Below are 144,179 nucleotides of genomic sequence, written 5' to 3' on the forward strand. Positions count from 1 at the left end.
GGGACTCATGGTAGAGCGCTAGCCTTGACTCAAAGGAGCCCAGGAACAGAGCCTAGATCCCAATTCAAGCCAAAGACCTGCAAAACATTTAAAGCAAAGGACAGAAAAAGAAGGAAAAAAGGCAGTAACTCCCTTTGGGTTTGATCAATCTATTTCTATCTTGGAAGCTCCTGAAGATCTAGCAGGACAAGCACTAAAGAAGGACATGGACTAGGAGAGGAGGCTGAGTTCAAGATTCAAGTGTAGCAGATCCATCTGCCTAGCCACTCATGTAAAGATTATAATCATCCTGTGTCCTCCAGTGGGCTTCTGAAAGGTCACATGTTCAAGAACTTCCTGGGTTTCGCTTGGTGTTGAGAAGTTACTTGCACTCTAAATGTTCTTACAGTTCTCAAGCTATAGAAGCAGGAAAGAAACATCATTGACCCACCCTGGGTATAAAGAAGTTCTCAGGATCCAAGACCTAGCCCTGTTAGCAGGAAGAATTCCAATGTAACTCTGTATTTGAAGGACAGAAAACAGTTTCAAAAAACCAGGCTAGATGCAGAGACCTAGGCCTGCAGGATTAGGAGGCAGAATGTAAACACTCAACAAGGAAGTGAGCTACAAAACCACTTCATTCATTCCAGGCACAGCCAGCATTGGGGAGAAAACCTGAAACATTTGTTAGAGTTACACCATGGTCAGGCTTTTCTCAGCCTCTTCAAACAATGACTAATTATCCTTCCTCCCTCAGGTGAAGGGAGCCTCAGGCTATCTTTAGATTACCAATAGAGAGCCAGTTCAGTGGAGGAGAGGGGAGGAACAGAGTAGAAAACCCTGCTCTTTGGTCTTAGGGAGTAGGTTCTTTACTCTCCATCTGTCAGATGTGAAGGCCCTTCTACCTCTGCCAGTCCATTCTACTTCCTTCATTCTCCACATCATTAATGTAAATCCCCAGTCCAAAGAGAGGCAGAGCCCTTTCTCTTCTGCCTCCAAGTGCTTAGTTAGAACCTGACTCTGCCCTCTTGCCTCTGGGGCCCTCCACTGCCTGAGAAGTGGGAGAGAGACAGTTTTCCTGCCCTGTGGTGATGTGAAGGCAATGCTGGTGTCCTGGCACACTGCAAAAGGCCTCCTGATTGGGAAGTGTTCCCTTCTTTCCTACTGATATGTAAGACCAGATTCATCTCTCTCTCTCTCTCTCTCTCTCTCTCTCTCTCTCTCTCTCTCTCTCTCTCTCTCTCTCTCTCTCTCTCTCTCTCTCTTTCTGTCTCTGTCTCTCCCTACCTACCTACCTACCTTTCTGGTATCTCTTTGCTTTGGGCTGAACACAAGGCCTGAGCACTGTCTTTAGCAATCTGCTACTTGAGTCACAGCACCAAATCTGGCTTTTGCTGTGTAAGTTCTACTGAAGAATCAAACCCAGGGCTTCTTGCATGCTAGGCAAACACTCTCTCACTAATCCATATTCCCAGCACCCTCATCTTTTCTTTAATGGTTGGTTTTACATAAGTAGGCTCCCATTTTTCATCCCTAACTTTATTTTTCTGAATACCTGTTAAAATTATGAACCCTGACTTCTCTTCCCCTGGCTGATTTGTGACTGTTCCTACATTGGCCTCGTAATGAAATATAAATAAAGGCTGATGAGAGCTTAAGTGTGCATCATGTAAGGATGCAGGAGTGGAAACCTGGAAAAGAAAAGCGATGGGCCTGAAATGAAGAGAATGATGCAGTAGTGCAATGAGCATATCTGAAAAATAAATCAGTAAGTAAAAGAAGCATTGCATATGGTCTGTTCGCACTCAGTTAGGTAATACACACATAAGTCGGTAAGGCACTGATACATAACTTGGCCTTTTCTTTTTGAATTTTTGTTGTGGTCATCCCAGAGCTTAAACTCTGGGCCCTATGCCTTCCTTTGTTGTTTTACTCAAGGCTGAGGCTTTACCACTGCCACAGCTCCACTTCCAGCCTTCTGGTGGATAATTGGACATAAGCGCCTCCCAGGCTTTCCTGCTTGGTCAGGCATGTATCTCCTGCTCAGCTTTCTCTCAAAGATAGAGCTCTACCCTCTGGGTCACTGCTCCTCTTCTGGTTTTCCGGTGGTTTATTGGAGATAAGAAGCTCACAGACTTTCCTGCTCATGCTGGATTTGAACAGCGATTTCCTGAGGAGGATTTAAGAGGGTTTCCTTAGGGATTCACCGAGGCACCGCTTCACACAAACTTTTAGTCTAAATCTCGAGAGGTACTAGAGAAAAACAGAAACAGGAAGATGCTTCTCATGTGTTCTAAATACTTAATGTTGTAGACACAAAACAGTCATACTTATTAGGTCATTATGTAGACAAAAGGAGCAATGCAGACAGTATGAGGATCGCTGCAGCTTTCAGTCCTCTCGTCCTGAGACAGTAAATTCACTGCAGCTCAACGCTAAGTGACAGAACTGGCATGTCCTATAGACATTTACTTCCAAATCCTAGGACACTCATTTCTCACTTTTGTCTTTAAACCTGTGACCAGAGGGGAAGATGAGGAGAGAAAATCATTCTCAGAGAAAGCAGCTGTAAAGAACATTGGGTAGTTTACTTATAACTTAAAACCATTGGAATAACCCTGTTAAGAAGTCAGTTGTCCAGAGTGAAAAATGAAGAAGAAAGGCAGGTGCCAGTGGCTGCTGACTGTATTCCCAGCTCCTTAGGAGGCTAAGTTGTACAGAATCTTAGTTTGAATCCAGCCAGTGTAGGAAAGTTCATGATACTCTATTATCTATGAGATCAGAGAAAAACGCAGAACTGGGGCTGTGACTCAATTTTAGTGGGCTACATCTGAGCAAAAGGAGCTCAGAGACAATGGCTAGGGTTAACGTCCAACCCCAGGACCTGCCCCCACCCCCCAAAAAAAAGACCATGTAGGTCCATGTCTTTGTGTATGGATGGATGCATTCATATAGGTTAATCTCTAGAGTAGCTATGATGAATGGCAATGAACTAGGAAATTTGTTTTCAATACAATGATTTCATAGTACAGAGAGGGCTTTCAAGACATTGCATGTTCTGGGGCTCCCCTCACTGTGCCCAGTGTAGCCTGAGGTTTTCTCTGCATCCCAGGCCTTTTGGAAGAAGTCTCTCTCATTGTCTGGACAGGCAGACTAAAGGCCTCACTCACTGTACAGACAGCTGTGTAACAAGCAACCCCATCTGGGTCAATTAGTGAGGATGAATTTGGGCAGGTTCTGAAGGTCAGTAGAAAAAGGCCTCTTTGTACCCCAAGATATCTCTTTCCCCAGTGCTCTATTTGACAGCAAAACTTCATTTGTGCCACCTCCCTTGGCAGGCCAAGTTCCCTGCACTTATCATGACTTTGTGAAACTATATTCCGGTGTTCAGATACAGTGCTAATATAATTCAGGAGTCCTTGTGGCAGACAACTAGGGCACTGAACCTAATGAAATGTTTCATTGCTGGCGATGATGGGCCTATGATGCCTCTCCTAGGTTTCTGGAAGCTTGGGAAATCCAAGCACATGTCTGATATCACAAGGCTTCCTGTCTAGGCCTGGTGGAGCTCATCAGGGTTTGAATGATTTGACCTCTCCTAGTTGGACCCTGGGTGGGTAGGTTTTGGGGTTGAACACAGGGCCTGGGGGCTGAACATGAGCTCAGTGCAGAAGCCCAGTGCTCTACTATTTGATGTCATAGCTTCACTTCTGGTGTGTGTGTGTGTGTGTGTGTGTGTGTGTGTGTGTGTGTATGTGTGTGTGTGTGTGTGTGTGTGTGTGTGTGTGTATGCATACACTAGTCTTGGAGATTGAACTCAGGACCTGAGCAGTGTACTAATTTCTCTTGTACAAGGATCTCTCTCACCCACTTGAGCCACAAAGCCACTTCAGGCTTTTTTCTATTGATGTGGCACTAAGAAATCAAGCCCAGGTCTTCATACATTCAAAGCACACTACCCCTTGGGCACATTCCCAGCCCTCTACTTCAGGTTTGTTAGTTTGTTTCTGTTTTTTTTCTTGTTGTTGTTGTTGTCCGCTGTAGCAGTTAAATTCTGGACCTTGGTGCTGTCCCTGAGCTCTTCAGCTCTAGTCTTGTGCTCTACAACTTTAGCCACAGCACCACTTCTGGTTCTTGGTGGTTCATTGGAGTTAAGTGTCTCAAGGACTTTCCTGCCCAGACTTGCTTTGAACCATGATCCTCAGATCTCATCCTCCTGAGTAGCTAGGATGACAGGCATGAGACACAAGCACCAAGCTTCCACTTCACGTTTCTTAGTGGACAATTGCAGATAATAGTCTCATGGGACCTCTTGTGTCTGGGATATTTTGGAACCCAGATCCTCAGGTCTCAGCTTCCTGAAAAGGCAGCATGACAGACCTCAGCTATGGACCCCTAGACTGTGGCACTCTGCTGGAAGGGGATCCTTGTCTCCACGTGGTGGAGGGCTATCCATAAACCCAGAGGTAAGTGTCAGTGCCTAGGCCCCGAGTTCAAGGTTCATAACTGAGAAAAAAACAGAACAAAATTTTCTGCATGAGAGAACTCACTAGTCTTCAGTAATACACATTTTTGTCCCTGCCATGGGGACACATATGAGCCTCAATATTCTTTTTTATTAAATCAAACTTCTTTTCTTTATTGTGAAAATACCATACAGAGGCGTTACATTTACATCGGCAAAGTATTGAGTACATTTCTTGTCAATCATTGTTGCCTCCTCCTTTGTTTCCTCTTCCCATCCTTTCTCCTTCCTCCCCCCCACCAAAGTTGTAAAGTTCGTTTTTAGACATAATGAATTGTACATCTCATTGTGGCAATGGGTCCTCCTGTATCCTTATTTAAAAGATTTGCTTTATCCCTTCCCTTCCACAAATTATACCAACATCAAAAACAGTGAAAACAGGGGTTATACTGTGGAGGAGGAAACTACAAATCAACAAATAAATCATCTTATAAATATGTTAGAAACAATTCCATTCAAAAAAAACATGTGAATCCTTATGGTGGGGTTCATTTTACCTAACACCAACGTATCTGATATTTTCTGCTTGTCTCAGGCATATACTAGTTATTGCAAATAAGGGAAACCATGGGACCTATGTTTCTCTGGGCTTGTCTTACTTCACTTAATATAATTTTTTCGAAATCTTTCCATTTCCTAACAAATGGGCAATGTCATTTTTTTCTTATGGAGGCATAGAATTCCATTATATATATATATATATATATATATATATATATATATATATATATATATCACATTTTTCACATTTTTTTGGTATATGACCTTTATTGAGCTTATCCACTGCAGTGGAAATAATGTCTGTACAAAACCAAATGTTGTTACTATAACTTCTGCATCACAATTAAAATCCAAACAGTTTTTTAAAAAGTTAATCAAAACCCACTATTTCAGAGTCAATAGCTTCTTTGAAGCCACAGTAACACTTAAATATGATTAAGACTCGAATGCAGAAATTTGGTTGGTTGGAAAGATAATTAAACTTTCAACCTGCTCAAATAGAATTACAAAGAGGCAGAATTGTGTTTTTTCACAGAGATACAGTCCACTGGATTCACCAACACTGGACAGCTGTTAAGAGTATTTAGAGTCCTGAGATAACAAGGAAACCAGGCATCCTTTAGAGAGTCTTCTGTTGTCCTTTCTTCCCAATAAGAGACTTGTGGATGTGGGGGATGACACCACTACTAGCAATGGTAGCCTTGATGAGAGAGTCCAATTCTTCATCTCCATGAATAACAAGTTGCAAGTGACAAGAGGTAATAAGCTTTACCTTTAAATCTTTTGATGCATTTCCTACCAACTCAAGTTCCTCCGCAGTGAGGTACTCCAGGATGGCTGTGCTGTACATAGCGACGGTCGCTCCCACACTTACGTGGCTGGTTGTCCTAGAATTCAGATGTCGATGAATACGGCCAACTGGGAACTGCAAGCCGGCTCTCTGCGAGCAGGAAACCACCTTTGTCTTGGTCTTTCTGGAGTCCTTCCCAGCCTTACCACCAGCCATCTCGAATTCTGCTGAAGCTCACGCAAGCAAGGCAGCGAAAAGGCTATTCGGAGGCATGGCGAGGCCTCGGACACCTACTCCGTCGTCGCACAGTGATTCAAACTCATTTTTCACATTTTTTGTCTGCAAAATCATCTCAGTTTTGGAGTTCTTACATGGACCAGTGCTGTGAAGGACACAGCACATGACACTCTTTGCATGACTCAGCACACAGCAACAAATGCAGGACTCAGCGCACTGCACCCTGTAAAGGACTCAGCACATAGCACCCTGTGCAAGACTCAGCACAGAACACCCTATGAAGGGCTCAGCACATAGCTCTATTCCACAAATTGTTGATAGAATTAGGATGGTTTCATCAGTATCACCATTCACAAACCACACAAGATCACATCTAATGGTTTAGAAGGGTGTTTTTTTGAGGGGTGTTACCCATGGGGCTTGAACTCAAAGCATGTGCATACTGTTCTAATAACATTTGCTCAGGGCTAGAGCTCTACCACTAGGAGCCACATATCGAAGAGTCTCACAGACTTCCTACCGAGGCTGGGTTTTAAAGCCCCCAAACAGCTAGGAAGATGGGGTTAAGCCAGCCAGCAGGGTCTGGTTCCGTGCAGCTGGGTTGCAGTGCTTTACATCTGGCTAAGTCAGGTTAGGTGGCAGCTGTCAGCACCAGACTCCTAGTTTGCTCTGTGATGATGTACTTGAAATCCTGTCCTTATTGCAGTTAGAACATTCTACCTTTTTTTTGGCAGCAGTCCTGGGCCTTGAGTAAGGAGTTAGAAATGTCCCTAAGCTTTGGTGCTCCAGGCTAGCACTCGATTGAAAAACAGCAGAACTTCTCGATTTTCTGTTTATGTGGCACTGAGGAATCCAACCCAATGCTTTGTGCTAACTAGGCAAGCACTCAACCACCGAGCCCCAGGAGTAAACGAAGTATAAATAGATAGAGCTTCCTTATACAAATATTATATACCAAAATGAGAGATGTCTGTATATTATTGAATTATAGATAATATTACTACCAATTATTAGGTATTCAATAATGTCTCCCTTTAATGACGTGTCCCAGTTGAACAATTAATAAAGCATTAATTAATAATTACTCAATATCCTGTTATTTTTTTCATATATGTACATACATACGTATAATTATATATTTTATAGAATGAGACAAATTAAATTATGCATCGTGCGTTACTACCAGTTATTAGGTATTTAATTATGTCTCCATGTAATTTTTATTCTGTTAATGCTCAATAAAATATTAATCTACTTAATCCAAGTCCTATAATTATTGCGTCTAATTTTATCCCAGAATGATTCACAACTAATGCAATCTGTTTTTCATTTATTGTGTTGACAATTATTTCACCTATGACATTTATTACCTTCATGACATCCTATTACATAGCATATAGATTTTCACACAATTTATACATTCTACCTGTCACCAAGAACTTTCAAAAAAAGGAAAATGTGTCACGCTCGGCTTCTCACTCCAAGATTACATTTTTGGCAGTGCTGGGATCTAAACTCAGGGCCTAGAAGGCTCAGTTCATGAATGGGTAACAGCCAGCACAGCAGCCGCTATCCAGTGCAGCTGCCAGGCAGTTTTGAGGCCCTGAGATCGAGCCCTGTATGTTGACTTCATATTGCGCTTAGTGTAGTTATTCATTTAATTTTTTGTTTTATGCATTTATTTACCATTTATTTTATTGACTGTTATTATACATACAATATTTACTTCATTTATTACATAGGATATAGATTTTCCTATGTATGAAACTTCAGACCTGACACACATGCCTTTCATAGAAAATGAAAGCATGTGTCACCATGGGCTCCTTACTCCACGATTCAATTTTTGTGAGTTCTGGCATTTGAACTCACAACCTACAAGGCCTAATTCATGAATGGGTGAGTGTCAACACGCCAGCCTGAGGCATGTAGAGCTGACAAGCAGTTCCTAGCACCTGAGATTGAGCCCCAGGGGTTGACAAAATTAGAACAGATTGACATGCAGATGGTAGTACACAAATAAATATAGATCTTTAAAGAGTGCCAGAGATGTCTATATATTCTTCATTTATATAAATTATACTCCTAGCAATTCTTGGGTATTTATTATGCCTCCATGTAATTAATATTATTGTTTTCATCCTTAATGAAATATTGATTAAATCAACCACAGTTCTGCCTGAAACGATTGCGACCTTGTAATTAATAGTATTCTTTTAATGTGTCAAAAAAATTCATTAAAATCCATCGGCCTCCTAAATTCACTCTGTTTAATTTTTTTTTGGGGGGGTTCGGTCACGGGGCCTGAACTCTAGGCCTGAGCAATGTTCCTCAGCTCTTTAGCTCAAGGCTAGCACTCTACCACTTGAGCCACAGTGCCACTTCCGGCTTTTCTCTTTTTGCTTATGTGGTGCTGAGGAATCGAACCCAGGGCCTCATGCATGCAAGGCAAGCACTCTACCACGGAGCCCCCTTCCCAGCCCTACTCTGTTTAATTTTATAGTAGTATCATTCAGGAACAACTAATTCAACCTTGACATTCATAACCTTCCATCGGTATTCCTATGAATAGGAACCAGACTCTTAGGATCTCCTTCCTTTGGTAGAGGTCAGGACCGGGCTTCAAACACAGGGCCTATGTGGCCGTGTTGACCTATGGCTTCCGTGGTAGCCTGCCAGCCTTCAGCAACGCCAGGTTACAATCATTTTTCAGCCATGTCATTCAGACCCAGTATGATCACCTTGCAAAGAAAACAAATGTAAAACAGACAGCCATCTGCAAGTTGCCCGATTTGGTTTTGTTTTATTTTGTTTTTGTAAAAATAACATACAGAGGGGTTACAATTCCATGGGCAAGATAACGAGTATATTTCTTATCAAGCATTGTTGCCTCCTTCTTTGTTTCCCTTCCCATACCCCCCCTGCCAATCCTCCCCCCCACCAAAGTTGTAAAGTTCGTTTTTCAACATAATGACTTGTACATCTCATTGTTGCAATGGGTCCACCTGTTTCCCAATTTAAACGATTTTTTCCCTTCCCCTCCACAAATTATACCACCATCAAATACAGTGAAAGCACGGTTTATTCCGTGGTGGAGGGACATACAAAGCAACATAGAAAGCATCTTATAAATATGTTAGAAACAATTCAATGAAATAAAAATTATTTGAATACTTATCTTGGGGTTCATTCCCCTAACATCAACTTATCTGACCTTTTCTGCTTGACTCAGACATATACTAGTTATTGCAAATAAGGAAACCTTATCTGTGTCATTTTATTTATTTTTATTCCTGTCTTTGGGGCCCAGGAATCCAGATTCGGCTTTGGGTCCAGTGGCTTCAACCCAGCCTGGAGTGATTGAAGCTGAGGCAGAGTTGCCATGATCTGAGTTCAAGCCCTGTGCTTCATGAAATAAAAATACATATATACATATATACATACATACATATATTAAAATATTTTAAAAAATATGAGGCTGCCTGGCTTGGAATTCACACCATTTTTCCTGCCGGGTCTGAGGTTTGAACTCAGAGTCTGGGTAAACCTGCAGCATTGTGGGGGAAGGGAAAGCGCACTGTGCTGGAAGACAAGAAAGTCAGGCCTGTTCCCAGGGTCTGAATTCAAATCCTAGCACTTGAAAAAAATAATATTCGTATACATTTTAAATACATGATTTATATTTACATACACAGGTTTACTGCATATTTCACTTCATGTAGTTACTGATTTTATTTTGTTTTACTTATTTGTTATGTATTTTAGTGAGTATGATTACACTTATAATAATATTTTTTACATTCTATTACATAGGACATAGATTTGCCTATGTATTATCTAGCATTCCTGAGACGCAGGACTTTCACCGATAAGGAAAACAAGTGGGACAATTAGCTTCTTCCACCAGGATTAAGTTTTTGGCAGTTCTGTGATTTGAACTTTGGGCCTACAAGACCCACTTCATGAACGGGTCAATGTTAAAACACCAGTCTGATGTAACAGAAGTTGTCGGGCAAATTTGAGGACTTGAGGTCAAGCCCTAGGAGTGACCAATATATAAACAGATACATTTGTAGATTGCAGTGTGTGTGTGTGTATTTACATATTCATATGCATCTCTAAATCAATGTATAACGAGAGAGACAGATAGACATTTATGTAGATTCTAGTGCATAACTACATATATAGTGATATCTATATCTTATTTTTATATATTCTCTGACTACCAATTATTTGGTCTAAAATTATGCCTCCATTAATTAATCATGTTAGAAGACTTAATAAAGTATTAATTCAATTAATCAATGACCTATGTTTATTGTGTACAATTTTATACTAGATTGACTAGCTAATTAGTAATTCTATTCGTACATGCCAAACATTCTAATATTTTCCTATAGATAGGAATGAATTTCCTAGGATCTTCAATCATGTGTCGGTGGCAGTCCCAGGATGGAACTCATGGCCTAGATGTCTGGGTTGGGCTCAGGCTTCACTGACAGCCCCCAACCTTCGGGCAAGCAAAGTCATGTACAATTTTCAAGCTGAGTCATTGAGACACAGGATGGTCACAGTGCAAAGGAAACAAAGGTAAAATGCTTGTGTAAAACTTCCTGGTTTTTTCCTCCTCCATTTTTGTTGGTTTGATGATTTTTTGACAATGGTGGAAGTTGAACTCGGGTTCTAGGATCCCTAGATCATCTGTTGGTCTAAATTCTGTACCCCAGCCTAGATTAATCATGGTTTAAGATACAATAAAGTGATTCTTTCAGCAAAAGGAGCTTAGGGACAATGTCTAGGCTCACAGTTGAAGCTTCAGACCTGCCACAAAGAAAAACAGCCATTAAGTCCATGTGTCTGTGTATATGCACGTATTTCTATCAGTGAACATCCAGAGTCGCTATGAAGAAAGAACCCAGGTAGGAAATTTGCTTTGAATAGAATGATTTCATAGCACAGAGTGCTTTCAAGCATGTTCCAGGGCTCCCTTCATTCTTTCCAATGTAGCCTGAGGTTTTCTGAGCACCCCAGGCTGCTGGAGGAAGTCTGCCTCATTGTTGGAACAGGCAGAAAAAGAAGTCTCACTCCTGTACCGCTGTGTAACAAACAATGCATGCGGCGCAATTAGTGAAGATGAGTGTGGGCAGACTCTGAAGGCTAGGAGAAAAAGGACTCTGTACCCCAAGCTCTCTCTCTCCCAGTGCTCTGTTTTGACAGGAAGCCTTCATTTGTGCCATCTCCCGTGGCAGGCCAAGTTCCCTGCACTCATCCTGTCTTCGTTAGACTATGTTCAAGTGTTGAAACAAACTGCTACAATTAATTCAAGGGTACTTCTGGCAGACAACTAGGGAGCTGAACCTAATGAAATGATTCCTAATTGACAAAGGTGCCTCCCTAGTTTCTGGGAGCTTGTTAAATCTAAGCACTTGTGCAAAATCACAATGCTTCCTCTCATCTAAGGCTAGTGAAGCTCATCAGGTATTGAAACCTTTGCCCTCTCTGCGTTGGGCCCTGAGTGGGTAGATTTCAGGTTGAACACAGGGCCAGGGTCCCGACCATGAGCTCAGAGGAGAAGCTCTTTGTTTTACCATTTGGTGTCACAGTTTCATTTCTGATATCTTTGTGTGTGTGTGTGTGTGTGTGTGTGTGTGTGTGTGTGTGTGTGTGTGTGTGTGTGTAAGTATGTGTGTGCTTGTGCATACACCAGTCCTGGAGCTTGAACTCAGGACCTGAGCACTGTACCAGAGTTTCTCCTGTACAAGGACAGCACACAACCACTTGAGCCACAGAGTAACTTCATGCTTTTTTCTAAGGATGTGGTACTGAGGATTTAAACACAGGGTTTCATACATGCAAAGCACTCTACCCTTAAGACACATTCCCAGCACTCCACTTCAGGTTTCTTTCTTTTGATGTAAGATGGAGGAGTTGAAGTCTGGGCCTGGGTGCTGTCTCTGAGCTCTTCAGCTCAAGTCTAGCTCTCTACCACTTGAGCTACAGCACCTCTTCAGGTTTTCTGGTGTTTCATTGGAGATAACCATCTGAAGAAATCTCCTGCCCAGGCTGGTTTTGTACTGTGATCCTCAATTCTCAGGCTCTGAGTAGCTAGGATGAGAACTGTGAGTGCTCAGCTTCCACTTTAAGTTTCTAAGTGGTGAATAGGACATAATAGGCTCATGGGACCTTTTTATACTGGGATAGTTTGGAACCCATATCCTCAGCTTCCTGAGCAGGCAGGATGATAGACCTCTGCTAAAACCACCTAAGCTGTGATATTTTGCTGCAAGGGGGACTTTGGCTCCACGTGGTAGAGTGCTAGCCATGAGCCCAAGAGGAAAGTCAGTGCCTAGGCTCTGGATTAAAGGTTCATGTTGGAGAAAACTAAACCAAAACAATTGTCAGCAGGAGACAAGTCACTAGTGTTCAGTACATACATAAATTTCGCCCTTCCTTGGGGACATATCTGAGCCTCAACTTTCTCATCTGCACAATCATCTACTTGTGGAGCGATAACAAAGACTAGATGAAAGAATACACCCCGTGAAGGACTCAGCTCATAGCATCCTGTGAAGGACTGGGCACACAGCACCCTATGAAGGACCCAGAACCCTGTGAAGGACTCAGCACCCAGAACCCCAGGAAGGACTCATCACAAAGCTGTATCCCACAAGCTGTCATTAGAATTAGGGTGCTTTCATCAGTATCACCATTCTTTCAGAAAAATGTCACAAACCATAAAAGTTCACATCTAACAGTTTTGAGGGATGGTTGATGGGGAGGAGAGTCATCAGCCTTGGGGACTGCACTCATAGGTTGGGGGTAATGTCCTAAGACCTTTGCCACAAGGCTAGAGCTCTACCACTTTGAGCCATAGCTCAAAGTCTCGCAGACTTCCTGCCAGGCCTGAGTATCCAAACCACCAGTATCAGATCTCATCCTTGAGCAGCTAGCGGTGAGACAGCAGCATCTATTCTATGGAGTTGGTTTGCAGTGGTTGATCTCTGGTTAGAGATCTCAGGTTAGATGGCAACCATCAACTTCAGATTACCGGTTTGCTCTGTCATGAGGTATTTGAAGTCCTGGGATTCTATAGTTGCAGTCATAACTTTCTAACTTTTATTGGTATTTCAGTGACCATTTCCGGCTTTTTCTTTGTATGTAATAGTGTGGAAATGAACCCAGGGCTTCATATATATTAGGCAAGCACTCTACCACTAAGCCCTAGGAGTGACAAGTGTAGAAATAGATATGGTTTGTTTTATATATATAGATAGATAGATAGATAGATAGATATAGATATAGATATAGATATAGATATAGATATAGATAGATAGATAGATAGATAGATACATATAGATACATATAGATACATATATGTATAAAACAAGAGAGATATCTGTATGATATTAAGTGATATATACTATTTTACTACTAATTATCAATAATTACATTATTTCTTCCTTTATTTAGTTATCATGTTTGAATTTATAATAAAGTATTAATTGAAAATTACTCAATGTCCTATGATTATTGTGTATAATTTTATAATATACTCATACACTAACTACTAATGTAGTTGTTACTTTTAAACATTCCATTCATAGGGATGTCTATCGGAATGCGTTTCTTAGGATCTCTTGACATTTGTAGGTGGCGGGGATTTGAACGCCGGACCTAGATTGGTGGTTTTGGCTATGGCTTCCCTGATAGCCAACCAAACTTCAGCAGTGCAAGGTCATGAACACTTTCCGGGCCCTGTCATTTAGACCCAGGATTGTCACAATGCAAAGGAAAAAAACGATATAAAACCACTTTCTGGAACATTCCAGTTTTATCCTTCTCCTTCCCCTCCCCTCTGTTTTGTTTTCTTTTTTTGTCGGTTGTGGGGCAGAAGTCTGAGTCTGTGTGCTGTCCCTCAACTCTTCATCTCAAGGCTATCGTTCTACCACTTGAGCCAAAGCAACACTTTCAGCTTTTTTCTGCTTATGTGGTGCTGAGATATTGGACTCAGGGCCTTATACATGCAAAGCAAGCACTCTACTATTGAGGCACCTTCCCAACCTTTCACCTTTTTTTGACATTCCCAAGATTTGAACTCAGGTCCTAGGATCTCTGGATGGGCTGTGAGTCCAGAGGCTGCATCCCAGCCTAGGGTTATCAAGGCTGAGCCAGAGTTTCCTATGAGCTGAGTACAAAAAAAAATAAGGCCCTGGCTTGGAATTTGCACCATCTTTCTGGCAGGCCTGGGATTTGAACTTAGGGTCTGGGTAACTCTGTGGCACTGTTGGGGAGGGGGAGCTCACTGTCTTTGAAGGCAAGAATTTCAGACCAGTTTCAAGGGCCTGAATTCAAGCCCTATCACTGGAAAAATAATATTCATAAATGAGATCTTTTTACATACATGTGTTTACTCCATATGACATATATTACTCTTCTTTGTTTATTTAGCATTATTAAATATATAACACTTTTTCATTTCTAATGTCTTATCACATGGATTTATTTGCATATAGATTATACATCATACTGAGACACAGGACTTTTGCAGAGAAGGAAAAAAATGTGTCAAATTTGGCTTCTTACTTCACATGTAAGCTTTTGGCAATGCTGGAATTTGAACCCACAACCCACAATGCCCAATTCATGAATGGGTCAGTTGTAGAACAAAAGCCTTTGGCAAACTGAGCTGCCAGTCAGTTCTGAAGACCTGTGATTAAGCCATAGTAGTGGGCTATATATATAAAATCAGACTGATTGATAGATACAGACAAAAGTATAGATATAGATATAGAAAGATAGATATAGATAGGTAGATAGATAGAAAGAAAGAAAGAAAGATAGATAGAAAGATAGATAAATAGATGTGTATTTTGCTATGTATATAAGAGAGATAATGTGAGGATATTAAATTATATATATTATGAATAATTAGGTCTCCATTTAATGAAGTCTCATGGTTGAATACTTATTAAAGCATTAATGTAAAAGAAGTCACTATTCTTTAATTAGGAGACTAAAACCACGGTGTTAGAATGGAAGGCATAATCCAATACTTTTTGTGTGGCATTCTATGAGAATCATGAACTGTCAATTTAATTGTTACTTTATAAATTCCATTAAGCATTCCCGTGGATAGGTATGATTTTCTCAAGATCTTCCTCCATTTGTAGGTGGCCCTCCTGGCATTCGAACTCCAGGCCTGGGTAGTTTACTTTGAAATGCAATCCATTAGAATGACACTGTGAAGATTTCAGATTGTCACAAGGAAAAATAGAACAACAAGAAGAAAAGAAAGCCAAGTGTCAGAGGCTCTTGCCTGTAATCCTAGCTCTTCAGGAGACTGAGAGGTAGAGAATGCCAATTTGAATTCAGTAGGGACAGGAAAGTCCAGGACACTCTTATTTCTAAGGGATTACAGGAATGAAAATAATAACATGACTTGGGCTGTGCCTCAAGGGCAGAGTGCTACCCTTGAGCAAAAGGAGCTCGGGGACAGTGCCTAGGCTCATCGCATAACCCCCAAACTTGCCAAAAAAAAAAACCCAGTAACTCCATGTCTACCCAAGTATGTATGCATGTATTTTTATTGCTGAATATCCAGAGTACCTATGTTGAAAGGCACTCAGCTAGGAAATTTGCTTTTAATAGAATGACTTCATAGTACAGAGAGTGCTTTCAAGACAGTGTATGTTTCTGGGCTCTCCTCACTTTTCCCAGTGTAGCCAGAGGGTTTCTCTGCATCCCAGGCTGCTGGAGGAAGTCTGATCATTGTTGGAACAGGCAGACAAAAGGCCTCACTCCTGTACAGCTGTGTAACGACTCCATCTGGGCCAATTAGTGAGGATGAGTGTGGGCTGGCTCTGAAGGCCAAGAGAAAAAGGCCTCTTTGTATCCAAAGCTATCTCTTTCCCCAGTGCTCTATTCGGACAGGAAGCCTTCATTTGTGTCACATCCTGTGGCAGGCCAAGTTCCCAGCACTTATCCTGTCTTTGTAAGACTATGATCCAGTGTTGAAATAACATGCTACAATTAATTCAAGGGTCCTTCTGGCAGACAACTTGAGAGCTGAACCCAATGAAAAGATTCCTAATTGGCAAAGGTGCCTCCCTAGGTTTCCAGACGCTTTCTAAATCTAAGCACAAGGGTAATATCACTATGCTTCCTGTCATCTAGGGCTGGTGAAGTTCATAAGGTTTTGAAACCTTTGGCCTCTCATAGTTGAGCCCTTGATGGCTAGGTTTTGGGGTTCAACACAAGGCCTAGGTGCTGGCCATAAAAACAGAACATAAGCTGAGTGTTTTACCACAATTCGGTGTCACAGCTTCACTTTTGGTATCTGTGTGTGTGTGTGTGTGTGTGTGTGTGTGTGTGTGTGTGTGTGTGTGTGTGTGTGTGTGTGTGTGTACATACACTTGTCCTAGAACTTGAATTCAGAACCTGAGCACTGTACCTGAGTTTCTCCTGTACAAGGATAGCACTCTTCGACTTGAGTCACAGGGCTACATCAGGCATTTTTTTGTGATGTGGTACTGAGGGATCAAAATCCAGGGATTCATACATGCAAAGCACTCTAACCCCTTCTCTTGATGATTCTTTCTTTCTTTTCTTGTATGTTGGAGGAATTGAAGTATAGGCCTAGGCACTGTCCTTGAGCTCTTCAGCTAAAACCAAGTGCTCTACCACTTGAACTACAGCACTTAATCATGTTTTTGTTGAGTCACTGGAGAGTAGCATCCATCTCAAGAATTTCCTGTCCAGGCTGGCTTTCGACCATGATCCTCAGCTCTCAGACTCCTGAGTAGCTAGGATGACAGGCATGAGTTAGTGGTGCCCAGCTCCCACTTCAAGTTTCTATGTAGTGTACAGGAGATAATATTATCATGGGACCCTTTGTGTCTGGGGTACTTTGGAACCCAGATCCTCAGATCTCAGGTCCTTGAGTAGGCAGGGTGACAGACCTCAGCTATAGACGCCTAGATCATAACACTCTGTTGCAAGAGGGTCCTTGGCTCCTTTTGGTAGGGAATTAGCCATGAGCCAACAGGGAAGGGTCAGTGCCTAGGCCCTGAGTTCAAGGTTCACGACTGAGAAAAATAATCAATTGTCTGCAGGAGGCAACTCACTAGATTTCAATGCATACATAATTTTGGCCCTGACATGAAGACATATCTGAGCCTCAAGTTTTTCATCTGCATCATCATCTTACTTGTGGAGCTCTTATAAGGACCAGATGAAAGAATGAACCCCGTGAAGGACTCAGCACACAAAACCTCATGAAGGACTCATCACATAGCTGTATCTCACATGATGTCATTAGAATTAGGGTGCTTTCACTGGTATCACCACCATTCTTTCAGAAACCCATCACAAACCACACAAAGTTCACATCTAGTGATTTAGAGGGGTGGGATTTTGTGGGGGGCAGGATGGGGTCAGCCGCAATGAATTAACTGGAAAGTTGGGGGTACTGTTCTAACATCTTTTGCTCAAGGCTAGAGCTCTATCACTTTGAGCCACAGCTCAGAGTTTTGCAGACTTCCTTCCAGGGCTGTGTTTTAAACCCACCAGTGTCAGATCTCAGCCCCCGAGGATCTTGGATGACAGGGCTGAGAGAGCCAGCAGCATCTGGTTTGATGGAGCTGGGTGTCAGTGGTTTACCTCTGGGTAAGTCAGGTTAGATGGAAGCTGTCAGCACCAGACTCCTGGTTTGCTCTGTGATGAGGTGTTTCCAGTTCTATCCTTATACCATTGCAGTCAGAACATGCTATTTTCTTTTTTTTGGTGCCAGTCCTGGGTCTTGAGTAAGGGTGTAGACACCGTCCCTAAGTTTTTAGGCTCAAAGCTAGTGCTCGACTGCTTGATAAACAGCATGGCTTCCAGATTTTTCTGTGTACGCAGTAGTGAGGAATTGAACCCAGTGCTTTGTACATACTAAGCAAGCACTCTACCACTGAGCCCCGGGAGTGACAAGTGTATGAACAGATAAATGTGTAGATTGGTAGACAGATAAATGGATATATATGTATAAAACAAGAAAGAGATATCTGTATACTATGTAACTTCTATAGAATATTACTACTGATTATTGGCAATTAAAGTATTCCTTACTTTTTAAGTATCATGATTGAATAAATAATAAAGCATTAATTGAATATTAGTCAATGTAGAATAATTGGTGTGCATAATTTTATAATATAATCATACACTAACTACTAATTCACTTGTTACTTTTATAACATTCCATTCATAATGGATATATATGGGAATGGGTTTCTTAGAATCTCCTGCCATTCATTAGTGGCAGTCCTGGGATTCAACCTCCAGGCCTAATTTGCCGTTTTTGCCTATGGCTTCCTTAATAGGCGCCAAACATCAGCAATGCAAGGTCATGTACACTTTCTGGGTCTTGTCGTTTAGACCCAGATTGGATAAAATACAAAGGAAAAAAAAAGGTAAAACTACATTCTTGAACTTCTCAGTATTATGCTTCTCCTTTTTATTTTTTATATTTTTTGCCTACCCCCAAATTTGAACTCAGGTCCTAGGATCCCACGGCTGTCAGTGGCAGAGATGCCAATACCTGAGTTCAAGCCCCATACTTGGCAATAATAATGATGATGATGATGATAATAATAATAATAATAATAATAATAATAATAATAATAATAATAATAATAATAAGTCCCTGGCTTGGATTTACACCATTTTCCTTCAGGCATGTGATTTGAACTCAGGGTTTGGGTAACTCTTTGACACTGTGGGTAAAGGGGAATGACTCACTGTCCTTGAAGACAAGAAATTCAGGCCAGTTTCTAGGGCCTGAATTGAAGCCCAGCACTACAAAAAATAATATTCATATATGAGATGTATTTACATACATCAAATATTAGAACATCTTTGAAAATTGTACAGAAACACTTTGAGCAGTCAGTCTAGTGGATAAGATCATTGGAGAATTTCAGAATTACTAGTATGCTTCTAGGTTAAATAAACCAACAAACTATGGCAGGACAATGTGATACAAGCCTGAAATTTTAGCATTCAGATTAAGACAGGAAATTAGAGAGTGGATTACATAGTGATAACTTCCCTTAACTAGTTAGTATAATTTTGCTCAATAAAACAAACCTAAAAAACAAGAAAGGAATTCAAGTGGGAAGTTTGGGCTAATTTTGTCATTATGTTTTGAGAAGTCAAGTTTGCTATTGAAATGTAACTCATATATATTTCTCAATTGTGTTTTAAATGCTCTCTTCATTACAGAACATTCCTAGATGCAAAATACCTCATGATTCCAAACCAAATATTTGAAAAAGTAAGCATCATTCCGTTGGTTTTCAAAGAAATGATGAAGGATTACAAAATCTTAAGCCTGGAGAAATAGCAAAATTTTCTAATGTAGGACTTTGTAGACCTGGCTAAATGAGAATTTAGATTTAAAATAAACATGTTGTGCTTGTAATTTTATATTCTACAGGGTACTACAAAATTTTTTTAAGTAGAAGTTTTAATTTACAAATTTACAAATTATTCTGGCATTCTATTTGCCTAGAATATTCTTTCAAGCAAGTTATAGGACTTAGTTAATAGATAATCCAAACAGTTCATGTATAACATGATAATGCTAGAAAGTGTTGCCAAGAAATAGATGATATTAATTTATAAATTTAGAAAAAGAGCAATGTTTTGAAACTTTGGTGTTACATGGTATGAAGAGAGTTATTGTGTGACATCATTTTTCTTCTACCTATACATAACACAGGAAGAAATTTCTTTAATTACGTATCTCTGTATACAATGAGAAAAATGCAAGGTTTGGGGTTTGTTTTCATTTTGTTTTTGTTGTTTTGTTTGTCCTAGGGCTTAACATTTGGGCCTGGGCACTGTCCATGAGCTTGTTTTTGATCAAGGCTACTGATCTCCCACTCGAACCTCAGTACCACTTCTGTCTGGCTTTTCCTGAGCAGTTTTTTGGAGATAAGAATCTAAGGAACCTTCCTGCCTGGGTGGGCTTTGAACCATAATATTCAGATCTTAGCCTCCTGAATATCTATGATAAATAAAAAAGATAAGTATAAATAATATTAGCAAGTTTTCTGATCTCAAGAATACCACTTGAGGTAAAACGATGCAGCAAAGTTTAGTGTAGTGTTCTTTCAACAATAGAAAGGGCATTTCATTAGCACAAGTGTAGAATTTTTTCACTGTATTGATAAGCTAGTCATGCTGTGAATTTAGGGTATTTTAGGGTGCACCTTACAATTTGGAAAGTGTTGGGCTAGAATGATTTCCCTGCATAAAATGTTGGGATTGATTGTCATAAAAATAATAGCTTACTCTGATGAACAATTAGAGTACTAGCTTTGGGGGCAGGTGGGCAGGAAAAACAACTCTACAGGGACAGGTTCTAACCTCTGCGTTCAAGCCCCAGAACCAGCACAAACTGAACAAACTAGCAAATAAAATAAACTCAGGTATTTCTTTGGGACCTCCTTAAAGACTACTGGTCTGAGAAGAGGCTCTTTTTGTTGATCATACTCACTGGACCTGGTTTTTTGAAATTCTTATTGCTATGGAAAACTCAGGACCAGACTAAAGGGTTTGATAACTGACTCGTGCAACAACAGAATCATCTCAGGAGTGAGACATCCATACATAAGACACTTTAAAACCTCCATATCTTTGTTTCTGAGCAATAGAACACTTTTAAAACAAAGTTATTTCCTTTGTTCTATGCTGGCCTTCAAATGGCATATTGTTTCATTTTTTAATACTCTCAACTAGAAGATTACTGACAAGTTTTATATGACTAAAGAACAAATTCCAAAAAGGGACACAGTTTCCTCAAACGTTGGATTCTTTACTTGTACAGTGAAAAGGAAAGCAAAAGTTAATTTGAACTTTGTCATTCTTCTATTTTCAATTCCTCTCCTGGGATCAGTTTCTACTTCCTGTAACAGTTACTTCCACATACTTCCAGTAATAATCTATAGTGCTGCTCCAGATAAAATGAGTGTTTTCTGGCTTCATTGAAATAGCACAAGGACACCTTTGGACATGTGGTAACACGTATTTCAGAGACAACTTAGAAAAGAGTAAATGTGAATTTTAAATTGCTTATAAATAGGTTTTCCATGAAAACATTTTGTTCAAGCTTCTTAAGTGCTCTGTAAATTAAGGCGAATTTTAAATGGGAAGAAGTTTCTCAGATCATTTTTTGTGAGTGTATGTGCTGTGCATTAATTTTCCAAGTGTACACGAGTTAACAGTAAGAGACACAATAGCAATAATAGGAGAAACAGAAGTTCTGTGTTTAAGTATAAGGGTTCAATACAATATAGAAGAGTCTAAAAATAAGACAACATTGAAACAGTAAAGCCAAGTCCAGCATGTAGAGTTATGGGAGTGATATAGAGAAAGCATTACTCCTAAGTGGAACATGAAGCACGAGGCCACTCCTTTTCTAAATCATGCTTGCTAATCACATATATTTGTAAAAAGTGGAATGGGAGAATGATTCTTTTCCCAATGCAAGTCGGATATATGATCGTAGATTTTACTGGATAAAAAGAGACAATCTTGAGAGAACAGGGATTATCCTATCACTGAACTTCATGCCTACGATCACATTAAATTTCTTTCTTTTTATTATATCCTTTTTTGCTGTTGTTGACCATGGCAATTCAACTCTGGGACTGGGTGCTGTCCCTCTGCTGTTCAGCTCAAGGCTAGGACTCTACCACTTGAGTCACAGTGCAACTTCCAGTTTTTTTGGTAGTTATTGGAAAAATAGTCTCCAGGACTTTCCTACCCAGGCTCTCTTTGAACCCCAATTCTCAGATCTCATCACCACTAGGCTAACGATCACATTTCTACCAGTGTACACACAGGATATGTAATACGTATATTCATCTATCTTTATATGAATTCTTGAGTTTAAAATCTGGGCTACATCTTAGACTTTACACTCACAAACAAATCTCCCACTTTACATTTTTTGACTTAGATGAGACAACTCCCATGGCCAGATTCTTCCATTGAGATGCTGTCTCACAGTCTTTTATGTTTTCTGGTCTGGAACTATGAACTTTCTATCTAAGCCTCCTTCATAGCTGGAATGTCAATTGTGTGCTACCACATCGGGCTGTTGATTGAAAAAAGGACTCCTGAAAATTTTGCCTCAGTTGTCCTTAAACCATGATCCTCTCGATCCCACAGTAGTTGGGATTTCAGGTATAACCCACTCCACTAACATCTCATTCAAAAAAAGTCATCCTTAATCTCCTCACACAAGTGCACTCTTTCCTTTACGTCCAATTCTGTCTGAATCAGGGTTTTGCCCAGTACTTATGCATTTTGAGTAGAAATTCTATTATATCTTCACTTCCTCATTTCTGATAATGAACAATGTTGGAACAAATGAATATGTAAATATTAAATTTAAACTTATCTAATGAATTTTCACAAAATTAAAAATTATATATATTTAAACTTATATTTAGGTGTGTTATAGTGTAAATATATTACAATTAGTATATAATTATATATTGTATACATATAATATACATATTTAATTACACACTGCACACATTTCTATATATACATTTGCATTAAAATAATGAAATCCATTCTAAGATGTTTTATATTTGGACTATGATTTATAATTCTCTAAAAAATTATTGTCTCAATATTTTAACAACTATTCTTTGGCTATATGAAAAAATATGTCTATATCTTTGTTTTACATTTTTGATGGTAATAGTATTTGAATTTAGGGCCTCATGGTTGCTAAGCCAGCATTTTATCCCCTTACCCTCCCTCCCCCTTTTTTTGGTGCCTGTCCTGGGGCTAACCTCAGGACTCAGGCACTGTCCCTGAGCTTTATTCTCAAGTCCAGTGCTCTACCACTTCAGCCACTTCAGCTCCACTGCTGGCTTTGTGGTGTTTGATTGGAGATAAGAGTCTCACAGGCTTTCTTGCTTGGGTTGGTTTTGTACCTCAATCCTCAGCCCTCAGTTACCTGAATTGCACAGATTAGTAATGAGCGACCAGTACCTAGCTTCTCCCAGTTTTTTGAGCTCAGCCTCTAGCTCTTTTGTGTTTTAGGTATTTTGTAGGTAGATTTTGGATTTTTTCCCAGGACCAACCTCAGATTATGATTCTCCTACTTTAGGTCTCCCAGGAAGAAGTCCATGTTACCCCACTTGGCTTGGTGATTGAAATGGGGGCCACACTACACTCTTCAATCTCTGTCTCCCTTGTAGCTGAGATTATAGGTATAAACCACTTCTCCATTACTAGAAATAAATCCTTCCTTTTGATTTCATTAGACTAATTCAACTTCTTTTTAGTTTTGTTCAAATAGTTAATCTTTAGGCCAGCTGTGCAACAATAACCCTCATAATTCATGTTTTAAAATTTTCATCTTATGTAATTAATTAGGCTGGCTCTGTATCTAATAGTTTTCTCTGGGATTTCTGAATTGTTTTTACCAAGTATATATCCACAGGAATATTTTCACAAAAGTTACATGCAGGGAAAACTTTCTGAATAGAATTCTGACTAGAAATTTTGTCTTTCTCACACTTGAATTTAATAAAGTATTCTAGAGAGAATTATCTTCCTTCCTCAGGGAGGCTTAGTATTAAATAAGACTGACAAGCTATGTAGATGAGAATGTCTTTTCCTAAATATTTTTAGGGATTCTTTCTCTTAATTTTGGATGGGAAGCAGAATAGAGCATATCTGGCTTTGTATCTTTTCCTCAGTCATCAAGGCTTTTCAGTGTGAAGATGTCTTTTTTGTTTTCCATAGTTGGAAAATATCTTCCAAATTCTTGATAATAATAATTTTTGATATATGTCTTATGTCTTCTCATTTGCTAACGTGATTCTCACTGATAGCTGTCATTCTGAGTTCTGAGTTGCTCTTCAGTCTCTTTGCTTTCCTGCTGTGTCTTTAAATTCTGTTATTTTACCATAGACAATTTCATTTTATAAAGTGTTTTAATTTTTAATGGTCAATAATGTTTCTTCTTAGCATGGTGTCAGTGTCTGATGCCTGTAATCCTAACTACCCAGAAAGCTGAGATCTGTGGATTGTAGTTTGAAATCAGCCCAGACAGAAAAATCTGTGAGAGTCTTATTGCCCATTAACCAGCAAAAACCTAGAAGCTGAACTAAGGTTTTAGTGGTAGAGTACAAGCCTTGAGGACAAAAGCTAAGCAATACATTCAGGTCCTGAATTCAAGTTCCATTATCAACATCACAAAAAATTTAATGCTGCTTCTTTGAACACCAACAACCAATCTGTTCTTATTTTATATATTTCTTTCCAAGAACTAACATTTTTTAAGCCACTTTTTCTTCCTCCAGGATACTTTCTTTTCCATGGCTTATTACTTTTGATGAATTTAAGTTATTTCAATTTTGCATAATTGATTTGACTAGCGTAGGTAGCTTTCTGATTTTACTTGCCATCCATTGCCTTTTTAACTCATGTGAGTCTCTGGGTCGATTACTTTCCACATCTTTTAGTTAAAGTAGACTGGTACTCAGTTCACTCTTCTCCAGTTGTCCATGATTGGAAGGGGTTGTCTGCAATTAAATCTCGATGTCAAGTCTAAGAATTTCCAGGACAATTATTTCAGTATGCCAATGAGTATTTCTCTATCTCCACATTTTTATGGGTGCGAGGCTGGTCCTGGGGCTTGAACTCAGGGCCATAGTTCTGTCCCTGAGCTTCTCTGTACGCAAGGCTAGAGCTCTACAATTGAGCCACTGTGCCATTTCCAGGTTTTTCTGAGTAGTTTATTGGATAGTCTCATAAACTTTCCTTCCCGATCCGACTTCAAACTGTGATCCTCAGATCTCAGCCTCTTCAATAGCTAGTATTATACATGTGAGCCATCGGTACCCATGTAAATAACACTTTTAAGTTCCCTTTGGACTTAGACACTTTTCATGACTATAGGACTTTCAACTCATCACTAGATGCGGAAAGGCATCCATGTGTGATGCTTAGGGAAGAACACTTAAAGAAAGAGCAATAGGTAGCACAGAACCCAAACTGGCCAAATCTAGAATCCAAACTAGGAACAAAATTGTCTTAATAACCATAAAATCTTTGAGCCCATTGGTACTGAGTAGCTTGATTAGGAATCCCTTGGTATTTGGATGTTTTTCTCTTCCTGAAGGTAATAGTCCAGGAAGAAAAATTTTCATATATTAATGACAAGTAGTGTTCTAAGGTAATACATACACTTTCCTTGAACACAGTGATCTAGAGAAGAACCAGAGAGATTTAAATCTCCCGTTTGAATAGTTTTGTCAATACATCTTGGAAAATAGTTTGAGGAATGTTGATTTTTGTTTTGCATTGCAAATGAAAATACTTGCATTATTAGGTGTCTAGTCATGTGAAAACAAAATTACAAAATACGATATTATATGTAAAGACATTGAAAATATTGTTTAAGGTAGCTTCGGAGAAGTCCTGTGCAGAGATTCAGGAAAAATTTAATGAATGGAAAGAGCTTCCGTCTTCTCTCTACCATGCTCTGGCCACATGGACTTCAGGGCTTCATTTCTTTCTACTCAATGAGCTTTCGAGTCTGCTTCATAAAATGGGGTTCCTGATGCTCAACTCACAGAAGTATTGGGGAAAGAAAGGGAAATGAGAAATGGAAAATACTCAGTAGGATCATCGTATATTATTAGGGTTTCTTTCTTCTGCATTTTCCACTCTAATTCTTCCTAACATGAAATCTAATTGATAAATCTTTTTAAGTTTCTTAAATTATTGATTGCTTCAAATTGGTTAGAAAGTTTTACAATTTTATGACAATTATTCTATTAAAGCAGATGATCCATGGTGGATCATGCCTATAATCCTAGGTACTCAAGAGACAGAAATCTGAGGATAACAGTTGGAAGCCAGCCTGAGCAAAAAAGTCCCACTGATACTCTTATTTCCTTAACTACTCAATAACTGGAAGTAGTGCTGTGGTTGAAGTGGTAGGGTACTAGATTTGAGTACAAAGAGGCTTTAGGACAGCACCAGACCCTGAGTTCAAGCCCCCACAACTGACAAAAAAGAAATGAACACTATTTAAGCATGAACAAATTTCATGGACAAACTGAACGTAAAGATTAGAAAATCTATGATGGAATTGACATTAAAATATCATATATTATTATACTATAATGCTATATTATAAACAATATTTCCACTATTGTTATTATGATATAATATATAATAAATTATGACATAATGCTATATAATATATTATTATAGAAGTACATATTATAATATATTATATATAATAATTATATATAATGAAATATATTATATAATTATGAATTTTATTATACAGCTATATGATATATATGATGTAATATATGATTATATAACATAGATACTAGATACATATACTATATTATGTAAAATTATATTCTATAATAAGAATAATATATTATATAAGTCATATAAAACATTATAATAGCTTATATAACATAGATATATATATGATATACTTGCATATCATATAATCATATGATATGATATTCATAGAATCATAACATAATATAGTTTAACATATGTTGTACTATGCATACAATATATTACATAGACAAATATAATATATAACATGTCATATAATATATTATAGAATATAACATATGAAACAACTATATAATATATATGGTATATGATACATAATATATATCATTTTATCACAAAATTCGATTTCTGTAATGTTAAAAGAACTCAACAAATATCATCATCCAAATAAATATTTTGAGACAGTTTTATTTCCCTTGAAAGAAACCAAAGGAGATGCAAACACTAGTTCACGTGGACAGGCTTGTAACATGAGACATAATACAGGATACGTATTTTCATTAACTGACATAAAAATTATTCTCCACTCTTAACATAATTGCATTTCACAAAACAGCTAAGGGGACAAGCACTGAAAATGATGTTATCACATTTGGATATTGTTGATACAATGTCCTACATCGATACTTACAAATTCATGTATGTTGGAGTAGATTCCAAAGAATGTGCTACACAGACTGACTTCTCTAGAATAACAGGGAGATTTTTGCTAATTTGGCTGTGAGTATGACAGTTCATCTACAGAGATCCCCAGAGGCATTAGAACCTTAGCAGAAGCTCAGCAGTGGTGGCAATAGAACTAGACATTATTGGAGCAAGACTCAGAACTTTTTAGGTTCTCCTAGCACCAGTTTATTACTAGCTCACCTTTGCACATCAAGACTTTCTTCTACTTCAACCTCTTGTCTCTTCAATGAGGACATTGTGTAGTACAGGAAGATTATTTTACTCTACTCTGGCCAGCACCAAAATTGAGGGTATGTTTATTTTCTGGGGTAGAGGGCCATCATCGTTAATCCTCTTCGAAAATCTGCTAGGATTAGAAGATTATTTTTTGGCCAAGTGAAGAGTGCCCATATGCAGGATTTAACAAGTGGTACCTAAATGAGAATCCAGTTTCCTCCTTTCCCTTGGTAGAGGACTCTTACTCTGGGCCCAGATTACATAGTATGCAGGGCTTTATATCCTGCAAAACCCAAGGGAGAATATCTTTGACCAGCCTGTCCAACTGTTGTTTAATCGGAATGAGCCACCACTAGCATTTTCCAGGGTCTAGGATTCCCTAGGTGCATTGTGGCCTGAGCAAGAATTCAGCTGGACCAGCCTTTCCCCAGCTTGCCCTGCATGGCTGCCAGTACCCGCAGTTGCCTGGACTGCAGTGACTTGTGGGGGCTCTGGCACATGTCTGTGTTTGGAAGATCAATGCTCTGTATCCACGCCATCTGGATGGACCTTAATTTTTTTTTTAGTATGAAATCTCACAGCTCATAAATATAGGCTACATTTAAGCATACCGATTTAAGATTCAATTCCATGCCAGCTATCACTTGTGCCAATGGAAGCATTTAACTTTTTGTAGTACCTTTTTCTGTTTCCAGTGTCAATGTACTGCTTAATCGAGAGAGTTTGTTCAAATATACTGGATTATGGACGAATCTCTATGAGTCCTAGATAAATGTTTCAATATTAACACTGATCTGCATATTTTGTCATCTGTGCAAAACCAGGACCAGTGAAGTGGCCTGCCCAATTAAAACTTGGCTCAAACCCTACAAACTCCAAAGATAAGACTGAGCTTCTGGGTGATAACTTGTAATCTTCCAGAAAATCCCACCCATCTCATGAAAGTATACTTGTATATCAAAGATCATATATAGGGAAATTAGTAATAAGAACAACATTCATTGGGAAATTTGTTATAAGAACAGAAAAATATATTGTAAATAATTGAACCATAGCCATGAGAAAAATTATGCCTAGCACTTTTTGAGAATTCCTAACATTCTAAAAAGAAAAATAAACGAATCATGGGGTGCATCTAAGCTTACACTAGCAAGGCAATCAAGGCCGTTAAAGCACAAAATTTGGGTTGCCTGGTGTCAAATTGACTTCTGGTAATAGAGTAAATGAAGTCAATTAAGAAACTGCCCTGTGTCTATGTGGACAATTCAGAATACAATTCTGGAGGACATAGCTAGGTGCATATCTCTGTTTGTCCACCCTTCATGAATCTTCATTTACACTGTCCTCCATCAACAGCAGGAGAGTTAGATGACATGAATTTAACATCCCTGGGAAGTTACTTTTCTTGTGGAATTGCACTACCTATTAGCCAGCTGCATTAATGTTTTGAGAACCCAGACTCCAAGAATAACTGATGGAATGTGGCCGGTGTGACATCATGTTACAGAAATGACATCATGTTATTCAGTGAGACAGGACATACCTTCTACTGTCATTAGTTTGATGTATGGAACTAAAATTTCCAGGTGAGGAAGTCAGGATAGTATATTGAAATAAGTCACTGTGGGAGAAAGCTGTGTTATTTCAGTCCACAGCTAAAATCAATGGAAAAACAGTGAGTTGAAGCCATCCTGACCTTTGTTCAGCCAAATTTCCAACATGGACTGTGAGGTTCATTGCTTTACAACTCAACAGAAAAGAGAAAGCCTGGTGTAGGGGATTTGGTGCTTTCTGTGTAGACAGAAATCATGGTTGATTTCAGGCCATCAGTGTGATGTTATTTGTTCCAAAGAAATCTTGCCATTAGCAGCATGTGGAACAGCTAGGAGCCAAGGATAGCCTAGCTCAATCTTTTGTTAAATGCAAAAACGTGAGGAAGTCCATTGGAATCCATAAAAGAAGCTGCCTTTTCAACTCACATAAACACACACTATAAAAGTCATTGTTTGAAGCTAAATATTAAGTTATTCAGTCAAGCAGTTAATGAAACGGACAATAAAAATAAACTGATATGTTGTGGTCTCAATCTTAAGACTAAAAATTATGTTTAGTAAACAAAGAAATACTGTTGGTAATATATGACCTTTTCTCCAAAATAGATGGCAAAATCTGTGTGTGCCTGTGTGCCTGTGTGTGTGTATGTGTGTGTTTGTTTGTGTGTGTGTGTGTGTGTGTGTGTGTGTGTGTGTGTGTGTGTGTGTGTGTGTGTGTGTGTGTGTACTGATCCTGTCACGTGAATTCAGGACCTGGGTACTGTTCTCAAGCTTTTGTGCTCAAGGCAAGTGCTCTACCACTTGATCCATAGCTTCACTTCTAGCTTTTTTTGTAGTTAGAGATAAGAGTCTCATAAACATTTCTTTAATGTGCTGGCTGCAAAGTGAGATCCTCAGATCTTAGCCTCCTCAGTAGGTAAGATTTCAGATGTGAGCCACTGGCACTAGGCTCTGATAAAGATATTTCTATATAGGAGAAATCCATGAGAGTCACAGCTTCTCTGGATTTTGTACTACCATTAATTAATTTTCAAAAAGAAATGCATGAGAGATGATTTGCAGATCTTTTTTCTCACTTGATTTCTAGCACCAATTCTCCAAGGAACAGTGATACCTCTTTATGTAAGCAAAATAATGGGCTCATCATCAAGATAAACAAAAAGCCCATGGATTGGGAGAAGATCTTCACTAGCCATAAAACAGACAAGGGTCTCATATCTAAAATATACATAGAGTTCAATTAATTAAATCCCCGAAATAAAACCTTCAAAGGAACAAGCACCCCATTACTGATTGGGCTCAATAATTAAAAAGAGACTTCTCTGGAGAGAAAATAAGAATAGAAAACAGATATATGAAGAAATGTTCAACATCTCTTGCCATAAAAGAAATGCAAATCAAAATCACCTTGAGTTTCTACCTCACCCCAGTTAGAATGGCCATTTTCAAGAAAACTAATAATAGTAGATGCTGGTGGGAATGTGGCCAAAAGCGAATGTTACTATACTGTTGATGGAATTGTAAAGTGGCTCAACCACTCTGGAAAGCATCATGGAGGTTCCTCAAAAGATTAAACATATAAATCCCCTATGATTCAACAATCCCACTCCAAGCATTTATCCAAATTATCACAAGCAAGGCCACACAAAAGCTCCCATCACATTGCAGTATTATTGACCATAGCTAAGATATGGAACCAACTCAGATGCCTTTCAATAGATGAATGGATCAAGAAATGTGGAAGATATGCACATTGTAATTCTAGACTTCCATCAGAAAGAATGACATTGTCCCATTTTTAAAGAAATGGAAAGACTTGGAAAAAATCATTTTAAGTGAAGTGAGCCAGACTCCCAAAACATAGGCTCCATGGTTTCCCTCATTTGTAACAATTAGTTTATGTCTAGGATAGTTCCTAGCCCAGGAACACACTAGATCAGTAGCTATGGACATAGGACCTTATAAAATGATGCCTATCAAAATGAACTCCAAGATATAGAAACAAGAGATAGTTTTTGTGTTGAATTTGCTGTTATCAATGTATTAAATCAAGTTCTTTCTTCTTCTTTTCTTTTTTTTTTTCTTTTTCCCTTTGGTTTATCCCTCGTCGCCAATGATTTTGATTCTGGTACACCTGCATCTAGTATATACATTTATCTGATTTGGGGAAGGGAATGGAAATAACAAAATGGTGAACCAAGGACAAAGGGTGAACCAACGCAACAATGATACTCACAAGACACTATGTTGGAAATGAACTGTACAACTTCAGGGGATAGGGGATGGGAGGGAAAGTAGGAGAAAAATGAGGGAGGGTAGCAATGATTGACAAGAAATATACTCATTACCTTACTTATGTAACTGTAACCCCTGTCTGCAACACCTTTGCAACAAAATTAAATTAAATTTTAAAAAATGGGCTCATAATGTTTGTGTAATTTTCCTAATTGGGAATTAAGAGAGAAGACAGAAGATTAGTTTTATTCTGAAGGTCCAAAACATACTCTTCCATTCTACCTTACTGTCTACTAATTGATATATTTTTAAAACATAAAAAATGTGTTTTAAACAAGAACTATCCTTTCACTAAGCCCCTATGAATGCTTCCTCTACTATGCTTAGGTATCCTTCTGGTTCATCCTTTGAGATAAGTCCCTTGGAGCTACTTCTAACGCACTTTTTATTATGATTTTATTTGTTATTAAAGAGGATTTGTATATTGAAGAGTTCATGATTGGTGAGAACCTGTGGGAGTTTAGCATGCAGTTAAAACTATCAGCCTCACATTTTGGAAAGCTCTGCATATTGATAATAACTGCCACAGGCATTTTTTAGCAGTAAAGTACAGCACTTAGCTTATAATGATAGCTAATAGAAATATTCCCCAATAAATAAGATGGAGAACAGCGATTTTTCTCTCCTGGAGCTTGTGGGCAATCAAGGAAAGCGTTTGGATAGACTTAACGCCTATAGCATTATGAATTACTTTTCCTAATGAGGATGAAGAGCTTTTAAAGACTATGTTCAGAAGGCATCTATTACTAGGGCAAACTTAAGTTAATAAGTGCTCATGGCTTTTGCAGCAAATAAAACTCAGTTGACTATAACCAGAGGTGCTAGAGTTGTGGCGGAGGGACTGCTGGCTAGGAATGTAGTAGAATAGAGCACCATGAGTAGTGGGATTAATTCATCTCTAGTAACTTTTAAAGCAGATGATCTTTATTTCAGTGGGATCATGTGGAGATTGTATGTCCATCTTTGTGAAAATGATGCTGAAGTATGTTTTCAATCACTGGAGTTTGATTACTTGGGTGCAAAACTTGGCATTCTAACTACATATGGGTCTGAGAACTGAGGATTGCAGTTTGAAGCCATCCAGGGACAGGAAAGACTGTGAGACTCTTCAAGAAACTACCTAAAAATAAGTTGCTCATGGGGGTAAAACACTAACCTTGAGCAGAAATGCTCAGAAACAGAGCCCAGACCCTGAATTCAAACCTCAGGGCCTACACACACACACACACACACACACACACACACACACACACACACACACACACACACACACACACACACATACACACACACATGCATGCAAAAGTAACTCAGCCAACATCATTGGGAATGAAGGGAACAGTGTCAAAGATCTTGAAGTATTGAATAATTCTTTCCTGAGAGAATTTATATAGAATTTTTACCCAGGGTTGGTTTAGACCATGAGAATGTATAGAGATTGGTAAAGAAGAAGGGATTACACAATACAACAAACAAACAACAACAACAAAAAGCACCAAGTCTTTTATACAGCTACAGTGCTGCAGATTTGACCTTTAGTTGTCAATCCAAAGTCATAAGAAATGTTATGTTGCGTCCACAAGGTAGCGCTCCTGATACCACCGTAGGATGTAGAAATGTTTTTGGAAAGGTCACAATAAAAACATGTTATTAAGATGTATGCCAAGAATGACAGAAATGATATAGAACTAAAATGTCCAAATTCTCATGCCAGAATTAATATTTTCCTTCCATGATATTTTATGTTAGGTTTCAGCAGTAAAAGAATAATTCCTTTCACAAATATATACATATGAACATAAAATCATGCATGAACTAAAAATTAACTTTGAAAATAGCCTGTCACTTGAGCTTTACCCTAATAAAGTCTCACATTTTTTCCCCAGCCCACAATTCGCAATTATGTTGATGGCCTCCTGCATTGCTAGGATTACAGATGGGTTGAGATGGAATCTGGCTCCTTTCTTATAGCAAGTCTTAAACCATGATAATCCTGACCTCTGCCTCTTGAAAAATTGGGATAGCAGGCATCTGCTACCAAACTTGGACTGATTAACTTTTCCACAAAACCATGTTCTACATAGATAAAATATTTCTGAAACCAGACATTAGGTAAAGGAAACCTGATATCCTATTAATGATATCATTATTGTAGTCTAACTTAGGTAAATGAAACCTGATATCCTACTAATGATATCATTAGTGTAGTCTAACTTGGTTGGTGAATAGATCCCAATATTTATAAAGAATGAAGTACACTTGATGTGTAATGTTTTTGACCCTATATTTGCACAGACCAGGTTAAATGCATTGTGGTTCAATAATTTAGGATTCAGACTCTGGGGTCTCTACCAATTTCAAATATGGCTTCTCTGGACTCTTCCATTTTTAAGGGAAATTAAGATCATTCTAGAAATCATCTTTATTCTAACTGCTAAGTAAAAGGAAGTGAGTGTAAGAAAAATTTCTCAGATCAGAGTTTTACAGGCCATATGTTCAAAGAGTATTGAGCCAAGGGTGTTGAATCAAGGATATTGAAAACACAAGGAAATAGTGTCATTTTCAACAAATGTCTCGAAAAACAGACTTGGAATTTCAAATCAGGCAGTGTACTGAAGAAGCAGACAAGCTTTTCCTCATTTAATGTTAAATTACAAGATTAGGAAATCATCTGTCCTCTTTCAAAACATAGGGGTTATCTAAAATACATCTTTTCTAAAAAGGTAAAAAATCTTGTGGGGTGCCAATGGCTCATGCCTGTAATCCCAGCTACTCAGGATGCTGAGATCTAAGGACAAAACTTAAAGCCAGCCCGGGTAGAAAAATACATGAGAATTTTATCTCAAATTAACAACACCACCACGAACAACAGCAAAAATAGTCATGACTTTTAAGAAACTAAATTGCTATTTCCCTACAAAGCAATGATTTAGGTTTACTAATCTAGTATTACTAGTACGTTTAGAGAACATAATTGGCATGAAAAACAGCTAACTATACATCTTGTTTCTTGAATGAGTGATGTTTTAAACACTGTCATTTATTCAAATGAATACTTAGGTTGACTTTTCAAAATAAATGCAATTTTATCTCCTTTCAGAACAAGTACTTTCCCTGCAATTAAATGTAGTAGTATACTCAGGTATTTAAAAGCTAAATGTTTGTTATGTAGCTCTACATATTCAGAATGGCATGCCTTTTCTATTTGTAAATGTGTTACCTCTTGGATTTTTGCTTCATTAATATAAATTATTTCATGAAGTTGTTGTGAAGTTTCAAGTAAAAAGTATTGTCAAATTATTGCCTGAATTCTAAATTTTAAATCTAACAATTTTAGCCTTTGATTATATCATTCAATGTCTCTTTAGAGCAATTAAAACTAAAATAAATACCACTTTTTCAACATTTCACTCACATTGTAAATAATATTAAAATAGCTGACATAGAGACTAATTATTTCAAACTCACCATATTTGATTAATTTAGTGTGAAGAATGTAGAGAGTAGAAGGTCATAATATTAAATAATATTTACACTTAATACTAACTTCTGTAATCAGACAAATCATGCCTGTAAACACTAACTTACATAAGATAATATTCAAACAAAATTATCTGTTTTCCTGTCTCCCACAAGGAAGAGTGAGGTGCTGGAGTATATTAAATGAAAGCACTCTAAAAGAGAGTCTTTAGGAAATGGAAATTTGTAACGTGAGGATGGGATTATGAGCACGTTCTTCTTGGCTGAACAGGAATTCTCGTTTTTACAGTATTTTCTAACCTTTAATCACTCAGGGAAATCCACAAAATTTGAAGTTCATATGAAGGAATTACATTCCTAAAAGATGTGGGAACCCTGCTCAAAAGTTCGGTCTCATGACTAGTTCTTTGTGCTTGCTGGCTGATCTATTTCTCTATCGTATGTTTCATATTATTAAGCATATTAGTAATTCAGCTGTGAATACATAGCAGGAGACTCCTGAAATCACAGCTATTGCTGGGTAATATTCAGGAGAGAGGAAAAAGATTATATTACTCTACAATTCCTCTCTTTGGCCTTCAATATACCAATTAATTGTCAAAAGAATCATGTAATATGTTAGTTTATATTTCTCTTTTTTTATTTTATTTTATTTTTTTATTTTTTCCGGGGTCGCGCCGGGCACGCGGCGGCGACACGCCAAGAGAGCACAACGCCCCGGATCTGGGACCAGGGCGGGGACAAAGCCACAGGGCTCGAGATGGAGGAGACGATGTGGGCAAGCCTCTGGCAAGGCGAGCAGGAGGGAGGCGCGGGAACCCAGGACAGCATCGCATAGGCACGCGAGGCGGCACCCAGCGGGAGGAGACAACGTCACGCCGGCTTTGGGCCCTCTGATGGCCAACTCCCGAGCGAGGGACGCACGCGGGAATCTCACCACCACTGCCCCCGTGGCGTACCGGCGGTCCCGCTGGCAGGAGCCCTCGCGTCGTGAGCAAAACCGATCCGGGAAGACCCTTCAAAAGCCACCACCGCCGCGACGACGTGCCTCCCCCACACCGGGAGAGCAGCCTCAAGAGCCGAGCGCCGTCCCCCCCCCCCCAAGAGAACACCACACACGCCCAACTCGACCGTCCGCTGGTGGCCGGCCACCAAGGCCAAACCGGTGAGGATCGCGGAAGGCTGATGCGGGTGAGGAGGGCATGCCAGAAGCACAATAAGAGCAGCGGGGAGGGTCATCGGTTCGGGTCACCGGGGTGAGAGGCAAGCGAGCGAGCGGCCACCCCCCCACGGGCGGGTGGCGCAGCCGCAAACCAGCGGGGAGGTGAGACCTTTCCCGGCACAGCCGGCAAGCCAGGGAAACGAACGCGGGATCTCACCACCCCCAACTCCTGGGCGGTCCCGCGCAACGCCTGGGACACCAAGCCGGCCGACCAGCAGACCGGAAACCCCCACCGCGGCAGCGGCGGGCCCCCCCAAAAGAGGCCCTAGAGGGAAAAGGCAGCTCGCACACACCTCAAAGACCCCGTGAATGCCCGCGGAGCCGCCCGCGCCAGCAGGGCCCCACCGCATCCATCCACACCGACGGGCACGGCACCCATCATCGACCGCCTCTTTATTGGCCGCGTGAGCAAGGGCCCACACACACCGGGATCCTCGGCTCCGGAGGGCCAGAACCCCCTGAGCGGCACACCACCACGGGCACGGCGGCCCCGGAACACCGCGGGGCCCGGCGCCCGCACGGCGCCATCGTCGCCAACGGGCGGCGGCCCACACAGAAGCTCGGGAACAGCGTCGCCAGGGGCCGGAGGGGGAGGGGGACGGGACCCCCAAAAACCCCACGGCACCCCAAGCACGAGGCCAGGAAGCCACACACCACACGCCCTCGCATCGCGACCCAGCACAGGCTCCACGCTCCGCCACTCGACACACCGCACGCGAGGCAGGGGCGGGGACGGATCGGGAACGTCCTCCACTCACCACACCAGACGATGGCCCGGGAGAGGCCCCGCGGGACCCTCCCCCAGCTCGGAGGGGGGAGGCGCGGGCACGCAGTTACCAACGCGGGCAGCCACTAATACTCAAAAGCGGGACAGGGAGCGGCAGGGCCTCGGGAGCCCATCTGGGGGGGGCCGCCAACCCGGCAGCGAACGCCGCCTCCCGAATGAGGATCACTAGAGAACCTCTCCTCACTCTGAGGGTGGCCCGCACCCAACCCCAATGGGAACCCCACCGGGACCAGCACACATCAAAGGCGTCCATCCTTCCCACCACGGGTGGCAGGGAGGGGTGGGGCGGGGGGGGGGGGCGTCTGCGGCAGCAGCAACACCAACCCTGGTCGGTTGGCCTTGCCGTGCGGGGCCAGAGCAAAGTCGGGCTCGGGAGTAGCGCAGGTCAGCGGCCGACCAGGCCCGCCATCGGAAGCGGCAGGTCGGGGGAGTTGGAGCTAGGGGTGATAGGGAAAAAAAAAAAAAAAAAAAAAAAAAAGAGCCACGGAGGTCGGAGGAGCCCAATGGCAGAACAGGGATGCCGCACATGCACAGGCAAGGCAGGACTCGCCCCCCACCTTTTTCCTCCTCAAGCCGGCCACGGCCTATTTCTCTTTTTAAGTAGGATTAAGCAAATGTTTTTCGCAGTAAAAAGTGATGACTGTAGTATCAGAGCTCTGATATGAGCACCTTATCCCTAACAAGTAATTCTCTAAGGGCTGTAAATATGGAAGCCACACTAAAATTCTCTCTCTCTACACACACACACACAGACACACAGACACACACACACACACAGACACACACACACACAGACACACACACACACACACACAGACACACACACACACACAGCTGCGACCCGGACACATCAGAAATCAGTTCAATTCCTTTGTAATGATAGTTGATTGATGTTTGCTCCATTGGTCTTTATTTTCTTGAGGATCTTGCCTGGACCTGCATCTTTCTCTGAAATCAAGTCCCTTGCTCTTAGTGTAATGTGTGTCTATTTATTCATAGTATGTTTGTAGCTGCTTCAGGCCAATTAACAGTACCGTTAATATGGTATCCTCACACTTGTCATTCAAGTCAAACTCCATGAATTCATACTACTATTCCAAAGTACTAAAGTTTATTCAATCTAGAAACCACAAATATACCCACCTCGTTATTTTAGTAGCAATTGACATCATGAAAGTAGAAGAATATTGATCAGGAACTGAGGTAAGAGGACAGAAGTATATGGGAAAATGTAGAATACTAGATGAGTATTAGAGATATAAAATCATTTTCCATAGGCTAATTTATTGTAAACTTGTCTTTGTATATTGAAATCTCAATTTAAATATACTGTTTTCCAGATTCTTTGCTTACCTATCACTTCTGATCACACATCCTCTTAATAAATTTTATAGTATCTTTGAATAAATCACATGATTTGCAAGGACTTATCATCTTAAGGAAAGACTGTCGGCTTCTACATCTTTCGTTCTATGTGACAAACCCTTATTTTGTGTGTCCTGTTTGCTGAATAAATGTATTCCTGGAAACACGATACTGACAGCAAATCTGGGTGTAATTTTCATTTTTAAAATTTGAAATATGATATAAAGTTTGTTGAGATTAATCATTTTCTAAAAATGAGTGATATCTATGAACACTAATATTTTGGTGCCTTTAATTAAATTGAGACTATATGTGGTACAGTAGTTCTTGGGTCCAATTGATTGACGATTAGATTATTCATGTATAAACATGTGCATTGCACATCTATATTTTTATATATAAAATAGTCCCAACGGATATACTTAAAGTGACAAAGGGGGGATTGTCTTCATATTCCATACTTTGCATTTATTTCAGTAAAAGTACTAGAAGTACATAATGTTTACTGGAGCAATATAAAAGATTAGGACATATTTCAAAAGAGCATGGATTTATTGATTAAAACAGAAAAGAGTAAAATCGTCAGGTTTCTTGCTTAAGATTGCATAAATTTCATATGAATGTAGCTCAAGATGAGACTCAAATATAAATTCATATTAATATTAATGAGATTTTCATCACAATATAAGCAATATAGGTATTTTAAGGAATTGGTACAAATTCAATGCAATACCTATCAATATTCCAACCTCATTCTTCAGAGAAATAGAAGAGGAATCCAAAACTTCATATGGAACAATAAAAGACCCCAAATAGCAAAAATGATCCTCAACAGAAGGAACAGTACTGGAGGAATATCACTACCAAATTTCAAACTCTACTACAAAGCCATGGTAATCAAACCTGGTTTGTACTGGCACAAGAACAGACCTCAGGACCAATGGAATAGAATTGAAAACCCAGAAATGAACCGACAGAACTATAGCCAGTTAAGCTTCAATAAGGTAGCTAAAAAAATAGAATGGAAGAGATAGCCTCTTCAGTAAATGGTGCTGTAAAAATTGGTTAACTACTTGGACAAAACTTAACCTAGATCCTTATACATCACCCTGCACCAGAATCAACTCCAAATGAATCAAAGACCTCGGAGTCAAAGCAGACACTCTAAAAATATTACAGCATGGAGTAGGAACAACCCTAGGACTCCGTGGCACAGGCTAACATTTTCTTAATAGAGACCCAGAAACACAACAAATCAAAGAAAGGTTGGACAAATAGGATTGCATGAAATTGCAGAGCTTCTGTTTGGCAAAGGTCATAGCTACCAAGATCAATAGGAAGACATGGATTGGGAGAAGATCTTCATTAACCATACAACGGAAAAGGGTCTCATATCTGAAATATACCTGGAACTCAAAAAGTTAAATTCCCCAACAACAAATCCTCAAAGAAACAACTGCCCAATAAATAAGTGGGCAAAAGACTTAAAGAGAAACTTCTCTGAAGAAGAAAGAAAGAGGGCCAATAGACAAATGAAGAAATGCTCAAGCTCTCTAGCCATAAAAGAAATGCAAATCAAAACAACATTGAGAGACCACCTCACTCCAGATAGAATGGCTGTAATCAAGAACTCTAATAACAATAGACTCTGGAGGGGATGTGTACAGAAGGAAACCTTACTGCATTTTTGGTGGGAGTGAAAATTTGTTCAACAACTTTGGAAAGCAGTATGGAGGTTCCTCAGAAGACTCCAATTAGAACTCCCCTATGACCCAGCAATCCCACTTTTGGGCATTTACCCAAATGTTCAAAAACAAGACCACACAAAAGCTACTGTCATGACTATGTTTATTGCATCATTATTTACCATAGCTAAGATATGGAACCAACCCAGATGCCCCTCAGTAGATGAATGGATCAAGAAAATATCCTATATATACAGAATGGAATTCTATACCTCCATCAGAAAGAATGACATTGCCCCATTTGTTAGGAAATGGAACGACTTGGAAAAAATTATCTTCAGTGAAGTAAAACAGGCCCAAAGTTACATAGGTCCCATGGTTTCCCTTATTTGCAATAAACAGTATATGTCTGAGTCAAGCAGAAAAGGTTAGATAAGTTGATGTTAGGGAAATGAGCCCTAAGATACATAGTCAAATGTTTTTTTTTTCTTTCATTCAAATGTTTCTAACACATTTATATTATTATTTCTCTATTGGTTTGTATGTCCCTCCCCTATGGTATAACCCCTTCTTTCACTGTATTTGATGGCGTTATAATTTGTAGAGGGTAAGGTACAAAACAAATCATTTAAATAGGGATACAGGTAGACCCATTGCAACAATGAGATGTACAAGGAGTTATGTCAAAAACAAACTTTGCAACCTTGGTGGGGGGAGCAGGGAAGGAGGATTGGGTGGGGGGAGGAGAAAAAGATGGGGGGCGGAGGGAGAATTGGAAGGAATGGGAAGAGGATAAAAAGGAGGAGGCTACAATGCTTGATTAGAAATGTACTCATTATCTTGTCCATGTAATTGTAACCACTCTGTACAGTATTTTCACAAAATAAAAAAGAAAATAACAGCGGAAAACAATTCAACATGCAGGTATTATGATTTTATAATACTAATATGAAAGAAATGGAGGTTTAGCCTTTCTGAAGAAGAAAGTTTAGCTAGTAGTTTCAATGAAACCATCAGTTGTAATGAGACTAATGTCTTTTATTCCAAGATATCCAAGCCTACTATACTCATCTTATGATGAGTAAATAAGTAATTACTTTAATTACCTTTGCTTAATATTAATTTACTTGTAGCAAATAGGTTAAAATGTCTGCTGTATGTCTTTCAATGTAATAATATACATTTCATATTATTACTGTCACTTCATACAAGTCTGAAATCACTATTTCAAAGTAACACAAACAAAAAACAAAAATAACCTGATAACACCATCATGAATCCTAAATTATGTGAAAAATCAACATTATAAAAAATAAATCTGAGGAAAAGGAAAAACAATGGCAGAATAACAACAGAAAATTACCCTAGCTCACTCTAATGAAACATAGATTTAGAGTCCTAGAAGGTACTCCACTTCTAGAGGGTCACACTGAGCCTTCTACAATTATATATAGATATACAATTCAAAAAAAGATTTTATAGTCTTCATAAGAAAGCTGAAATCTATAAAATGTTGCCAAGCCAGGCAGGTGACTGTTGTGACTGTGTTGGCCAACATACTCAAAGACACAGCTTCAGTTTGGAAATAAAAGGTCCGCATGGGAAAAAAAGCAGGAAGAGAAGTATCCAATGCAGACAGTCACATCCATACTCAGACAATTCAATATACCACTGGACAGCCCGACAGTTACTGTAACCACACATATTAACATCACATCTCAGCACAATTGATTTTTACTCTTACACTTAATAGTCCAGTCAAAAACCTAATTCCAGAAAAGCAAATCACAACAGCAGATCCAACCAACACCTGGCAAATCAACCAAGAACATAAAGAGTCACCTATTACGATCAAAGATCCCCCCCACCCAAAAGTCCCCAAAGTGGTCAGAACAAATCAGAAAAATTAAAGAAAAGTGATGTCAAGGTAGTATAATTCACACAGTAAATAACCAGGCATAAGAACAGACAATGAAGGACCTAGATGATATTTTTAACAATACATTACTAATAATGCTGAAAAATATGATTAATGAAAAGATACAAAACCTCTACAAGGAAATTTGTGAGAAATGAAACAAAACAAGTATTAGCAAAATAAATCATGGAGACTACAAACCGAAAAATAAATTCTGAAAAGGCAAGGGAGCCAAAGGAAAAAAAATGGATGTCTAGTTAAAAGATATGAGAGAGAACAAGTTGCTCAGGGAAGATGGAGATGGGGCAGTAGGGAAACACCATAGCTCTCCCCAACCAAAAAGAGAGTTCGAATTCCAATGTTTAATCTCCCCAAGAGACTGACAACAACATAAAGACAAACACTCAGGGAAAAACAGTAGGTGGAAAATAAAAAAAGAAAGAAAGAGGAAAAGAAGAATTTCAGAACAGAGAAGAGTGAACACCCCTCCCCCAACCTTTACTGGATGCACGGTAGTGCGCCAAGCCATGGCCAGCCGGCCCTGTGTGGGCTACCGGAGTCCCAGAGACACAGGGGGCTGCTGCAGATCACCCACGCAGAAGCTGCCTGAGGTACTGGTGTCAGACACATCAATTGCGATGACCCGGTGGGGGCTGCGGGGGTGCCAGAGACACAGGGGGCTACCTGTAGATCACCTGCACAGAAGTCGCCTGAGATACTGGTGTCACACCCATCAATTGCGACGACAACCCAGCAGGGGCTGCCAGGGTCCCATAGACACAGTGAGCTGTCTGCAGATAACTCGCGCAGAAGTCACCTGAGGTACCGGTGTCAGACCTGCCGACTGCGATAAACGGAGAAACCTCCGAGCCTGGAACTCAGCCCCATGACGTGAACCCCAGAGCTACATGGGACGCTCACAGAACACCAAAGCAAAAGACCTACAAGGAACTGGTGCTGATCCAGAGAATGCAAACGACAGTGCTCAGATCCTGTACGGAGGCCCAGACCCCACCCCTCACCTGCGGCATGGACCTGACAGCTTCTATAGAGGCAGAGACAGAAGAGAATCACACAGAGCCACCACCGCCCAGCCCAGCCCACAACCACCCCAACTGAACTCAGATTGCAACAGCAACTGACAACCTACATGACACAGAAACAACTAGCTCCAGGGTGAGTACCCAACAGGGGACAGTGTGTCACTCAAGGGAGACCAGAGCTGGAAGGAATCCCCAGACCTTAACCCAGACACCCTACCCCAACACCCCGACCACAGTACCCATTAAACTGGGAACTGGGAACTGTTTGAGAGCTCCACCAGCCCGTGGAGCACACTCCACTGGCCAGGCTCGAGCAAGAGTGCCCCTGGAAGGGAACTTAAATGCCCAAGCCAGGAAGAGTGTCCCTGGGTCAAGACAACCAACAGTAGAAGAAATTTGAATTGTGTACCCCAGGCTGCATAAGCTAGGTGGTATACACAGCAGCACAGGCTTAACCGGCATGCCCCAGTCGGGGGGCCGGGACCAGGTCTGGGGATCCGGCGCCTGAACAGCACAACCAACTCCTCCCACCTGAAGTCAAAAGCTGAGCATGTGCCTCAGCAGAGGGGAGAAAAACATAGAACTGCACCCCCTGGGAAGCACGCCTGTGAGAGCAAAAGACCTGGAGATGGCTCAGGACAAGAGACGCCCAAACACCACCAAAACCCGACCCATATACTCTAGGCTGGGAATTGGACAACACAGGCCATCAGCACCTGATAGTAGGCAGGAGCTCAGGCTGGTAAGGTGGCTCAAAAGTAGAGTGACAGTCTTGGGTACATGAGGCCCTGGATCTGACTCCTCAGCATCACATAAGCACAGAAGGTCAGAAGTGGTGCTGTGGCTCAAATGGTAGGGTGCCAGTCTTGAGCTGAAGTGCTGAGGGACAGCATCCAAACCTAGAGTTTAATCCCACAAGCCTGCCAAAAAAATACATCAGGAGCCCATAGCAGACTCCAGCATCTGGGAGAGTGCATCCAGAGAATCTGGTCTTGCCAAGAGCACCCATAGGAGCAAACAGGAGAAGTCTAGGCTGCTCAATCATTCCAAAGTCGGGAATGGCCAGCGATCTACAGCAGAGAGCCAAGAATATTATGTAGGTCAGACCAGCAGCTAGAGGTAGGCCCCCAACAGAACGGAGATCAGGCACAGACTCTCTCTACCAATACAGAATCAGCAACCAAGGAAACACAGACACACAAAAACAAAATTGGAGATTAATCTCCAATAATCCACGAACCCTTAGGTGAAAATCACAGAGAAAAATTACAAGGTTTATCACCACCTAGGATAGCAAGCTACCCTCAATAGCCAGCAGCCATGCAGGGGAGAGCCCCAGTGGGAGCAAAGCAGGAATGGAAGACAAAAGCTACATCCAAGGGATGCTGGAGGCAATGACTGAAGAAATAAAGCAAGAAATAGTCCAGAAATTGAAAGAGCACAAAGATGAACTATCAAAAGAGATACAGGTTATCATACAGGAGATGCATGCAAAACTAGAGGCAGCACAAACCTCAGTAAGAAGTGAGATAAATGCCAAAATAGAGGCAGTACATACCTCATAAAGAGATAAGATCACTATCTTGAGAACCAACATTGAATCCATAAAGGAGTCCATTTCCTCCATGCAAACCACAATTGAAGCCTCGGTCAACAGAGTGAACGAAATAGAATGTAGAGTGTAAGATACAGAAGACAGAATACACCAACTGGACCAAAAAGTGACAGATATGGAAAAATCACTCAAATTAAGCCAAAGGGAAATTCAAGAGCAAGCAGATAATGCCAAGAAATTTAACGTTCGTATAATTGGAGGGGACGAAGATGAGGAATTTCAGAGCAAGGGTATGCAACACCTATTCAACAAGATAATAGGTGAAAGTTTTCCTCACCTCAAAAAAGAACATCTTACCTACACAACAGAAGCATATAGAACACCCAACAAGCAAGATCCCAAGAGAAACACTTCTAGACACATTATAGTAAAACTGATAGATTTGAATAATAAGGAAACAATATTGCATGCGGCAAAAATGAAGAAGGAACTATACTATAATCGGAAAAAATTAGAATCATTGCAGATCTCTCCACACAAACACTGAATGCAAGAAAGGCCTGGAAAATTATCATACAAGGCCTGAGTGCCAATAACTGCCAACCCAGACTGATATACCCAGCAAAGCTAGCATTCACATTCGATGGAGAGCTGAAAAATTTTAATAGCAAAGAAAAACTAAATGTATACATAAACATTAAGCTAGCATTAAAAAGAATACTAAGACTGGGGGACACAACCTGAAGAAAGCAACCAGGAACTGGGACCTGCATCCAGACAGGCATTAATCAAAGTCTAACTGAGCAAGCACAGGAGGAAAGGAAAGAAGAAAAACTTAGGGAAACAGGGAATAACAAGGACAACAATGCATCTCTCTATACTTTCTCTTAATATTAATTTGCCAATCAAAAGAAAAAGATCTTCAGACTGGATCAGAAAACATGACCCATCCATCTGTTGCCTTCAGGAGACCCAACTCTGAGCCAAACATACAAACAAATTTAGATTAAAGAGTTGGAAAAGGATCTACCAATCAAATGCCCCCAGTAAGAAAGCAGGTGTAGATATCCTGATATCTGACAAAAGAAACTTTTCATTAAAATCAGTACAGAAAGACATATTGGTGCACACAGATATCTTAAACAAATACTCTCAAAGTTAGAGCATAAAATAGATCCCAATACGATAATAATAGGAGACTTTAACACACCACTCTCACCAAAGGACAGGTCTACCAACCAGAGGATTGGCAAAGAAACTACCGAATTAAGTGAGGCCATACTTCAAGCGGAACTAACTGACTGAGTATTTCACTCTAAAACAACGAAGTACACATTCTTTTCAACAGCTCATGGAACTTTCTCCAAAACAGACCATATCATAGTTCATGAAAGGAACTTAAGAAATAGAAAGGGAACAACATAATCCCCTGTATCCTATCTGACCACAGTGGAATCAAGCTAGTTCTCAATAACAAAGCATACCACAGAAATTCCTCAAATATATGGAGATTGAGCAGCACACTCCTTAGCAATGCCTGGTTAACAGAAGAGATCAGAGAAGAAATAATACATTTCCTACAACTCAATGAAAATGATAACACCTCCTAAAGAAACTTGTGGGACACAGCAAAAGCAGTCTTAAGGGGCAAATTTATTGCCCTCAGTGCCCACATCAAGAAAATGGAAATAGACCAAGTAAATAATCTCATGTTGCCATTAAAACAGCTTGAAAAACAAGAAACAATGTAACTTAAAGTTACCAGACAGAGCCAGATAACCAAATTAAAAGCAGAGATTAACCAATTAGAAAATCAGAAAATTATAGCCAAAATTAACCAAACAAAAAACTGGTTCTTAAAAAAAAATAAATAAAATTGATGGCCCGTTGGCAAGATTAATTAAAAAAAGAAGAGAGGAAACCCATATTAACAGGATTAAGGATGCCACGGGAAAAATCACTACACGTACCCAAGATATCCAAACAATCCTAACGGACTACTTTCAAAAGTTATACTCTCTAAAGGAAGAAAACCTGGCAGAAACGGATGCATTTTTAGAAAAATACAAGTTGCCCAAACTGAGCAAAGAAGTAAACCAATTAAATAAGGCAAAATCCTACAATGAGATACAGGAAGATATCAAAAGTCTTCCGACAAAAAAAAGCCCAGGACCAGATGAATTCACAGCAGAATTCTATAAGACCATTAAAGAAGAACCTAAACCTATATTCCTCAAGCTCTTCAGAGAAACAGAGAAGGAGTGAGCTATCCCAAACTCATTCTATGAAGCCAATATCACACTCATCCCCAATCCAGGCAAAGACCCAACCAAACAAGAGAATTGCAGGCCAATTGCCTTGATGAACACAGATGCAAAGATCCTTAACAAGTTTCTAGCTAACGGAATCCAGAAACATAAAAATAATCATACACTATGACCAGGTAGGCTTCACCCAGAGATGCAGGGATTGTTTAACATAGGTAATTCAATAAATGTAATCCAACACATCAACAGAGCCAAGGTCAAGAATCACATGATTATTGCCACAGATGTAGAATAGGCCTTTGATAAAATTCAACATTCATTCATGCTAAAAGCTCTGGAAAAAATAGGAATAGAAGGAACATTTCTTAAACCAATAAAACCATTTATGACAGACCAATAGCCAATATTATACTTAATGGGGAAAAGCTACAACCAATTCTCCTAAAATCAGGAACAAGGCAAGGATGCCCACTGTCTCCACTCCTCTTCAATATAGTCCTGGAACCCTTAGCCAGTGTAATAAGGCAAGAAAAAGATACTAATGGGATCCACATAGGGAAGAAGAAATTAAACTATCCCTTTTTGCAGACGACATGATACTATACCTTCACAATCCCAAAAACTCCATCCCCAAACTCTTAGAAATCATAAATCACTTCGGCAAAGTAGCAGGACATAAAATAAATCCACAAAAATCAGTTGACTTCCTGTACACTGACAATGTACAAGAAAAGAGGGAAATAAAGGGAGCAACCCCATTCACAATAACCTCCCCAAAAATAAAATATTTAGGAATTAACCTAACCAAAGATGTAAAAGAACTATTTAATGAAAACTATAAAAAGTTAAAGAAAGAAATTGCAGAAGACACTAGGAAATGGAAAGACCTCCCATGCTCTTGGATAGGCAACTTAACACAGTGAAGATGGTAATACTGTCAAAATTAATATACAAATTCAATACAATTCCTATTAAAATCCCAATGATGTACATCACTGAAATACAGAAAACAGTCCAAAAATTCATATGGAACAACAAAAGACCTAGAATAGCCAAAACAATTCTAGGGAATAAAGACAACATGGGAGAGATATCCATGGCGAACTTCAAACACTATTATAGAGCTATAATAACAAAGACAGCATGGTACTGGCACGAAAACAGACCCAAAGACCAATGGAACAGAATAGAAGATACAGAAATAAATCCACAGGCCTACAGCCAGCTGATATTCGACAAAGGCGCCAAAGACATACAATGGAAGAAATACAGCCTCTTCAACCACAGGTGCTGGGAAAACTGGGTGGCCACATGCAGAAAACTAAAAGTGCACCCCAACCTATCACCATGCACCAACATCAACTCAAAGATCTTAACATTAAACCTGCATCTCTGAAACTATTGCAGGAAAGAGTAGGAGAGACACTAGAACTAATAGGTACAGGAAGGAACTTCCTGAACAGAGTCCCAGGGTCACAACAAATTGGAGAGAGACTCGACAAATGGGACTACCTTAAAATAAAAAGCTTCTTCACAGTTAAATCTATCGCAACGAAGCTAGAAAGACATCCAACTAATTGGGAAAAAAATATTTATCAGCAATTCATAAGACAAGGGGTTAACATCTAGTATATACAGGGAACTCAAGAAACTAATTCCTTCCAAAACAAACAAAACAATTACTAAATGGGCAAGGGATCTAAAGAGGGAATTCTCAGATGAAGAAATAAAAATGTCATAGAAACACATGAGGAAATGTTCATCATCCCTGGTGGTGAAAGAAATGCAAATAAAGACAACCCTGAGATACCACTTTACCCCAGTCAGAATGTCCTATACCCACAAATCAGGCAACGACAAATGCTGGAGGGGATGTGGAGAAAGAGGAACCCTATTACACTGCTGGTGGGAATGTACACTTATACAACCACTTTGGAAAGCAATCTGGAGGGTCCTTAGAAAGCTAAAGATTGACCTCCCTTATGACCCAGTCATACCACTTCTAGGCATCTACCCTGAACAACAGGAACCAATATACTAGGACATGTGTTCCTCCATGTTTATTGCAGCACTGTGACCCTCTGTATATTATCTTTGCAATAAAAAATTAAAAGTATGGGCTGGGATGTAGCTCAGTGGCAAAGCGCTTGCCTAGCAAGTGCAACGTTCTGGGTTTGATCCCCAGTACCAAAAAAGAAAAGACAAAAAAAATACAGTTAAAAAAACCCAAAACAAACAAAAAAAAAAACAACCCCATGCCGGGCGCTGGTGGCTCACGCCTGTAATCCTAGCTACTCAGGAGGCTGAGATCTGAGGATCGCGGTTCAAAGCCACCCCGGGCAGGAGAAACCATGAGACTCCTATCTCCAATAAACCACCAGAAAACAGGAAGTGGCACTGTAGCTCAAGTGGTAAAGCGCTCGCCTTGAGCTGAAGAGCTGAGGGACAGCGCCCAAGCCCAGAGTTCAAGCCCCACGACCGACAAAAAAAAATAAAAAATAAAAAATAAATAAAAGTAAATAAATAAATAAATAAATTGGCTCAGGGACAGCAAAAAAAAAAAAGATATGAGAGAAGACACTAGTAAACAAAACAACCCTCTCAACACCCCACCCAATGAAAAGATGTAAAGAAAGTCCATACAAGACCTAAAACAAAGCTTTAATGAAGAAATAGAAGCCCTAGAAAATGACTAATTAGAAGACAGAGAAATCAAAAACAAAATAGAATGTATCCACAGCAAATAGATAACATAGAAGATTATCTCAGGGGTCAAAGACCAAATAGGTCTAATAGGAAAAAGGAAGTAAGCAGTTAGAAATAATCCAAGAAATAAGAAATGTTCTTGCCAGAACATCAAAACTTGATTAGAATATCAAATTTGGGGAAAATTTGTATCAAGAAGGAGAAGAGCAGGAAACTAAATGGAGGGGAAAAATATTACAAAATTCTAGCATAGAACATTCCAAACATCCAAAGAGAAAGATATAGGCTCATTCATAAAAGAGAAGCATTTTGAACACCTAACAGAGAATTCTAGAACAGAACAACCCACCACATCATAATCCATTAGAGGATCATTTGAGATCAAGGAAAGAGTTCTTAAAGCTGCCATAGAGAAAAGATTGATTATTTATAAAGAATATACAGTCAGAATAAATACATATTTCTTAGTTAATATGGTAAAAAGAAGAGATTGGCATGATATATAACAAACATTAAAGGCAAACAACTACCAACTGAGAATATGGTCCCAAGACAAATTCTCCTTTACATTTAAAGGATATATAAAAATATTTCATGACAAAGAAACTTGAAACAATATATCTCCACCAAATAAGCAAGATAGAAGTTAATCAAATATACCCTACATAGAGAAGATGAAGAAGAACAGGAACTGGTTATATAAGATGATAACTGGGGCTAGGAAGGTGGCTCAGTGTTTGAGTGCTTGCCTTGCATGCTTGAGGCCCTGGGTTCAATTCCTCAGCACCATATATGCAGAAAAAAGCCTGAAGTGGCGCTGTGGCTCAAGTGGTAGAGTGCTAGCTTTGAGATGAAGAGCTGAGGGACAGTGCCCAGGCCCAGAGTTTAGGCCCCATGATGGGATCCCCTCCCCCCCAAAAAATAAAATAAAACGATGCTGCCTACCAAAGAACAAGGTAAATATATTAAGAATACATGAGGCACAGCTCCTAAGAGCTACTAAGAGAAATCACACAAATAGGTAAAATTAGAGGAAAAAATGAGACATAACAATATAGATAAATAAAACTGAGAATGTTATAAGAGGGTACTTTGAAAACCATATGCCAATCACCTGGAGAATCCTGGAGAAATTGATGATTTCCTATACTCGAACTGAACCAAGAAATGATACATCAGGAGTAATGAAAATGAAGTGTCAATAAACAATTTCCCATACCAGAAAAATATAGGACTCAATAGATTTTCCATGAAATTAAGGTCTGTAAGAATTTAAAATACTCAGATCTAACTCTTCAATGGAATAGAAAAGGAAATGGAATTATCAAACACATTCTATGAAGCTAGAATTAGACTCTTCCCCAAATCAGATAGGGACTCATCAAATAAAGAGAACTATGAACCCAACTCTTTGATAAGCATTGTTGCAAAACTTCTCAATAAAATTCTCTCCAACCAATTTCAGCAGCTAACAAAAAATTCATATGATATGATCGAATAATATTCATCCTGGGTACAATTTGATTCAATATTCTTGTCAATAAACATATTACAAACCATCAGCAGAAGCAGGGACAAGAACCACATGATCATCTATATGGATGTAGAAATAGCTATTAAAAAGCTCCAATACCCCTATGTGATTAAAAGGTCTGAGAAGCTAGGAACGCATGCAACTTTCCTCAATATAATACAGAGTATGTATATGACAAAGAGACAATAAGCATGTACCTAACCGTGGAGGCATGAACACATTAAAATCAGGAATGAGAAAAAGATGTCCACTCTCTCTCCTACTCTTCAATATAGTAGTGGACTTTCTAGCAAAGGCAATAGCCAAGAGAAAAACATAAAGGGGATCCAAATAGGGAAGAAGTAAAACTATCCATTTTCACAGATGAAATGACTCTGTATTTAAAGGACCCTAAAGCTTCCTCCTCTCTCTCCCTATCACATTCATACAGAGTCCTTTGTATGTTTTCAATCTTTTCATTTATCATGTTTGCCAGCAGTGTTTTTAGAACTATTTGGGGACTCTCCTCTGGATTATTCATCATCTGTTCTGTCCCCTGATTATCTTGAGTGGGAGTTGAGATACCCGGACTTGCCATTTTTCTTGTCTTTTTCTGGCTTACTGTGACCATTTGGGACGAAAGTAACACCAGTTTTGTGCTAGAACACTATCTTCAGGCAAGCATCAACCAAAGTCTGTAGTTGCACAGTCAAAAGTCGGCAGATAGGATCTAGTTCAACAGATATATCTATTCAACATCAAACAACTATATACTAATGGGCTACAAACCGCAAAGAAGAATTTGGCAAACCAGAAATTATTAGGTTTAGGGAGAAATGTATGTAAAAATAGGAATAGAGAGATGTGGGAAGACACAGGGAGAGTTAATTAAGGCTAATCTCAAAGCGGGAAATAGGTTGGATAGAATGAAAGTAGAGAGAGAGAAAATAAGAAGAAAGAGAAAGAGACAAAAAGAGGCAAGGAAAAATAGAAAAGCAAAAATTAAAAATTAAAAAGTGCAATGCTTAAAAATTATGCAAATTGAAAACAAAATGCTCAGCGAAGAATGTGGATATAATGAGAGAAGGGGAGGGATAGAAAGGAGACGTGAAAAAATTAAATATAAAATTGTTTAAAATATTATATGGGCATAAAGAGGTAGTACTGCTATTAAGGAATTTAAGTCTAAAAGGTATTGAATTGAATAATAATTTTCTGGATTAAGTGTGTACACAATGGGGGATAAGGTCTAATAATCGTGTTCCGGGTATATCTGAGGATGTGTAGAACAGCACTTAAGTCACACAAAGAAGAATGAAAGAGAAGAAAAGGTGAAAAGAATGAGAAAGAAAGAAAAAAAGATCAAAAGTTTAGTAGAGCTAAACAAAAAACTAAAAAATAACATTTTTAAAAAGAAAAAAAAATGGAAAGCAAAATGCACACAGAGATATACCCCTAATATTAAAATTATAAGAAAAATGGTACTAGAAAACAATTTTTAAGTTAAATTTTTAAATTTTAAAAATTAAAAAAAAGTCTTAGAAAAAAAATTATAAAAGGTACAAAAAAAAAAAGGTTCTTTGATTTTTTTGAGGAGGGGTGGGAAGATCCTGTATCTCCCTTGGGTCCATAACCAGCCTCTTCTTGGAGTTTCTGGTCTGCCTGTGGTGTTTGATTTTCCTGTTACTTGGTTGATTTTCTTCAGTCAGTTTGTTTGAGCAGGCAGAAAAATGCTCTGCTTTACCCAGAATTTTGTGATCCTCCCCCCAGTCTAGTTCAATGGGAGGGAGATATACTTTGAGTATCTCAAAAGAGGGAGATGGCTGTTTCCTCTAGTTTGAAGATGCTGTGATGAGACTAGGTTCTGGGTAGAGTTGAGGCCTTTCAGCAAACAGTAGCTTTTCCTTGAGGGGCTACCTAGTGAGAAAATCACAGAGACCCGCCTGGAGCCATTCTCTTGGTTTATGTTTACTTAATTTCAATTGATTGTCAAGGCTGCTAAAGGGAGGGGCAGCCTCTGGCTCTGTTTACCCAGTGAAGAAAGCCACTCCTGGAGCTGACAGATCAGGCTGAGTGAATTTTCCCTGGGTGGAGCTGTGTCTGGCAGTCCAGGTTTGGTTCTTGTGCCCTGCTAAATGACTGTAGTTTTCTTCCATGGCCTGAGTTGGAGCTAGCAGCTCAGCTGGGCATTTGTTAGTGTCAAAGATGGAGATCTCTGGTAGTGGGGAAGGAGGGGTGGCCTTTCCTCCTCTGCTCCCTGAGAAGGAGTGAGAATGTCAGGCTTCTACTCACACTGAGACTTGGTTCCTGGGTCGTCTCTGGTCTGCGAACTGCAGGATGAAGATGTCTGCTCCTTATCCGTTCTTGCTGGTGTTGAGAAGAATCTACTAGTCTGCTGTGTCTGGCTCCATTGTCCCGGACTCTCTGTGTTGCAGGTATGGTGGCTATGGCTGCCACTGCTGCAGCCGCATCTGCAGCTGCAGCTGTTGGCAAGTGGTCAGATCTGTCTCCTTGCCTGGATTTTCCCTCTCTGTACTGTGATGGCACACTTGGTATGATTCTCTGGCTTAGGACTGTTCACTGGAACATTAAAAAACTGCTTTCTATGCGAGAGTTGTTTAGCCTCCAGCTTCTCCTCCGCCATCTTCCCAGAAGTCCTCACCTTGTTATTTCTAATAATTAATTGTTGGTTTCATTCATGCATGGAGAATATGCAAAGAAGTGACAATTCCAACGTTGCATTTACTAAAGGGTTAACTTGCATGAAATTTATGTTGAGCTAAATAGCAGATATTATAAATTGCATTTTTCCATTCCATCCTTCCTTTCTTCCTTCCTTCCTTCCTTCCTGTCTTCCTTCCTTCTTTCTTTCCTTCCTCCCTTTGTTCTTTCCTTTCTCCCTCCTTCTTTCCATCCCTACCTCTCTCTGTCTCTTCCTTCTTTCTCGCTATTCCTTCTTTCTCGCTATTCCTTCTTTCTTTCTTCCTTCCTTCCTTCCTTCCTTCCTTCCTTCTTTCTTTTTTCTTTGTTTCTTTGTTTCTTTCTTTCTTTCTTTCTTTCTTTCTTTCTTTCTTTCTTTCTTTCTTTCTTTCTTTCTTTCCTTCTTCCTTTCTTTCTTTCTTCTTTCTGTTTGCCTTCCTTTTAATTTTTCCATTCTTCCTTTCTTTCTTTTACCCAGAATACTTCTTAAAGATGTAGAAAAATACCAACTGTTGTACTCCAAGGTATTATCAGTAATTTTAAACATTAACTAGATTCATATTAATTTTAAAACCACTTCACAAAAATTGCAGGATATGTAACAAATGTTACTTTTCATAATATTGTTTATTTCTTCAATCTAAGAGACGTAATATTGTATGTGTGTGTGTGTGTGTGTGTGTGTGTGTGTGTGTGTGTGTGTGTGTGTGTGTGCGCGTTGTTTTTGAGATTTGAACACTAGACCCATTCCCTTGGGATTTTTTTCCACTCAAAGTTGGTTCCCTAACATTTGATCCACAACTCCACTTCTTGCTTTCTGTGTGTGTGTGTGTGGGTGATTAATTGAGATGTCTCACAAACTTTTTCCAAGGCTGGCTTTGAACCCCAGCTACCTGAGTAGTGAGGATTACAAGATTGAGACACTCATATTCAGCACAGATTTAATATAGCTAATAATGAAATAAATTTCTTATTATTTGAAATCTAGAGGACAAATTAACAAATTAACATTTAGATATTTATTTACTTATTAAATCTGAACTTGCACTGTGGAAACATACTTTTCACTCAGAGTTTTAAATGAGAAAATCTTTGGACAAATTGAAATAATCTATTATTCAAAATTTACAAAGGGATCATTAATCAAATTTCTCATATAAGCTAAAAGCTCTGTCAGGCTAATGAAGCAATTTGTCATTAACTTTAAATATTATATACTGCGGTCACATGATTTTCTATTCTTTTTCCCCTAACTTTTTTTGACATAAAAATGTAGATCCATTCCATTTTTTGAGTATACAGATTTCTTAGTTACTGGTCATGTACTTTTGAGGTTTGAGTACCAAGTCATTTCACAGAAACACTGAATTTCAAGTATGTCATCTAAACAGTGATTTTTAGAAATTGAATCAATCCCAATATGAGATTACTAAAGCAATATATTTCATGATTTATCCAATTATTCCTATAGACTTGAATATAACTTATTTTTGAATGGCAGGAAATTCATATTATACTTACTCTCTATAGGATAATTAAGAAATAAATGATTGTGATAGTATTCATTTTTACTTCAATTAGAAATAATGAACCTCAGTATAGATGACAAAAAACTTGAATGGAGATACCATAACATTATGAAAATTCAAATCATTATGAGTCAGATGAAAGTCATTATTGAAGGTCAGAAAATGAAATATCTTGAAGCTTTTTTGTTAAATAAAATGTATTTGTATTACAAATATTTCATTCATCTCTCCAGCCATGGTAAAACCAAACCACCTCCATGCCAAATAGCTCCTGAAGTAAATATTTAGGAATAGAAGTTATCACAATTGTATAAAAATATCTACCCACCACTCTAGAAATTAAATCTGAACTTATAAAGGATTGGGATTAATAATTATCTTTTCCTATGTTGCCAGGAATAGGTGGTGAATATTTTCAAGTGGGCACAGTTGTAGAGGTTTGGTTACTGAGAACTTGTGATCAAAGAGGATCTTAAGATTAAAGTCGTTTCCTCTTCTTCCTTCTTTTTCTTCTCTGTCTCCTTCTCCTTTTCCTTCTGCCTCTCCCTCTCCCCCTACATCTTTTTCTGCCTCACCCACTCCTATTCCTCTTTTTCATTACTTCCAGGCTTCCATGAATACATACACATACTACATCATACATTCTTGACATAGGGTACTGTGCTACCACCAACCCAAAGCAAAGAGGCTAAGATACATGAACTTAAATGTATAAAATCAGAATCCAAGACTAATCTTTCCTCCTTTTAACTTAATTTTATAAAGAATTTTGTCATATTAATAAGAGACTGACACAGAATGCTCTCACTTATTATAAGGGATAAGATTTACTGGGAAAAAAATCTTACCAACATCACCCTAATGAAATTATTATGGTAGGAAAAATATACTTTTATTTATCAGATATACTTTAATAAGAGGCAAAAATAACCACCTCCATGGTTTGCTACAAAAAGACAGCAGAATTCAATCTGTTCCTCAAGGAAATTGACCGATAATTGGCAGTATTGTCAATTTCATAAATGATTTAAGAAGACTGAAGAAAAAAATACAACTCAAATTTCGAGATATAAAATTTACATTGTCCCCTGTAAACAAGTTTTTTATTCTAGCGATGGTCTACCAAATGACTTGTATTTTATTCTAATTATATTTTTAATTAATTTAAATAGTTGTATGGGAGTTGCTTTTTGACCATGTACTTGATGAATAGTATTTAGTGAGTTATTTTTCTTTTCTTTTTTCTCTCCTGAGGATTGAACTCTGGGCCTGGTAACTGTCCCTGAGCTCCTTTGGATGAATACTAGATCTCTATCACTTGAGGCATAGCAGCACTTACAGATTTTTCTGAGATTTATTTGGAGATAAGTATCTTACAGACTTTCCTGCCTAGGACAGCTTCAAACCTCAATCCTCAGCCTCCTGAGTATGTAAGATTACAGGCATGAGACGCTAGCGCTTGTTCTAATACAATGCATCATTGCCAGTTGTAGGGCTTGAATTCAGTGCTTTGGCGATGTCCTTGAGCTCCTTTTCCTCACGCTAACACTCTACAGCTTGTGCCACAGTTCCAATTCCGCCTTTTTTTTGTTTATGTAGTACTGAGGAATCAAACCCAGGGCTTCACATTGCCACTGAGTACCAGTAAGCCACATTCCCAGCCCAATACAATGCATCTTGATGATCATTATTCCTCAATCCTATCTCATCCCTCAATTTACATAATTTTGTAGAATATTCATTTACTCACAATGTCATATATAGTCACTCAGAGTATATATCACAGATCATATATTATGGATATCTTATTCATCCACATAATAAATTTAGGCATTACAGAATTCTGTGATATTAAATTCTAAATTATCAGTAAAATTCACCCACTACTATTCTATAATTTTTCCTAAGGTTCATGCAAATGCAATCTGTAATTCTTCTATGAAGTACAATGATATTGACAGTGTTAAAGAGTTGGAGTGCGAATATCACCTTCAGTTCTACAACATTTTATCATCATTACCCTCTCAAAATACTCCAATATTTATTTGTAGACACTTCTTGTCATCATTTCAACCTACCCTCCACTTTACCAATCATAATTTCATAGTCTACCACTACAGATATGCCAATTTTAAAAAGCTCATAAAGTTAGAAAATATAGTCTATTTTATCCATTTCTACCATGTAATATTAGTGTTTCCAAAGTAAGTCCATGTAAATTTTTGCATGGATAGAGCACATTGTTTTGTATGCATTTATATAATTGTATAACATCCTCAATGGGCATTTCAACATTTAGGTTTTGCTATGTATAGTCTTGTACATGTGTCACATTGGACATATGTTGAAATATATTTTGTATATAAAATTTGATTCAAAATACTTGATAATAGAGGCAACTATATGTGTACTATCTTAAAGACTGCCAGTATGTTTAACAAACTGACTATATAATTTTAAGTGCCAAGCATAAATGTATAAAGATACCAATTTCTACAAAGTGGTTGTGCAGTGTTGTCTTATTTTTGTGTCTTTTTTATTTTTGATTGTAAGAATACTGTACAGAGGGTTTACAATTATATGGACATGATAATGAATATATTTCTTGTAAAGCATTGTTGCCTACTCCTTTGTTTCCCCTTCCCATCCCTTCCCATCCCCCACACTCCCCTACCCATTCCTCCACCCCACCAAAATTGTAAAGTTTGTTTTTTGACATAACGACTTGTACATCTCATTGTTGCAATGGGTCCACCTGTATCCCTATTTAAACGATTTGTTTTTGCCCTTCCCCTCCACAAATTATACCAACATCAATACAGTGAAAGCAGGGGTTATACTGTGGTGAAGGGACGTACAAAGCAACAAAGAAATCTCTATTTGTTTACAATGCCTAGGTACGTTATGATCCTTCCATATCTTCTTTGGTTTTTGGTGTATTACTATGGAGATATGCATTTGTATTTTTCGATAATTTATTCAGGATGGTTAAAGTTTTTCATTGGAATTAATATGCTCTTAATGTATTTTTGATTGGCCTCCTTAATTAATTATATATGTATACACATTATTTGTACATATGCATATATTCCTACCTATATGTGAATACATAGAAATACCTATATATATGTATACATACATATGAATATACAGATGTTTACATACATGTATATAAACATATAGGTATATTATTTTTATTTGTCTGTAAGTTATCATTTTACTTTATTTGCCAAACTTGTCCTTTATTGATTTTACATTATTTTATTTTATTGTTAAGATGTTCTACAGAGGGGTTAGATCTACAGGAGTAAGGCAATGAGTACATTCCTTGTTGATCATTGATACCCCTTCCCTTCCTTGTTGTACCACTATCTCTTCCCTCCCCCAGCTCCCACATTTCTATCTACCCACCCCTCATAGCATGAAGTGGTAAAGTTCATTTCCAATATACTGTCCTGTGGGTATCTTTTTATGCAATGGGTCATCCTGTTTCCTTGTTCCAGTGTTTTTTAATTCCCTTTCCCCTGCCCAGATTAGACATGCATATACAAGATGCAGGGTATCAAAATCGAGTACAGGGACAACAGGCGAAATGCCATAGGGGGAAAAACATACAAAGGAAATAGCAACAAAAATAAATAAAATGACAATATACATTTCCAACAGTAACAATAAGGACAAAACTATTCCCAAACATATCCTTTATTACAAAGGTTGTTATTGCAGCTCATATCCTTAGCATTTTTGGAACTTTGCTAAAATGATTTGTAGCATTCCATGTGGAATTACATGTTTAATTTTTCCTAAATCTATTTACTCATAAGATACCTGCCAACTCTCTTCTGAAGACAAAAAGGCAGTCTCCTACAGCTTGTTTCCAAACCACTTGTATTTTTCCCTTGTACTAAGAATACTGACTCAAGCCTGGTGCTGGTGGCTCACAGTTATAATCCTAGCTACTCAGGAGGCTGAGACCTGAGAATCATGGTTCAAAGCCAGCCTGGGCAAGAAAAGTCCATGAGACTCTTAGCTCCAATAAACTACCAGACAACTGGAAGTGGCGCTATGACTCAAGTGGTAGAGCTCTAGCCTTGAGCTGAAGAGTAGAGGGACAGTGCCCAGGCCAAGGGTTCAAGGCCAATGACCACCACCACGACCACCACACGACCACCACCACCAACAACAACAAAGACACTAACTTCAAAACAATAGCATAAAGCAGTTTTAAAGATAGGCTCAAGTCTAACATTTTAATATTATCTTAGATACCAATGGCCTTCTAATCTAATGTGCCATGAGCCCTCAGTATGTTGACCAAATTTCTTGCTTTATTTACACAATTACTATAATTATGTATTTTCTTATCTCTTTCATTTCGCCACAGTATCCGTATTTATCCCTTATGTCATACTTTAATACCAACACCTTTGGAAGATATTTATAAAATTGTGTATATAAATTGTAGGAAGAAATCTTATTGAAATATTTTACACACTCACATAATGATCAAGGGCCTGATTAAACTGTTTCTATCTTTCTCCATTCCCATTGCCTCTTATTTTTCAACTGTTTTCTGTGAATTTTTTTGTGCTATCTTCACATCTCGTCAAAATGTATTTCAGTGTTGTTCACCACTGTCACTGAAAATTATACAATGCTGAATAAAAAAGCAAAAATCTAAGTAAATGGAGACATATAATTTTTGTGGAATGGAGGATACAATTGAGCAAATATATTAATTGTCCCCCGCCCCATTTTTTTTCTGTCATTCATGGGGCTTGAAATCTGGGCCTGGGCACTGTCCCTCAGCTCTTCAGCTCAAAGTGAGTGCTCTAACCCTTGAGCAACTGTTCCACTCTTGGTTTTCTGGTGGTTAATTAGAGATAAGAGTATCACAGACATTCCCGTTCCAGCTGGATTTGAACCACAATCCTCAGATCTCAGCCTCTTGTGCAGGTAAGATTATAAAGCCAACAGCGCCCAGCTTCACAGTTTTATTTATGTTTATGACAATTTCTAAAAACACTGGACCAGCACTCTTTGAATCATTGACAAAGAAAATTCAACTAGAATATATTTCTCTGCCCAGTATTAAAGCTGTTAGTGTAAAATTGTTATATAATAGAGAAAAGATTATATAGCTCAATGAATCTATAGGGCACCAGATTAGAGTTGCATAAATATTATCAAGGAATATTTAATAAGAGTGTAAACCCAAATACTTGTGGAATGACATTCTCTTTAATAAGGGGTAATAGGTTATACAGTATTGGGAAGAATTAAATGTGAACGTTCACTTAAACTTAACAATTTATTCAAAAATTAACTTCAAGCACAATTTCAAGCTGACATATAAAACAAATGAATGATATAAATGTAAAGCAAAGGAAGATGTCTTGACAATTTTGGAGACAGAAGCATTCTTATATTTGGCATTAAAATTATAGGAAAGGAAAACTTGATATGCTACAACTCAATAAAAGTATAAAATAATTTAGTCATATACAAGTAGTAAATAGATGTTGGGAGCAGGTGGCTCATGTATCTCATTCTAGCTACATGGGAGACTGTGATTTGAGTATTGCTACTTAAAGGCAGCCCACAAAATCAAGTCCATGAGAATCTTGTCTCTTATTAATCAGCAAAGAAACCAGAAGTGAGGTATGACTCAAATTGTAAATTGTAACAAAAGCAACACATATCAGGGACCCTGAGGTCAAGCTCCAGGACCATAAAGATATGTACAAAAGTAACAGTAGTAATACTAATAGTGATGATGATGATGATGATGATGATGATGATGATGATGATGATGATGATGATGATGATGATAATGATGATGATGATGATGATGATGATGGTGATGATGATGAAGGGTACCCATAGTCTAGGATAAAATATTTGAAAATCCTATACCTGAAGAATGCCTCAAATCTAGACTTTAAATAGAACTCTCAAAACATAATGTTAAAAAAAGTCAATTAGAATCCAGCAGAATACATCTTGTGAAAAATAAGCATAAGAAAAGCATCATCAGTCATCAAATAAATGCACATTAAAACTAAAATGACATCCTAAATCAGGTAAGAGGTTTAGTTCACATAATACAATAATGATCATACTAAGTGCTATCAAGAAACAGAGAAAGTGGATGCTGGCAGGAATGTCAAATGGGAAAACCTCTTCTGAAAATATTTTGACAGGTTCCTAGAATATGAAATATAGAAGCACCCACAGTATAGCACAGGAATTGAGCTCTTCAGGCTTTGTCTCATATAAATAAAATGTAACATTCACCTGAAGGCCAAAACACAGAGGTTTATAGCAGCATTATTTGCTCTAGTTAAAAAAAAACGGAAACCAATTCAGGCTATCTTCAGGCGAATGGGAAACAAATCGGGTTACACTCTCTAATGACAGAAACAAAAGGATACTTGAGTGAATAGAATACAATATTAAGGCACACAACAACTGGGAACAATCTACCATCTATTTAAGGCAATCCTAAAAGCTTTTTATTGCATGATCTAGGAGTTGGAGAAAAATATATGTTGGTTGCCAGGATGAAACAGGTTTGGGATAGGACAAAGTGAAGTAGTGGGTTTAATTATAAAAGGGAAGCACGAGACAGACTTATTTTTGGTAAAGTAATGTATTTGTAAATATGGTATATTCATCTAGAGTTGATAAAATTGTACTGGACTTAATGTGCACAAAATAATTTAAACAACTTAAGTCTGCATTGCATAAGGTATTTGTGAAATATTAGTGTCCTACTTGTGCTGTCATACTATAAATGTTTAAAGAAAGTGGGAAAAGTATTCAAGGGATTTCTCTGTGTTCTTCTTATAACATCACAAAAATATATCATAACCTCAACAATATTTACTGATATCTAGAAAACAGAAGTCAATATTTAATGTTTACTTTGAAAAATAGTCTGGGTCCAAGATTTAGATGAAATAAACCTTGCTAATTAGAAGGCAGATATTTAGAAGACTGATATCCAGGGCCAGTTCTGACAAAAAGAATTCATGGCAAAATACAAAAACAAAGAAAACTAGATATAGTTTAATTTCCCTGATATCTCACGTTTGTGGAATCCATAGGCAAGAGATTATTGCTCAAGGGATGCTTGGCCAAAAAGTAAGACCACATCTGAAAAATAATGTAAAGTGGTCAGAACCTTAGCAATTTCATGCACGAATAGCGCCAAAGGAGGAAAAAAAAGAAGAAAACAGAAAAGGAAAGGAAAGGGTAGAAAAGGATAACTATTCCTTCTGTATTCTTGTAGTTCCATGTCTTACGATACAAGAATTGAGAGTATTTTGCTTAATGTTTTAGGATTCAAGCCTCTAATATGAAAACATTCATTTCAAGTAATTTTTTTATTATTACTATATATTAACTTATTATTAAGCCTTCTTGGAGATTGAGCCCATAGCTTTATATATATATATATTAGTCTGGTCCAACAACTGAACTGTAACCCAGCTCTCTTGTACAGTTTTGGAAATTGTTTATGAATTCTTCAATAGATAGCTACTCTACTTTTCATCTTATCTTTTGTCTCCCACTTTTTCTTACTCATATTTTAGTTCATGTGTTGAAAACTTTCCTCAATATTATCTTCTAAACTTAGAATTTTGCTTTTGAGATTACAGGGAAGGCAGTTATTTTCATGACAGCTATTAAAATTATATACAGATATATGCATTTCACATGCATGATTGATTTTTAGAGTTCATTGAATAAACATTTTATATGGTCATAGGCACATAGCTATTGTGCCATTGTGATCCTCTTCAAAAAATAGCTTCTCTTGTACTCACCATGTGAATGCTTAGAGTATTGTTAGTTAATTATGTCCAAGTGTAATTAGTTGTCTTTTACTATCTACTGGATTAACTTGTACATTTATGGATATATTCGAGTTATTACAAATGAGGAAAACCATGCAGCATATATTTAATTGGATCTGGCTTATTTCAGTTAATATCATTTTTTCCCAGTCTTTCTATTTCCTTAGGAATGGGGTAATGCCATTCTTTCCAATGGAAGCACAGAATTCCATCAATACAATAGAATTGAAAGCCCAGAAATGAAGCCACTCCTATAGGCACAGTTCTTTGATAAGGGAACCAGAAACACAGGATGAAAGAAAAAAACCCTTCAAAAATTGTACTGGTAGAATTGGCTGTACACAGAAAACTTAAGTTAGATAATTATATATCCCCCTACACCAGAATTGATTTCACATTGATTGAAAACCTTAATGTAAGACCAGATACCTTGAAAATGTTACAGGAAGGGTTAGGGGAAACACGAGGGATCCTTGGCACAGGTCAAAACTTCCAAAAATCAAATCAATGTAAGTCTGGGTAAATGGGATTACATGAAACCAAATCAGTCATTTGTCAGATTCAAAAGCCATGGAGAAAAAAAGAGCTAGTGTAGCACAGATTTAAGAGGCAGCAAACCTACAGATGGTAGCTTCAGCCAATGCTAAACACTTACTCTCTTTTCTAACTAGGTTATTTATAGTGGGTTTAGATGAATATAAGAGTTTTCTGGTAGGGGGTTAGAAAGAAAACAACTAAAGCTAAGACATAGATAGCATGTGAAAGAGTTATACCTGGAGGAAAGTAGGGAATAAGGAAGGGGGGTTCTAGTTCCAAGCTTTGGCTTTGTACCAGCTAAGTAAGGTATAGCTGCACAAAGGAAGGGGTTAGAGTGATAAAGCAGGAGTGGTTATTATTTTGTTAAAGCCTAAAAATTAGGACCCCTGTCTATGTGAACCAAACAGTCTCTAACATGAGGTTTTATTTAAATTAACAAGCATGAGTTTAGATTTTTGCAGAGTGGGATGGTCCATAGTCACAGGCAATGTTTGCAATTTCAGGTAATCCAATCTACTCTTTCACGTGTTACCCAGTAGTCAGGTTTCAACACAAATGAGTACAATGCAATTGTACAAATGAGACTGATTTTTCTCTCTCATGAATCATAATTCTGTCAATTGATTTCTGTCTTCCAGGTGTTTACACAAGATTTCTTTTAACCTTTTCTAATATTTTGTCTTCATTATTGATGTTCATAATATATTTTTCTTCTTGTCTCGTGTGTATGTGCCATTTATAGGCCTTGAGCTCAATGTTTAATAGCCTTCCTTGTATTTTTTACTCATGGCTGATGACACTCTATTCCTTGAGCCACATCCTCACCTTCTCCTTCTTGCTGGACAATTGGAAATAAGTTTTCACATTTTTGTCTGTTTAGATTGACATTGAATCAAAATCTTCAGGCTGAAGCCTCCTGAGTTTCTAGGAATCTACATATGAACAGCTAGCACCAAGCTTTCCTTTACTGTTATTTTAATTATGTGTAGAAGAAAGTGGAAGTATGTCTGTGGTAAGTGTGCAATTTTCAAATACAAATTTGAATCAACTTGATATAATGTAACTGTTATTAATTTTAACTGTTAAATTAATGAATATCGTACATTCCCACAGAAATATAATTGAAAACAAAAGGCATTTTTCTTTAAAAAAGTAATGGAACCATGAATTTCTTTCACTTTACAATTCATGTTTTATATAACTTTAATTAGCCAACTTCCATGAATAAAACAAATATATTATTTGTATAGTGTAAGAAGCAAAGTGATTATAGTTAAGAATAGGTATTTCCTCACAGCCCAAAGATAAGATTTTGAACAGTCTCACTAAAAAAATGTTACATACAGAAGCTAAGGGATATGATATAGCTTGATCATTACACAGCATATAAATGCATGATCACAACTCAATACTTTATAAATGTGTAAAAATAATTATGTAGCTTGAGCCAGAGGTTAATTCTTGTAATCCTAGCTACTAAGGAGTCTGAGAGCTGAGAATAATGATTCAAGCCAGCCTAGGCAGGAAAGTCCGTGAGATTCTTATCTTCAATGAGCCACCAGAAAACTGGCAGCAGATCAAGTGGTAGAGCCCTAGCTTTGATCTGAATAGCTGAGGAGAGCCTCCAGGCCCAGATTTTAAGCCCCTACAAGTGACAAAATTTGAAAATAAACACACAAATAAACAAATGTTTTGACATAAATGTTAAAATATATTCTAATTTTTTTTAAATCCTCAGTAGATATACTAGTTTATATAAATATAGAAAAGTGTTTTCTGGTTTTAGTTGTCATTGAATAATTGTGTAAATCACACATTTCTCACACAATTCATATTTATATGTTTATATACTTATATGCCATAAGTATTATTTATTGATAAGTGATAGGCACTGCTGTTTTAGGAATCTCCCTTGGCTTTCTAACATAAACCGTTCTAACCTTAAATCGATATGCCCTCCATCCTTGTCAGAGGTTTCTTTGACCATAAAGTTACTCATCTCATTGGAGCAGAAAAGTATAAACCATAATCATTTTTTGGAACAACTGTCATATTTTATATGCATTTCTCTTAAAGAACCATGCCAGTAATAGCAAAATGTCTTCTGAGATTTTCAGTCCCTTAAGAGAAGAAAATCTTAAATTATACATCTATTTTTCTGCCTAACATTATATTCCTTAAGAAGATCTTTTTATGTAACCCTGTGATTCTGATTAGAAGATGGAAAAAAGGCAATACTGAAAATAGCCAAGGAAAATACTTGAAAACATTTAATAAACCAATCACAGACACTCCTGTTTTTACACATTTCATCAGAATGTATGTTAAAGTATCACGTTTTTGTTATCACTTAAATAACAATAATTAAAGTTCATTTAGCAGTGAAGAAGGGAACAGAAAACTGTTTGAAGACATCTTGACATTGAACAATTCAAAATAAGCATAATTGATTTATCTTGTTTTTCTATATCGTTGCCAAGATAATTGAGAACAACACACAACGGCAGGAAAACACCTAAGCCAAAGCAGTAAACTTTTGTCTATAAAATATTTCTGAGAGTCTAACTCTTTCAAAGATAGGTTTGCAAATAGGAAAAGTGTACTTGTTTTAGTGTGAACCATACAAAATATAAAAATCCTTTATTAATGTTTTACATATCTTGACTAGGACTTCTTGTGTTAGAGAAGAGGAAAGGTATGAAGAAGTTCAAGATTGTTCGACTATTCCCAAAGATCATTCTTATTTATCATCTATAGAAGCGGAAGTAGCTTTGTTCACTCTTAATATCATGCTTGTTTACATTTAGAAGCATTATTTCTTGCTGGATTATAAGCTGCAACCCTTGAGTATTAATAAAGAGTCATTTCCTAAGAGAGGAAAGTTGATATGTAAACAAATGAAAAATATCAAAGACAACATAGTGGAAACTATTTTCTAGCTATATCACAATCTGTTGGTGTATATTTTGTTTCCCATTGTTCCAGGGGACCTATTTTTATTATACTTTTTTTTTTTTACCATCTATGGAGCCTATAACATCTTATTCCATTCTGGGATTGCTGTATTTTTACTGGATTCTCTAATTTCTGTTAGAAAGTTAAGAAGGATAGAAAATTGAGTTTCTCTTTCTGTTTTACCTAATTTTTTATTACTTTAGAGACTGTAACTCAAAATGACATAAATTACCTTTATAATATTCAGAGACAGATTTCATTTCCATATTCTTATCCTAACCTTCTACATAACTTTGGTATTTAGTGATCCACAAATGTGAAAATAAAGTTACAGCTTCTTATTTAGATATTATTTAGCATTCAAGATTTCATTAATGCACGGTCCTTAGTAGTATGTACATCATACATGTGTACAAAGCCGATGACAACTTTTTCTTCTTTTCAGAAACCAGGATATGTGGTGAACCTGTAGTTGCATCAGGAAAAGGCTGTAGTTCAGTTAGTTCACTAAACCAAATCTGCTGTAACAAATTTCTACAAGTTAAGTGGCCTGTACAATCCGTATTTATCATTTTACAGTTCTAAAGGAGATATCTAAAAGAAGTCTCACTAAATTAAAATCAAGCCACTGACAGAGCTGAAATAATTTTCAGATGATTCTTGTGGAAAAGACATTCACTTCCTCTTCCTCTTTCCAAAAACTTCAGAAATTGGGTTGTTGTCTTTTCCCTTATCTTCTAATTTAGCATCTTTACATACTTGTGATGGTTCTTACCTAATTATGTCCCTTTCCAACTACAGCAGGGACTTTTAAGTACCCATATGAGTATACTTTCCCCATCTGAATATTATTCAAATTTGTGTTTTTTGGGTAAGGAAAGATCATTTTTTACAAACATATATATATATATATATATATATATATATACATGTATATATATTGCAAATCTAGATTTGAGGGCTTAGATATTTAGGAAAGATAGATATTTTGGGAACGTATTTTGCTGCCTACAACAATGAGTGTGTAACATTCTTTCTACTATAACCTGTTATTTTTTCGTTAAATTTCAATAACATATTTCTTCAATGAAATATAACTAAAATCAATTTAGTACTTTAAAACAATTAATCATGGTTTAAATATTGTCATGTACTAGAAACCCTAAATCCCAGAGAGCAACTCCTGAAGCAGTTCTGGCATTGTCACTTTTTATACATTCTGCTTAAAATCTTCTCTTTTCAAGAGCTTTTGACTGCTATTATTTTGGAATTATGGTTAATATTTATTTGATTGTTATTTTTAAAGAATGCACCACCCTAACTTTTTTGTGGATAATCTATTTCTGAAAGAAACACAGCCATTTCTATGACATGAACTGCTTATTGAAGAATCATTGTGGAGAAGAAAAGAAGAAAAATAAGATGTCTCTGTGTGTATGTCATGTTAAAAATGTACCTATAAACTATTTGTCTTAACATAATCTATTTTTATTTATGTTTAGATTCTGATGAAATTTAGCCTCTCAACTCACACAATGTTAATGCCGTCTGATTTCCTGCCTGCCAAAAGTACACAACAAATTATTATATATTCAATAATTATTTTTAAAAATTTTAAATACAATTTATTTTAAAAACTATTTAAAAAATTAGCTACGGCAAATGGTTTATTAGATATTTAGAGTCATTTTCATACACCATGATTGAAGTTAGACAGGGAAAACCATCATGTTTTTATTCTTCCTTGAGATACTCTTATTGACTTCACTTATTTCTGTAAGAATGAAATTCTTGTTTTGAAGCCTTTTGCTTGATATCCACAATGTGTCATTCTTCCTATATTAATAGGCAAATTTGGAGAAAGGATGAGAACTCACACTAGAAAAAGGAGAATAGTAAAAGAGAAGGAGAAATCCAAACATGTTGTTCTTCCTCATCTCAATCACAAGGGCTAGATAATCTTTGTGAAGATTAGTTATAGTTCTCTAGAGTGATTAAACCAATCTATAGAAAAAGTAATCCCTCAAGTGATCATATGAAGAATGCTTTTTTATAAAAAATGTAAAAGTATCAAACAGGAAATGTTATCTATTTGTTTAATCCTTGTTTAGTATTTGTTAAATTCTGGTGTGTTATAGTCAACCATTATAAAGGTATACGAGGATGGTAAGAAACTCATATCTTAATATGATATTCTAATATTTGCTTAGTTCTTGCTGTGTTATATGTATGTGGCAGTATTTGAGTTGTGCCTCAATTTCACATGCTATATTCTTCCAGTATATAAGTTGAAAGAATACTCCCTCTGGAGACATACTATTTTTATACCTAAGAAAAAAAAAGTCAGCTGTTAGACAGAAACAATTAGATAGATATCTTCCCCTAGAAATAGTCTTTCACCACTTCTGGTTCATTTTTGTAAGCTGAATTAGGTCACATGACCCATCTTGACATTGCAGAGTAGAGGTAAATCATACCTACAGGGAGCTGATGCAGCACATAGAGTAATACGCTAAGATATGCATCAGTTAAGATAAAGATAAAAAGATAGCTATAATAACAGTCAATCATAGTTACCTTCACATGGCTCTGCAGGAAGGAAGCTATTATGTACTTTTGTTTCTGAAACCACTGAAATCTTCAAATGATGTCTTTTATGCTTGGATGTCACAGGAATTAGAGAAAATTTTGATACTGAGACAGCATAAAATCTCAGAGAAAGCTGGAGTAATCATTTCAATACTAAATTTTTCTCCTAGGAAAAGAAACCATTTTATAGACAATATTTTATTCTTTCTTACTATGTATCTCTTTTTATCCAGAAATGGATTTTGTTAATATATGTGTCTATCCACCAGAATAATTGCCTTCATTTTTGTGCATCTGATGCAGATAGCATAGTCAATTAGATGTAAATGGGACTTCATCTGTACCACTTTTTAAAAAGGCAAAATTGTGGACAGGGAGCCAATATACATATTTTTCCACCATCACCTTCCTCATTCTCCTTCTTCCTTGCTAGGAAACACACTCAATCAATACAAAGGCTGAGATATTTGGCTCTTGACCTTGAAAATGGAAGCCGATTGTTATGGATGCCAGAAATGGCTGTTAATATGACATGCAACAGCACTAAGGGTCCTGCAGATCTTAATACTGTACTTCCTTAGTGATGTGAAAGGAACGTCAGCCTTACTGGACTTAGTATTGTTTCCCACTTCATTTCTACCACCTGATCAAAATTATAATACATAGTAACAGAATGAAAAAGTAATGTTACCTTAAGAAAGTCTTTTAGTGCTCTGGGAATGTGGCTTCATGGTACAGTCGTTTCCTAGCATGCATGAAACTCTGGGTTCAATTCCTCAGTACCAAATGAACAAAAATATGAAACACTGGAAGTGGTGATGTGGCTCAAGTGGTAGAGTGCTAGCCTTGAGCAAAAAAAAAGAAAAGCTCACCAACAGTTTCCTGGCCCTGAGTTCAAGGTGCAGGCCTGCCAAAAATCATTTAGTTAGTAAATACAAAATAAAGAACCCATACTTGGAATACATAATTACTACTTCCATACTGTAACTGACAAGAGTCCTTAATTCATGTACTTTAACTATACTAAAATTTTATGTTGAAAAAATATTTAGTTAATAGGTCACAGCAATTATTGCCAGGATTGTGCTTTGATATCAGGTGAAGATTAATCCTGTAATTTCAAAGATTCCAGGATTTTGAGTGGTCACTGCTATTCACAATGAGAAGGATAGTATAAGTGAGATTTGGAAATCTTTTTGATACTGCATAGCACCAAAAAGCAGAGGATAATTAATATTAGCTTTATAATGAACTTCATCTAGTTTTTATAGGTTCAAAACAGAAATCTTGTTTCCGTTGATGTCAGTTGGCTTTCTTACTATCTCAGTTCAAAGCCAACCCAGGCAGGAGAGTCTGTCAAATTCTTATCTGTAATTAAGCACCAAAAAAGCCACAAGTGGAATTTTGGCTCAAACAGTTGAGTACTACCTTTGGGGGCAGTTCGACAGGGAATTCATTATTATTCAGGGACATGGTCCAGCCTTTGAATTCAAGCCCCAGAACCAGCACAAACTAAACAAACAAACAAGCAAAAAAAAAAAAAAAACCACGTATTTCTTTGGGACCATCCTTAATGCAATGGTTTGAGAAGAGGATCCTTTTGCTGATCATACTCACTGGATCCTGCTTTTTTTTTTTTTTTTTTTTTTTTTTTTTTTGTCGGTCGTGGGGCTTGAACTCTGGGCCTGGGCGCTGTCCCTCAGCTCTTCAGCTCAAGGCGAGCGCTCTACCACTTGAGCTACAGCGCCACTTCCGGTTTTCTGGTGGTTTATTGGAGATAGGAGTCTCACGGTCTCTCCTGCCCGGGCTTGCTTTGAACCGCGATCCTCAGATCTCAGCCTCCTGAGTAGCTAGGATTACAGGCGTGAGCCACCAGCGCCCGGCTGGATCCTGCTTTTTGCAATCCTTATTGCAAAAGGAAAACTCAGGACGAGAATAAAGGAATTGATAACTGAGTCCTGCACCAAGAGAATCATCTCAGGAATGAAATATCCATGCAGAAGACACTTTAAAACCTCCATGTCTTTGTTTCTTTGAAGTAGAACACTTTTATAACAGTTATTTCCTTTTTTCTTATTCTGGCCTTCAAATGGCATATTGTTTCCTTTTGTAATACTCTTAACTACAAGTATACAGACAAGTTTTATATAAGTAAAGAAAACACTGGAACAAGTCCGGGACAGAGTTTCCTTCAAGCCTTGCATTCTTTTGTTGTACATTAAAAAATACGGCAGAAATTACTTTGAACTTTGTCATTCCTCTACGTTCAATTTCTCTCTTGTGATCAGTTTCCACTTGCGGTAATAGTTCCGTCCACTAACTTCCAGTAACAATCTATTGTGCTGTTCCAGGTAAAATGGATGTTTTTGGCTTCATTGAAATAGCACAAAGACATCATTGGACATGAGGTAACACGTGTTTCAGAGGCAACTTAATAAAGACAAAATATGGAATTAAATGGCTTATAAAAACATTATGTACATATGGCTATATAAGATGATGTTAAGTGAAATGAACCCCAAGAGAGGGACACAACTTGTTTCTTTCTTGATTTCTTGTTTTTAATTTATCTAAAATGTACTAGGTAATTTTTGTTTCTCTTCTATGTTCTTCCCCCATGTTATAACCCCTGTTTTCATTGGATATGATGTCGGTGCCCTGCATCTTGCATATACATTTTTCTAATGTGGGGAGGGGAAGGGATATAACAAAATGATGAAGCAAGAATACAGTATGACCCATTGTAACAATGAGATGAACAAGACACTATGTAGAAAATGAACTTTACACTTGGGGAAGATAGTGGGGAAATGGGAAGATGGGTAGGGAAGGAATGGCAGGGTTTTCTCATGAAGTGCGGATTAACAGAAACTTCTTGCTTGTTTTTCCAAAGTGATAAGTGATTTATAAGATACCTCACATTTCAGAAGGAAAATGTTACTGGCTTTAGATCAATTTTGTTCACCAAGCACTGCCAAAATGAATTTCAGTAAAGCCAGGGGCAAAGAAACATTATACAAAACACTTTATTATGACACACAACCAGGCCTCTAGATTAACCTTTAAGGGAAAATAAGGAAAGAATGAAAATCACAAGATCAGAAGACTGGGTTCAAAACCTGCCCAGGAAGAAAACCTTCCTCTCTGTAACCAGCAGACAGAAAACATCAGCTCTGTGCCTGCAGCCCAGTTTGCAACCCTCTGTCCCCTGAAGCTCCAGACACCCAAGACACCTTGCACTCAAAATAATATCAAATATCTCCTGTTTGGGAGATAATATTTGAAAGATGTATGAGAAATATTTCACTGACGTCTAGAAAAGGCAGAGTGAACTAGGAAATATGTTCTCCCTCACTAAAGGGTAAAAACCTACCCTTGTTTTTTGGGTAGGTTAATGGGCTAGAAGCCCATTTTCTAACTTATCTACTTAACCATCTTTCCTCACATCTTGTCAGAGTGAACAATGAGTGTTTTGGATGTGAGTGATGTGTATGTGTATGTAGATTGTAATCATAATGATGAAAAGCTGGGCACTGGTGGCTCACCCCTGTAATCTTAGCTACTCATAAGACTGAGATCTGAGGATCGCAGTTCAAAACCAGCTTGTGTAAAGAAGTCCATGAGACTCCTATCTCCACAATTAACCACGAAAGAGCAGAAAGTTGAGCCTGTGCTAGCTTTGCATAAAATAGGTAAGGGATAGTATCCAAGGCCCAAATTCAATCCCCAGCACTTGCTCACACTCACTGAAAGTGACTCTGGTAACACTACAGGATATGAAAGTGTTCGGGAGGGATGCATATGGACAGGATGATTTCTGCATTTACCTAAACTTTAGTCTCAAGCATTCTGTACAGGGTAGCCCTGTCTGTGAAAAGTTTTAGGTGAAATCTTTCTTCAAGATCAACACATGCATCCTCATTCCCCTCTCCACATATAAATAACATGTGTGTGTGTGTGTGTGTGTGTGTGTGTGTGTGTGTGTGTGTGTGTGATGATGTGTTTTTCTTTCTTGCTATTGTTTCTATGGCGTATTTATAAGATATTTCTTTGTTGCTTTGTATGTCCTTTCCCCACAGAATAACAACTGTTTTCCCTGTTTTGATGTTGGTATCATTTATGGAGGAGAAGGCAAAAAACAAATTGTTTAAACAGGGATACTGATGAACCCTTTCGAACAATGAGATGTACACAATGTTATGTTGAAAAATAAACTTTACAACTTTGGTGCATGGGGTAGGGTCCAGATTCGGGGGGATATGGGAAGGGATGGTAAGGGGAAACAAAGGAGGAAGCAACAATGCTTGATAAGAATACAAGTTGTTATGTCAAAAACGAACTTTACAACTTTGGTGGGGGTGTGAGGATTGAGGGATGGGGAGACGATGGGAAGGGATTGTAAAGGGAAACAAAGGAGGAGGCTACAATGCTTGATAAGAAATGTACTCATTATCTTGTCCATGTAATTGTAACCCCTCTGTACAGTATTTTCACAATAAAAAGAGACCAAAAAATGCACTCGTTACCTTGCCCATGTAATTGTAACCCCTCTGTAGGGTATTTTCACACACAAAAAAATTCAATTAGGCACTGTTGCCTAAGTCCTATAATCTTAATGACTTAGAAGGCTGAGATCTGGAGAATGGTAATTCAAAGCCACCCTAGGCAGAAATGTCTACAATCCCATCTTCAACAAAGAAAGTGAAGATCTTGAGCTGTGGTTCATGTGGGAGAGTGCCAGCTAAGCAATCAATGTAAGTATGACACCCTGATTTCAAACACCAGTACAGGCAAAACAAAAACAAAATGAAGCAACCCCCCAGCCTATAAAAATCAAAATAGTGCGCTGGGAACGTGGCTCAGTGGTAATATGCTTGTCAGCATGCCTGAGGCCCTGGGTTCGATTACTCAGCTCCACATAAGGAGAAAAATCCTGAAGTGGCACTTTTGCTCAAGTGGTAGACCAATAGTGTTGAGCTAAATAGTTCAGGCACAACGCCCAGAGTTCAGTATTCATGCTCAACAAAAAAATGAAAAAAAAATTAAAAAATAAAATAAAATAGTAAAGTTGCCCAATACTAAAATAATGGTCATTAAATAGTGGCTTGAAAATTTAAAAAACAAAACATTCTGCATAAATCCATAAATAAAAACCTTCCATAAAATATTTGAAATGACCTGTTAAACAGACATGTTTTTCTTTTTTGTTTTTTCGGTTGGACATGGGGCTTGAACTCTGGGCCTGAGAGCTGTCCATGAGGTCTTCAGCCCAAGCCTAACATTCTACCACTTGAGCCACCAAGTGACTTCCGGTTATCTGGTGATTAGATGGAAATGAGTATCTCATGGACTTTCCTGCTGGCTTTAAATCGCGATCCTCATATCTCAGCCTCCTGAGTAACTAGGATAATAGGTGTGAGTCACCAGCACCTGGTCCGACATATTTTGAATAAGGAAAAATGAATTTCTACCTATAGAATCTGTCATTGGGATAAAATATTGGGAGAAGTTGATTTATGTCCAGACAGGGCAGCATATCAATTCTGAATCATATATAATGATAGAGATGAGATTTAGAGTGATGAAAAAGAAGAATACATCCAAAAATATTGGACAGGGCTGACAAATCAGAATAAGGAATCAGGGTATGGGGTAAGGACTATATAGAATCTACTTGTTTGGAAAAATGAGAAGTGTTACCAGGCCTAGCAAATCAAGGTTACCATACCAAGGAGACATTGGAAAATTGTCCCTTAACTATTTCACTAATGCCAATTTTATACCACTAGTCTCTTCAACATTGTATCAGAGAAACTGAACCATGTTCAGGAACTTACTACTTTGATATGGTACTTAACATTTGGATCACCAAGTGCCAATTGTAAGTATAATTGTACAAAGAATAACTTTACTAATGGAAAATTTTAATTACATATGGTATAGAGTCACGATCCTAAAGGTACAAAGTTAAAAACAATCTGAGCCAGGTGCCACTGGCTCATGCCCATAATCCTAGCTATTCAGGAGGGTGATATCTGAGGATGACATTTCAAAGCCAGCCCAGGCAGCAAAGTCCATGGGATTCTTATCTCCAATAAATCAATCAGGAAACCAGATGTGGAACTGTAGCTCAATTAGTAAAGTATTAGCCTTGAGCTGAAGAGCTGAGGGACAGTGACCAAGCCCCGATTTCAAGCCCCATGACCAATACCACCACCACCCAACCCCAAATAGCAAACTGTTGATTTGAAGGGAGAAGAATAACTTGGACAGCCATTTGGTGATACAGAAGCATTTGACAAGCCTAAAATATATCTATAAAGCTTTACTCACTAAAGCTATGGGTCCAAAACCCACCATTTACAATCGAGGGTCAGAGATGCCTGCAAACCATGTCTTTTTGCCATTTCAATTTTCCCACTTCAACACAGAGCCAGAGTTGTGAATCTAAGAGGCACAGAACTTGGTAGGAAAGCACAAGGCTGGATTCCAACCCAGGGATCAACAACAAAAAACCTATTTTTTCATTTAGGTTATGGATAAATATTTTATACTATCTTTTTTTATTTTGTGATATGTTTATTCATTCATTTCAATAGTCAATAGCACCAGATAGTTAGTGTAAATATATAAAAGTGCGATTTTAACCAATAACAGTTTTTCCTCTTGAACTGGAATTCATTATGGAAAAGTAGTGATGGCCTGTTCTATGAGAAACCTGAGACCTTGTACCCCAGATTTACTGACTGTAAGAAAATAATAACTGCACATAATTTTTTTCCTATCTAAGAAAAACAAAAGCCAGGAATGAGCTCTGTGTAAGAAAGTGAGACTTGGCAGTTCCTGCTGAAGTGGTCATTCCCAAGGCTACCGTTTATAAAGAACAGTGGTTTTGTTAGATGGGGTTGTAGATATCACACAGCTGACACTATTTTCATGAAGAGATTGTGTACCCACTATCCTTATTGCACCTTTTCCCATGTTCTTATTCTTCCCAGTTTTTTTTTAACAGAACGTGACTATTTACACTTTAATCATCCACTAGATCTTCTTTAACACTCTAACAGTATTTGTTTTGAGGAAATAAAGCTTTAAGGAAAATTAATATGACTTCCAAAAGCACAAAAGGCATGAGCTAAGTTAAGAAATTGGGAAATCAGAGAGGTGAGATGGAGAAGTTTGAGTAAGGACATAGGTTAGTTTCCTAGTCATGACAAAATCCTAAGATTTAGTGAATCGACAATTGATTCTGTGCATACTCCTAGAAATGAGGTGACAGAGTAACAACGGTTTCTAGGCTGTTTTTTTTGCTCTCCTGGTCTGACATCCCATACTCTGTGGGTACTGAGTTCTTCTTTATGCTCTCTTCAATCCCCTCAACTGACTCCTGATTTATAGGTATGCAATAGGTAGGTTCTTTTCTTCTTTTGGACCTTTGGCTTAGGTTTCTATTCTGTGATTCAATAAATTTTTGCCTACAAATAAAAATCACAAGAAACAGTTATCTAAATGTGGCATTCTTGGTTAAGCATCCTAGATGGTAATCTCCAATCTCTTAGGACATAAAAATATGTCCTCTTTGTTTTGACAACCTTTTGCCTTCTTCTCTAATCATTTTTAAAAATTGAACTCAAGAATTGGGATCTGTCTGTTATTTTTCCCTTCAAAGTTAGTGCTTTACCACATGAGTCACAGCTCCTCTTCTAAATTATTTGGTGGTTAAGAGGAGATAATTGAACCATGATTCTCAGCCTTCTGAGTAGCTAGGATTACCCAATGAATTTTTAGTCGAAGTTATCATAGTGTCCATACCCTTGAAGACATAATATACATCCTAAGAACAAGAACATTCTCAACATCATCACAGCACTACCACTGAAGTCCGGGATTTTTAAAAACCTACTGTCCATATTTCCCTCAAACTACAATATCACATACTGCATCTAGCTATTAGGCTGGCTGTTTGCCTAGAACTGCATGCAACAGTTCCTGCTGTCCTTTTCCTATGACTTGAAACGTGAAGACGAGAAGTTACTCTGTTTAGTTTCCCTCAGTATGAATCTTCTAGATGTTTTGCCTTATTTCTGTTTATCTATTTTTAATTTGAAGTGAAAGTGGGCTCATGTCACAGAAACATAAGAAGTAGTATGTACTTTTTATTTCTTATTTTTGCTTGGTTTACATTAATCATTTCATTAAGAGAGCTGTTATACAGCTATGAGGGGGTAGCAGTTAGAGGGGAATACTAAATTGACAGGGTAAATATAGTCAAAGTACTTTTCATGCACATATGAAAAATAAGTCAGTTGTTGGTGGCCCAAGCCTGTAATCTTAGCTACTCAGGAGGCTGAAATCAGAGGATCATGGTTCAAAGCCAGCCTGGGCAATAAAGTTGATGAGACATTTATCACCAATTAACCACCAGAAAACTGGATGTGGCACTGTGACTCAAGTTATAGAGCACTGACATTGAGTTGAAGAGTCCAGGGACAATGCCCAGACCCAGAGCTCAATCCTCATGACTGACAAAAACATGAATGAAGCTGGGAAAAATGGCTGACAATTGTAATCCTAGTTAACTAGGAGACTGAAATTTGAGGATCATATTTCAAGGCCAATTCGAGCAGGAAAATTCCATGAGAGTCTTACCTCCAACACACTATCAAGAAAAAGAAAGCCGAGCTTACATATCAGCCTTGAGCAAAAGAAGCATAGGCATAGTATCCAGGCCCTGAGTTTAAAACCGAGAACCTGCACAGAAAAAAACTAAATAAAATCTATTAAAATTGCTTTAAGAAGGGAGTGTGAGAGATTTGAGTACATTTTGTGTCTTTATGAAAATATCACTGTATTTGCCAGTAAAAACTCAGAAGATGTTGTTGTAGTTTACCCCTGAAAAAGTATTCCTCACTATATTCTGAAGTATTCAGTGTGTCCTGATGTTTCTCCTCTAATAATTATTAATGAGAAGGCTGGCAATGTAGGCTCATATTTAGAATCCTAGCTACTCAGAAGGCTGAGATCTGAGACTTTCTGTTTTGAAGCTAGCCTGGGAATGAAAATCCATCAGACACTTATCTCCAATCAACTATTCAAGTATAGCCAGAAGTTGTGCTGTGGCTCCATTTGTAGAGCACTAGCCTTGAGCAAAAGGAGCTCAGGGTCAATGCGTGAGACTTCAGTTCAAGCACCAGGATTGGCATACACACTAATAAGTCTTATGAGTTGTAACTAGGGACTTGAACATTTTCCCCATTAATTCAATTTCAGATAGCACTACGTACTTTGGGATGTTTGAGTGCTCTGGGAAACACAACATTTCTATTATATTATATGGAAAGTCATCTACACTAAATTCCCTCATTCAAGTTATATTGATCAGTTAATTGTCAGTATAGACTTATGGATTCCTACCTAAATTAATTTTTATTTTTATTACCTTATTTGCTCTTTAAAGTTCCTATCCTTTGCCTATTTTTAAATTACGTTAGTAAACTATAACAATGGTATAAGATATATCTACTTTTGAATAGTCTGATGAATTTATACAGATCTCCAGCCACCACAAACAAAATATAAAGTATTTCCTTGCCCCCTGAAAGGTCTCTTGTGTCTTTCTTTAGTAAAATTCGCCTCCATTCTGAGCACCAGGCTGTATAATTGATTGGCCATCATTACAGTTAATTTCGTCTTTTCTTGAATTTCATCTAAACAAAATTATACAGTAATATGATTTTTGTTGTGACTGGCTTCTTTTGTTCCACTTATTTTTCTCAGATTTAAAATTTTTATTGTGTTATTTACTCTTTCATGTTTCATGCTTAACTATAGTATTTTTCCTTTTATATAATTTTTGGCTCTATGCATGCAAACAAGTGCCATGCATGTGGGCAAAAACACACACACGCAAACTATATATGTATAGAACATATTAATATACTAATATAATATATTTTATATATTATGTGATATATAATGTATTATATATTATATACTATAGTGTATACAGTATGAACTATATACAATACATATGTATATTTATATATACATGTTATTTAATATATATTACATATACTGTACAATATATCACACACTATATTATATTATGTACACTATATCATATTATGATATGCTTCATATCATATAATATAGTGTATATTATATAATTATGTATTACATAGAATATATATTACATGTAACATAACATAGAAACTATATAATATATGTAATGTATAATATATAATTTATATAGTATAGTATGTATACATTTTATATTATGTTTTATATATTGTATGTAGTTTATATGATATATTATATATAGTTTATGTAAAATATAAAGTATATATTATACATAAAATATATAATATAGTATGATATATCATATATGTTATATAGTATGTAATGATATATAATGTATAGTACATAGTATATTTATTGTATACACTATATAACACATATATAGTATACACCATATGATATATATCATATAATACATACTATATAAAATATATACTATACACTATATTATAAATCATATAATATGTATAATCCATATACTATTTATAATATATAACATAATATAAATAATATGCATATAATAATATGTAATATACTTACATATACATACATATACAAGAGTCTTACAATTTCTTTTACTGGTGGCTCCCCCCTGTAACCATAGCTAATCAGGAGGCTAAGATGTGAGCAATTGTAGTTCAAAGCCAGCCTGGGTAGGAAAGTCCATGAGATTCTGATTTCCAAAAAACGACTAGAAAATTGGAAGTGAAGCTTTGCTTCAAAGAGATACAGTACTTGCATTGGGAAAAAATGTTTAGCAACAGTGCCAAGGCCCAGATTTCAAGCCCAACAATCGGTGGAGGGGGGCAAAAGTCTCACAGTCTTTCCTTCCTAGGCTAGTTTCAAACTACACTCCTCTGTTCTCAGTCTCCTGCGTAATTAATATTACAAGACTGAGCCACCAACTGGATTCTGGTAGTTTTTATATAATCTAAGTATTTCCTATTATTTATGGCTGTAGTCATGTTAGCTATCAGTGTTTTGCATTCAGAAATGAATTTTTCCTATACCTTATTTTCTATACCTAATAGTCCCAGATCCATCAGTAGCAGCAGCCACTTCCAGCTGGCTTATGTGTCCTTACTTCTGCTTGGCTCTTTGATGATGTCTTTCCTTTCTGGCTTAACAAAAAATCCCTAATCTTTTCATTTGCAAAATGCCCTGGACCTTTTCAGTGATTAATGATACTTAGCGACAAGACAAAATTCTGTGTGAATGGCAGTGTTTTCCTACAGCTCTCCTTCCCTTTCCAGGGCCCGTCGTGAACATTTCTGATCTGGCTCTGCTCAACTCAACTAATAAGGACAAGAGAAAATGTACTAGGCACACATATTAGGGGCCCCATGTTATGAGTGCCCTTGAGGAGGCCTGGTATGATCTTGCCTGAACATCAGCCATTTGTACATGCACAGGTCATCTATTCCTAAATAGAAGCAGTCTGGATCAAATGGGGATCCTGCTACATGGAGCATTCGGTTTTGATGTCCTTAAATGGTTTCACAGAGACTATTTATGGAGAGTATTCCACACCTGCATCCAGAAAGCTCAATGACAATGTCTGGTTATTCTGTTATTCTCAGAGGACTAAATGCTTTTGAAAACAACTCTGGACCTTTATTTTCTCATGTTACATTGTTGGGTGCTAAGTGTCAGACATCACAATTTCCTGTACACAATAATGTGCTACATCATGAGCAGGCCTTCCCATAGCAGGACTGGGTAATAAACCTTAATTTTTTTTTAACCAAGGCTGTCAATCTATCACTTGAGCTAGCCCTCCACTTCCAGCTTTTTAGTGGATTTATGGAGACAAAACTGGGAAGGAAGGGCTGGGAAGGTTGCTCAGTGGTCGAGCGCTTGCCTTGCATGCCTGAGGCCCTGGGTTCGATTCCTTAGCACCACATAAGCAGAAAAAAAGCTGGAAGTGGTGCTGTGGCTCAAGTGGTAGAGTGCTAGCCTTGAGCTGAAGAGCTGAGGGACAGAACCCAGGCCCAGAGTTCAGGCCTCACAACCGGACCCCCCAAAAAAAAACTTGGAAGGAAGGAAGTAAAGGGGGTGATGGAGGATGTGAGACTTTGATACATTGTATCCTCCAATGGAAAGGCCACAATTTCCCTCTTGTACAACTAATGTGTGCTGTTTAATCGAAAGACAACTAGAGGTGTAATTACCCAACCATATTTTCTTGTTTTTGAGTTCCTAGAAAAATGACCATGTCCTTTCCTTTGCTCTGTTTCAGCATGCTTTTCATTTTTGGGTGCTAATATTGGGCTTAAACTCAGAGCATATTATTGCTCACTCTCTAATGCTTGAGAAACAGCTCTACTTCTGTCTTTTTGCTAGTTAGCTGGAAGATACAGTCTCTCCAATTTTCCTACCCAGACTAACTCTGAACCCCAATACTCAGATTTCAGCATCCTGAGAGGCAAGGATTACGAATGTGTGCCACTCAGATCTCTGATATCTCCCAATAATAAGGGTTATCTTCTAACAACAAGGGTTTCCCAGAATTTAGCCTTCTTCATGACTTCCAGCTTTGTGCAAAGAGCTCAATTAAAATTCAACGCCAAGTCACACATTCTTCATAAATGTTACTTCCCAATCTGCTAAGAAAAATCTGTCTCTGACATCTGCAACTTCTACATGGAAGCCCTGGATTGGCATGTCATTTTTACATTTGAAAATGTGGAGCTTTCTGATTTACCAATTTGTTATTAAAATTTGTTTCTGTGCCAAGCATGATTGTGCATACTTGTAATCACAGCATATAGAAAGCTAAATTCATGAAGATCTAGAGTTTGACACCAGCCTAAGGGAGAGAGTGAGAGACTCTTGTATAAAAAAAATCTATTAACAAATTTGTAACTCCCCAACCCAAACAATAATTTTTAAAGTCAACCAGCATTTCTGTGTTGAAGTTAATGCAAGTGCTTTGTGTCAGTTTATGTAGTTCATGCCTAGAATCCTAGCTACTCAGGAGACTAAGATCTGAGGATCAATATTTCAAGCCAACTGAGTCAGAAAGGCCCATCAGACTCTTATCTCCAATTAACCATTAAAGCAAGAATGACAGCCTTCTGTGAAAAAGCCAAGTGAGAGTATTAGGTCATAAATTTAAACTTTTCTAATGGCACAAAAAGTAAAATAAGAGAAAATAAAAATCAAGGAAACTGTTCACATGAATCCTGTTGACCTAATTCATAGAAAATCAGTATGAGGGCTAGGAATATGGCTTAATGGTAGAGTGCATGAAGCCCTAGGTTTCATTCCTCAGTAATACATAAATAGAAAAAGCTAAGATATGTATTCAAATGTTTTTTTCCTTTCATGTGATTGTTTCTAACACATTTATAAGATTATTTCTCTGTTGCTATGTATATCCCTCCCCCAGAGTATAACCCCTGCTTTCACTGTATCTGATGTCAGTATAATTTGTGGAGAGGAAGGGGAAAAACAAATTATTTAAATAGGGATACAGGTGGACCCATTGCAAAATGAGATTTACAAGTCGTTATGTCGAAAATGAACTTTAAAACTTTGGTGCGGGGGGGGGCAGGGAGGATTGGGTAGTGGGGGTGGGGGGAGGATGGGAAGGGATGGGAAGGGGAAACAACTGAGGAGGCTACAATGATTGATAAGAAATGTACTCATTATCTTGCCCATGTAATCGTAACCACTATGATCTGTATTTTCACAATAAAAAAAAATTAAAAAAATAAAAAAGGAAAAAAAAGAAAGAAAGAGCTGGAAACCAAGCTGGGGCTCAAGTGATAGAGTGGTAGCCTTTAGCAAACTAAACTCAGGGACAGTGTCCAGGCCTTGAGTTCAAGCCCCTACCTTGGCAAAAAGAAAAAGAAAAAAGAAAATCAGAATAAAATGTGTAAAAATGTTTTATCACTACATTTCTTTTTTATTAGTATATAAAAAAGAAACAAAGTTTATATATCCATGTGATTTGGAGCATCTGTACCTAGTAGTGGTGTGTAAACCTATACAATGTTATCACCATATTGAAATGTTATCACCATATTGAAATGTTATCACCATATTGAAAGACTCGTTGATATCTCCTTGTAAATGAAAAACGTTCTCTGCACCCACATTGAATAGCCGTGAAGTACCATATTTATCCTCATAGCTTTAGCATTCATCAGATTTTTATTGAAATTCCAGCTCTGGCATCCATTTTATTTTATTTATTGTCAAGGTGATTTACAGAAGGACTATACTTTTTACAACCAGTCTTTTTGTCTAAATATAAAATCCAGACTTAATCCAAATCTTAAGGGTTTGGAAGAAGCAAAGTGTCTTCTAGAGTTCAGATATGATGACATCAAAGGAGGGCCGAAGGAAGACAGAATTTGATGTCTCCTTAGTTTTTAGGTTTGAAAGTATAGGTAGGAACCCTCAAGGTTGAGGATAGGTTAAGGACAAAAAAGTACCCGTGCCTTTGCATCAAATGAAGGAGAATGTTCTCTTACATTAGTACTCAGAAAAGCAAAACTACATATTATCTTATGTATATATTTAGGTTAATATCTGAAAATTTTGGAAAAATAATGTTGTTTATAGCATTTATTACTAGTAAAGGATGAGATTATAAGAGAAATGTGTTTTGTGTGTTTATGTGTGTGTGTGTGTGTGTGTGTGTGTGTGTGTGTGTGTGTATTTGTGTATATGTGCATGCATGCACTTTTGCCATAAGTTCAAAATGGAGTTTGAAATAGACCTCTCAGTAATTTTGTTGTTTTTGCTCAAGGTAATTAATCTACCCCTTGAATCACATCTCTACACCTGTATTTTGGTTGGTTAATCAGATATAATTGTGTCAGATTTTTCTAGCCAGCTAGCTTTAAATGAGAGTCTACAGATTTCAGCCTCTCTTGCAGCTATTATTAAAAACATGAGCCACTTGTGACTAGCAATTATATTCTATGTTAACCATTTTGGCATGCTTGAATTTTAAAGTAAAACAAATGTTATTTTTAAATAATAATGCTTAAAAGAATTAAAAAGCAAATCTCAGAATGGCAAGTGTCTGAACACAGGATGAAATATGGTTTTTAGATTGTGCACAAAAACAACTGAATTTTTGGAACATGAGGCCATCAGGCTCAACAACAACATTATATATACCAATTGCCATATTATCATAAAAGGAAGTGTAGTTATGGTTAAAAAATAATTTTAGCCTGGCACTGGTGGCTCAAGGGTATAATGCAAGCTACTAAGGAGACTGAGATCTGAAGATCATGGTTCAAAGCCAGCACCAGCAAGAAAGTTCATGAGACTTTTTATATAAGACCTGGGCTTGAATTCTGGGTTGGGCTCTGTCCCTCAGCTCCTCAGCTCTGGCTTTTTCTGCTTATGAGGTGCTGAGGAATTCAACCCAGGACATCATGAATGCAAGGCAAACGCTCTACCACTGAGCCAACTTCCCATAACTGTATAAGACGCTTATCTTCAATTAACCATTAGAAAACCAGAAGTGACGCTGTGGCTCAAGTGGTAGAGCACTCGCCTTGAGCTGAAAAGTACAAGGACAACATCCAGGCCCAGAGTTCAATCCACATGAGAAAATAATAATGATAATAACAATAACAACAACAACAACAACAATAATAATTTTTATGATATTATTAATGTGTTGTATTTAAAGACTACCATTTCATAAGATGAATTTTCTTTTTACAACAAATCTTCAAAGAAACAACTGCCTAATAAATAAGTGAGCTAAACACTTAAAGAGAAATTTATCTGAAGAGGAAATACAAATGGACAATAGACCCATGAAGAAATGTCCAATGTCTCTAGCCATAAAAGAAATACAAATCAAAACAACATTGAGATACCACCTCACTCCAGTTATAATGGTTATAATAAAGAATCTAATAACACAGATTCTGAAGGGGACGTGTCCAGAAGGGAACCCTACTGCATTGTTGGTGGGAATGTAAACTAGTTCAACCACTTTGGAAAGCAGTATGGAGTTTCCTCAAAAGACTCCATATAGAGCTCCCCTATGACTAGCAATCCCACTTTTGGGCATTTACCCAAATGTTAACAAACAAGACCACACTAAAGCTACCAGCACATCCATGTTTATTGCAGCATTATTTACCATAGCTAAGATCTGGAACCAACCCAGATGCCCCTCAGCAGATGAATGGATCAAGAAAATGTGGAATATATACACAATGGAATTCTATGCCCATCAGAAAGAATGGCATTTCCCCATTTGATAGGAAATTGAAAGACTTGGAAAAATTATATTAAGTGGAGTAAGCCAGGCCCAAAAAACATAGGTCCCATGGTTTCCCTTATTTGCAATAACTAATATATATCTGAGACAAGCAGAAAAGGTCAGATAAAATGATGTTAAGCGAAATGACCCCAAGATAAGGACACAAGTGATTTTTTTCTTGCTTGCTATTGTTTCTGACATTTATACGGTAATATGTTGTTGCTTTGTATGTTCCTCCCCCACGGTATAACCCCTGTTATCACTTTGATATTGGTGTAATTTGTGAAGGGGAAGGGATAAAACAAATTGTTGAAATAAGGATACAGGTTGACCCATTGCAACAATAAGATGTACAAGACGGTATATTGAAAAGCGAATTTTACAATTTAGGCAGAGTGGGGAGGAGTGTAGTTGTAGAGATGGGAGGAAAGGGATGGTGGGGTAAAACAAAGGAGGAGGCAACAATGCTTAATAAGAAATGTATTCATTACCTTGCTCATGTAACTGTAACCCCTCTGTACAGTATTTTCATAATAAAAAAGTTATTTAAAAATAAATAAATTTAATAAACATGAGCATCTTCATTGCCAAGAGGCCAGTTTGTTCTAAATTTTAGTCATGTTAACTTTGTAAAATTATATAATTTCTATAATAAAAGGTAAAATATGCCGACTTATCTTGACAGCATAAATTTCAAGGTCCTTAACTATTACTAGACATTTTTTCTTGCTATTTTACAGAATCACCTCTTTGCTAATATTTTATCATTCCCCAAGACTGTGAGTACCTTTCCTTACTGGTTTCTTTAGCTTACATCATACATGCCAAACTTATTCAAATATCATTTATTTATATGAAGAACTTGCAAATACCTATTTCCAGTCAAAACTCCTGGTATATATTCTGATCCTTAACTGCCATTAAAAGTTTGTTAAATGGGACTTATTTCCTTATATTATGATATTAGTATTCAAGTAAACAGAAAAATAAAGTAATATGATCCATAAATACAACATGATTGCTATAGTGATATTAACCTTTAATTAATACAGAGTTGATCATTTTAATGAACAATATATTCCAGTGCTGAATGTAAAGGAAATTAACTTTTCTGTGTGCCTCTTGAACTCAGGATCTTGCTTCTCAGTCTACCTTTGCCCTCAAGGCTGGTTTTCTACTACTCTCATCCTAGCTCCCCTTTCCAATTCATGTAGGGGGTTAACTAGAGGTAAGAGTCTCACAGACATTCAGGGCTGGGCTGGATTAGAAACGTGATGCTCAAACTCAGCCTATGAGGCAGCCAGTATTATAGGCATGAACCATAAATGCCTGGTTTCTATGAGAGTGAAAGGTACTGATTTGAAGCCCAGTACCCAAAAACAAAAACAAAAAGGTGGCATATAAGTATACTGAGAGAATATTAAATTAAACATAATTATATGTGGGTTACTGGGTGAAGGAAATCAGAGAATTATAATCACTATTACCTTTGTGAATTTTTAAAATCAGAAATGAGGGTTGAAGGCATGGTTCAGTTGGTAGAACTTAAACAGTGAGCTAAAGCATTAGATTCTGAATTTGAGTACAAGTCTTGGACGTTAAATAAACAAAGAAAATAAAGAAGAAATTGGTTTTTTTTTGTTCTTTGGGGGGGCAGGAGTCCGGTCGTGGGGCCTGAACTCTGGGCCTGGACGCTGTCCTTCAGCTCTTCAGCTCAAGGGTAGCGCTCTACCACTTGAGCCACAGCATCACTTCCGGCTTTTTTCTTTTTTCTTATGTGGTGGTGAGGAATCGAACCCAGGACCTTAAGCATGCAAGGCAAGCGCTGTACCACTGAGCCACCTTCCCAGCCCAGAAGAAATTGTTTCTTAGGAGTACAATGACTACAGGAAACTCCTATAAGATTTTATGGTTCAATGTAACTGCTGCTGATGAAAAACTGAAAAAGCTCAGGAAGACTGTGAATTTTAGAATTAAGCTATGACCACACAGACAGCAGATCTTAGCATTTGTAACTATATAGCACGTGATGTGGGTTACATTAATGACATAAAAACTGTTGTACACATTAATACTCTTCATAAAAAACGATCTTGTTTCACGAACTTTATCTCTGGAAAGTTGATTCATTTTTTTCCAAAAGCTACTAAATATATACAGTTTTTCAACAACTCCAAAAGATTGTACTTTATACTTAAATTTAGCATATTATGTATTGTTTTGTCGATTTGGAAGAATCACAATAACTTTCATTTTTTTATTTTACTATTTATTGTGGGGAGGTGTATTTTCACAAAAAACGATGGGAAAACCCTTAACAGATCACATTATTTAAATACAACTGGGCACCAGTGGTTCATTCCTATAATCCTAAATAGGCTAAGATCTGAAAATTCTAGATAAAAAGACTGGGAAGGAAGGAACATTATTTCCCTTAGCTCTAACTCATAACCAACAAATCTGAAAGTAAAACTATGGCAAGTGGTAGAACACTAGCCTAAAGTAAAACCGAAGCAAAACCAACATAAAGAGGACTGGCAGACACAAGAAAATCTAAGTGACAGAAATTCAGTTCTTAGTGTTTCTGGGCATCACCTCAACTTCCTAATGGGATGTGCATGTGGGAATTTAAAATATTTTTTATTTTTAAAAATTGATTATAATTTTAATCACAATGAAGAATTGTCATATGGTCAAACAATTACTAAATATGGGAATAAGGCTAGCTCACTGTATGTTGTCATGAGCAGAAACTTTGTGGTTGGATTTGAAAACCCTATAATAGTTTCTATTTGACATGACATCATTTTGGTTCAAGTTAAAGTACTTGGCATAATAGGAACCTTTATTGTTAAAATAGGAAATCTCATCATAAATCACTGCAGTTGAGGTCTGATTCCTATTGTGTTTAAATTATTCATGTCACTCAATGATAAAGTCCCGTAAGATAACACCTTAATTCACTCATAGCTTTTCAACAAATCTTAAGTAGTCTGCCTAGCATGGTGGATATCACATGCTGAAATGTAGCTTGCAAAATGGCAACAGGGGAAGTGGAGAGACTTCAGACCACAGCAACTCACTTTAGTTGAATTGGTGTCCATGATGAGAATGTTGATGTCAAAGGTTTCACCACTAAGCTTTCAAAAGTTATGCTGTAGGACAATCCCTTCACCTCCACAGCTGTATAAAATGAAGCAAGTTCTGTCTCCTCCTACTCCTATAGCAGAAAGAATGCTTATAAGTTTTCAACAACTTAAGGATTTGTTTTTAGAGTATTACTATCAGACTAGGAGAATAAAAGAATAAAAATCTGAAGTAATCCAATACACTGGAATAAATTATTCTTTCCATCCTATACACAGTTGGAGGGAGATTAAAAGTGATATTCTTAATTCTATGATAATTTCTATGACAGAAAACTATTACTTTAAGCATTTTTCTGAGACATCAAAGCTGGAATCTGAAACAAAATTGTTCCTAAAGCATAACTTGAGATTTCTCACCTGTACTCCACCTCCCCTGAAATTAATTATTTTGTTCATTCAGATTTATAAGCAGATATATAAAGACTCATACTTTTAAAGTCATAGCATATTTGATACAGCCTTTTGTTTTCAATTTTGTTTGTTATTTTAGGAAAAGAGTCTAGGATTTTAGACAGCTTCGGTATTAAGTCAGATAAATCATATATAACCTATTAGATCATAGCCTAATCATCACAGCTTTTGGAAAGCTTTGCTTTATTTCTTTTTTTTTTTTTTTAATTTTTTTTTTTTGGGTCTGGTCGTGGGGCTTGAACTCTGGGCCTGGGCACTGTCCCTCAGCTCTTCAGCTCAAGGCTAGCACTCTACCACTTGAGCCACAGCGCTACTTCCGGCTTTTTTCTTTTTGCTTATGTGGTGCTGAGGAATCGAACCCAGGGCCTCAGGCATGCAAGGCAAGCGCTCTACCTCTGAGCCACCTTCCCAACCCATGCTTTGCTTTATTTCTTGACATTAATATACTTTCCTTCAAGGTATCTGTCTAGCATTCTCTTCTTTTTTTCTGGACCTGGGGTCTGCTTTTATTGAAAGTTAATGCTCCACCACTTGAATCACAGTGCCACTTCCAGATTTGTCTGTGATTAATTGGAGATAAGAGTCACATGGATTACCGTTGTCATCCATTGGTGCCAAGGCATTCTCAGAAGTGGGACTGTGGCTCTAAGTAGTAGAGTACTAGCTTTGAGCAAAAAAGCTCAGGGTCAGCATCCAGACCCTGAGTTCTATCCCTGTATCCAGCAAAAACGAAAGAACAGAAAAAAAGAGGTAGAATCTTTAAGAGATGATCATGAAGGAGAATGCTGCCCTCATATAGAGATGACTTCATTTAAAAAAAGAAAGAAAGAAAATGATCCGGTTGCAAAATCATTACCATCTTAGCCTCTCAGTCTCTCATTCATGCTCTTTTTCCTTTCTACATTCCTTCCTGGGGTGACACAGCGAAAAGACCTCAGTCACATATGTGAACACCAGGCTCTTTAAATCTCTAGAACCATGAGCCAAATAAAATGTCATTGCTCATAAATTAACCAATCTATGGGCATTCCCTTTATTTAAAAGTATCTTTTTTCATTTTATTTTATTTTTTTTTTGTGAACATACTGTACAGAGGGGTTACAATTACATGGGCAGGATAATGCGTACATTTCTTATCAAGCATTGCAGCCTCCTCCTTTGTTAAACCTTCACATCCCTTCCCAGCCTCCCCCCACCACCGCCCCTCCAAATATTCTAAGACTTTCTAAAATAGTTATTTCAATTTTCATAAAAAATCTAAAATTTTAGCAAACCAAACTTTAATTTTCTCGCTTATAAAAAACAAAGCTGCATTCTAAATTGGGCACCAGAAATCCATGCCTGTGATCCTTATTACTCAGAAAGCTGAAATCTGAGGATAGTAGTTTAAAACTAGCCTGGGCAGGAAACTCCATCCTGAGACTTATCTCCAAATACCCAGCAAAAACGCCAGAAGTGGAACTGTAGATCAAGTGGTAGAGTTACAGGCTTGGTTGGGAAAAAATTTTGGAGCCCGCTGAGGTCAAGTTCCGTTAAGGACACACAAACAATTAAAATGAATATTCTACCCTTTGGGGATTAAAATATACGAAACTGCAAGATTTGCTATGACTTAAGTATAAGATTTCGTTTTTTGTTGGTTGTAGGACTTGAACTCTGGGCCTAGGTATTGTCCTTCAGCTCTTCAGCCCAAGACTAATGCTCTACCATGTAAGCCACAATACCACTTATAGGCATCTTGTGGTAAACTAGACATAAGGGTCTAATGGACTTTACTGCCCAAGCTGGCTTTGAGGAATGATCCTCAAATTTCACCCTCCTGAGTAGCTAGGACTAGAGACATGAGCCACCAGTGCCTAGCAGCTATAAAATTTCTAAAGCAAGTATTTCACTCATACATACAGTAATTCTTCTATTGATGGAAAAAAACTATAACTAAGTTGTGATGACTTAATAAACTAGCCCTCTACTAAGAAAAGAACTATAGCTGTTTAAGATGTTTCATTATAATAAATACCATAATTATACTGGAAATAAGAAGAACATAGAATTTTCTACCTAGGCAGGTTTTAAACCATGACCCATGATGCTCAGATCTTAGCTTCCTGAGTTGCTAGGATTATAGGCAGGATCCTTATATATAGGATTATGGTGCTCTGTTTGACTTATTTCTTTGGTATGTAGAATACATTATGTGGAAAAAGGAACTTTACATCTTTGATGGTGGGTGGGTGAGGTGGGAAGGGATGGGAAGGAAAAACAAAGGAGGAGGCAAAAATGCTTGATAAGAAATATATTCATTACCTTGCCCCTGTAATTGTAACCCCTCCGTATGGTATTTTCACAATTAAAAAAAAAAGAAATAACAAAGACAAGGTTTATGTTGGCTAGAAGAGAAAAAGGAACCAAATGTATTAATCAAAGGCCAGGACACTAACAAGAAACATGTGTATAATGAAAAATATCTGTCCGATCAGTGGTTAGGGGAGCCTACAGGTAAATAGTTCCTCTTAGAGGCTCCATTTATCACTTGCTAATACTACTTCAATGTATCTCTGGGTACACAGCATATCACAAGTGCAGTCACTGACTTAGAACTTTTCTAACTCCTTCTAATTTAAATGTATTAGAATTAAAGTGAAAGAAACACCCTACATATTTATTAAAGAATGTTGCATAGCCTTACTAAATGAAATGGGAGGCACTGGTGGACCCCAGGCTAATGTGTACCCAGTCTTCTTATGGTACACCCTGGAAATCTGTGGACGTCTTTGGAGTGGAAGCTGGTGCAGAACAGAGGAAGATTTAAATGTTAAAAAAGAATAGTGAAAAATAGACAATGTTTTAAGAAAATGACTTTACTACAAACTCAGTTATTCATAGAAAAAAGTCATTTCAGATCCTTCTTCAGTTGATTGAAAAAAATACTTAATATATGAGGTAAGACAAAATATAGAGAAACTAGCCCTAAATATATCTGACCTAGAAAACATAGTCAGTTCTCATCCATCTGGCCAATGTGGGATTGTTTGTTTTGTTTTGTATTGTTTTGTTTTTATCAGTTATGGGGCTTGGATTCTGGGCCTGGAAGCTGTCCCTCAGCTTTTAAGTTTAAGGCTAGTACTCTAGCATTTGAACCACAGCACCACTTCTGGTTTTCTTAGTGGTCAGTTGGAGATAATAGTCTCACAAACTTCCTTGCCTGGGCTGGATTTGAATCGCCATCCTCAGATCTCAGCCTCCTGAGTAGCTAGGATTACAGGTGTGAGCCACTGGTGCCTGGCTTATCCGTCCTTTGAAGCAGCTTATTTCAAAATTGTCAAGTATTCTAATACTACTGTAGCATTCTGAAGTATAAATACTCTGACAACTACAAATTTAAGAAGCTACTAATCCTACCAGTCAGGACAGACATTGATAATTATTTCAAGTTATTGCTTACCCATATATCATCACTATTCAAATGTATTCTTAATTTCACAAGATTTGAGTATAGACTGATTTTCCAAATTGACTATTTTTAAGGAAATTTTTCTATTGATGTGTGTCAGTAAACCATGCTTTAGACAAAATCGCTATACTGCATGACTTAAAATACAGAATATGTTGTAGGTATAGTTTTAGAAATCTAAAATCAATGAAATAGCTCTGTCATTATTTATTTTTATGTACCTCACAAATTGATAGGAATCATTCTAGACAACGAACCAGATTTTCTCCAGCTAAGACATAGGCTTTGATGCCTTTAAATAAAGCAATATCATTTTCCCATTTACATACCTTTATTATGTTAGTCATGAAAATTCACCTTATTATCTGTTAGTAATAGAATTTCTTACCAATTTTGTGATGATACAGAAATATTCAAATCTATACAGTTTTAAGTTGTTTGCCTCTGTGTAATGGATCCCACACTTGTCTTTTTTAAATTAAAAGAAGATATAGAGATCATTTGGATATAGGTTCTTCTTGAAAACTTAAAAAAATGTAAGTTGGATGCTAACGTCTCATTCCTGTAATCACAAGCTTATAATAACGTAGCTCCAATGCAGCCCAAGAAGGAAAGCCAGTGATATTCTTATTTTTAATTAACCACCAAAAAGACAAAAGTGAAGCTGTAGCTGAAGTGACAGAGCACTAAACTTGAGCACAAAAGATCAGAGATAGTGTCCAAGATGAAAGTTTAAGCCCTTGGAAAGCTAACCCCTCACAAAAAACAAAATCATACACAGGGCTGGGATTCAATATAGCATCTTACCATGCATGAGTTTTGATCCCTAAAACAAGGTAAGGGAGGGATTGGGGATGGGATTGGTGGAGGGAAGAGAGAAGGAGGGAGAAAAGGAGAGAAAGATAACTCCATATAGAAAAGAGGGTAGCTCTGCATAATAAATTATGTTCAGTAGGGGCAGGGTTAGGCAACATTTTCTGTAAAGGAACAGAGCAAGTAAGTACGTCCAGGCTTTGGGAGCCACATGATATGCTGTAAGTATTCCATTCTGTTGTAGTAGTGTTACAGAGGACAGAGATAGAATGAATGCATTAAAACTTTACTAACATTCACTGAAATTTGAATTCTATTTTTATTTGAAATATGGCTAGAGTAGCAGAGTGAATTTTTAATTTTATATACTTTTGCTTACTTTAATATTGTCACATACAGCTTTGTGGCTGGCTACTCAACCGAGTAGAACATGTCTGGCCTCTGATGAAGATTCTAAAGCACCTCAAAGTCATCCATGAATAGGAGCCATGGAAGTCACTCAGCTTTTCGGTAGTCACAATAAGAAAAACTAAAATAAGAAAATAAATAAAGCCTACAATAAAAACAAACACAAAGGGAGCTTTAATCAAAATTCAGCATAATGTATCTTGTACTTAAACCTTAATCTTTAGAGTTCAGCATTCTGAGTAGCTAGGATTACAGATATGAACCTCTAGCATGTCATTGTTAGTTTTCTGAAATACTAAGACAGCGTTGTATTTTATATTGGAATCATCTGCTTTCCTGCACTCAGCAGTCATTTGGACCTAAGGACTACTTTAAAGGATGAGGTAATAATTCTAGGCCTACTTTGTAATTGCTAGGAAATACAGGAAGTAGAGAAGTCAGCTAGAACTCACCATAAGAAAATAAATGAGAAAGCTGGGTCCAGGTGGCTCACACATATCATCCTAGCTATTCCTGAGCCTGAGATCTGAGGATTGAAGTTCAAAGGCAACCCAGGTAGGAAAGCTCATGAGATTCTTATCTCCCATTAACCACCAGAAAACCATAAGTGTGCTCTGGATCATGTAGTAGAGCACTTGACTTGAGCTAAAGAACTCAGGGACATCACCAAGAGTTCAAGTGCTATGACTGACAAAAAATTTAAAAAAAAGAAAACAAATCAGTGCCAAGAGCCAGTGGCTCACAGTTTTAATTCTAGCTAGTCAGAAGTCTGAGATCTGAGGATAAAGGTTCAATACCAGCCTGGGATAGAAAATCTATGAGATTTTTATTTCCAATTAAGCACTGAAAACCATTAGTGCAATGTAACTCAAAGTGTTAGAGCACTAGCCTTCAGTACAAAAGCTCAGAAACAGGATCCAGGATATGAGTACAAGCCCCACAACCAACAAAAAAGAAATAAAAATGAGATTCCACCTTAACGAAATAGCTAGGCAAGTAAAATATAAAGAATAGCTTATAAAAATCTACTTTAAAATATTTCGACTGAAAGGGCAGTATCATGAAAAGGAAATACCGGGGTGGTATGTTATTTTATTTATTTATTTATTTATTCATTCATTCATTCATTCATTCATTCATTTATTTTGGGGAGAGCATGGGGCTTGAAAACTGGCTTGGGCCCTGTCCCTCAGCTATTCTGCTCAAGGCCAGTGCTATACCACTTGACTGAGACTGCCACTTAGATTTTCTGGTGGTTTATTGGAGATAAAAGTCTCTCCAGCTTTCCTGCCTGGGCTGGCTTTGAATCAAGATCCTCAAATCTCAGCATCCTGTGTAGCTAGGATTATAGGTATTTTAGAGTGCTAAAAACAAAAGAGACATAACAACATGAAATGAAACCTAATGAAATATTAATTTGAAAAATAGGAAGAATAATAGCCGTGTATCAAACTAGGATATGTGTATCTGTACTTGATAAGTAACAATATTATGAAAATATCATTAATTTTCTTAAGTATAATTAAAGTATAATGGTTGATAATGGAAGAATGTTCTTAAAGTTTAACTTTGTTTCATACGCTTCTGTGTGTTTATATACTAACATAGAGATAAAAAATGTAAGAAAAATATCAAAATGTTTAAAAGACTGAAGCCACTTTTTTGTTTTTTGTTTTGTTTTGGTTTTTACCAGTACTGGGTCTTGAATTCTGATCCTCTTGCTCCTGCTTGGTTTTGTCACTCAAGGCTAACACTTTATTATCTGAAACACAACTCTGCTTCAAGGTTTTTATGCTTAGCTTGAGATAAGACTCTCACTCTTTCCAGGTCTGGCTTTGAATCTTAATCTTCAGATCTCAGCATTCTGACCAGTGACAATTACAAGCATAAGTGACAAAATGCCTGGCCAAATTATGACTATTAAGGACCAAGTATCAAGTACCACGTGAAAGACTGAGCTCACTATGATCAGAATGGATGAAGGTCTAGCCCCTGCCTACAAATTCCCAGAATTTCCTCTTTGGGTTAGCTTTGAACACAGACTCCTGAGTAGCTAGGATAACAGATTTGAGCCACCAGTACCTAACTTAATATATGACTTTCAAATTCATAAAGGCATGATAGTTTTTGAAAGAAAATGAGTTCATTTTGGTGGTATGCAAATGCCAAATTACTACCACATTAAAAAATAACGTAATTTATTGTTATTATTAAGGTGTTGTAATAGGCGTGTTACCATTTCACAATTCAGGTAATGCATACATGCCTCTGTTTTCCCCTAAAACCCAGTGAAAAAAATTATTAAAAATAAATTTCTGAGCAAGGCAGCAGTGGGTAAGGCCTGTGATACTACCTAGAAAGAAGGTTGAGATCTCATGATATACGTTTAAAGCCAGTCCCAGAAGACAACTCAGTGACACCATTATATACACTTAATTATTAAAAAATAGGAATTTTACATCTGTCTTAAGTAGTAGAGCACAAAAAGTCCAGGTACAGCACCCAGACCATGAGTTCAAGTCCCAAGTCTGGTTAAATAAATAGATAGATAAATAAATATCTCTGGCCAAGTACCTGTAATCCTAGCTACTCAGGAGACTAAGACCTGAGCATAGAGGTTCAAAGCCATCCTGGGCCAGAACATTGGTTAATAATCCTTATCTCCAATTATCCACAAAAACCTGGAATTGGAGTGGTTGCTCAAGTAGTAAATGCTTACCACTGTACCCTCAGTTCAAGTCCTAGGATTGGCACCAAAATAAGTAAATTTATTTAATTTGAGTTTTGAATCTTAGCATGGTAGATTTTTTTTGAATGTCTTTCAGATACTAATGATATGCATATAGGTTTATGAACTCAAAATTAAATTCACACTGATATTTTCATCAGTCATTGGGGTAATAAGTTAGCATCACCAAGTTCTTACTTGTTGAAGTAGGTGTCATACAATCCAACTTTTCCATCATCAGTTCAAAAAGCCAAACAAGCTTTTTTGTCTGGGTACCAGCACCTAGAATGGAGTTTCTGGGCTGGGAAGGTAGCTCAGTGGAAGTGTGCTTGCCTTGCATGCATGAAGCCCTGGGTTTGATTCCTCAGCACCACATAAGCAGAAAGCTGGAAGTGGCACTATAGCTCAAGTAGCAGCGCTCTAGCCTTGAGCTGAAGAGCTGAGTGACAGAACTCAGGCCCAGAGTGCAAGCCCCATGACCGACAAAGAAAATTGAGTTTCCCATACAAACTTCTATATGGAACTAAGAAAATATGAACAAACTAAACAAACCAATAACATACAAGTAATCAGAAGTCTTCCAACAAGGAAAAATCCAAGCCCAGGTGAATTCATCACTCAATTCTATAAGACTTTTTTGTTTGCCAGTCTTGGGGCTAGAACTCAGGGCCTGGAACCTGTCCCTGAGCTGTTTTTACTCAAGGCTAGTGTTATTGCTATATCACTTGAGCAACCATGCCACTTCTGGCCTTTTCTGTGTATGTGGCATTGAGGAATTGAAAACAAGACTTCATGTATATTAGGCAAGCACTCTACCACTAAGCCATCTTCCAAGCCCACTATAAGACTTTTAAAGATGAAGTAATACCAATCCTTCTCAAGCTTTTCTGTGAAATAAAAGCAATAGGGAGCAATCCTAAACTCATTCTACAAATCCTATATCGCACTCATCCCAAAACAAGGTAAGGATCCAACAAAATAACAGAGAATAACAGATCAATTTCTCTGATGAACATAGATGCAAAACTCCTCACTAAAATATTAGCCAACAGAATCCATAAACAAATACAAAAATAACACAATATGATCAATTAGGATTGATTCCACAGATGCAAAGTTGATTTAATATATGCAAATCAAAAATTCACATCAAAAGAGCCAATGTCAAGAACCACATACTCATCTCAATACATGCAGAACAAGCCCTCGACAAAAGACTACACACATTGACTTTAAAAGCTCTGGAGAAACTAGGAATAGAAGGAACATTCCTTAAAACAACAAGAGTCATAGACAACAGGCCATCCTAAATGGGGAAAAACTAAAACTATTTCCCCTAAAATCAGGAACAAGGAAAAGATACCTCCTCACTCTGCTCCTCTTCAATCTAGACTGGAATTATTAGCTAGACCAATAAGGCAAGAAAAGGACATTAAAGGGAGCCAGAAAGAAAGCAAAAATTTAACTAATTGCATTTGCAGATGACATTTTCTTATACCTGAGGACCCAAAAGCTCAACTCCCAAATTCCTACAGCTAATCAATCGTTTTGGCAAAGTATCAGAATGCAAAATCAACCCTAAAATTCAGTAGCCTTGGCGGGGCACCAGTGGCTCACACCTATAATTCTAGCTACTCAGCAGGCTGAGATCTGAGGATTGAGGTTCAAAGCTAGCCCAGGCAGGAAAGTTCATTAGTCTCCAAATAACCACCAGAAAACTGGAAGTGGTCCTGTGACTCACCGTGAGCTAAAAAGATGAGGACAGCACCCAGGCCCAAAGATCAAGCCCCACGACCAAAAACAACAAGAAAAATCAGTAACAACAAAAATCCATGGGCAAATAATCTACAAGCAGAAGGGAAATCATGAAAACAACACCATTTGCAATAGCCTCAAAGAAAAAAAAATAGTAATTAACCTAACCAAAGATGTAAAAATTGCAAAAATCTAAAGAAAGAAATCAAAGAGGTTATCAGAATATGAAAAGACCTTCCATGTTCATGGATAGATAGCATATTGTGAAAATGGCCATAATGCAAAAAATGATATAAAATTCAAGGCAATCTGCATCAAAATTTCAATGATGTTCTTTACTCAGATAAATGAAAGAATCCAAAAGTTCATATGGAGCAAAACGTACCAAGAACAGACAAAACAATTCTAGGCAAAATAAGCAATGCAGGCAGTACCACTATACCAGACTTCAAGTTCTACTAAAGAGCCATAATAACCAAAACAGCTGGTATTGGTACAAAAAAATCTGAAGACCAATGGAAAAGATATTATATTAAGTGAAGTAAGCCAAGCCCAAAGAAACATAGGTCTCATGGTTTACCTCATTTGCAATAACAACTGTACATCAGGGACAAGCAGAAAAGTTCAAAAGCTATGTACATATGACACAATCAGATGATGTTAAGTGAAATAAATCCCAAGATAGGGACACAAGTGGTTTTTTCACTTTCTATTGTTTCTAACGTGTTTACAATATACCATGTGATTTTTTTTGATTCATTGTATGTTCCTCCCCCATGGTATAACCCATTTTCACTGTATTTGATGTCGGTACCTTGCATCTTTTTATACGCTTCTCTAATTTGGGGAGGGAAAGGGAAAAAAACAAAATGAATAAATAGAGATACAGGTTGAACCATTGTAAAAATGAGATGCAAATGACACTTTGTGAAAAAACGAGCTTAACAATTTAGGCAGGGGAGAGGAGTGTAGTTGTGGAGGTGGGAGGGAATGTATGGCAGGGGAAAAACAAAGGAGTAGATAACAATGCTTGGGAGGAAATGTAGTCATTACATAGCTTATGTAACTGCAACTCCTTTGTACATTATTTTTACAAAGAATAATCACATTAAAAAAGATGAAAAGACCCAGAAATAAAACCACATACTTAATCATCTGATATTGGACAAAGGAGTAAAAGATGTACAGTGGATAAAACATAGCCTTGCAGGGTGCCTGTGGCTCATGCCTTTAATTCTAGCAACTCAGAAGGCTGAGATCTGAGTATCGTTGTTCAAAGCCAGCAGGGCGATGGAAGTCCATGAGACACTTGTCTCCAATAAACCATAAGCAAATGGGAAGTGGAACTGTTTCTCAAGAGCTAGCCTGGTGATTAAATGCTGAGGGCCAGTTCCAAGGCCCAGAGTTCAAGCCCCAGCAAACACACACACACACACACTCACACACACACACACACACACACACACACACACACACACACACACACATCATAGCCTCTTCAAATATTAGTATTGGGAAAACTGGACAGCCATAGGCAGAAAACTATAAGTGGATCTCAGCTTGCACTAACATCAACACAAAATGGATTAACTACCTTAAATTCTGCCAAACTATTGTAAGACAGAATAGGGGTGACATTAGAATTTATAGTTACAGGAAGGAACTTCCTGAATAGAATCTCAGGGACACAACAGATAGAAGAGAGACCCAACAAATGTGAGTACATCAAAGGAAAATATTCCGCACAGGCTAGGGTCACAGCCACTAAACTAAAGACAGCAAACAAATTCGGAAAAGATATTTACCTGCAATACATCAGAAAAAAGGATAATATTCGATGTATACATGGATCTCAGGAAACTACCCCTCCCAAATCTAATAAACCAATCACTAAGTGGGCAGAGGAGCTAAGGAGAGGCTTCTCAGAAGAAGAGATAAGAATGGCAACGAAACATATCAGGAAAGGTTCAACAACCCTGGCCATAAAGAAAATGTGAATTAAATCAATCCTGAGATACCATCTTACCCAAATATTCGGAATTGGACAACAAATGCTGGTAGGGAAGTGGAGAAAAAGGAATCCGACTGCACTGCTGGTGGGAATGCACACTAATACTACCACTCTGGAAAGCAGTCAGGAAGTTGCTAAAAAATCGAAATACAGACGTTCCCTAAAACCCTTCCTACAACCATACCACTTCTAGGCATCTACCCTTACCATAATGAACCAGAAAATGGCAAAGACATTTGCACAACCACGTTCCTTGCTGCTCAATTCACAGTAACAAGATATGTACACATCCAGTTGCCCCACAATATATAAATGAATCTAATAATTATGCTATCTATATACAATGAAATATTATAGAAAGGATAAAATAATTTCACTTGCAGGGAAATGGATAACTAAAATAAATCATGTTGAGAAAGTTCAGCCATGATCAAAGAGACAAATGGCATATTTTCTCCCTGATATGTGAAAGTTTGATTTAAAACACAGTGTGATATGACAAACTGTACAGTATTTTAGGCATTATATACTGTAAGAAGAGAAGAGGACAGCCATTGGCGAAAATCACCAAGTTGTAATACCCAAGCACCTTTTCTTATGTATATAAAACAATATATGTAATATATATATATTGAATTGAATTGCAAAGATTAAAACAAAGGAACTTTTCTTAATTTCTTTTTTCATTCTCTAATGACTCAGTATTCTTGACCCAATATACAGTATATATGCGTGCAAATCTGAGGGAAGATGGGTGAAGGACACAGAATCAGTGGAAAGTGGGTTAAAATTGAATCAGCAGAGCCCACTTATACATCTCATTGTTACAATGGGTCCACCTGTATCCCTATTTAAACGAATTGTTTTGCCCTTCCTGTACACAAATTATACCAATATCAAACACAGTGAAACCAGGGGTTATACTGGAGGGAGGGACATACAAAGTAACAAAGAAATCAACTTATAGATATGTTAGAAACAATTGTATGAAAGAAAACATATTTGAATACTTATCTTGGGGTTCATTTCACCTAACATCAACTTATCTGAAATTTTCTGCTTGACTCTGACATATATGAGATATTGCATATACAGGAAACCATGGGACCTACGTTTCTTTGGGCTTGGCTTACATCACCTAATATAATTTATTCCAAGTCTTTCCATTTCCAAACAAATGGGGCAATGTCATTCTCTCTGATGGAGGCATAGAATTCCATTATGTATATATACCACATTTTCTTGATCCATTCATCTATTGAGGGGCATCTGGGTTGGTTCTATGTCTTAGCTATGGGAAATAATGCTGCAATAAACATACTTGTGCTGGTAGCATTAGTGTGGTCTTGTTTGTGACCATTTGGGTAAATGCCCAAAAGTGGGATTGCTGGGTCATTGGGCAATTCTATGTGCAGTCATTTGATGAACCTCCATACTACTTTCCAAAGTGGTTGAACAAGTTTACACTCCCACAAACAATGCAGTAAGGTTCCCTTCTGTCACATCCCTCCAGCATCTGTTGTTATTAGAGTTCTTGACTGTAGCCACTCTAACTGGGGTGAGGTGGTATCTTAATGTTGTTTTTATTTGCATTTCTTTTATGGCTAGAGGTTGAACATTTCTTCATATGTCTATTGTCCACCCTTATTTTATCTTCAGAGAAGTTTCTCTTTAAGTCTTTAGCCCACTTATTTATTGGGCCGTTGTTTCTTTGAGGATTTGTTGTTGGGGGATTTAAGTTTTTGAGTTCTAAGTGTATTGTAGATTTGAGACCTTTGTCGGTTGTATGACTAGTGAAGATCTTCTCCCATTCTGTGGGCTTAATATTGATGTTGCTAGCTATGTTCTTTGCCATTAAGAAGCTCTGCAATTTCATGAAGTCCCAATTGTCCATGCTTTCTTTGATTTTTTGTGTTTCTGAGTCTCTATAAAAAAGTTTTGTGTGCCAAAGAGTTCTATGGTTTCTCCTATTCCATCCTGTAATGTTTTTGGAGTGTCTGCTTTGACTCCGAGTTCTTTGACCCATTTGGAGGTGATTCTGGTGCAGGGTGATACATAAAGATCTAGCTTTAGTTTTCTACAAATGATTAACCAATTTTGCCAGCACCATTTACCGAAAAGGCTGTCTTTCTTCTATTCTATTTTTTAGCTCCCTTATCGACGATTAGATGTCTATATGTCTGTATGTTCATTTCTGGGTTTTCAATTCAATTTCATTGGTCCTGACTTCTGTTCTTGTGCTAGTACCAAGCTGTTTTGATTACTATGTCTTTGTAGTAGAGTTTGAAATTTGGTATTGATATTCCTCCAGCAGTGTTCTTTCCGTTGATGAGCGTTTTTGCTATTCGGGGTCTTTTATTGTTCCATATGAATTTTTGGATTGCCTCTTCTATTTCCTTGAAGAATAGGTTGTATATTGATAGGTATCGCATTGGATTTGTAGATACCCTTGGGAAGTATTGCCATTTTCATGATATTGATCGTACCAATCCATAAGTATGGGAGTTCGTGCCACTTTTTAAATTGTGTTATGAATTCATTTTTCAGGTTTTAAAAGTTTTTATCATCGAGGTCCTTCACATCTTTGTTTAATTCCTAGGAATTTTATTATTGTGGGGCTATTATGATTAGAGTTGCTTTCCAGATTTCAGCCACGCTTTTTTCAGTGTTGGCCTACAGAAAAGTCATTGATTTTTGAGGGTTAATTTTATACCCTGATATTTTGCCCAATTTTTAAGTCAGCTTGAGTAATTTTGGAATGTATTCGGCGGGATTCTTTAAACACAAAATCATGTCATCTGCAAAGAGGGAGAGTTTTACTTCATCTTTCCCTATTTGGATCACTTTTATATTTGCATCTTTTCTTATTACTGTAGTTAGACATTTTAATACTAGACTGAAAAGATGTGGAGAGAGTGGACATCCTGGTTTAGTTCTTGAAATAAGAGGAAAATGGCTTTAGTTTTTCACCATTAAGTATAATGCTGGCTGTAAGTTTGTCATATACAGCCTTTATTGTATTGGGAAATGTTCCATGAATTCCTAATTTTTCCAGAGGCTTCATCTTAAAGGGGTGTTGGATCTTGTCAATTGCTTTCTCTGCATCTATTGAGATAACTATGGGGTTCTTACCCTTGCTCTTGTTGATGTGATGAATTATACTAATTGATTTGCATATATTGAACCAGCGTTACATCCCTGAAATGAATCCTGTTTAATCATGGTGTATGCATTTGGATAAATTTTTGAAGTCGATTGACCAAAATTTTGTTGAGAATTTTTGCTCCAATGTTCATCAAAGAAATGAGTCTATAGTTCCTTTCTTTGATGAGTCCCTGCCTGTTTTTGGCATGAGGATTATGATGTCTTCATAGAAAGAATTCGGTAGTGATCTTTCCTTTCAATTTCATTGAAGAGGGGGAGGAGTATTTGTGTGAGTTCTGCGTTGAAAGCCTTCTAGAATTCTGCTGTAAATCCATCTGGTCCTGGACTTTTCTTAGATGGGAGGTCTCTTATTGCTGCTTCTATTTCAATGAATGTTATGGGCCTTTAACGTTGGTTTAACTCCTCTGGGTTTAGTTTCAACATGTCAATATTTGATAGGAAAAAGTCAATTTCTGCCACGTTCTCAAACTTAGCCTAAAGGTTTGAGAAGTATTCCCTTATATTGTTCTGAATCTCGGTTGTTTCCATGGTAATGTTTCCATTCTCATCTCTGAGTTTATTTGGATGTGGTCTCTTCTTTTTCTGATAAGATTTGCTAAGGGTCTGTCTAATTTGTTAATTTTTTCAAAGAACCAAATCTTTGTTTTGTTGATTCTTTGTATGGTTTTTTGGATTCTAATAAGTTTAATTCTGATTTACTTTTATTTACTTCTTTCCAACACCTCGATTGTGGTTTACCTTCATGCTCTTTTTCAAAGAGGTTCACATGTCTCCTTAAATTGTTCATTTCAGATCTCTCCAATTTTTGGATGTAGGAACTCAGAGCTATAAACTTGCCTCGGAGTACTGCCTTTGCTGTGTCCCAGAGAAGCTGGTAATTTGTGTGTTCATTTTTGTTGAATATCATGAACAATTTCCTTTTTAATCTCTTCCATGACACATTTGTGATTCAAGAGTTTGTTGTTAAGCCTCCATGTGTTACAGGACTTTCTTTGGTGGCTTTTGGTGTTGAGTTCTAATTTTATTCCCTTGTGTTCTGAAAGAATGCAAGGTATAACTTCAATGTTTCTGAATTTGGACGAGTTTGCTTTGTGACGTAAAATGTGTTCATTTTTGGAAAATGTTCCATGTAGTGCTGAGAAAAAAGTGAATTCTGGTGCTGCTGGGTGAAATATTTGGTAGTTGTCTGTTAAATCCAGTTGATCTAGGCAGTTGTTTAGATCTGCGGTTTCTCTATTGATTGTTTGCCGAGTTGATCTATCTAGTGGGGATAGTGGTCTGTTAAATTCCCCAACAATTAATGTCTTTGGATCTATTTGAGATTTTAGGGAAAGCAGTTTTTGTTGGATAAATTTTGGTGCTCCATTGTTTGGCAAATAGGTATTTGTTATTGTAATATCCTCCTAAACAAGAGATCCCTTAATTCATATGGCGTGACCTTCTTTATCTCGTCTCACTAATTTTAATTTGAAGCTTATTTCATTTGACATTAAGATTACAGCTCCCACTTGTTTATGTGGGCCGTTTGCTTGGTAGATTTTGTTCCAGCCTTTCACTTTCAAAGAGTGTTTGTTTTTATGGGCAAGGTGTGATTCATGAAGGCAGCAGAGAGAAGGATCTTGCTTTTTAATCCGACTACACAGTCTATGTCGCTTAATTGGAGAGTTAAGACTGTAAATGTTGAGAGATAGGACTAAGAAGTGTTTGGGAGTTCCTGCCATTTTGTCCACCTTCTTCGGGGCTGTGGCCACTGGGTTCTTCCTATGGTTCTTGGATTCTCAGTTTGGGTGTGGTTTCTTTGCCTTTATTGTGATCTTGTCTGTTATGTATGTGTAGGACATCTTTAAGTATCTTTTGCACAACCGGTTTGGTGCAAGGTTTTTATTTGACCTTTGGTTATGAAGGAGAGTTTAGCTGGGTACAATATTATTGGTTGATACTTTGTCTTTAGGGCATGGCATGCATCATTCCAGGCTCTTCTTGCTTTAATTTTCTCTGCTGAAAAATATGAGGTTATTCTAATTGTTTTCCCTTCATAGGTGATTGATCTTTTCTCCTTGACAGCTTTAAGGATCTTTTCCTTGGTATAAATTGATCTTGTGAAGATTATAATGTAATGGTGGGAAGTCCTGCTCTCGTCTGGTCTATTTAGGGTTGTAAAAGATTCTTGTATCTGAACAGGCCTATCTTTTTGCATGTTTGTGAAGTTCTCTGCTAGGATCCTGTTAAACAAATTTCCTAGACCATTAATCTATGTCTCTAGGTGCTCCTCTGCACCTAATATTCTCAGAGTAGGCCTTCTGATGGTGTCTTCCAAATGTTGAATATATCGATCATATTTCTGGATTTGTATTGGATAGTTGTATGTTCTTTCTCTATGATATCTAGGCTGTCTTAATTCCCCGAGATTCGATCTTCTGCATGGTCTAACCTACTGTCAAGACTTTGTATTTTGTTTTTTATTCATTTTCCTTCTAATTGGTTGGCTTTGATGGCTTCAAATTCTTTGTTTGAGCTTCGTTTTAGATCTTGTATGAACGTCTTTACTTCCTTAAGTTGGTGTTCTGTGCTTATTCTCAAATCACTTAGTTGATTGGTTATGGTTTCCTTTTACTCCCATTCCTTCTGGTGGGCTCCATTAAGCATTCCCTTTGTGGTCTCCCTGAATTCTTTCAGCTGTCTGTTTATGGATTTCATGAATGCCTCTATTGTTTTTTGTTTATTCGCATCCCTCTCTTGCAATTCCTGTATTACTCTTTGAATCGATTACTCAGGTTTACGCCATTCCTGTAGTTCTCTTTGAGTGTTCTCAGCCTGCTCATGCCATTCCTGACATTCTCTTTGTCTGTTCTCAGCCTGCACATGCAATTCCTGTGTTTCTCTGACTGTTCTCAGCCTGCTCATACAATTTCTGTATTTCTCTTTGAGTGTTCTCAACCTGCTCATGCAATTCCTTTATCAATCTTTGTGTAGCTTCCTTATGCTCACGGGATTGCTGTATTGATCTTTGGTTTGCGTCCTCTCTCTACCTATCACTCTCACACTGAGACCTTTGTAGGTTTTCCATATATTCATTCACCCTGTTTACCAGCAATATTTATAGAGCTTTTTTGGAACTCTCTCTGGATTATTCATTATCTGTTCTATCACCTGTTTATCATGAGTGGGAGTTGTTACCCGGACTTGCCATTTTTCTTGTGTTTTTTTGGCTTGTTCTGCTCATTTGGTATGAAAGTAACACCAATTTTGTGCTAGAACACTATTTAAAGGCAAGCATCAACTAAAGTCCTGTAGTTGCACAAGCAAAAGGCCACAGATATAATCTAGTTCAACAGATTCAATCTATTCAGCATCAAACAACTATGGATTAATGGGCTAACAACAGCAAGGAAGAATTTGGCAAACCAGAAATTATTAGATTTAGGGGAAAATGTGAGGAAAAAAGGATGAGAAGGATGTGGAGAGGTAATAGGAGAGATAATTTAACCAAGTCTTAATTCAAAGAGGGAAATGGATTGGACAGAATAATATGAGAGAGAAAAAAACAGGAAAAATGGAGACACAAATGTTTAAGTTTTAAAAATGAATCTTAAAAATTATCAAACTTTAAAGGTGATGTTGAGAAAAGAAAGGGATAGGATGAGAGGAGGGGAGGGAGAGAAATGAGACCTGAAAAACTAAAAAATAAAAATTCTTAAAAAATTATATAGGTATAAATAGATAATAGTGCTATCACAGTTTGAATTGAGTAATAAATTTCTTGATTCAGTGTGTGTGCAAGGGCGATAAGGAATAATATTCGACAACGGATATAAATCTGAGGATGAGCAGAACAGAAAATAAGGCATGGAAAAAAGACCGAAATAGAAGAATAATTGCAAACAATGAAAAAGAACAAAAAAAGTACTAAAAGGTCAGTAGATATTTAAACAAAGCACACACACACATATAAACCTAAAATAAAAATTAGGAGAGGAGAAAAAAAGATCAATAGAAAAATTTTTTAAACTAAAAATTTTAAAAAGTACAAAAGAAGAGTTCTTTTTATTTTTTTGAATTACTGAAATGCCCCTCCAAACAAAAAATTAAGAATGCCATTGAATGGAATGTAAATATAAGGCATGGAAAAAAGAAGCTTAAAATTTCTAGGGTAAACATCAAAAGTGGCAGCTGCTACAAAAGTTGGTTCTTAAAACCAGGACTGGTTTCTCACACCACTAATCTTAGTATAATATAAGCAAATGAAAGTTTTCTTTTTGTGTCACTCCAGGGTCTTGACCTTGTGGCCTGGGCTCTGAGTAATTTTGCTAAAGTATAGCAATTTACTACTTCAGTCATATATCCACTTCTAGTATATTTGATAGTTTAGTGGTGATAAGAACTTCAAAAATTTCATTGCAGATTTGGAGGAGTATTTGTGTGAGCTCTGCTTTGAAGGCCTTGTAGAATTCCGCTGTAAAACCATCTGGTCCTGGACTTTTCTTAGCTGGGAGGTCTCTTATTGCTGTTTCTATTTCAATGCTTGATATGGGACTGGTAAGATGGTTTAACTCATCTTGTTTTAGTTTTGGCATGTCAATATTTGCTAGGAAATGGTCCATTTCTGCCAAGTTCTCAAACTTATTAGCATAAAGTTTTGAGAAGTATTTCCTTATAATGTTCTGAATCTTGGTTGTTTCCGTGGTGATGTTTCCATTCTTATCTCTGAGTTTATTTATTTGGTGTGTTCTCTTCTTTTTCTGATAAGATTTGCTAAGGGTCTGTCAATGTTGTTAATTTTTTTGAAGAACCAACTCTTTGTTTTGTTGATTCTTTCTATATTTTTTTGGCTTCTAATTCATTCAATTCTGATTTAATTTTAATTATTAATTTGCATCTACTGGATTGGGGTTTATCTTGTTGCTCTTTTTCAAGGAGGTTCAGATGTCTCATTAAATTGTTGGTTTCAGATCTCTCCAACTTGGTGACGTAGGAGCTCAGAGCTATAAACTTGCCTCTGAGTACTGCCTTTGCTGTGCCCCAGAGGAGCTGGCAATTTGTGTGAACATTTTTGTTGAATAGCATGAACATTTGAATTTCCTTTCTAATCTCTTCCGTGACCCACTCGTGGGTGGCTTTTGGTGTTGAGTTATAATTTTATTCCCTTGTGTTCTGAGAGAATGCAAGGTATAACTTCAATGTTTCTGAATTTGGACAAGTTTGCTTTGTGGCCTAAAATGTGGTCTATTTTAGAAAATGTTCTTTGTGCTGCTGAGAAAAACGTGTTTTCTGATGTTGTTGGGTGAAATGTTCAGTAGATATCTGTTAAATCTATTTGATCTATGCAGTTGTTTTGATCTGTGGTTTCTCTGTTGAGTTTTTGCCGAGTTGATCTATCTAGTGGGGAGTGTGGTGTGTTAAAAATCCAAAACAATTAATGTCTTTGGATCTATGTGGGATTTGAGGGAAAGTAGTGTTTCTTGGATAAATTTGGGTGCTCAGTTGTTTGGCAAATAGATACTTAGAATTGTAATATCCTCCTGAAGGAGAGATACCTTAATTATTATGTAGCAACCTTTTTCATCTCTTTTCACAAATTTTAATTAAAAGTCTATTTTATCTGATATTGGGATTGCAACTCCTGCCTGTTTATGAGGGCCGTTTCCTTCGTAGATTTTGTTCTAGCCTTTAATATTGAAAATGTGTTTGTTTTTACTGGTAAGATGTGACTCCTGAATGCAGAAGATGGAAGGATCTTGTTTTTTAATCCAACTAGACAGGCTTTGTCGCTTAATTGGAGAGTTAAGTCCATTAATAAATAAAAATACTTAAAATATTATATAGGTATAAAGAGGTACTGATATTAAGGAATTTAAGTGGAAGAGGTTTTGATTTGAGTAATAAATTTGTGGATTAAGTGTGTACACAATGTGGGATAAGGTCTAATAATCGACTACGGGTTATCTGAGGATGCACCGAACAACAATTAAGTCACACAAAGAAGAACGAAAGAGAAGAAAAGGTCAAAATGAGAAGAAAGAAAGAAACAGGGTCCGAAGTTCATTAGAGGTAAAGAAAAAAAAAGAAAGGAAAATGCACACACACATATATTTCTAAAATAAAATTCTAAGAGGAAAAAAAAGTTACTAGAAAAGAATTTTTTTCAAAAAAGGTAAAAATTGAAGATTAAAAAAATTTTTATAGTAAAATTTTTTTTAATAAAAGATACAAAAATATTTCTTTGATTTTTTTGGGAGGGGTGGGATAAATCCTGTATCTCCCTTGTTACCATAACCAGCCTCTTGTTGGAGTCTCTGGTCCGCTTGTGGTGTTTCATTTTCCTGTAGCTGGGTGGGTTTCTTAAGTCAGTTTGTTGAACAGGCAGAAAAATGCTCTGCTTTACCCAGGGTTTTGCCATCCTCCTCCCAGGTTAGTTCAATGGGAGACAGATCTGCGTTGAGTATCAAAAATGTGTTAGATGGCTTTTTCCTCAAGTTTGGAGATGTTGTGATGAGGCTAGGTTCTGGGTAGAGTTGTGGCCTTTCAGCAAACATTAGCTTTTCCCAGGGGTTGGTTTGTGAGAAACTCACAGAGCCCAGCCTGGAGCCATTCTCAGGGTTTCTGTTTACTTAATTTTCAATTGATTGTCGAGGCTGCTAAAGAGAGGGGCAGCCTCTGGCTCTGATTACCCAGTGAAGAAAGCCACTCCTGGGGCTGGCGCCCTACTGGGTGACTTTTCCCTGGGTGGAGCTGAGTCTTGCAAGTCAGTTAGTTTCTTGTGACCTGCTAAATGACTCTAGATTTCTTCCAAGGCCTGATGTGGAGCTAGCAGCTCTGCCGAGCATTGTTGGTATCCAAGATGGACATCTCCGGTACTGGGGGCGGGGAGGGGTGGCCTTCCCTCCTCTGCTCCCTGAGAAGGAGTGAGGATGTCAGGCTTCTACTCACGCCTAGTCTTGGTTCCTGGGTCGTCTCTGGTCTGCAAACTGCAGGATGAAGTTGTCTGCTCCTTGTAAGTTCTTGCTGGTGTTGAGTAGAATCCGCTTGCCTGCCGCGTCTGGCTCCTTCATCCTGGATTCTCTGTGATTCAGGTTTGGCGACTGCGGCCGCTGCCCACACTGCTGCTGCCGCAGCGACAGCTGTTTACAAGTGCTCAGAGCTGTCTCCTTGCCTGTATTTTCCCTCTGTGGACTAACTCTCTGTCTTGTGAAGACACTCTTGGTGTGATTCTCTGGCTTAGGACTGTTCACTGGAACTCTAAAACTGCTTTCAATGCGCGAGCTTATTTAACCTCCAGCTTCTCCTCCCCCATCTGCCCAGAACTCTCTGAGTATATTTCTTATCAAGCATTGTAGCCTCATCCTTTGTTTCCCCTTCCTATTCCTTCCTATCTGTCCCCCGCCCCCTATCCAATCCTCCCCACCTCCTGCACCAAAGCTGTAAAATTTGTTTTCTACATAATGACTTGTACATCTCATTGTTGCAATCGTTCCACCTGTATCCCTATTTAAACGATGTGTTTTTCCCCTTCCCCTCCACAAATTATAACGACATCAAACAGAGTGAAAGCTGGGGTTATATTGTGGAGGAGGGACATACAAAGCAACCAAGAAATAATCTTATAAATGTGTTAGAAACAATTGCATGAAAGAAAAAAAAAACATTCGAATACATATCTTAGGGTTCATTTCCCTAACATCACCTTATCTGACCTTTTCTGCTTGACTCAGGCATATACTAGATATTGCAAATAAAGGAAAGCATGGGACATATGTTTCTATGGACCTGGCTTACTTCACTTAATGTAATTTTTTCCAAGACTTTCCATTTCCTAACAAAAGGTGCAATGTCATTCTTTCTGATGGAGGCATAGAATTCCATTGTGTATATAAACCACATTTTCTCCAGCAATCACACTTTTGGGCATTTACCCAAATGTTTACAAACAAGACCACACTAAAGCTCCCAGAACGACTATGTTTATTGCAGCATTATTTACTATAGCTAAGATATGGCACCAAACCAGATGACCCTCAGTAGATTTTTTTTTGTAAAAATACCGTACAGAGGGGTTACAATTACATGGGCAAGACAATGAGTATCTTTCTTATCAAGCATTGTTGACTCCTCCTTTGTTTCCCCTTCCCATACCCTCTTGCCCCCTTACCAGTTCCTCCCCCCCACCAATGTTGTAAAGTTTGTTTTTCGACATAATTACTTGTACATCTCATTGTTGCAATAGGTCCACCTGTATCCTTATTTAAACGATTTGTTTTTTCCTTTGCCCTCCACAAATTATATCACCATCAAATACAGTGAAAGCACGGGTTATACCGTGAGGAAGGGACATAGAAAGCAACATAGAAATCATCTTATAAATATATTTGAAACAATTGAATGAAATAAAAAAATTGTGAATACTTATTTTGGGGTTCATTTCCCTAACATCAACTTATCTGACCTTTTCTGCTTGACTCAAACATATACTAGTTATTTCAAATAAGGGAAGCCTTATCTGTGTCGTTTTATTTATTTTTATTCGTGTCACTCTTTGGGATCCATGAACCAAGGTTTGACCATGATTCCAGTGGCTTCAAACCACCCTGGAGTTATCAAAGCTGAGGCAGAGTTGCCATAATTTGTGTTCAAGCCCTGTGCTTGACAAAATAAAGATAAATAAATAAATACATTAAAATCGTTAAAAAAAATTATGAGGCTCCTTGGCTTGGAATTGACGCCATTTTTTTTCTGCCAGGCCTGGGATTTGAACTCAGGGTTGGGAAATCTGCAGCATTGTGGGGGAAGGGAAAGCTCACATGCTGGAACACAAGAAAGTCAGGCCTGTTCCCAGGCCCTGAATTCAAGTCCTAGCACTTGAAAAAAATAATATTTGTATACATTTTAAATACATGATTTATATTTACATACACAGGTTTATTGCATATTGCGATTCATGTAATTATTGATGTTATTTTGTGTTTTACTTATTTCTTATGTATTTTAGTGAGTATAATTACACATATAATATTTTTTACATCCTATTACATAGGACATAGATTTGCCAATGTATTATCCATCATTCCTGGGACCCAGGATTTTCACCAATAAGGAAAACAAGTGGGACAATTAGCTTCTTCCATGATTAAGTTTTTGGCAGTTCTGTGATTAGAACTCCGGGCCTACAAAAAAAACTTCATAAATGGGTCAATGTTAGCATAACAGTCATGCAAGTGAAGATGTCAGGCAAATTTGAGGAGCTGAGATCAAGTCCTAGGAGTGGCCAATATATAAAGAGATAGATGTGTAGATTGCAGTGTGTGTATTTACATATGTATATGTAAATATATGTATACCATCTATAAATAAATGTATACCAAGACAGAAAGATATTTATGTAGATTCTATTGCATAACTCTCTATATAAAGTGATGTCTATATCTTATTATTATATATGTTATTGCTACCAATTATTGGTCTAAAATTACGCCTCCATTAACTAATCACAGTAAAAGACTTAATAAAGTATTAATTCAATTAGTCAATGACTTATATTTCTTGTGTACAATCTTATACTAGATTGACTAGCTAATTAGTAATTCAGTTAGTTCATGCCAAACATTCTATTAGTCTTCCTATAGATAGGAATAGATAGGAATGAGTTTCCTAGCATCTTCAGCCATGTGTAGGTGGCAGTCTCAAGATCTAACTCACAGCCTAGGTGTCTGGGTTGGGCTCAGGCTTCACTGACAGCCCCAGACTTCAGCCATGAAAGATCATGTACAATTTTCAAGCTGAGTCACTGAGACCCAGGATGGTCACAGTGCAAAGGAAACAAAGGTAAAATGGTCGTGTAAAACACCCTGGTTTTTTCCTCCTCCATTTTTGTTGGTTTGATGGTTTTTTGCCAGTTCTAGGAGTTGAACTCGGGTCCTAGGATCCCTGGATCATCTGTGGGTGTAAATGTTGAACCCCTGCCTAGGGAAATCATGGTTAAAGACACAATAAAGTGCTTCCTTCAGCAAAATGATCTCAGGTACAATGTCTAGGCTCACAGTTCAAGCCTCAGGAGCGACCGCACAAAAAAAGAGTCATTAAGTCTCTGTCTGTGTATGTATGCATGTATTTCTATTGGTGAACATCCAAAGTCACTATGAAGAAAGGCACCCAGCTAGGAAATGTGCTTTGAATAGAATGATTTCATAGCACAGAGAGTGCTTTCAAGACAGTGTGTGTTCAGGGGATCCCTTCACTGTTTCCAGTGTAGCCTGAGGGTTTCGGCACACACCAGGCTGATGTAGGAAGTCTGCCTCATTGTTGCAACAGGCAGAAAAAAAGCCTCACTCTGTACAGCTTGTAACAAACAATTGATGTGGGGCAATTAGTGAGGATGAGTGTGGGCAGGCTCTGAAAGCAACGAGAAAAAGACCTCTTCGTACCCTGAACTCTCTCTCTCTCCAGTGTTCTGTTTTGATAGGAAGCCTTCATTTCTGCCCTCTCCCACGTCAGGCCAAGTTCCCTCATCCTGTCTTTGTTAGACTATGTTCCAGTGTTGAAACAAACTGCTACAATTAATTCAAGAGTCCTTCTGGCAGACAACTAGGGAGCTGAACCTAATAAAAAGATTCCTAATTGGCAAAGGTGCTTCCCTATGTTTCCGAGAGCTTGTTAAATCTAAGCACTTGTGCAAAATCACAATGCTTTCTGTCATTTAGGGCTGTTGAAGCTCATCATGTATTGAAACCTTTGTTCTCTCCGAGTTGGGCCCTGGGTAGGAAGATTTCGGATTGAACACAGGGCCAGGGTGCTGACCTTGAGCTCAGAGGAGAAGCTCTTTGCTTTACCATTTGGTGTCACTGCTTCATTTCTTGTATCTTTGTGTGTGTGTGTGTGTGTGTGTGTGTGTGTGTGTGTGCGTGTGTGTGTGTGTGTGTGTGTGTGTGTGTGTGTGTGTGTGTGTGTGTGTAAGTGTGCATACATCAGCCCTGGAGCTTTTATTCAAGACCTGAGCATTGTACCTGAGTTTCTACTGTACAAGGACAACACACTACCACTTGAGTCACAGAGCCACTTCATGCTTTTTTTCTAGTGATGTGGTACTGAGGATTCAAACCCAGGGTGTCATACATGCAAACATTCTACCTGTAAGTCCCATCCCCAGCACTCCACTTCAGGTTTCTTGATTTCTTTTCTTGTAAGTTGGAGGGTTGAAGCCTGGGCCTGGGTGCTCTCTCTGAGCTCTTCAGCTCAAGTCTAGCACTGTACCACTTGAGCTACAGCGCCCCTTCAGGCTTTCTGGTGTTTCATTGGAGATAACCATCTCAAGGAATCTCCCGCTGAGGCTGGCTTTGGACCATGATCCTCACCTCTCAGGCTCCTGAGTAGCTAGGATGAGAGGTGCGAATCACTGGTGCCCAGCTTCCACTTTAAGTTTCTAAGTGGTGAATAGGAGATTATAGTCTCATGGGACCTTTTGTTTCTGGGATAGTTTGGAACCCAAATCCTCAGCTTCCTGAGCAGGCAGGATCATAGACTTCAGCTACAAACACCTAAGCAGTGACACTTTGCTGCAAGGGGGTCTTTGGCTCTGTGTGGTAGAGTGCTAGCCATGAGCCAAAGAGGAAAGTCAGCGCCTAGACTTTGAGTTGAAGGTTCATGATGGAGAAAACGAAACGAAACCAGTTGTCAGCAGGAGACAAATCACTAGATTTCAGTACATATATAAATTTGACCCTGCCTTGGGGACATATCTGAGCCTCAACTTTCTCAGATGCACAATCATCTTACTTATGAAGCTCTAAAAAGGATCAGATGAAATAATACACCCTATGAAGGACTCAGCGCATAGCACCCCGTGAAGGACTCAGCACTCAGCACTCCAGGAGAGACTCATCACATAGCTCTATCCCACAAGCTGTCATTAGAATTAGGGTCCCTTCATCAGTATCACCAGTCTTTCAGAAAAATGTCAAAAACCACAAAAGTTCACATCTAATGGTTTAGAGGGCTGGTTAATGGGGGGGAGGGTAGTCAGCCTCGGGGATTGCACTCATAGGTCCTAAGACCTTTACCTCAATGCTAGAACCCTACCACTTTGAGCCTCATCTCAGAGTCTCGCACACTTCCTGCAAAGGCTGAGTATTCAAACCACCAGTGTCAGATCTCATCCCCGAGCAGCTAGGAGTGAGCCAGCAGTGTCTAGTTTCATGGAGTTGGTTTGCAGCGGTTGACTTCTGGCCAAGTCAGGTTAGATGGCAACCATCAGCTTCAGACTCCCGGCTTGCTATGTCATGATGTATTTGAAGTCCTGGCATTCTATAGTTGCAGTCATAACTTTCTAACTTGTTTTTGGTGCTTCAGTGACAGCACCACTTCTGGCTTTTTCTTTGCATGTGATAATGTGGAAATGAACCCAGGGCTTCATACATACTAGGCAAGCACTCTACCACTGAGCCCCAGTAGTGACAAATGTAGAAATAGATATGGTTTGTTTTATATATATACATATATATGTATAAAACAAGAGAGAGATGTCTGTATATCATTAAGTTATGTATACTATTTTACCACCAATTATCAATAATTAAATTATTTCTTCCTTTACTTAGGTATCATGTTTGAATTCATAATAAAGTATTAATTGAAAATTAGGCAATGTACTATGATTGTTGTGTATAATTTTATAATATAATCATACACTAACTACTAATGTAATTGTTACTTTACAACATTCCATTCATATGGCTATCTATCGGAATGCATTTCTGACATTTGTAGGTGGCGGGAATTTGATCCTGGGACCTAGGTTGCTGGTTTTGGCTAAGACTTCCCTGATAGCCCACCAAACTTCAGCAGTGCAAGGTCATGTACACTTTCCGGGCCCTGTCATTTAGACCCAGGATGGTCACAATGCAAAAGAAAAAACTATGTAAAACCACCTTCTCGAACTTCCCAGTTTTATCCTCCTCCTTCCTTCCCCTTCTTTTTATTGTCAGTTGTGGGCAGAAGTCTGAGTCTGTGCACTGTTCCTCAACTCTTCTGCTCAAGGCTATCTTTCTACCACTTTAGCCGTAGCAACACTTCCGGGTTTTTTCTGCTTATGTGATGCTGAGGAATCGAACTCAGGGCCTTATGCATCCAAGGCAAGCACTCTACTATTGAGCCAGCTTCCCAACCCTTCACCTTTTATTTGCCATTCCCAAGATTCTAACTCAGGTCCTAGTGTCTCAGGATGGGCTATGGGTCCAGAGGCTGCACCCCAGCCTATTGTGATCAAGGCTGAGGCAGAGTTGCCATGAGCTGAGTTCAAGGCCCGGGCATGGACAAAAAAAAATTAAGGCCCTGGCTTGGAATTGTTCTGGCAGGCCTGAGATTTGAACTCAGGATTTGGGGAACTCTGGGGCACTGTGGGCGAGTGGAAGCTCATAGTCTTTGAAGACAAGAATTTCAGACCGGTTTCAAGGGCCTGAATTCAAACCCCATCACTGGAAAAATAATACTCATATATGAGATCTTTTTACATACATGTGTTTACTCCATATGACATTTATAACCCTTCTTTATTTATTGTTTATTTTATTTAGCATTACTTCATATATAACATTTCTTTTCATTAATTATATCTTATCACATAGATATATTTGCATATAGATTATACATCATACTGAGACACAGGACTTTTACAGAGAAGGAAAAAAATGTGTCAAAATTGGCTTCTTACCGCACATATAAAATTTTGGAAATGCTGGGATTTGAACTCATAGACCACAATGCATAATTCATGAATGGGTCAGTTGTAGAAAAAATGCCCTTGGCAAACTGAGCTGCCAGCCAGTTCTGTGGACCTGCGATTAAGCCATAGTAGTGGGCTATAGATATATAAATAGATAGATTGTTAGATATAGGCATGGATATAGATATAGATATAGAAAGATATATATATAGATAGATAGATAGATAGATAGATAGATAGATAGATAGATAGATAGATAGATAGATAGATAGATAGATAGATGCATAGTTTGCTATATATATGTGAGAGAGACAATGTGAGGATATTAAATTATATATATTATGAATTATTAGTTATTAAATTAGTTCTGCATTTAATGCAGTATCATGGTTGAATACGTATTAAAGTATTAATGTAAAAGAAGTCAGTATTCTTTAGGAGAATCAAACCAGGGTGTTAGAATGGAAGACATAATTTACTAACTTTTGTGTGGCATTCTATAAGAGATTAATGAACTAACTGTCAATTTAATTGTTACTTTTATAAATTCCATTAAGCATTCCCATGGATAGGAATGATTTTCTCAAGATCTCCCTCCATTTGTAGGTGACGGTCCTGGCATTCCAACTCCAGGTTTGGGGAGTTTACTTCGAAATGCAAACCATTAGAATGACACTGTGAAGATTTCAGATTGTCACAAGGAAAAATAGAACAAGAAGAAAACAAAGCCATGTGTCAGTGGATCCTGCCTGTAATCCTAGCTCCTCAGGAGTCTGAGAGGTAGAGAATGACAATTTGAATTTAGTCGGGACAGGAAAGCCCAGGACAATCTTATTTCTAATGTATCACAGGAATTAAAAAAAAAACATGACTGGGGCTGTGGCTCAAGGGCAGAGGGCTACCCTTGAGCAAAAGGAGCTCAGGAACAGTGCCTGGACTCAGACTTGCTAAAAAAAACCCAGTAACTCCATGTCTACCTATGTATTTTATCAGTGAAGATCCAGAGTCCCTATGTTGAAAGGCACTTTGCTCGGAAATTTGCTTTGAATAAAATGGCTTTATAGCACAGAGAGTGCTTTCAAGACAGTGCATGTTCTCGGGCTTCCCTCACGGTTCCCAGTGTAGCCTGAGGGTTTCTGCACACCTCAGGCTGCTGGAGGAAGTCTGCCTCATTGTTGGAACAGGCAGACAAAAGGCCTCACTCCTGTACAGCTATGTAACAAACAACTCCATCTGGGCCAATTAGTGAGGATGAGTGTGGGCAGGCTTAGAAGGCCAGGAGAAAAAGGCCTCTTTGCATCCAAAGCTAACTCTTTCCCCAGTGCTCTGTTTGGACAGGAAGCCTTCATTTGTGCCACCTCCTGTGGCAAGCCACGTTCCTTATGCTTATCCTGTTTTTGTTAGACTATGTTCCAGTGTTGAAACAAACTGCTACAATTAATTCAATGGTCCTTCTGGCAGACAACTAGAGAGCTAGACCTAATTAAAAGATTCCTAATTGGCAAAGGTGCCTCCCTAGGTTTCTAGAAGCTCGCTGAATCTGAGCACATGGGTAATGTCACAATATTTCCTGTCATCTAGGGCTGGTAAACTGATCAGGTTTTGTTTTTGTTTTTGTTTTTTGTTTTTTTGTTTTTTTGTCGCTCGTAGGCCTTGAACTCTGGGCTTGGGTGCTGTCCTTCAGCTCTTCAGCTCAAGGCTAGTGCTCTACCACTTGAGCTATAGTGCCACTTCCACTCATTAGGTTTTGAAACCTTTGTACTCTCCTAGTTGAACCCTGGAAGGCTAGGTTTGGGGGTTGAACACAGGGCCTGGGTGTTGACCATGAGCTCAGAACAGAAGCTCAGTTCTTTACCACAATTTGGTGTCACAGCTTTACTTCTGATATCTCTGTGTGTGCGTGTGTGTGTGTGTGTGTGTGTGTGTGTGTGTGTGTGTGTGTGTGTGTGTGTGTATGTGTGTGTGCATACACTTGTCCTGGAACTTGAACTCAGGACCTGAGCACTGTACCTGAGTTTCTCCTGTACAAGGATAGCACTCTACCACTTGAGCCACAGGGCCACTTCAGGCTTTTTTTTTAGTGATGTGGTACTGAGGAATCAAAACCCAGGGATTCATACATGCAAAGCAGTCTATCCCCTCCTCTTCAGGTTTCTTTCTTTCTCTTCTTGTATGTTGGAGGAGTTGAAATCTAGGCCTGGGCCCTGTCCTTGAGTTCTTCAGCTAAAGCCAAGTGCTCTACCCCTTGAACTACAGCATTTCTTCAGGTTTTTGTTGGGTCACTGGAAAGTAGCGTCCATCTCAAGAATTTTCTGCCCAGGCTGGCTTTGGACCGTGATCCTCAGCTCTCAGTCTCCTGAATAGCTAGGAGGACAGGGGTGAGTTAGTAGTGCCCAGCTTCCACTTCAACTTTCTATGTGGTGAATAGGATATAATATTCTCATGGGACCCTTTGTGTCTGGGGTAGTTTGGAAACCAGATCCTCAGATCTCAGCTTCTTGAGTACGCAGACCTCAGCTACAGACATCAGCTACAGACCCTTAGATCATAACACGCTGTTGCAAGAGGGTCCTTGGCTCCACGTGGTAGGGCGTTAGCCATAAGCCAAAAGGGAAGGGTCAGTGCCTAGGCCCTGAGTTCAAAGTTCACGACCGTGAAAAATAAGCAATTGTCTGTAGGAGACAACTCACTAGATTTCAGTACATACATAATTTTGGCCCTGACATGAGGATATATCTGACCCTCATGTTTCTCATGTGCACCATCATCTTACTTGTGGAGCTCTTACAAGGACCAGATGAAAGAATGAACCCCATTAAGGGCTCAGCACACACCTCATGAAGGATTCATCACATAGCTGTATCCCACACGCTATCATTAAAATTAGAGTGCTTTCATCGATATCACCATTCTTTCAGAAACACGTCACAAACCACACAAAGTTCACATCTAATGATTTAGAGGGATGGGTTTTTTGGGGGAGGGTTGGGTGTCAGCCACAGGAAATGTACTGGAAGGTTGGGGGTACTGTTCTAAGATCTTTGGCTCAAGGGTAGAGCTCTACCACTGTGAGCCACAGCTCAGAGTTTTTCAGACTTCCTGCAAGGGCTGGGTTTTAAACCCACCAGTGTCAGATCTCTGATTATCTTGGATGACAGGGCTGAGTGAGCCAGCAGCAACTGATTCCATGGGGCCGGGTTGCAGTAGTTTACCTCTGGCTAAGTCAGGTTACATATCAGCTGTCAGCACAAGTCTCCCGGTTTGCTCTCTGATGAGGTATTTGCAGTCCTATCTTTACATCGTTGCAGTTAAAACATTCTATTTTCTTTTGTTTTGGTGTCAGTCTGAGTCTTGAGTAAGGGTCTAGAAACAGTCTCTAAGCTTTTATGCTCAAAGCTAGTGCACGACTGCTTGATTGACAGCATGACTTCCAGATTTTTGTGTGCATGCGGTAGTGAGGAATTGAACCCAGGGCTTTGTATGTACTAGGCAAGCACCCTACCACTTAGCCCCGGGAGTGACAAGTGTATGAACAGATAAATGTGTAGATTGGTAGACAGATAAATGGATGTATATGTATAAAACAAGAGACAGATGTCTGTATATTATGTAACTGCATATAGAATATTACTACTCATTATTGGCAATTAAATTATTCCTTCTTCTTTTAAGTATCATGATTGAATACATAATAAAGTATTAATTGAAAATTAGTCAATGTAGTATAATTGTTGTGTATAATTTTATAATATAATCATATACTAACTACAAATTTAATTGTTACTTTTGTAACATTCTATTCCTATGGATGTATATGGGAATGGGTTTCTTAGAATCTCCCACCATTCATTAGTGGCAGTCCTGGAATTCCACCTCCAGACCTAATTTGTCAGTTTTGGCTATGACTTCCTTAATAGCCGTCAAATATCAGAAATGCAAGGTCATGTACACTTTCTGGGCCTTGTCATTTAGATCCAGGATGGTTACAATACAAAGGAAATAAAAAGGTAAAACTACCTTCTTTAACTTCTCAGTATTATGCTTCTCCTTTTTATTTTTTATATTTTTTGCTTGTCCCGAGATTTGAACTCAGGTCCTAAGATCCAAGTGCTGGCAGTGGCAGAGATGCCAAGACCGAGTTCAAGCCCCGTACTTGGCAATAATAATAATAATAATAATAATAATAATAATAATAATAATAATAATAATAATAATAATAATAATAATAATAATAATAATAAGGCCCTGGCTTGGATTTGCACAATTATTCTGGCAGGCATGAGATTTGAACTCAGGGTTTGGGTAACTTTGTGACACTGGGGGTGAAGGGGAATGGCTCACTATCCTTGAAGAAAAGAAATTCAGACCAGTTCCTAGAGCCTGAATTGAAGCCCCAGTACTGGAAAAATTAATCTTCATAGATGAGATCTATTTACATACAAGGGATTAATGCGTTGACATTTATTATCCTTCTTTACTTAGTATTATTACATATATAACATTACATATATAACATTCCTTATATAATATCACATAGGATATATTTTATACATCATACTGAAACCAAAGATTTTTGCAGAGAAGGAAAACAATGTGTCAAAATTGGCTTCTTACTACACAGAATAAATTTTTGGCCATCCTGGGATTTCAACTCATGGACTACAATGTCCAATCCATAAATTGGGTCACAGTCTTAGCAGACCAGCCTCTGGTAAACTGAGCTTCCAGGAAGTTCTGAGGACCTATGATCAAGCCACACTTTTCCCATATATATGTAAAAATATACATATATATGTTAATAGATGTGTAGATTGCGATATATCATATATATATATATATATATATAGAGAGAGAGAGAGAGAGAGAGAGAGAGAATGAGAGAGAGGTACTGTGAGGATATTAAATTATATATATTATTACCAAATATTAGTTATTAAATTATGCTTCCATTTAATGAATTATCCTGGTTGAATACTTATGAAAGCATTAATTAAAATTAGTCAATATTTTCAATCATACCATGGTGCTAGAATGAAAGAAATAAATCCAACAATTATTCTGTGGCATTCTAAAATCGAATCATTGTTAGTTTTTTTAAAAAGAAGTAGCTGGGTAAGAACAGCACGTGTTCTTCAGGTAAGGAGTATGTTCATTCATTGTTCTGGCTAGCACCAGGCCATCTTGGCCCTCCACGCGGTAGGGAAAGGCCTGGGAAAGAGAGCTGGGACAGAGCTGGGAGAGAGCTGGGAAAGAGAGAGAGCTGGGAAAGAAAGAGAGCTGGGACAGGGAGAAAAGAGCTAGAAAAGAGAGAAAGCTAGAAAAGAGAGCATCTGGGAAAGGTGGGAAAGAGAGAGCTAGGTAAGAGAAGGGAGCTGGGAAAGAGAAGAGAAGGAAAGAGCTGAGAAAGAGCTAGAAAAGAGCAGAGAGAGCAGAGAGAGGGCGTCTGGGCTTGGGCTAAGCCTTATCTAGGGTTTGGGCGGAGGAAGGTGTGCCCACATCAAATTCAGATGTGACCTCTTCCAGGTGTCCCAGTTGCCTAGGTAACGCTGGTACGGGGTGGAGACTTTGCTGCTAGGAAGGTGGAGTCTGCTCGCCATCCAGGAGCTGACCTTACAATCATGAATCAACTGCACATTTAATTATTACTTTTATAACGTCCCATTAGTATTCACATGAACAGGAATGAGTTTGTCGGGATCTCCCTCCATTGTGGGTGGCAGACCTAGCATTTGAACTCCAAGCCTGAGTAGTTTAATTTGAATGCAAACCATTGGAATGACACCATGAAGATTTCAGATTGTTATGATTTTAAAAAAAGAACAAGAAGAAAAGAAAGCAAGGTGCCAGTGGCTCCTGACTGTAATCCTAGCTCCTTAGAAGGCTGAGATGTAAAGTATGCCAATTTGAATTCAGCCGGGGCGGGAAAGTCCATGACACCCTTCTTTCTAAAAGGTCACATGAAAAAGAAAAACCATGAATGGGTCTATGGCTCAAGGGCAAAGCGCTACACTTGAGCAAAAGGAGCTCAGGGACAAAGCCTAGGTTCATAGTACAACCACAGACCTGCCAAAAAAAAAAAAAAAAAAGAGGAGGCAATGACTCCTTGGATCTGTGTATGCATGATGGGCATTCAGCAGGTTGCCCATGCCCAGACGCCCAACGTGGGCAAGCTGGGACAAGCCTTCAGAAAGTACTAAGTCTGAGCCAGACGTTTGAACAAAGCATCTTCTCTGCCATTTAAATAAGTGAAGCCTTATGTTCTGGCCAAGGTGTTCCATCGGGACACCTAGAAGCCAGCCACTGCCTCCAGGGAGACCACAGTTCTAGGCTATAGGAGTTGTCGAAGGTTCTGGCTTCATATTCTCTATTCCTCTGTAGGATCTGAGCCTAGACCTCGGTGGCCTGGTGGTTATCACTCATTTATCCTTCCTCATTGTGAAGTCATAGGCTGGTCCCAAATCATGGTGAAGATATGAAATAGTCAGCTATTTCTACAAAGAAAGGGGTAAGCTAAAAAAATCCCACCCTCATAACTCCTGTTAGAAATGAGTCTTGGGCTGTGAATATGGCTTAGTGGTAGAATGCTTACATAGTACGCATGCATGAACTCATGGGTTCGATTCCTCAGTACCACAGAAACAGAAAAAGCCAAAAGTGGCACTGGGGCTTAAGTGGTAGCATGTTAGCCCTGAGCAAAAGAAGCTCAGGAACATGCCCAGACCCTGAATTCAAGCCCCAAGACTGGCAAAATAAAAAGGTCGGCCTGGTGAGATATATTGTTCTGGGACTCAGAGGAGGGCCGAGGTTATAGGTAAGAGGTAGGGTAGCGGACAGGTGCTGGTGGCTAACCCCTGTAATCTTAGCTATTTAGGAGGATGAGATCTGAGGATGACAATTGCAAGCACGAAAGTCTATAGGACACTTTTCTCTAATTAATCACCCAAAAAGCCAGAAGTAGAGTTGTGGTTCAAGTAGTAGAATGGTAGCCTTGGGCACAAAGGCTCAGTGTTAGAATAGCATCCAAGCCATGAATTCAAACCCCAGGACTTGCACACACATGCACACACACACATGCACACACACACACACACACACACACACACACACACACACACACACACACACACACACACACACACACATCAAGATAGAGCATTTGCCAGTCAGCCTGCACACGTTCTATCTCTAGAAACTTAATACTAAAAAAAAAGTGGGAGATTCGAAGGAAAGACTTGCTCCACGAGGTGATATAACCAGTGCCAAAATTCCACAGGAGTTCTAAGATTTGAAAGAGGACAGAGTGCCTCAGGCAGAAGGTCCAGCATGGGCAATGGTCCTGAGGTGTGGTATAGAGCAGGTGGTGTGGGTGGAATTAATGTTCTGTGGCGTCAGACAAGTCTGGCAGGACATACAAGGCCGGGTCAAGGTTTGTACTTGAGTCACAAGTATGGCAGAGGTTGGGGTCCCCGAATGGGGCCCATGGGGAAGATTAGCTTTTCTTTTCACCATGGACCCCAGCCATTTCCTGTGGCTGGAATCCTATTTTTCATAGCTCCTGACCCTTAGGCCTCCTTTGCATGTAGAAGTCAGGGCAAATGCAGGGAAGAACACTTGCTTAAGAAAAGCTTCTAGCCTAATGCCACCAGTGGCTCTGCCCCTGTAAATCTTAGCTACACAGTGGACTGAGATCAGAGATCACGGGTCAAAGCTAGCTCAAAGGGAGAAAAGTTACTGAGACTCTTCTTGCTGATGAACTACCCAAAGCCAGAAATGGAGCTGTGATTCAAGTGGCAGAGTGCTAGCATTAAGAGAAAAAGTTAAGAGACTAAAGCCCAGACCCCTGAGTTCAAGCCCCAGTACTGGCACCTAAAAAATAAAGAAAAGCTTTCAGGAGCTCCTAGTACACTGTGGTGAAACTCCAGATCAGCTGGGCACCGGTGACTCACACCTGTCCTCCTAGCTCCTCAGGAGACTGAGATGTGAGGATTGAGGTTCAAAGGCAGCCCAGGCCAGAAAGTCCGGGAGACTCTGATCTCCAAGGAACCTCCAGAAAACCAGAAGTGTCGCTGTGGCTCAAGTGGTAAGCTGAAGAGCTGGGGGACAGTGCCCAGGCCCAGAGTTCAAGCCCCATGACCAACACCTGGACTGCTTGGATCTCACTCTGTGGAAGAGTACTTTCCAGTGGGCCCCTGTGAGTCTCCCAATGTCTAGTTGTCCCACCAGTCTTCAGAGCAGCCTCTTTGGAGGTCTTTGCCTATAGAGTAGGCCACAGTATCAGAGAAGGGTCAAGCCTTGGGGCACGGAGGTCATCGGTCACGTCATCAGAATGGCATGTCATGGGTGCAGTATGTACCTGAGCAGTAAAGCAATATACCAGGGTTCTGGGCTAGGAGGGGTAGGAGCTGCAATATGACACAGCATGTAATGCCCACTCACTCAGGTATCACAAAAGTGCGAATCTGTCAGGCACACCTTTGATGGGTGTTGACTTGGGCTTATGAAAGACTTGTAGGCTCAGGAATCCACAGGTGGCTGGCTGTTGCTTATAGCAGTCACTACCCTGGAGTCCCAGGGCTTGGAGCCCTGCTTTCCTCAGGGGCTCTGGGACAGATGAAAGTCTGCAATCATGGTCCAACTACAAAGGAGCATCCAGAGTGTCCTTCCCTTGGTCCTGTGGCCTCGTGCATTGATGGAGGGGCAGGTTCCATGGAACTTACCACCATGACCCAGCCCCCTCAGCCCAAGAAGGACTTAGGGAGAAACCACTTGATTTGCATTGAGAGTTTACTATGGTTATGCCTCAGGGTTTCCCACAGTTCTACCTCAGCTCATCATTAACACCTCTGTGTGTGTGTGTGTGTGTGTGTGTGTGTGTGTGTGTGTGTGTGTGTGTGTGTGTGCGTGCATGTGTGCATGTGCATATTGGTACAGGGGCTTGAATTCAGGGCCCAGGCTCTGTCCCTGAGTTTTTTCATTCAGGGCTAATACTCTACCACTTGAACCACAGCTTTTCTTCCAGCTTTACGTGGTTATTTGCAGAAGAGATTCTCACAGACTTTTCTAGCTGGGCTGCCTCTGAATGGCAATCTCAGATCTCAGCCTCCTGAGGAGGTAGAAATATGAGAGAATGAGCTATTAGTAAGTATCTGACCACACTTTCCTTCTTGGCTAAAACAGAGTACCTCTCTGTCCCAGCCGAGCACCCATGTACAGCTACCTTTCCTACCTCAGGCTTCAGACAAAACATATCCTCCCCTGAGGACAAAGAAATGGGATCAGGTTTGAGCTTTATGTTCTTCACACAGTCAGGGGCTGCTAGAAGCTGAGGTAGAGGTCAGAGAACTAGGCCAGGGCAAGTAGACAGCTGTTAAAACAGACGAGCATATGAAAAGACATCCTTGCGGCTGGGTGTCAGTTGCTTATGCTTATAATCCTAGATACTCAAGGCTGACACCTGGGGATCAATCAAGATTCAAAGCTAGCCTGGGCAGACTTTTATCTCCAATAAATCATCAAAAAGTTGGGAAGCAGAGCTATCCTAGTTCATGAGGTACAGCACCAACCTTGTGCAAACAAGCTAAAGGATAGCACCAGGGCTCTGAGTTCAAACCCCGGTAAACACACAAACACACACACACACACACACACACACACACACACACACACACACACACACACACACACACACACACACACACACACACACATCCTTACCAGGTGCCAATGTCTCATACCAGCAATCCCAGCTACTCAAGAGGCTGAGCTCTTAGGATGGCAGCTTGAAGCCAGCCCAGGCAAGAATGTCTGTGAGTCTCTTATCTCTACTAAACTACTAAAAAAATGAAAGGTGAAATCTGATTCAAGTGGTAGAGTTTTAGCTTAGGGACAGTGCCTTGGCCCTGAGTTCCAGCTCTGAGATTTTTTAAAAATAAACTATTTGCCATCACCAACCCCACAGGCCATAAATCCAGATTTTGGTCATCCTAGATCTCACTTCCGTTCCTGCCTCTTCCACAGCACTGCCACAAGTTGCCGGTGTGTGACTTGCACTGTGTTAAGAATTGAACTTATACAAGGGAGACATAGCAGGTCAAGGCTAATGCCCCAGAACATTGAGGTACTGGCCATACCAGTCTCTCACCTCCTCTTCCCTGGCCCTGGAATCTAGTCTGTGCCTCTGTATTATGGTTATCTGGAATTGTTTAGAAGGACCTGAGAGGCCCAGCTGGGTGGGGGGAAGATACACTTTCCTGCAGATAAGGTACTTTTACATTTCCTAGACACCAATGGATACTTCCAAGACACCTTGGCCTCTCCTCCCATGTAACCCCAGATCATCCTTGTTTGGGCAGCCTTCAGGCAGCTATCAGGCTGATGTTGGCCAGAGCCATTGGCCACCACCCTTCCCCCACTCTACTTCCAGCCTGCTAGGAGGGACATGCATCCAGAGGCCCAGCTGAGGAAAAGGAAAGGACATGGCATGACTGAGCCCCTCCCCTGTAGCGACAGGGGAGAACTTATTCCAGCTGGCCCTGCTGACCCAGAATCCTCTGGAAGCGGCCAAAGTTATGGACAGCTGGACTTGGGCCACAATGAAAAGCTGGAATATACTGGTCTCTGGCAATTTAGGTCGACCTTGATAAGGGGCTAAAGGCAGGGTGCCGTGGAGGAGGGGCTCCCTCTGAGGTCAGGAAGAGGCAGACAGTCACCCAGGAAGGGAACAGAGAAAGATGAGGGAAAAATACACACACACACACACACACACACACACACACACACACACACACACACACACACACACACACACAGGGGTAGTCCAAAGCCTCAGCAGTCCCTGAACACCTGAACATCCCAATCCCCAAGAAGATAGCACTGCATCCTCAAGCCAATTGTAGACAAAACTCAGGGTCTCTCACACGTCTGGAATGGCTCATAACACAGCATGGCATTTCCTACTGTACACACTGCTATGCAGAAATTCAGCTACCTTATTTTTGGGTGTTGGTCATGGGGTTTGAATTTTGGGTCTGCACACAGTCCTTTAACTCTTCAGCTGAACGTGTGTGCTCTACCACTGGAGCCACAGCACAACTTGTGGCTTTGATCCACGATCCTCAGATCTCAGCCTCCTGAGTAGCTAGGATTACAGTTGTGAGCCACTGGCAGCACCCGGCTTCAGTTAACTTCTTATACCCAGGCGAAACCCAACTTGTCAGGCTACAAATCACATGCCGTCCTTCGCTTCAGACTTTGACACCAGCATCCCAAACCATACTTCCATGGATGGAGAGAATAAAATTGAAACTACCCTCCCACCCCCGTTCCCATTCACCCAACTCGCTGCCTAAGACAGGCCACAACCTCTTGAGTTCTTGGTAAGTCAATGCCCGCCCTGCTGTGATTTCACACTTGGGAAAACCTTGGGAGATCTTAGAAATTTCTGTACATTGAGGCCAGCACCTGGTCTCCCAACCACAGCACCCCCACTCCCTCACCATCTCTTGAAAGCAAGGGGTGTCTTTCTGTTTTTTTTTTTTTTTTTTTTTTTTGGTTGAGGGGCTTGAACTCAGGGCTTGGGTACTGTCTCTGATTATGATTTTTGCTTAAGGCCAGTGTTCTACCATTGAGCCATGGAGCCACATCCAGTTGGAGTTTGGAGATGAGACTCTCATGGGACATTCCTGCCTGGGCTGGGAAACGAGATCTTCTGGATATCAGCCTCCCGAGTAGCCAGGATGACAGGTGTGAGACAACAGCCCAGGGCTTATTGTGTCTCATTCTTTAGAATTTCCCCCTAGTCCTCTTCTAGACACTACTACCTAGACATTCCTCTACCGCCCTCAGGGACAGCAAAGGGAGGCTTGGAATCTGGGTAGCGCCATGGGCATTAAAGGGTCCCCTCCACATCTCTACCCCTCTCTAAGCTCCCATCTGCCTCCTGTGGATGGCCTGGTCATCCGGAGCAAATCGGACCCACTAGGACTTCTGGGGCCTACCCTGTATTCCCCTGCCCCACACAACAGGTACCTGGGGATTTCTGGGGTATGCTGCTCCATGTCCTGGTGGAAGATGTTGGGAGGGTTGCTGATAACTGGGTCCAGGTGTTCAGGGCAGAAGGAGTGTCCAGTTCCCCTCTGTCAAAGAAGGAGACACAAAGCATGGATGGATCTACTAAGAGCACCAGGGCATAGCCATCCACCCATCACCAAGGTCCCTTTGAGTGCTATTTTATGTTGACAGTCCTGGAGCTTGACCTCAGGGCCTGAGTGCTGTCTGGGAGCTTCTTTTGTTGGAGGAGATCGCTCTTCCACCTGAGCCAAGGTACCACTTCTGACATTTTTCTGTGTATGTAGGACCTAGGAATTGAATCAAGGGTTTCCTGTGTGCTAGCGAGCTCACTACTGCTAAGACTCAATCCCAACCCTGGATAGCTGTTTTTCTGTGACCCCTCGGGTCTGTGTGGGGACACTCTTGCACATCTGTAATGAGTTTCTCAGCAGCAGCCCTGGCTCTATATGAACATGCTCAGCTATGTTGTCTTTTATCTACAGCATCTTTGCACTCTGTGATTCCTGTCTGATCCTCCTTGTTAAGTAAGATCCCTTTCCAAGAAGCCCCCTCCAATTGCCCTGGCAGAGAGGGATCTTCACTCTGCACGCTGCCAGCCTTGTCACGCTCTGCCTTGCAGCCGGTGAGCATTGAAAGCGCATGAAGGAGAAGGCCTGGCTTCCATCACCCACTTTTTGAAGGCTCCCATACACTATCCAGAGACTGGTGCTGTATCACACTCCATGAGAGGGCACTCAAGGCCCAGTCAGTCTGGGGCAACAAGATGGGGCCATTTTTTTGTGTGGGCTTCAACTCAGGATCTGGGAGCTCTCTCTCTGAGTTTTTGTTCTCAAGGCTGCTGCTCTATCACATGAGCCACAGCACCACTTCTGGCTTTTTGGTGCTTCCATGGAGAGAAGAGTCTCCCCAGCTTTCCAGCTTATGGCTGGCTTTGATCTTTGATCCTCAGATCTATGCCTCCTAAGTCGCCAGGATGTCAGGCTTGAACCTGAGCCAGAGTTGACCGGCACCAGAGCCTTTCTTTTGAGCTTCTGTTTATCTCGTGTCAACTAGCAAGTCCCAGTTAAAATAGTCAATTTCAGAGGTTCAAGATTCTCTCTTAGATCACTTAATCGAAGGAGATAAAGTGTCTTTGGAAAAGGCTACTTTGAATTGGCCCAGGTGTGTGTGTGTGTGTGTGTGTGTGTGTGAGAGAGAGAGAGAGAGAGAGAGAGAGAGAGAGAGAGAGAGAGAGAGAGAGAGAGAGAGAGAGAGAGAGAGAGAGAGAGAGAGGGAGAGAGGGAGAGAGGGAGAGGGGGAGAGGGGGAGAGGGAGAGAGAGTAGTATTAGTTTTAGGGATACCTACACCCATCTCTGCGGTGCCTCATCTTCCCAGTGGTGAGTCCATCCTGGATCCCCACACCAAGGAACGTGGGTAGGGAGGGTACATAAGGTCACATCGAGTAGGATGATCTGAATTCTATCCTGCAACTGAAGCCTGGAGAGATAATGGAGAGAAGGAGAGGTTTAGAGGAACATCAATGTAAGCCCCCTATCTTTGGCTACAAGTACCAGAGAGAAGACTGAACCCATCCTTTTTGGTAGTAAGATAACAGGTGCCCCACTATTCATTTATTTAATTATTTTTTGTGTGAGTCCTAGGTCTTGGATTCAGAGCCTGGATGTCATCCCTGAGCTTCTTTTTCTCAAGGCTGAGGCTCTACCACCACTTGAGCCACAGCACCACATCTGGCTTTTTTGTGCTTGGGCAGAGGTTGTTTATGGGAGATAAGAATCTCACAGACTCTCCTGCCAGAGCTGGCTCTGAGACACAACCATCAGACCTCAGCCTCCCCAATAGCTAGGATTACAGGCAGGAGCCCCCAGCACCTGACTGCCACCATCTATTTATAATCCCCTAGGGCCAGTTCCCCCCTTGTGCTGAGTGGGAAGCCGACGTGGGTGGGTTTTATACTTCAACTGCCTACCTACCTGTGAGCATTGTTCCGGGTCAGTGTGATGGCAGCTTCCTCCTTATTGACAGCAATGGTTCTGTCACAAGAATAAATGTCGCCCAAGAGGTGTGAGGTCTAGGGTCTTTCCTCTGCATACTGCTCCTCCACCCTGAAACAACACACTCCAGCAAAGCGAAGTAGACATAGAGTGGATTCATTTTCGTATAACCAGGTTCTGGTGAGATAAGTGGTGGTGAGGATCAGAGGCCCGGGATCTTGCTGGGTGGGAGGACAACGCTACAGCTCCTTATCCACTTTCCCTTAACTGTCTTCACAGAGGGTAATGGGGAAAGACTCACTGAAGGGACGGACAATGACTATCAGACACAGTCTAGCCCGGGCACAGAGGGGCATACCTCAGGGAGCTAGTTCAACGGGCCGAGAGAGACAGATCCTGACCCACAGCCCAACTCCAGAATAGGAAGGCCACCTTGAGTCCCAGCCACATGGGGACCCTGGGCCACCTCCTCCAGCATGCATTCAACCAGTTCCTATGAGAGAGAGATAGGGAGTGAGAGAGAGAGAGAGACAGAGACAGAGAATGTGAGAGAGAGAAAGAAAGAAAGAAAGAAAGAAGGTAAGAGAGAGAGAAAATGAAAGACAGAGAGAAAGAAAGAAAGAAAGAAAGAAAGAAGGAAAGAAAGAAAGAAAGAAAGAAGGAAAGAAAGAAAGAAAGAAAGAAAGAAAGAAAGAAAGAAAGAAAGAAAGAAAGAAAGAAAGAAAGAAAGAAAGAAAGAAAGAAAGAAAGGAAGGAAGGAAGGAAGGAAGGAAGGAAGGAAGGAAAGAAGGAAGGAAGGAAGGAAGGAAGGAAGGAAGAAAGAAAGAAAGAAAGAAAGAAAGAAAGAAAGAAAGAAAGAAAAGAAAGAAAGAAAGAAAGCCCGAATTACACTTTAGCCGGGTGTCGGTGGCACAGGACTATAATGCTAACTACACAGGAGGCTGAGATATGAGGATAATGGTTCATAGGCAGCCCAGGCAGGAACGTCTGTGAGATTCTTATCTCCAAAGAACCACCAGAAAATTGGAAGTGATGCTGTGGCTCAAATTGTAGAGTGCTAGCCTTGATTGGAGGAGCTCGGGGACAGTGCCCAGGCCTAGAGTTCAAGCCTCACAACTGACAAGAAGTGGACTTCCAACCACAAGAATTGGACTGAATAGCACCCACTGTCCTAGGGAATATGGCAGAGAAGTCACGCCGAGCTTGCTGTCAGCTGGGGGTCATGAGTAGGTTACCTAGCATCTCCATGCCTCGTTTTCCCAGCTGCAAAACTGAACACAGTGAAGAATCTCCTTCCTTATGGGGATAGGGAAAGGAAGAAAGAGAGCAATGTTTTGTTTCATAATCCCGTATCTGTTACATGATAAAGAACAGGCCCATCTGAGTGCTTTCCGTGTATCTTCCTGTCATTTGCACAATTGCCAAGAACCGTATCTGACGGCCTCTCCCTTTATGCCTGGCTCTGCCCCAGAGATCCCCCTGTATTGATCCCTTGTTTCCTCACAACTTTCCCGGGAGGAAACTGAGGACCAATGGTTGAGCCCCAACCCAGAGCTTCACCTTAGGTCAAGAATCAGCTGCCATGGACTAAGAGTTTGGAACAATCCATCTAAACCAATGACTGAGCGTGGTACAATATGTCTAGCATTCCAACTAAAGAGGACCGGGCCTGCTGGTGCACACCTGTCAAAAATAGGAGGGCTGCAATCTAGCCCAGCCTGAGCATATATTCTGTCTTGGAAATGCCCAAGACAGAAAGGCTTAGCTCACATGGTAGAAAACCTGACTGGCAAGCCTAAGGCCTAGAGCACAAACCCTAATATACCAAAAAGAATCAGAGACCTGGTGCCAGAGGCTCATGCGTGTAATCCTAGCTACTCAGGATGCTGAAATCTGAAGATCACAGGTCAAGATTCAAAATAGGGTTGGCCTCACCCATGAGACGTCATTATGAGAAGACCTGGACTCAGAGCTATGCCAGTGAACTCCATACTAACAGGGCTCACATCCTTACTAAGGGCTGGCTATGTTGTCTGTCCCCATGGGGAGGCACCCCCTGCGGGCCCGACCCCCAGGTCCTCCCAAGCTCTCTCTGCCACCAACCAGGCCTAAGGGAGTAGACATCTCCAGGGCACATAGATCCTTTGGTCTTATAATTTAATGGTGCTGAGTCCCCTTTAAGCGTTTCACCCTTCCAGGCTCCCAAACCTCTGCCACAAAGACCATTCATCCACCAAAGAGAGCAGTTATAAGTCAACAAAGGGTACAGCGCTCCATGTTACAACCCACTTCTACACACACACACACACACACACACACACACACACACACACACACACACACAAAGCCGGCATGGGTTGCTCATGTCTGTCATCCTAGATACTCAGGAGGCTGATATCTGAGGATCACGGTTTAAAGCCTACCCATGCAGGAAAGTCTGTGAGGCTCCTATCTACAGTGAACCACCAAATAGCCAAAGGTGGAGCTGTGGCTCAATTGTCAGAGCACTAGCTTTGAGCAGAATAGCTTAGGAACAGCAACTAGGCCCTAAGTTCCAGGCCCAGTTCTTGTACCTCCAAACACACACAGACACAGCCACCGAAACACACACACACACACACACACACACACACACACACACACACACACACACACACACACACACACACACACACAAACACAAACACACACGGACAGCCCAAGGCTTCAGCAGTCTCTGAGAACAAAAGCATGAACTCCCTCCATTAGGATCACATCCCACCCCTGAAAAGGTGGCACTCCTGACTTCAGATACACTGTAGACAAAACATTGAGCTTCTCACATATCTGGAATGTCTCATAGCCCAGCATGGCATTTCCTACTATAAACATTGCTATGCAGAAAACTTAGTCACATCTTTTTTGTTGTTTTTGGTCATGGGGTTTGAACTCTGGGCCAGGGCACTGTCCCTCAGTTCTTCAGCTGAAGGTGAGCCTTCTCCCACTTGAGCCACAGCACCACATCCTATTCTCTGGTGATCCATTGGACATCAAGTCTCACAGAACTTTTCTGCCCAGGCTGGCTTTAAACTGTGATCCTCAGATCTCAGTTCCTGAGTACCTAGGATGACAGCCATGAGTTACTGGCACCCTGCAAAAGATATTTTTCCATGCCTTTCATCCTATCTCCTCAGGAGACTGAGATCTGAGGACTGCAGTTGGATGTACGCTTCTCAGCAAAGTCAATGAGAGCTCTTTATCTCCAATTAAACACCCAAAAAAGTTGAAAGTGGAGCTGTGGCTCAAATGGTAGAGTGCTAGCTTTGGAACCAGGCCTCACTTTCAAGATTTTCTAGCAAACACTCACCCTAGAAAAGGAAGCAGGTGGGCACACCGGAGCTCAAAGCTCACACATAACACTCAAGAGCCCCAGAACAGACCCAATCCTGCTCTGATTCTATGTCCTACATCATGGCAGTCTTAGATGGGACTGACCATGCACAAAGTTAGGATGTTCAAGTACAATCTCATACTGAGGATCCCCTGACCTTATCAGAGACTCAGGATCTCTCACTGTCCTGCATTGACACTGGACAGTGAGATGAGGTCCAGTTATCCAATCACAAGATGTGGGAACAAAATGATTTCTCAGCCAAGGGACCCAGACTGGACGGCTCTACGTCCTTCTCTCTCAGAAAGGAGAAAAGTGTTGTTCCATCCCAGCAATGTTCCTGGGTTGTGAGTATCCTCAAAAACAACCCTGCTCAGAGCCCAGGGCTTCTGGTTTTCCCACCAGCCTCTACCCAAGCCTGCCCCTCCTTCAGTTGGCCCTCTATGAATCCCAGATCTGCCATCTAGACTAAAGGCTGAGCCAGAAAATATACCCACCGCTGCCACTGAGAATGGCAGTCAAGAGTTCCTAGTGCCCCCTAGAGGAATTCTCGGGGTTACATGGGTCCCTTCTCCCTCCCTCATTCCCTGTCTGTCCTGTGCCAGTGGCACACTTACCTCTGTCTCTGGTGGAGGAATGAACACCGGGGGTGTTGTAAAGCCTAACTCGGAAATCCTCATCCAAAAGACCAACAGAGACAATCACCAATGTAAAAGCAAAGGAGTCTTTATTGGAAGCTTGAGCTAGGACCCCACAGTGTACATGGAAGCAGCCCATGATGCTGAGAGACCCCGAGCCCATGGTTGCAACACTTTTTATACACTTTTTTAGGAAAGGTGGGCCTTGCGTACATCATAATTTATTGTAATAAATCACTACAAACCCCGAGAAAATCACAAAACAACTCTATAGTACGCTTGGCACACTACAGAAACAAGTTGTTGGTTAGATCAAGGGGGCTGACTTTCTTTAAACTTGTTGGCTTGTACCAAAGGGAAATCTCAAGAGGATACATGCTAAACTGCAGAGTTCTGTTCTTAACCAAACACCACCTGTGGCCTGACTGCAGGGTCACCAAGCCCTCTAGCACCTGCCTGCCTGCGGTTTTCCCAAGGATTGATTATGTTCCTAGTCACCTGGGAATTGCTTCTTCTGTTCATTCCCAGGTCGGGTTCATGGTCAGCTGCATAACTCATACCTCAGAAGATGCTCAGTAGTTCAAGATGCAGTCACCCAGGCCTCAGTCTTCTCAGTTTCATCTTCAGATTGAGCCCAGGAATGTCCAAGTCCCCAAAGATGTACTGCACAGGGAACCTGCGGCAGATGACAGCCAGGTGGTCAATGGAGAACCCAAGGAGCCAGGACTTTTAATAGCCATGTGGCTGGGTAGCAGGCTCTATCACTGATGGTCGAGGTTGTCAGGCGAGGTCATGGCTCTAATGTCCTGACACACCTGACCTGGGATCTTCCTCCCTCTTCATCTTCCTGCTTATCCCTTTGCCCTTCGCCCCCGCCTTGACACTCCCTCACCCAAAAACCTCCCTAGATCTTGGACCAGAATATAAACTTGTTGGGGTTGGGGACGTTCGAAACCTGGTGACACATTCTGAGCGCTAGTGTCTACCTGAGTCTGCTTCCCTTTGCAGTCAGTGACCACAAAGCTCCTGGATGTCATAAAGTTGCTGAGTGGTCAGTGGCTTGGTCCTACATATTATCTTTAAGCTCTGAAACTGTCCCCACAGTACCGGAGATCTCCATCTGAGATACCAACAAAGCTTGGCGGAGCTACTAGCTCCAACTCAGGCCTTGGAAGTAAGCTAGAGTCATTTAGAGGGTCACAGGAGCCTAACCTGACCTGCCAGACTCAGCTCAACCCAGGGAAAAGTCACCCAGCTCTGGCGCCAGCCCCAGGAGTAGCTTTCTTCACTGGGTAATCAGAGCCAGAGGCTGCCGCTCCCTTTAGCAGCCTGGACAATCAATTGAAGTTAAGTAAACATAAACCCTGAGAGTGGCTCCAGACTGGGCTCTGTGAGTTTCTCACAAACCAGCCCCAGGGAAAAGCTGCTGTTTGCTAAAAGGCCTCAACTCTACCCAGAGCCTAGCCTCATCACAGCATCTCCAAACTTGAGGAAAAAGCCATCTCCCTCTTTTGTGATACTCAACACAGATCTGCCTCCCATTGAACTAACCTGGGAGGAGGATGGCAAAACCCTGGGTAAAGCGGAGCATTTTTCAGCCTGTTTAAAGAAACTGACTTAAGAAACCAATGAAGCCACAGGAACACAAGCAGACCAGAGACTCCAACAAGAGGCTGCTTAAGGACACAAGGGAGACACAGGATTTTTCCCACCCCTTCCCCCAAAAAAATCAAAAATTTATTTTTGTACCTTTTATTAAAATTTTTTTTTCTTAAATTTTTTTTAATATTTAATTTTTACCTTTTTGGAAAAAATTGTTTTCTAGTAAATTTTTTTCCTCTTAGAATTTTATTTTAGGGGTATAAGTGTGGGTGCACTTTTATTTCTTTTTTTGTCTTTGTTTTTTGTTTTTGTTTTTTGCTTTTGTTTTTTGTTTAGCTCTACTGAATTTCTGTTCTTTTTTTCTCTCTTTCTTATGCTTTTAACCTGCTCTTCTCTTTAGATCTTCTTTATGTGTCTTAATTGCTGTTCTACACATCCTCAGATAAACCCTTTGTCGATTTTTAGACCTTATCCACCATTGTGTACACACTTAATCCACAAATTTATTACTCAATTCAAAACCTCTTAAACTTAAATTCCTTAATAGCAGTACTACCTCTTTATACCAATATAATATTTTAAGTATTTTTATTTTTAAGTTTTTCACATCTCCTTTATATCCCTCCCCTTCTCTCATTATATTCACGTTATTCTCTGAATAGTTTGCTTTTGTTTCTGTATAATATTTTTAATTTTTACCTTTCTATTTTTTCTGGTCTCTTTTTGTTCCCTTTCTCTTCTTTTTTTTCTCTCTCTCTACTTTCATCCTGTCCAACCTATTTCCTGCTTTTTGATTAGGACTCAGTTAACACTCCCTGTGCCTTCCCACATCACTCTATTCCTATTTTTTCCCCTCATCTCTTACTAAACCTAATAATTTCTGGTTTACCAAATTTTTATTTGCGGTTCGTATCCCATTAATATATAGTGGTTTGATGTCGAATAGATTTATCTGTTGAACTAGATGGTATCTGCAGACTATTTACTGTGCAAATAGAGTCTTTGGTTAATGCTTGCCTTAAGATAGTGTTCTAGCACAAAACTGGTGTTAATTTCATTCCAAATGGGCAGAGTAAGCCGGAAAAACACAAGAAAAATGGCAAGTCCGCTTATCTCAACTCCAACTCATGGTAATCAGCGGACATAACAGATAATGAATAATCCAGAGGAGAGTTCCCAAATAGCTCTATAAACACTGCTGGCAAACATGATAAATGAAAAGATTGAAAACATACAAAGGACTCTGTATGAGCCTGATAGGGAGAGAGAGTAGGCAATCCAAAGGTTTACATAGGAATATCATAAGAGTGAGGAAGCTACTCAAAATCTGATACAGGATTTGCGTGAGCAGCTTGAGAATACTCAAAGAGAAAGGCAGGAATGGCGTTAGAAGGCTGAGAACACTCAAAGAGAACTACATGAAACACATGACCCTGAGGATGCTAAGCAAATAGCAACACAGGAATTGAGAAACCATGATGAGAATACACAAAGATCACTAAATGCGTTCATGGAATCCATTAACAAAGAGTTGAAGAATGTCAGAGAGACCACAAAGGGAATGCTGAATGGAACCCAACAGAAGGAATGAGAGTCCAAGGAAACCATAACCAATCAACTAAGTGATTTGAGAATATACACTGAACACCAAATTAAGGAAATAAAGAAGTTCATAGAAGATCTAAAACTAAGCTTCAACAAATAATTTGAAGTCATAAAAGCTGACCAATTAGAAGGAAAAGAAATAAACAACAAAGTAGAAAGCCTTGACAGCAGGTTAGAACATGAAGAAAATCAATTCTCAGGGATTGAAGACAGCCTATTTATTATAGAGAAAAAACATACAACCATCCAACACAAGTCCAAGAAATAGGATAGATCTATTCAACACTTGGAAGACACCATCAGAAGGATGAATCTGAGGATAATGGGTGTAGAGCAGCACCTAGAGACAAAAGTTAATGGTCTGGGAAATTTAACAGGATCCTAGAAGAGAATTTCCCAAACATGCAAAAAGATAGGCCTATTCAGATACAAGCAGCTTTTAGAACTCTAAATAGACCAGACCAGAGTAGTACATCCCACCCTCACATTATAATCCACACAGTATCAACTCAGACTAAGGAAAGGATCCTTAAAGATGTGAAGGAGAAAAGATTAATCACCTATAAAGGGAAACCAATTAGAATCTACTCAGATTTCTCAGCAGAGACAATCAAAGCAAAAAGAGCCTGGAATGATGTATGCCATGCCCTAAAAACAAACAACTATCAACCAAGAATACTGTACCCAGCTAAAGTCTTTTTCATAACTGAAGGCCAAATAAAATCCTTCCATAACAAAGAAAAATTGAAACAATACATCTCCACTAAACAAGCCCTACAAAAGATTCTTAAAGATGTCCTACACATAGAAAACAAACAAGACCACAATAAAGGCTAAGAAACTGCTCCTAAACTGAGAAACCAAGAACCATAGGAAGAACCCAGTTTTCTCAACCCCCAAGAAGATGGATCACATGGCAGGAACTCCAAAATACCTCTCATTCCTATCTCTTAACATTAATGGAATTAACACTCCAATTAAGCGACATAGACTGGCTAGTTGGATGAAAAAAGAAGATCCTTCTATCTGCTGCCCTCAGGCGTAACATCTTGCCCGTAAAAACAAACACATTTTCAATGTTAAAGGCTGGAAGAAAATCTACCAAGAAAACGGCCGCCATAAACAGGTGGGAGTTGCAATCCTAATATCAGATAAAATATACTTCAAATTAAAATTCGTGAGAAGAAATAAAGAAGGTCGCTACATACTAATTAAGGGATCTCTCCTTCAGGAGGATATTACAATTCTAAATATCTATTCACCAAACAATGGAGGAACCCAAATTTATCCAAGAAACACTACTTTCCCTCAAATCCCACATAGATCCAAAGACATTAATTGTTGGGGATTTTAACACACCACTCTCCCCACTAGATAGATCAACTCGGCAAAAACTCAATAGAGAAACCGCAGATCTAAACAACTGCATAGATCAATTAGATTTAACAGACATCTACCGAATATTTCATCCACCAGTATCAGAGTACACGTTCTTCTCAGCAGCACATGGAACATTTTCTAAAATAGACCACATTTTAGGCCACAAAACAAACTTGTCCAAATTCAGAAACATTGAATTTATACCTTGCATTCTCTCAGACCACAAGGAAATAAATTTAGAACTCAACACCAAAAGCCACCAAAGAAAGTCCGGTAAGGCTTGGAGGCTGAACAACACACTGCTGAATCACGAGTTGGTCAAGGAGGAGATTAGAGAGGAAATCCAAATGTTCATGCTATTCAACAAAAATGAGCAGCTCCTCTGGGACACAGCAAAGGCAGTACTCACAGGCAAGTTTATACCTCTGAATACCTACATAACAAATTAGAGAGATTTGAAAGCAACAATTTAATGAGAAATCTGAACTTCCTTGAAAAAGAGCAGCAAGATAAACCCCAATCCAGTAGACAGAAAGAAATAATTAAAATTAAATCAGAAATAAATGAATTAGAATCCAAGAAACTATAGAAAGAATCAATGAATCAAAGAGTTGGTTCTTCGAAAAAATTAACAAAATTGACAGACCATTAGCAAATCTTATCATAAAAAGACGGGAACACACCCAAATAAATAAACTCAGAGATGAGAATGGAAACATCACCACAGAAACAACCAAGATTCAGAACATTATAAGGGAATACTTCTCAAAACTTTATGCTAATAAGTTTGAGAACTTGCAGAAATGGACCTTTCCCTAGCAAATATTGGCATGCCAAAACTAAACCAAGATGATTTAAACCATCTTAACAGGCCCATATCAAGCATTGAAATAGAAACAGCAATAAGAGACCTCCCAGCTAAGAAAAGTCCACCACCAGATAGTTTTACAGCGGAATTCTACAATGCAATTCAAAGCAGAGCTCACACCAAGACTCCTCCAACTCTTCAATTAAATTAAAAGGGAAAGTTCACTACATTCTATGAAGCCATCATCACCCTCATCCCAAAACAGGCAGGAACTCATCAAAGAAAGAGAACTATAGACCCATTTCTTTGATGAACATTGATGCAAAACTTCTCATCAACATGTTGGCTAATCGACTTTGACAATTCATCCAAAAAATCATACACCGTGATCAAACAGGATTCATTTCAGGGATGCAAAGCTGGTTCAATATACGCAAATCAATTAATATTATTCATCACATCAACAGGAGCAAGTATAAGAACCACATGGTTATCTAAATAGATGCAGAAAAAGCATTCGACAAGATCCAACACCCCTTTATGATGAAAGGTTTGGAAAAAGTAGGAATCCATGGAACATTCCTCAATACAACCAAGGCTGCATATGACAAACCTATAGCCAGTATTATACTTAATGGTGAAAAACTAAAGCCATTTCCTCTTACCTCAGGAAGAAGACTAGGATGTGCACTCTCTCCACTTCTCTTCAACCTAGTATTAGAATGCCTAGATACAACAATAAGACAAGATGCAGACATAATGTTGATCCAAATAGGGAAAGAAGAAATAAAACTCTCCCTCTTTGAAGATGATGTAATCTTGTATTTAAAGAATCCCATAGACTCCACTCCCAAATAACTCAAGCTGATTCAAAACTTTTTCAAGGTAGTATAAAATTCACCCCCAAAAATCAATGGCTTTTTTGTATGCCAACAATGAGAAAAGTGGGGCTGAAATTAGGAAAGCAACTCCATTTGAAATAGCCCCACAAAAAATAAAATACCTAGGAATTAACTTAACCAAAAAAGTGAAGGACCTCTATGATGAAAACTTTAAAAACTTGAAAAAGGAAATCAAAAGAGAACTTAGAAAATTGCAAAACCTCCCATGCTCCTGGATTGGAAAGTTTAACATCGTGAAAATGGCTATACTTCACAAGGCTATCTACAAATTAAATGTGATACCTATCAAAATTCGAACATCATTCTTCAAGGAAATACAAGAGGCAATCCAAAAATTCATATGTAACAATAAAAGACCCCGAATAGCAAAAACGCTGCTCAAAGGAAAGAATACTGCTGGAGGAATAACAATATCAAATTTCAAACTCTACTATAAAGCCATAGTAATTAAAACAGCTTGGTACTGGCACAAGGACAGACCTCAGGACCAATGGAATAGAATTGAAAACCCAGAAATGAACCTACAGAGCTATAGACATCTAATCTTTGATAAGGGAGCTAAAAAATAGAATGGAAGAAAGACAGCCTCTTCAATAAATGGTGCTGAAAAAATTGGTTAATCATTTGTAGAAAACTAAATCTAGATCCTTATATATCACCCTGCACCAGAATCAACTCCAAATGGATCAAAGACCTCGGAGTCAAAGCAGAAACTCTGAAAACTTTAAAGGATGGAATAGGAGAAACCCTAGGTCTCCTTGGTGCAGGCCAAAATGTTCTTAATAGAGACCCGGAAGCACAACAAATCAAAGAAAGGTTGGACAAATGGGATTGTATGAAGTTGCAGAGCTTCTGCATGGCAAAGGACATAGCTAGCAAGATCAATAGAAAGCCCAAAGATTGGGAGAAGATATTCAGTAGCCATACAACAGACAAGGGTCTCATCTAAAATATACTTGGAACTCAAAAAAATAAAACCCTCAAAAACAAATCTTCAAAGACACAACTGCCAAATAAATAAGTGGGCAAATGACTTAAAGAGAAACGTCTCTGAAGAAGAAAGAAGGATGGCCAATAGACGCATGAAGAAATGCTCAACTTTCCTAGCCATAAAAGAAATGCAAATAAAAACAACATGGAGATACCACCTCACTCCAGTTAGAATGGCAAAAATCACAAACTCTAACAACAACAGATGCTGGAGGGGATGTGGACAGTAGGGAACCTTACTTCATTGTTGGTGTGAGTGTAAACTTGTTCAACCACTTTCGAAAGTAGAATGGGGGTTCGTCAAAAGACTCCACAAAGAGCTCCCCTATGACCCAGCAATCCCACTTTTGGGCATTTACCCAAATGCTTACAAAGAAGACCACACTAAAGCTACCAGCACAACTATGTTTATTGCAGCATTATTTACCATAGTTAAGATAGGGTACCAACTCAGATGCCCCTCAGTAGATGATTGGATCAAGAAAATGTGGTATATATACACAATGGAATTCTATGCCTCCATCAGAAAGAATGATATTGCCCCATTTGTTAGGAAATGGAAAGACTTGGAAAAAATTATAGTAAGTGAAGTAAGCCAAGCCCAAATAAACATAGGTCCCATGATTTCCCTTATTTGCAATATCTAGTATATTTATGAGTCAAGCTGAAAAGGTCAGATAAGGTGATGTTAGGAAAATTATCCCAAACATATGTATTTAAAAGTTTTTTTCTTCCATGAATTTGTTTCTAAAGCATTTGTCAGATTATTTCTTTGTTGCTTTGTATGTCCTTTCCCCACAGTATAACTCCTGCTTTCACTGTATTTGATGTCGGTATAATTTTTGTAGGGGAAGGGGAAAAACAAGTGGTTTAAATAAGGGTACAGGTGGATCCGTTGCAACAATGAGAAGTACTTGTTGTCATGTTGAAAATGAACTTTAGAACTTTGGTGGGAGGTGGGTAGGATTTGGTAGGTGTGGCGGGGGGAGGCTGAGAAGGGATGGGAAGGGTAAACAAAGGAGGAGGCTACAATGCTTGATAAGAAATGTACTATCTTGCCCATGTAATTTGAACTCCTCTGTACAGTATTTTCATAATAAAAAAAAGAGAAAAAACCCTGGAAAAGGTGGCATTTCACTTGTCCCATTCAAACTTAAAGGGTTCGAAAATCAGTGGGCCATTTTTCTTCCAGACAGCCTATAGCAGGTTACAGAAACTGACATTCAGAGAGCCCTAGCTAACTGCCTTGTCCTGATACTGAGAAGGCTCCATCAGGGAGAACGCACTTGCCTACCACTGCCCAGCTGGAAACGGCCCAGGTGGGACACAGATCGGAGTCTTGAGGACTCCAGGGAGGAATGCACAACAGTGCACCGACCGGAAGGGAATCCACACTACCAGTGGTGGCCTGGAGCTCCCTGCCCAGATGCCCATAGACACCATCAATACCCTGGGTAAGCTTTCCCTCTCATCCTTTGTCGTCATGAACCATCTGCCATATCACACCGTTCACCACTTCCCAGACTCTCCTAGCTTCACAGCCTCTGCCCTCGCCCCCATATCTCATTCCGTAATTATGTTTGGCAGACACATTCCCAACTATACAAATGATAGCAGAATATCTGGCTGGAAGAGTGCGGCTGTGGTCGCACTCATGAGCCTTCTGGCTGAAGACAGAAGGACAGGTGTCCACTCTGGTCTGCACTTCCCACAGGGCTCCTAGGGGAGACCCACACAGGTCCAGCAGCTACAGTTGGCTACAGGAAAGTGGAAGAGGGAGGTGGAAAGAAATGGAAAGGAAATCTACTGAAACCTTCTCCAAAGGAAACGATGAAGGTGAAAACAAAAATTGTGGCGGGGCTTGTACTGGGCATTCATGAAAAAAGAACAACAAATACTCACATACACACATAAAATGCTTTTGCTCTTTTTAGACTTGGTTTTAGACATGGTGACATAAATATATTTTCATTGTTCTCATCTCCCTACTCTCCCAACACACACACA

The 144,179-nt window shown here is 38.9% G+C and overlaps 1 pseudogene; it reads right to left on the reverse strand.

Annotated features, from left to right (window-relative positions):
* Window positions 1-5,624: 5,624 nt before the first annotated feature.
* Window positions 5,625-6,028, reverse strand: LOC138807605 (histone H2A.Z pseudogene; annotated as a pseudogene).
* Window positions 6,029-144,179: the final 138,151 nt, after the last annotated feature.

This window comes from Dipodomys merriami, unplaced genomic scaffold (genome assembly GCF_024711535.1).
Source record: "Dipodomys merriami isolate MVZ:Mamm:240054 unplaced genomic scaffold, mDipMer1.0.p SCAF_1015, whole genome shotgun sequence".
NCBI lineage: Eukaryota > Metazoa > Chordata > Mammalia > Rodentia > Heteromyidae > Dipodomys > Dipodomys merriami.